The sequence below is a fragment of the Oncorhynchus gorbuscha genome, linkage group LG16 (assembly GCF_021184085.1).
Source record: "Oncorhynchus gorbuscha isolate QuinsamMale2020 ecotype Even-year linkage group LG16, OgorEven_v1.0, whole genome shotgun sequence".
NCBI classification, from domain to species: Eukaryota; Metazoa; Chordata; class Actinopteri; order Salmoniformes; family Salmonidae; genus Oncorhynchus; species Oncorhynchus gorbuscha.
This window is the reverse complement of record NC_060188.1, coordinates 43,436,876-43,551,248: the sequence shown is the minus strand read 5'-3', so window position 1 is coordinate 43,551,248 and position 114,373 is coordinate 43,436,876. Positions and strand designations below refer to the sequence as shown.

Below are 114,373 nucleotides of genomic sequence, written 5' to 3'. Positions count from 1 at the left end.
TTTAAGAGAAATACTGTTTAAAGTCATAGAGGGCTATTGCAAAAAACTACATTAGATAACATGGCCATAATGTAGTTGTCAAAAACGGATTTGTTGTCATATTTTAGTTTAAAGGTAAAAAGGTCAGTAGTGGAACGTCAACAAGGCAACAAAATCTGTTTCCCCATTTGTAATTCGTATTTTAAGTGAAAAATACCAGTCGGAACTATAACTTCGATAGGACATGAACGCAGCATTGAAAATGCCAAATTGGTGGTACTTTCATGGTCATGTCTAGAAGGGGTACAGCTTTTGTCAAATTAACGTACAAAGTTTTTATTTTCTTAATTGAAGGTAACCCAATTCTCCTAACCCGCTGCGAAAAGTCAAATCTGACGAAAGCGGCATCCTTTCTAGTCAAGACCGATTAACCTAATACGAAAATTCCAATCTTGACAAAAGCTGTATCCCATCTAGTCGAATCTGACTTTGGTATTTGTGTCGGAGTGGATCACGGCCTCGGGTGGGACAGGCGCAACTGACGTCTATATATTTCCTCGTCAGCTTCCCCCCCTCATCATATATTTTCAGAAATAGGAACCGGGTTGACAAGTTTGCGGACGATTTCAAGTATTTGGGTAAATCGCGCCAATTGTTGTGCCACTGAATTACCCGAAATAACAACCAGAAATGGATGAGAAGTGTTTTACGAAGGAGATCGACCTATGGATCGAACAAGTCACCGAATGCAAACAGCTGTCGGAGAGCCAAGTAAAAACTCTGTGCGAAAAGGTATGGTGTACGGAAATGAATAACTTTCCATCTCAAATTGTTTGTGTACAGTAACATTCAGGGGGCGATACATGTTGCGGAGCTTGTCTGTTAGCACTTCCTACTTGCCAAGTAGAATACATAATCCTGTCTAGTTTCAAGAGCAGGCATTTATATTTCCATAGTTTACTGTGTAGCCTACAGTATCTATACTTCTCGTCAACCATTCAGAAATAGTAACACAAATTGCTTGCACATTTATAGAACAATTCGAATGCGGCTTTTCTACGCTTACACTCGCCCCAGACATCCTTAAAATGGCGCCGATTTTGTACGTCACATTTAACTTCTCATTCTGCTGAGCTCTAAAACCGGTTTAGCATTTTACTGCAGCAATATGTTTTTTGTTCATTTTGGAGACTCCAAACGGTTGCATTCATATAAACATGCTTGTCCGGAACATCTAAATGACAAACCATAACATGTCTTGTTCAGTACTGGCACAATTTACGTTGGAAATCCAGTCAAACCATACGAGGCCCGGTCTGACCGATATGCTGTCGAAAAAAATGTGCAGCCTTCCTATCACCGCAATGTAGAATAGTCGCCTAGGCTCTACTGCCCACAATGCACTATAATTCATGCCTATCCATGTGGTAGTTGCATTGGCTTTAGTCCTGATACCTGACAAAGACTTAAGACTAATCATTTTGGCTATTCAAGTTCTGAATATCAGATGCCACAGTCAGCGCATTATCAAGTAAATTGAAATACATTTTCCAGAATTATAATTACTCCAGTCTTTACAGAAATAAATGACCAAATTCAAAATACTTCATAAGAGAACATGACTTAGCCACAGAGGATCACTAGCTTCGTTCCAAAAAAAATCTGTATGTAGTTTCAAGTCACGAGTAGGCCTATGCCTAGTTGGAAAGTCCGCCATTTGGGCAGCAGGTGTAACAATAGGCCTAAATGATTATTGGGTGGTGGCTGTCAGTGAAAAGCATCTAAAATATGTGTATAGATAATGTGTCTTGAGTATAATTTTAAATCTTGAGACAAGGGGGGGCTCTAGACACATCTCTCTCAAGAAGCCGCTCAGCTGTCTCCCACCAATTCTTTAGCATCAATTGTTTCATTGTGTGAATTGTTTGCCTTTTTGATGATTTATTTTGTATTAATTTCCCATTACATATCACCAGCAGTACATTTACCGTTAATCCCCGTCATTTGGTTACATACATTTGTTAATGCTATATTCTTTTAGTATTTTAGTTCTCATTCTCGGTGTGGAAATGTTGTTTGCAGAGTTCACACTTGAGAGAAACAAGTTTTGTTTTATTATCACTATGAGTTTTGTAAAACAAAACAAAAATATATAATGTTTGGTGAGCTCCATGTGAGCAATGAGCATGTGTCTGGTTCATTTCGCTGTCTTGTTATGTTGAGGGATGCCTAAAGCCTGCTACATGGATTAGGCGAATATATGTGTGGGTGGAGTTGTTTTTTGGGGGGGCTGTGGACTCTTTTCGTTATGTTATACCCAGAGAGGAAGTCCAACCTGTATCGTGTATCTCCGCTTGGGGAGCCAGAATAGTTTACCATTCCATACACTAAATTGACTGTGCCTTTAAACATCTTGGAAAATTCCAGAAAATTATGTCATGGCTTTAGACGCTTCTGATAGTCTTTTTTTGACTTCATTTGAGTCAATTGGAGGTTTGCCTTCAAACTTAGTGCCTCTTTGCTTGATATCATGGGGAAATCAGCCAAGACCTCAGAAGAAAAATTGTAGACCTCCACAAGTCTGGTTCATCCTTGGGAGAAATTTCCAAATGCCTGAAGGTGCCACATTAATCTGTACAAACAATAGTACGTAAGTATAAACACCATGGGACCACGCAGCCGTCATACCTCTCAGAAATTAGGTGAGTTCTGTCTCCTGGAGATGAACATACTTTGGTGCGAAAAGTGCAAATCAATTCCAGAACAATAGCAAAGGACCCTGTGAAGTTGCTGGAGGAAAAGGGTCATGGGGAGAAAGATTATACTTTTTTGAGAATTGTCCTGTGGTCTGATGAAACAAAAATAGAACTGTTTGGCCTTAATGACCATTGTTATGTTTGGAGGAAAAGGGGGAGGCTTGCAACCCGAAGAACACTATCCCAACGGTGAACCACGGGGGGTGGCAGCATCATGTTGTGGGATTGCTTTGTTGCAGGAGGGACTAGTGCACTTGACAAAATAGATGGCATCGTGAGGATGGATAAATTGAAGCAACATCTCAATCAGTCAGGAAGTTGAAGATTGGTTGCAAATGGATCTTCCAAATGGGCAATGACCCCAAGCAGACTTCCAAAGTTGTGGAAAAATGGCTTAATGACAACACAGTCAAGGTATTGGAGTTGCCATCACACAGCCCTGACCTCTATCCCATTAATTTGTGGGCAGAACTGAAAAAGCTTGTGTGAGCAAGGATGCCTGCATACCTGACTCAGTTACACCAGCTCTGTCAGGAGGAATGGGCCAAAATTCACCCAACTTATTGTGGGAAGCTTGTGGAAGGCTACCCAAAACGTTTGACGCAGGTTAAACAATTTAAAGGCAATGCTACCAAATAAATACTAATTGAGTGTATGTAAACTTCTGACCCACTGGGAACGTGATGAAATAAATAAATATCTTGACTATTATTCTGACATTTCACATTCTTAAAATAAAGTGGTGATCCTAACTGACCTAAAACAGGGAATTTTTACCTGGATTAAATGCCAGGAATTGTGAAAAACGGAGTTTAAATGTACTTGGCTAAAGTGTATGTGAACTTCTGACTTCAACTAGACAGACCGACAGACAGCCAGCGAGCGAGCATTCGGAAAGTATTCAGAGCCCTAGACTTTTTCCATGTTTTGTTACTTTCCGGCCTTATTCTAAAATGAATTAAATTGACAAAACAATCTACACACAATACCCTATAATGACAAAGCAATACCCTTTTTTTCATAATTTTTTTTTTATAGCAAATGTATTTAAAAAATAAAACGGAAATATCACATTTAATTAAGTATTCAGACCCTTTACTCAGTACTTTGTTGAAGCGTCTTTGGCAGCCATTACAGCCTCGAATCTTCTTGGGAATGACGCTACAAGCTGGGCACACCTGTATTTTGGGAGTTTTCCCCCACTCTTCTCTGCAGATCCTCTCAAGCTCTGTCAAGGGAGCGTCGCTGCACATCTATCTTCAGTTCTAGCCAGAGTTCTTAGATCGTGTTCAAGTCTGGGCTCTGGCTGGGCCACTCAAGGACATTCAGAGACTTGTCCTGAATCCACTCCTGCGTTGTCTTGGCTGTGTGCTTAGGGCTGTTGTCCTGTTTCCCTCAATCCTGACCAGTCTCCCAGTCCCTGCCACTGAAAAACATCCCCACAGCATGATGCTGCCGCCACCATGTTTCACTGTAGGGATGGTGCCGGGTTTCCTCCAGACATGACGCTTGGCATTCAGTCCAAAGTCTTGATTTCATCAGACCAGGGAATCTTGTTTCTGATGTTCTGCCAAAAGGCACCTAAAGGAATCTCGAACTCCAAGGTGTCTGTCATGTACCTTTTACTGAGGAGTGGCTTCCGTCTGGCCACTACCATAACGGCCTGATTGGTGGAGTGCTGCGGAGATGATTGTCCTTCTCCCATCTCCACAGAGGAACTCTGGAATTTTGACAGGGTGACCATCGGGTTCTTGGTCACCTGCCTGACCAAGGCCCTTCTCTCCCGATTGTTCAGTATGGCCGGTGGCTAGTTCTAGGAAAACTCTTTAGTAGTTCCAAACTTCATCCATTTAAGAATGATGGAGTCCTCTGTTCTTGGGGACCTTCAATGCTGCAGATATTGTTTGGTGTCCTTCCCCAGATCTGTGCCTCGACACAATCCATTCTCGAGGCTCCACACACAATTTCTTACGTGTTTCTGTTTTTAATTTTTAATACATCTGAAAAAATGTCTACGTTTTTTTGCTTTGTCATCATGGGGTATTATGTGTAGATTGATGGATTTATTTAATTTCATCAGTTTTCGAATAAGGCTGTAACAACAATGTGGAAAATGAGAAGGGTTCTGAATAATTTCTGACTGCACTCTAGGTTACTTATTTTGATGGAGTGTTAGTGGAGCGCCACAGCACCATGGAGAGCTGTGCTGAGCATGGACAAGATACATATTTTATGCCCCTGCCTTTAGCAAAGTGGGCACTGCATATCATGGGGTGGCATCGGCATTCATCTTAATAGCACATGTGCCACTGGGCGAGAAGCTGTCTTTGTTTTTCGGGGCAGAATTATGCGAGGGTTTTATGTGTTGTTGGAGGTGCGTCTTGGCCAGTTGAGTTGGGAAAATGCTGCCCTCTTCAATCTTCCGCTTTAGGTAGCCACCTAATCCTGCCTAATGGGCGGGTCGGCCCTGAACCGTACTCTCTAAGAACCTTTGTAAAGCACACACACATGCCTCATCCATCCTAAATTGGAGGAAGTTTATGGGATGGGGCCAGAATTGGGTCTGTTAGAACTTTCCCTTTATCACATCATCAGTACACCACCAATGGTCTGAGCAAGGATTTAACCTCAATCTTCCTTGATGCCCTTTTCACTAGGTTGCTTAAATACAGTCTGTTCTACAACCGTGTATCCTATTTGTGTTCTTGTTTTGTCTTGTTTACAAACAGGTGATTTATTGTCCAGAGATGCCTTTGAGCCCGGGATTACGGTACGGATGGATATGGTACTTGGCGAGAATTCCCCGTTGCCAAATCTGTAATATTAAGCTACAAGGTGTCGGCGATCACGTTCTATTTGCCTGTGGAGTTCAGTCTCAGTCAAAATCAGGTGGTTAGAAGGAATTCACTTTAATTTGTTTAAAGTAAAGGGGTTTTGTCACTTCATCAAGTCAAACTCTTGAGTTGTCAAATGCTTAATCAGCGGTATAAAAACTCCTGAGCACATAATCGAGCAGGTCCCTCTCAGCTCCAAATTGGTAGGCCTAAGCATAATGGTAGTGGTGTGTGTGTGTGTGTGTGTGGTTTGAGAGCACACATTTGCTCAGAGATGTCTGATGCATCCATCCCCTGTGAATTTTGGTAATGTGTTCAGCAGAATGTGCAACGAGTGTAAAAATAGCCGTAGATGTGAATGATTCTGAGTTGCATCACCACCACGTTGTGGCTGGGCTCTGTGAATCCAATATAACACTGGTGGAATAGCCTCTGTCTTGGGATACAAATTAAAGAATGTGGGAGAGGGAGAGAAGCAAGCTGTTACATCACAGCAACTCACTCACAACACATTGAAAAGCTGTTGTTTCCTGTATTTTAAAACATTTTCTTACACCAGGAGACTTCAGTGTTACGATCCCAGAGAAGCAGGAGCTCTGAAATGTCACATGCAAACCAGACTCAAAGACTTTCAGGTAGACTCTTGCTTGTGTATTACTCAGAGCGGTCAACAAGATAATCAAACTCGGATCACTGGATTCTGAATTACTGATTGCCCCCATGTGATGGTTAATGTGTTTTTGTGCTGAAAACATTGTGTTGTGAGTGATGACAGAGTACCCTTTTGACACCTTGGAAGGTTAAAGGTAGAGTCAGTTGGTTAAATGCGATCTACTAGTGCAAAGATGGTGACATCCACCATGTTGTTGAGTAGTTTGTTTTCACAGTCAACAATCTAGGCCATAGGTTTCTAGCTAACGCTGAACAAGCAGTCCTGTAGTAGATGCGGTTATGAGTGGTGGAGCAATTTATGTAACCTGCTAAGTCATCCATTCAATAAACACTGAGTATATAAAACATTATAAACATCTACTCTTTCCATGACGTAGACTGACCAGAAATGTTCCCTGCATTTTCTTTTTCAGCACTGAGAAAATTTCAGGTCTGCTGAGCGTGAACTTGAACGTTGTGAATCTTCCCGCGGGCATTTACTGTGAACACTGAGGCTGTACCCGCTCCAAGTTTGTTTTAAGTGGCCAAGTAGGATACTGTGACTGTTTTGATCATAAAGTAGGTCTACCAGAGTGGCCTACCATCAAAACATGGAAATAGCATTTTAACATGGAAATAGCTTTTCTGTCATTCATCCTACAGTTACAGCCAATGTGTGGTGTTCAATGTAGGCCTACATTCAATGAAACTTTAACATGCTTGACATTAACCTGTTTATCCAACTGAAAATGGTTTGATGCAAGAAACCACTTTACAAAATAAAATGCATTTATGATTATTCCCATACCATTATTACAGAGACTCAGACACATTATGCTCCCCTCTACACTATTGCTATTTACTACACTCACTTTCCAAAGATGTCTAGAAATGTACACAATTGCAACTTTGAAGGGACATTTTTATAGTGTTAACGATGAACTCTAGAACAGTGGTCAACCTTTTTCAAGATCACTTTCTGAGTCGGTGCAAGCTGACATCTACCGCTCAAGATTTATTTTTTAATTTCTAACATGACTCAAAAAAACGTAAGCCTATGCCACATTAACACATTTATTAAATGTGTTAATGCAAATAACTGTCGGTATCACTGTAATTGACTGTTAATTAACAAACATATTTAGCATCTGTTGGCTTCCACACACAGCCTACAAGCCACTCAAAAAAAAGTCTCTAATAATAAATCCATGTAATATAGCCTACACCTTCACAATAAATCCATTATTTATTTTAGACATGTCTAAAGAAGCATGATATGAATGAAAATGTAGTCTATTCAGAAGGAAAGAATAGCATGCTGAGTTGTCCTGGTGTGGCTATGCCAAATGGCTGTGGGCTACACTAGTTTATTTAGCAGACAAGATTTGCTTATAATTTCGTGGCATTGTTTTATATTACTTTATAGTATGAAGAGTACAATTGAACAAAGCTGAATAAAATATTCATATTTTATCAACTATTTAAGGAAGTGCGCACGTGGCTTCTGTGAGTAGTTAACAAATAAATGGTTATTCCTATACGCTTAATTTAGTTATTAATGTAACTTTAGTTGTCGTACAAACGTTGGCCTATGTTTTGATTTTTAATACATTGTAAGGCTGCATGATGAGACTGATTTTGAAAAAAGTAGCTTGAAGGGCATGAGCTCTGCTTTGTTTTTTGGGCAGATTGTACACACTCAGTCTCATTCACAATTTGACAAGCATGTGATAATGCCTTGAATTTCAAGGTGGCATTTCCTTTGTGGCTGTAAATCACCCTAAAAAAATCAGTGCCTCTTGTGCCCTTCTCCCTGAGTGCTGTGCAATCTGAAGCATCCCACTCAGATACTGCGCGCGTCCTTATCCAATTCCGAGGTGCGTATTGAAGATATTGGATGAACTGTCCACATTTACTTTTCATCAGCCAACAAGATGAGTATGCCTGACGAACAGCAATGTCAATATACTATCCCCCATAGTACAAAAGTCGACCTTTTCTGTGCGAGAAATAAATATTCCAAACATTTGTGGGATGCGACAGATCCCAAATTAATACAACCAATCGCATCAAATAACCTTTTTTTTACGCAATGTGGCTGAGGCAACAGATCAGAATATATAGCTTGAAATGTTGATAAACTATTAGGCTATTTCTTCACATTATAAGCGTCGATGGTAATAGGCTATAAGTGACTGTTCCATTAGCGGAAAACATTATCAAAAGTGACCACAAATGCAATAATGCATGTAATGCTTTAATTATAAAGGTGCATTTTCATGGTGAAAATGATCTTCCCTAAACTTGAAACTCACCCGTTGCTTATGAATGCCAGTTAGGCTCTTACACCCCTTGTAAAGCGGATTAATGTGCTTCATTTTAAGAAGTTATTTGGCCAATTTAGTTGTGATTACAAACCTTATTGAAACATATAGGCCTATGAGCTAGGCTACATGAGGTGTGGGGCTGATTTCAAACAAGTCACGAAAAAAAAAAAAAAGGAATTGTTTCTTATGCTGGGCGTCATTTCACAAGTGATAATATCTAACTCACGCAAGATTTTACTTCTGGGTTAACCAAGATTAGAGTCCCATTGACCTACATTTTCCCCCAGTCTTGGCCCTATCTGACTCTCTTCAATTCCCACTTTTCAAATTAATTTGGAAAAATATCAGATTTGTTTCATACGCATCTAGAATTTGCCTTTTGGCCGAACGATTGAATGGCTTTATAGAAACCCCAGCCAGCAGTTAATTGAAAGGCCTGATGCGGCATAGTTGTGAGGGCACATGGAGCCGGCTTGTTTTGTGGGCAATTAGGTCAACATTAACCATAGTCCTCTTTCGCCCTGGCCTGGTCACTCTTTCTCCTTGGCATCCATCTGTCAGTGTGACTCTCTCCCCCTCGGGGTGCTGCCTGGAGCTGAGATCAAAAGTTATTTCTCTCACCTTGACCCACGGGCACAAACCCAGTGACACATACCCCTGCTCTACTCTCAACGTGGGATTTAAGCTCTAAAAGCTCCCCTACAATCACTTAAACCCTTAGTGTAGTACTGCCAACATTTATCATCCCAGCCGCACACCTCAAGGAGCGTCTCTCCTGGTTTTAGGCCCTTCCTTTTTTGTAAAGGTTGATGTTTAACAACATTGTCAACAAGTGCCTATGGAACGGTGTGTGTGCGGACAATTGGTTTAGCATAGAAGTTGTATCAAAAGACCTGCACTGATATGTTTTGAGAGAGTGAGAGATTGACAGCATATAGCCTTACATGCAATCACTCTTTCATTAGAGAACAGTACTGGACCACCGGCTTTGCACCCAGCAGGCAGAACTGTTCTTAGAGCTGCCCTACACAGTCCAATGGTTTCTAGGAACTGCTTTGACATTCAACTAGCTTGCCAAATGCCATTCGTCTATTTATGTCTTGGGAGAGATGACCGTTGGGAAGAGAAGGGACTGAAACGTAATGCAATGTAGCCCACAACACAGCCTAATGATGTTTGTATTTTATGTTTTGTCCAGGCAAAGGAGATTCTGACCAAGGAGTCCAATGTGCAGGAGGTCCGATGTCCAGTCACAGTGTGTGGAGACGTCCACGGCCAGTTCCACGACCTCATGGAGCTCTTCAGAATCGGAGGGAAGTCTCCAGACACAAACTACCTGTTCATGGGAGACTACGTGGACCGAGGCTACTACTCTGTAGAAACTGTCACGCTACTTGTAGCACTTAAGGCAAGTTGTTGTAGTTGTGCACTTGGGGACCAGTTATCCGGACACAGATGAAGTCTAGTCCTGGAATTAAAAAGCAAATTCAATGAAGAATCTCCATCAACTGTTTTTCACTTCAGGACTAGGCTTAATCTCTGTCCGGGAAACCGCCCCTGAAAGTTTTGAATTACCTTCCACTTTTTAAACTTGACTAATGAGAGAGCTGAATGGTTAGTTATACACGGCCTTGTGATGCAAAAGCAATGTAATGCTGAGAGACACTCATTTACAGAATGCCCTCGTCTCCATTGAACAGTGCCGTTTTGTAATTCCCTGTATTTGTAACGTTGGATCACAGGTTCGGTACCGTGAACGCATCACAATCCTTCGGGGGAACCACGAAAGCAGACAGATCACACAAGTGTACGGCTTCTATGACGAGTGTCTAAGGAAGTACGGCAATGCAAACGTATGGAAATACTTCACAGACCTCTTCGATTACCTTCCCCTCACCGCCTTGGTAGATACTCAGGTAAGAGGTTTCGCATTTTGATTTGATATGTAGTTGAATCTTCTATGGTGCAATTCCACAGTAATGGAATTACACTGAGACTAAAATGGTTATTTGTAAAAATGTATGCCAAACAATTGCTTTCAAAGTTTAACAAACCATACAGCTATATGCATAAGGAGTCGTTTGAACAATTTACACAAATTTCACAAAAACACATTTACTGGAAGAACTGTGCAGATACAAAGTTTAGTAACAGAGTTACGGTATAATCTCTAAATAATATATAAGATTATGTGACCACATTTGCCAAGGACAGTTAAATATCTACTCCGAATTAAGATTTAAAGATGTCTACAGAAAGAATATCAGCTATGACATGATACCATGAGTTTGAAACTACAGTAAGTGAAATGGATTTACATCACGGGTCCCTGTTCTGTACTACACAGAAATGCATAGTATAATTGTGGAAATGAATGTCATTCGCTTCATGATGTATACTAAATAGGTACACAAAGATAGAAATTTGCATATATGGGCAGGGCTCTATAGTGTGACAACTTTTGCTGTGTGACCAGGAGTTTTATTTTGGGAGCACTGTGTGACCAGGAGTTTTATTTTGGGAGCACTGTGTGACGATGAAAAAAGCTCTCCCAGAATTGTTTTAATGATCACGTTTCTCTGTGCGGTTGCTTCCGAGGGCTGAAGATTTTTTAGCGTCATGGTTGCACCATAACTACCGCGAACACCATTTGCTTCTTGCCCAACCACGTCAAAAGACCCGACCCATATTACCACCGCAACATTTTTTATCTTCCTAAAACGGATCTCCGGGACTGTATTTTACGTTCATAAACCATGTCGTGCTCTGTTCTAAAACTACTCGTGTGTCGACGTCGATAACCATTAGTTTACACTTAGTCCAGTCATGTTACCTCGTTGGTATCCAAACATATCCAAACATTTGAAGGCAGAGAAAGAAATTCCACAAGTGACTTAGTAATTTCAATGACAGGTGTTCATATAATTTTATAATGGACACTAATATACTGAATTGTAATTGGATGCATTTTACCGCCATATCCTACTGTGCTATGATTGGTTAAGACCACCACCCAAATGGTTAGGTCATGGTCAGTTTGATCCTGGTTGGCGATACGTGAACATGCCAGTTATATAGCTAGCTAATAAAGAGCTACGTTAAGAAATGTATTCTGTAGTGCTGCATTTCATTATTTTGTACAAAGTGTGCAAAACAAGACCTGGTGTCAGAGTAAAAGGTCTTACAAGATGGATTTTTCTGGAGTTCCTTCACCTCGAATGGACTGGGAGTCTACAAACTTACCTGATGTATGGCGTAAGTACAAACAGCATGTGGCGCTAATGTTCACGGGTCCTCTGAAGGAAAGAGGAGAAGAGGAAAAATGCAGCTACCTGCTCCTCTGGATCGGTGAAAAAGGGAGAGATATTAACAACACATGGACACTTACCGAGGCTGAATCAAAGGTACTGAAAACATACTACGATCGTTTTGAAGCATATGTTTCACCGAAGACAATACGATTTTCGCTATGTACAAATTCCATGAGAAAGTACAGGGAGCTAGCGGGTCTTTTGAACAGTATGTGACAGAGCTGCGTCTGCTTGTGAATGACTGATTATGCAAACAAGGATGAGATGGTCAGGGACCGTATTGTATTTGGAATACACTCACCGCGAGTGAGAAACTTTTGAATGTTGGGTCTGAGGTGACGCTGGACAAAGCTATCGACATAGCCAGATCTCACGAGCTAGCACAGGCTCAGATGAAAACCATTTTGTGCGGCAGCACGAGCGTGAACAAGCAGTGCACGCAGTCAGGCAGATATCAAAGCACACCTCCGGTGCACAGAGAGCGTGTTTTGGAACGGAGAGAGACAACTCTTAACAGAGCGACAGACTCAAAACGCCCCCAAAATATGTGGATATTGTGTATACAAAGTGCATGGCGAACAAGGAAATTGCCTAGCTAAAAGCAAACCGTGTTCTAAATGTGGAAAATGGAATCACTTTGCAAAAGTGTGCAGAGCTTACCGTGGAAAAACAGTACACACAGTGAGTGAAGATGAAATGTCAAACGCTGATGAACTGTTTATTGATTCAGTGACACAGAAAAGTCAAATATAAGAGACAGAGCAAGCCTTTGCTAACATTGAGATAGGAACACAAGGCACAGAGCTAAAGTTCAAACTAGACACTGGTGCACAAGTAAACATTATTCCTCTGAATAAGTACCACCGCTTGACATCTGAGTGCGAGCTACAGCGCAGACTGACTAGTTATGGTGGCGAACAGCTCCCAGTAAAAGGCACATGCACTTTCAAATGCAAATACAAGGAAAGTGACATGATGTTGGACTTTTATGTTGTTGACACTAGAGCACCTGCAGTGCTAGGTCTTAAAGCATGTTTAGACATGGACCTCATCAAGATAGTTTTATCAGTGACAGCATCAGTAGAGACAGAAAATGTACTAGAGGAGTTTGCTGATGTTTTTACAGGAATAGGATTATTCCCAGGACAATGTACCATTCACCTTGACCCAGACAACCCCTGTGGTCTACCCACCGAGAAAGATTCCCCTTGCTCTCCGTGCCCGTCTGAAGAAAGAGTTGGAGAGCATGGAGCAATCTGACATAGTCACCAAGGTTACAGAACCGACTGACTGGGTAAACGCGTTAGTGGTGGTGGAGAAACCACAGGCAAGCTCCGAGTATGTCTCGACCCAAGAGACTTGAACAAGGCTATCAAATGCCTCCATTATCCTTCACCGACGCTAGATGGCATCACACACACGCTAGCGTGAGCACACTACTTCAGTGTCATGGACGCTAGATCAGGCTACTGGACTATCAACTCACAGAAGTCATCTAAGCTCACAACATTCAACACACCGTTTGGACGCTACAGGTTCCGTCGCCTGCCTTTTGGGATTATCTCAGCCCAATATGAGTTTCGGCGAAAGATCGACGAAGTGTACGAAGGACTTGACGGAGTTGTGGCAATTGTAGACAACATCCTTGTCTATGGTCGAACCAAAGAGGAGCACGACCGAAACCCCCAAGTGATTCTGCAAAGGTCCCGTGAGAGAGGAGTCCGACTCAACCCCGAGAAGAGCACAGTCGGCGCTACAGAGGTCAGCTACTTCGGACATCTTCTCACAGCGACTGGTATCAAGCCAGACCACAGAAGATCTTAGCCATAAAATAAATGGAGCCACCAAGGAACCATGCAGAGCTGGAAACAGTGCTTGGCATGGTCAACTACTTAGCCAAGTTCGCACCCGGCCTCTTCAATGCTAATGCACCCTTGCGTCAATTGCTAAAGCAGTCCAGTGAGTTTCTCTGGGACAAGCAACACGATGTTGCTTTCCAGAATGTGAAAGACTTGATCACGAGAGAACCAGGACCAATCCTTGACTACTACGACCCCGACAAAGAGCTCAGACTCCAAATGGACGCGTCGAAGTATGGACCAGTGCAGTGTTACTGCAAGAAGGAAAGCCCATCGGCTACGCTTCCAAATCTCTCAGACTGTGAAATCGACTACGCTCAAATCGAAAAGGAGCTCTACACCATTCAGTTTGGATGTAAACGTTTCCATCAGTACATATATGGACGACAAGTCATTGTGGAATCCGACCACAAGCCCCTTGAGTCAATCATGGGGAAACCACTAGCCGCAGCCCCGCCAAGGCTACAGAGAATGATCCTTCAACTACAAAAATACGACTTCACAATCACTCACCGTGCAGGCAAAGACATCCCTGTCGCAGACACACTCTCCAGGAAGTTTCTTACCTATAAGGACAGCAGCCTCAGTGAAGGCATGGACATGCAAGTGCACACTGTGTACAGCAACTTACCAGTTAGTGACACACAACTGAAGGAGATCCAAGCAGAAACAGAAAAGGACTCGCAACTCGCACAGCTGAGGAAAATCATACAGGATGGATGGCTGGCCTGAGGAGAGGAGAAAATGCCCTCAGAGCGTCTCAGAATTCTGGAACCATTGTGATGGTACTGTCATAGATCAACGGAATAATTTTCAAAGGAGAGAAAGTCATTATTCCTACCAGTCCCAGAGAAGAGATTTTGACAAAGATCCATGCTGGACATATGGGCATGGAAAAGTGCAAACAGAGAGCACGGGATATTTTGTTTTTGCCCGGAATGTGCAAACAAACAGAGGACATGGTTGGTAAATGCGCCATATGTCTTGAATGACGCCACTCAAACACCAAAGAGCCAATGTTACCTCACTGTATCCCAGACCGACCCTGAAAAATGTGTGCAGATTGCTAAATCACTCATGGACAAAGCAAAAGCAGACGAGATCCCGTCCGCACCGCAGAAGGAGCGGTGTACCGCGCAATCGTCGTCACCTACTGAACACATTTACATTTAAGTAATTTAGCAGACGCTCTTATCCAGAGCGACTTACAAATTGGTGCATTCACCTTATGACATCCAGTGGAACAGCCACTTTACAATAGTGCATCTAAATATTTTAAGGGGGGGGGGTGAGAAGGATTACTTTATCCTATCCTAGGTATTCCTTAAAGAGGTGGGGTTTCAGGTGTCTCCGGAAGGTGGTGATTAACTCCGCTGTCCTGGCGTCGTGAGGGAGTTTGTTCCACCATTGGGGAGCCAGAGCAGCGAACAGTTTTGACTGGGCTGAGCGGGAACTGTACTTCCTCAGTGGTAGGGAGGCGAGCAGGCCCGAGGTGGATGAACGCAGTGCCCTTATTTGGGTGTAGGGCCTGATCAGAGCCTGGAGGTACTGAGGTGCCGTTCCCCTCACAGCTCCGTAGGCAAGCACCATGGTCTTGTAGCGGATGCGAGCTTCAACACAAAAGAACAACACACTGATGAGATGAACTGTTCCCCTGAAAGAGAACGCGATGGACTAAACACACACACACAGCACAACATACACCAACCATACTTACCTGCAACACCACAAGAGCTGTTGACTGACTCAGAAGCATGCTCAGCATATCGCACACGGTCAGGAAGAGGGGTCAAGCCCAGAGCTGTCCTAGTCCTGTGACATGTAGGCGGATCGCTGCCCTAAGAGTTCCAGACTGTAAATTGTTATAGAAAGTTCACTTGAAATGCTTTGGCATTGTATTTGTTTGAATTGTCAAGATGTTATTTCTACAGTGAAAGCTGAGTTGCTGAGAATCCCTTGTTTGAAAAGCAACATTGTTTCAGTCTGTTGATTCAGTTGGTATAGTATGCAATATAAATGGTTACTTACCTTGAGTTCAAACTAAAGAGTGTGTATACAAAAACGCTTAGAATATGTAAACATTTTTCTTTTGATTTAAAAGAAGGGGGGGGGGGTGTAATATTCATGTGTACTGAATTGTAATTGGATGCATTTTACCGCCATATCATACTGTGCTATGATTGTTTAAGACCACAAAGATGGTTAGGTCATGGTCAGTTTGATCCTGGTTGGCAATACGTGAACACGCCAGTTATAGCTAGCTAATAAAGAGCTACGTTAAGAAATATCCTGTAGTACTGTGTTTTATTATTTTGTACAAAGTGTGCAAAACAAGACAGACACATGCATTTACAATGTTACATATAGGTTTCTAGGCCACTACATGTGCTTCAAAAGTGGCTAGAATTCATATAGTAGAAGCTTTATCTCAACTAAAAAATATATATTGTTTTTGGTGCTCCTAAATATCATGTGGTACTCTTAACTATCAATGTTACCAATGAAAAATATAAATGTAGATCCCTGTATATGGTTATTATTTTACACACTCGCTATTATTCTAATGCGCTCCGCCCTCAAACAAGACCAAATTTGGTTGGTCCAGAAAAAATCTGAACCAATCATAGATGTTTAGGCAGCACAGTAGAGTTCTAGTATAGTACAAGTACATTTTACTGTGCTCTACTGTACTGAACTATACTGTGCTCTTTTTAAAATTTGTTTTAATTTTTTTTACTGTGCCTCACTGTACTGTGCTGTCTAAACTTGTGAAACCTAGACGTCTACGATTGGTGACGCCGGACCAAATCTGAACCAATCATGGACACAGGTTAGGGATGGGCATTTTACATTTTTGTACAGTGAGTACTTGCGTGATTTTCTTTTGATTACTCAAATGAAAAAAATAATAATTTAGAGCACAAGGGGAGAAATATGTGCACATTTAGAACTATGCCAGCATAATGCGACACTGCCTAATTTATCATAGCCATTACAGATAATAATTGATAAATTGCACCAAATATATTGACTTAACAAAACATTGAAGGACACCTTTCTAATATTGAGTTGCAACCCCACTTTTGCCCTCAGAACAGCCTCAATTCTTCGGGGCATGGACTCTACAAGATGTTAAAAGCGTTCCACAGGGATGCTGGCCCATGTTGACTCCAATGTTACCCACAGTTGTCAAGTTGGCTAGATGTCCTTTTGGTGGAGGACCATTCTTGATACACACGAGAAACTGTTGAGCATGAATTTCAGTAGCGTAGCAGTTCTTGACACAAACTGGTGCACCTGGCACTGACAATACCCCGTTCATAGGCACTTCAATATTGTATCTTGCCCATTCAACCTTTGAATGGCACACATACACAATCTCAAATGTCTCAATGCTTTAAAATCTTTCTTTAACCTGTCTCCTCCCCTTCATCTACACTGATTTGAAGGGGATTTAACAAGCGACCTCAATAAGGGATCATAGCTTTCAACTGGATTCACCTGGTCAGTCTGTCATGGAAAGAGCAGTTGTCCTTAATGTTTCGTACACTCGGTGTATATTCAGTCAATAAAAAAGTAACTGCCATTTTATGAATTTATTGAAACTGGAATACCACCTTGATTATATGATATTGTGAAATAGTCTTCAAAAGGGCAGTAACCTCAGCAGTGACACTTGCTTGTAGAAGTCTATGGCTGTGCAATGGCATAACCTTGCTTTGTAAATGTGTTTATTAGTTGTCAGGGGTATTCAACATTGTTTTGATGTATTCCTAATACCATTTCTGGTAGATGTTTTCAAAGACCCGTTTTATATAATTTGAACCAGAAATCAAAGCCATTACATTTGTTTTTTTTAGATCAAATGGTTGAAAAACGTATCTGCTTGCATTTCTCAAAGATGTAGACCCTTAGCTTTCATTTGACACCCAGTTTGATATGCTCCTATGAACAGGTTGGTGCTCATGGATCCTTTTACATGGACATGATCTGTGCTTTACCTGCTGCTGTAAATACATGTTCACTCATGTCTTACGTCTCTGTCAAAACCAATATTGAAATTCAAGTAACATTTCTGTTTTCTTTCCCTTCCAAGATATTCTGTCTTCACGGGGGCCTGTCACCGTCCATAGACACGTTGGATCACATCCGAGCGCTGGACCGATTGCAGGAAGTTCCACATGAGGTACATGGCTCAACAACCCTGCTTCTGAGCATGCTCTGCTGTCTCATTGGTGCTAAGCAGATGGCTTGTAGACACAGGTCGAGGGTCAATTTATTTGCCCCTAACCTCAACTATTAGGTGGAAAAACACAAGCTTATTGAGGCAACTTTCCATCCTACTCATCATATTGGATCCTTATCTTTATGCGTATCTTTATTACTTCTTACATGCATCTGCTCCTCTCCAGGGCCCCATGTGTGACCTGCTGTGGTCAGACCCAGATGACCGTGGGGGCTGGGGCATCTCCCCCAGGGGGGCTGGCTACACCTTTGGCCAGGACATATCTGAGACATTCAACCATGCCAACCGTCTTACTCTGGTGTCCAGAGCTCATCAGCTGGTTATGGAGGTAAGCTGTCTTTGTCGCAGATTCTCCATGCTTGAAATCTCAAAAGGTGTCCATGGTGAAGTGTATGAGCGTGAAACCATTTTGGAATGCATTACATGTTAGCCCCCTCATTCAGGTTGTTGAATATGTCAAATGTTGCGTTTGTATGCATGTCTCCGGTTTCTGCATTTACTACTAATTCGCTTGCTCTCCTGTTTTCTTCCACAGGGCTACAACTGGTGCCACGAGCGAAACGTGGTGACAATATTCAGTGCACCAAATTACTGTTACCGTTGTGGTAACCAGGCAGCTATCATGGAACTCGACGACACCCTGAAATACTCCTTGTAAGCATATTGATTACCATTCCATACATGACCAACCCTAAAGTGTTTCCTCCTCTGTTTGGTGAACTACCGTCTAGGGACTCTTATTTCTGGAGGATAATGAATTAAGTCAAATGTTATTTGTCACATGCTTCGTAAACAACAGGTGTAGACTAACATTAAAATGCTTACTGGGGCGGCAGGTAGCCTAGTGGTTAGAGCGTTGGACAGGTAACCGAAATGTTGCAAGAACGGATCCCCGAGCTGACAAGGTGAAAATCTGTTGTTCGGTCACTGAACAAGGTAGTTAAACCCATTGTTCCTAGGCCTTCATTGAAAATAAGAATTTGTTCTTAACTGACTTGCCTAGTTAAATAAAGGTCAAATAAAAACATTTAATAAAACAGGCCCTTCCCAACAATGCAGGGAGAAATAGACAAGTAAAACACGTAGTAATATATATATACACAGTGAGTAGGTAGTGAGAACTGTATATGTAATGATGTTCCATCAACTCTGAACAGGATTGTTGATGAAAAACAAGATGTGTGATATGTTTCTCTTTTCCAGCCTGCAGTTTGACCCAGCGCCTCGTAGAGGGGAACCTCATGTCACCCGTCGCACCCCAGACTACTTCCTGTAAAACCTCACCCCTTGTACTGTCCAGTTTTGCCATGATTTATGAAAATACCTTTAGCATCCAACACCATGGGAGGGCGGGAACATGGCAAAACATCAATGTACATAATTGTATTCACACAATTCTATTTAAGCATTCAGAAAATATGTGTACATGGACCAAAAGGTGTGTGCCATATATTCATTACGAAATGCTGAAGAGTATAATGTCCAAGATCACAACCCCAATTCCTTACTCCACTAGCTCTACTCTGTCTTAAATCTCAAGGTGAGCGCGGCAACCAAGTTTTGTAAATTGAAACGTATTCAATCCAATGTACCATGGCTTATTTTGTGAGTCCCCACATTTTCAGATGTAAAAACAACACTGTTTGCACTTTTTTTTTTTTTTTTTTACATTCTAAGAACCTTTAAACGCAAGTCAGAAGTTGGCGGTTTCATTCTACAGAATGTTTTATTTTAGATTCTGTCAGCAGCTTTTTGATGGGTTAATCTCTCCGGTACACGTTTGAGGACAAACTTGCTTAAACAGATGCCCATTCAATTGTGTATGGCAGACTGATTGAAAAATACCTTTGAAAATGGTCACACACACTACTCACTCATGATTATCTAGTTTCTGTATTGATGGATCCAGTTCAATAATAAAGTTGCTCCTTGACTTGTGCGATGTGTTGGTTTATTCACTTGACTTTGAGTCATCTGACACTACTGATGGACATTTAACCAAGGCTTATGATGATGTACAGTGCCTTCTGAAAGTATTCAGACCCCTTAACTTTTTCCACATTTGATTCTTTTTCCACTTTATTCTAAAATTAAACACTATCCCATAATGAGAAAGCAAAAACGGGGAGAACATTTTTGCAAATAATGAAATATGTATATGTAATAAGTATTCAGACCCTTAAATCAGCTCAGGTGCATCCTGTTTCCACTGATCATCCTTGAGAGGCTTCTTGATTGTAGTCCACCTGTGGTAAATTCAATTGACTGGACATGATATGGAAAGGCTCACACCTGTCTGTATAAGGTGCCACGGTTGACAGTGCATGTCAGAGCAAAAAACAAGCCATGAGGTCGAAGAAATTGTCCGAGTGCTGAGACTCCACATTGGCAAAAAATAAATAATAACCTGTTTTTGCTTCGTCATTATTGGGTATTGTGTGTAGATTGGGGGGGGGGGACATTGAATAAATTTAACTTAAAATGTGGAAAAGGTTAAGGGGTCTGAATACTTTCCAAATGCACTGTATGTAAGTCATGCCTAAATAAAATGACCAAAACCATGATTGATTTTTGGAGAAAGGGTGAAGAATAAAGCTTCCATGGATGCTGAATATATGTATTTTGTTACTACTACACTCATTCTAATTTTACATAGCTAAGTAATAACTACACTGATAATTTTTATCACATGGTAGTGATGAATACTTCTAATGGTCCAACCTGTTCACCACTTATTTCCCATAAGAATGTGTTACTGTTGATAAAGGGTTGCAGGTAGCCTAGTCGTTAGAATGTTGGGCCAGTAAGTGAAAGTGTGCTAGTTCAAATCCTAAACAATCTAGTTGAAAAATCTGTCCCATGTGCCCTTGACAAGGCACTTAACACTAAATTATCAAGGAACCCACCAGGTACAACCCTAAATCTGTAAACACGGCACCCTCATAGATTTGGGGTGGCAGGGTAGCCTAGTGGTTAGACCGTTGGATTAGGAACCGAAAGGTTGCAAGTTTGAATCCCCGAGCTGACAAGGTACAAATCTGCCGTTCTGCCCCTGAACAGGCAGTTAACCCACTGTTCCTAGGCCGTCATTGAAAATAAGAATTTGTACTTGCCTAGTAAAATAAATAAGATATCATGCTGACCAACCTGCCCTCTAAATACACTTCTGCTGTCTTCAACCAGGATCTCAGCGATCACTGCTGCATTGCCTGCGTCCGTATTGGGTCTGCGGCCAAACGACCACACCTCATCACTGTAAAACACCTAAACACTTCAGCGAGCAGGCCTTTCTAATCGACCTGGCCCGGGTATCCTGGAAGGATATTGACCTCATTCCGTCAGAGGATGGTTATTCTTTTAAAAGTGCTTTCCTCAATAAGCATGCCCCATTTAAAAAAATGTAGAACCAGGAACAGATATATCCCTTGGTTCACTCCAGACCTGACTGCCCTTGACCAGCACAAAAAAATCCAGTGGCATACTGCATTAGCATCGAATAGCCCCCTCGATATGCAACTTCAGGGAAGTTATGAACCAATATACACAGGCAGTTAGGAAAGCAAAGGCTAGTTTTTTCAAAGGCTAGTTCTCTGCTGCCAATGACTGGAATGAATTGCAAAAATCACTGAAGCTGGAGAATCATATCTCCCTCACTAACTTTAAGCAGCAGCTGTCAGAGCAGCTCACAGATCATTGCACCTGTACATAGCCCATCCAACTACCTCATCCTCATATTGTTATTTTTTTATTCTCCTTTGCACCCCAGTATCTGTACTTGCACATTCATCTTCTGCACATCTATCACTCCAGTGTTTAATTGTTAAATTGTAATTACTTCGCCACTATGGCCTATTTATGCCTTATCTCCCTAATCTTACCCCCTTTGCACACACTGTATATAGATTCTTTCTATTGTGTTATTGGCTGTACATTTGTTTATTCCATGTGTAACTCTGTGTTGTTGTTTGTGTCGCACTGCTTTGCTTGATCTTGGCCAGGTCGCAGTTGGAAATGAGAACTTGTTCTCAACTGGCCTACATGGTTAAATAAAGGTGAAGTAAAAAAATTTGCTCCATTGATAATGACAGGTCTTGGCCGTGACCCAACTCTCAGAGGGTGTCTTAGGGGGAGTTGGTATATGCAAAAAACACATTTACAATTCACACATGAATATAATGCAAATATTAAGCACCCACCTAAATATTATAAGTGAAGAAGATACCATGGAAATAATAATATACAAATAATGTGGAAAGAATGCCATCTCACGGCAGGACTCAACATTACAACTCGGAACGTCGGTCAAGGTAAAGGTGTGATTGTGAATCAGTGATCATTGTTGTGAATAGTATTTTACATAATATTTATAGCCACATGTTATATGCGAATAATATTTTACATAATATTTATAGCTACATGTTATATGCAATACTTCATAGGCCTACTATTCAAGTAAGGCAACAACAAAGTGTAGGCATATTTACATTAAACAATTACTGTCATGGCATTAAAAAATACTAACATCTTGGCTAACAATATGACTGCACAAAGAGAGTAAAACAATTACGGTAATTTGTTTTTGTGCTGGGACAAATTGACAGAAGCTGAGCAGTACACATCATGAAAAAGCAACAATGTGCATATAATACTATAATTGTATATATTTTGGACGCAAAAAATTAACAGAATGCACAAAATATTACAAAAATAATATTAGAAAACAATCATGTTAATAAATATTACGTGAAATTCTGTCTTCATGTCAACGGGGGAAATCACTCACAGGCATATCACAAGACGACCTGCTCCACTTGACAAAGCGCAGCTAGCACAGTTCCAGCGATTGCCTGTGCTTCGGTCTGGCCTTGTTGACGTTTAATATTTTATCTCTAGATTTGCTTTAAAAAAAATCACAGTAAGTAACCACCATTTAGTTGCATGTCTTGGTGAAATCATTTGTGTTTTAAATGTAGTATTCCTATATCTAAATGAAAATATAAATGACTTGAATATGGTTGCTAAGACGAGGCCTTGCTGACGACGTCGTTAGCTAGTCGTTGTCAGCTAGCACAGCAGGCTAAGGTTAACGTAGCTAACTAGTTAGCTAACTGTTACTTGACATTATTGCCACTTACAGTGTAGCGCTAGTATTGAATCTAATTTCAGCCTATGCCTGTTTCAGATATGCTGGTTGTTTACAGTTGCAAAGGCTGCATGTGTAGTTAGTAACCAAGCAAGTTAATGCTAACTACTGCACCTAGTTCATGAAACAGACTGGAATCGAAGCTAGATAGCTATGATGAGTTAGCGTGTGAAGCTAGCTAACGTTATCCAGCTAACTCTACAGCTAACGTTATACAGTGAGTTGCGTGAACTGGTAACGTAGCTAGGTAGAACTACTTAGTTAGTTAACTAACGTGCCTGTCTACCGAAACATGAACTTGGCTGGCAAGTGTTTGGGTACCTATTAACTGGCGTTACTTGTCTGACTACACTAACGTTATCTAACTAGGATTGGAAATGGCTAACTAGCCACCTTAACGTTAGCTAACGTAGCTAATTACTAACTAGCCACCTTAACGTTAGCCAACGTAGCATAACTGTTCCCTTGTCAGTAAGACGAATACAGGGTTCGCCTGTCACCCTATAATAAAACGTAGTTTATAAAATGTAGTTCATTACCCCGCTAGCTAACGCAAAGCCTGAAACTGACAAACGTTTTCCTGTTTTACAGATGCCCACAATTAAACTGCAAAGCTCAGATGGAGAGATCTTTGAGGTGGATGTGGAAATAGCAAAGCAGTCTGTTACAATAAAGACAATGCTGGAAGGTATGTAGCTATGTACTCTGTTGTGATCACGTGGTTGTAACATGAGTAGGGTGTTCAAATCAAAACGCATATTTTGACCAGTGGGTAAAACATGTTAATTATGTTGTTACTCCTTTAAGAAAACCAATGGTCCAAACCCCATGAAACTACCTTAATCCCATCAAAATGCTATTGGAGTTTTAACAGTGTATACAAAAATATGAAAATACTACGTCATGTCTCAAATCGATATATATCTTACCTCCTATATTGTTTTATGTCCTCTGGATTTGAGAAGAAAGATGAAGAGTTCAACGGTGACCCTGTCAGGTAGCCTTAATTCTTGCACAGCATCCAGCCTAGCTGACAATGCTGTTTTTCATATTTTTGGAATGTTTTTCTTCTTCTCTGGCCTCCATTGATTTAGTCATGCTAATTTTAACCCTCCAACAAGGGTAACTTGTAATTCCCAGTAAGTTTTGAATGGAGGCTGAAAAGATTTGGCGGGGGTCCTCAGATCGTCAAAGTTACATAGCTGCATCTTGACTGGCTCCATCACCGCTTGGTGTGGCAACTGCTTGTCATCTGACTGCACGGTAATACAGAGGGTAGTGCATACGGCCCAGTACATCACTGGATGTACTGGGCAGAGTTCCCTGCCATCCAGGACTTCTATACCGGGTGGTGTCAGAGGAAGGCTCTAAAAATAGTCAGACTCCAGCCACCCAAGTCACATTCTCTTTTCTCTGCTACCGCACGGCAAGTGGTACCGTCTGAGACCAAAAGGCACCTGAACAGCTTCTACCCTCAAGCCTTAAGACTGCTGAACAGTTCATCAAATGGCCACCTGGACAGTTTACATCGACCTCCTTTATTATTTATATATCTGAATTGTTTTGCACTGGCTCTATGCACACTCACAAGACTCTACTCACACATACTACACTGACACTCCAACACACACACACACACACTACATACGCTCACACACAAAACATACACCAGCATATTGACGCCACACACACTCTCTCACACATAGAACCACTTTCACACTTCACACTGCTGCTACTCAGTTTGTTCTATATCCTGATTGCCTACCCACGTGCACATACTGTATTACCTCAACGACCTTGTACCCATGCACATAGACTTGGTACTGGTACTCCTTGTATAGCCTCGTTATTTTGTGTTACTGTTTCCTTTTTTTTGGTGCAAATATTTGTTTTTTAAAATTGTATTGTTGGGAATGGGCTCGTAAGTAAGCATTTCACTGTAAAGTTTATGCCTGTTGTATTCGGCACATGTGACCAATAACATTTTATCTGATTGGATATAGACTTGAGGTTTGGACCATTGGTTTTCATAGAGGATCATCTACAAAATTAACATATTATTTTACCCATTGGTCAAAAGATGCATTTTTGATTAGACACCCTATTAATGCTAAAATCTAGTTATTTCAAGATTTATTTAGTAAATATTTTCTGAACTCTATTTCTTGAACTGTATTGTTGGTTAAGGGCTTGTAAGTAAGCATTTTGTGGGAAGGTGTTGTACCTGTTGTTGTATTCGGTGCATGTGACAAATACAATTTGATTTAAAGTACAGCTGACAACTGTCTGGCAGTATCTGTGTGCTTGTCTAATGGTTGTCTTTGATAGATTTGGGTATGGATGATGAAGGAGATGATGATCCAGTCCCCCTCCCGAATGTGAATGCAGCCATCCTCAAGAAGGCAAGTGGACTCACTGTCTGACAGTTATCCCATATCTGGTGCAATGGACTGAGGGACAGGCAAACTGTTGGGAGTTGGACATTGATAACCTTAGGTAAAGTGCCTCCTCCCAACCAGAGCTGGGGCTATCTTCTCTATTTCCACTTTTATCAGTTTAGTTGCACATCACTTCTATTCATAGCGGCACTATTCAATTGAACCCAAACCTTTGTATCCTTTTCTACTAGATGATTTTCCTGGAAGTGAAACATTTGTGCACAATTTAAACCAATGTAAGCCAAACGTGTAGGCAGAATGACTTTCCCAAACCTGTAACAGGGATCCGTACCTATGTGGGAGCCACTGTGAGGGTCCATGCTCGATCATCACATTACTTAGCAGACGCTCTTATCCAGAGCGACTTACAGGAGCAGCCTTGCTCGAGGACAGATGGTTGGGATAGTTGGCCTTAGGGGCACAGTCTACAATGTGAAAGAACAAATGCAACTGGTCATCTGTGCCTGTCCGAATCTCTAGAAATCAAATGGTGTGATTGTCTGCTGAAGGTGTAGACGTTGTTCATTGGATTTATACTGTGTGAAGGGATGTGGGATTAAAGATGATTTTGTTATTCCATCTCTCAGTTGAATTGTTCCATGCTGTCTTGTGCATGTCTTCAACTGAGGGTCAAGCTGATATTTCTGCTACTTTGTTCAGCAACTGTATCCTTGTGGCTAATGAATTACATTTTGTTTGGGGAAATGTTTGCGTGGTCAGACAATTACACATTGTCTGCCTGACTTAATTAATGTCGTTTTTTGTTGTTGTTGTTTCTCACATCTGCAGAATAGCATGTGTCTCTCTGCCAGAAGCATTACAGCTCTAAACAGAAGGTCATGTGTGCTCTGACCTCCGTCCTCAAGTTAGGCCTCTGAAACTGAACTCTGTGTGAGATGGATGCCCCGGCGTGTCTGATTGTTGATTCACGGACTGTGCGCTAGGAATAGTTGTTCCTTTTCATGTTTCCTTTCTCACTTCAGTTTCCTCCCTCCAGGTGATCCAGTGGTGCACCCACCATAAAGACGACCCCCTTCCCCCCGAGGATGACGAGAACAAGGAGAAGAGGACTGACGACATTCCCGTCTGGGACCAGGAATTCCTCAAAGTGGACCAAGGGACCCTCTTCGAACTCATTCTGGTGTGTACCTACCACCCCCGCCACCCCCCCTGCCACTCACTCAAAGAAACTGTTTGACACCTGTACACATACAAAGTGGAAGTGTCTCAGGTCTTGAATTTAGGCAATGGCTTAGCTTAACATACCACACCAGTTAAGCTAATAGGTGCTTAATAAAGTTATAACTGGAGGTAGTAGTAGGTCATTACTAAAGAGCCCTACACCCACAGTCAATAAAGTTGGTGGTACAAAACGCCTCCACTATGAAACCACTGGATTATCCAATGAAACACCCCAGAAAAAGGGATCCATCCCCCTGTAATTTGATTGGTCACCGAGGGGAGAAATAGGTGGCAAATATTTGAATTTGAGTGTCGGAGAAATTCCCTGTGCATGTGCCGTCCCTCCCTGTGCTGCTGCCGCCGAGGTGGGAGGCAAATCTGCCACCGGCTTTGCGTAGAAACGCATGGAGATGGCTGCGTTTTCTCTTCCTGTGTGTAAGCGGCTCAGGAAGTATCCGCTATGTGCATATGAGGTTAAACAAGCAGCTCTTGTGCAGTGATTTGCGCAATATGTTCTTGTTGCGCTCAGGGCTTCTAGGAACTGTAACACAAGTCTGTCATTTGAGGAGTAGGTTTTACCCAGCTCCCGAGACCTGTTTACTTGGCCTAAGTCCTGGGCTGCAGTAGTTCACTTGAAAGGCAGTACTTGCAGTTGTTTTCTTTCCATCCTCTATTTTTATTTTTTATGTTTAGGCCGCAAACTATTTGGACATCAAAGGACTGCTAGATGTCACCTGCAAGACGGTGGCCAACATGATAAAAGGCAAGACCCCAGAGGAGATCAGGAAGACTTTCAATATCAAAAATGACTTCACAGAGGAGGAGGAAGCTCAGGTAATACAGCCTTCTGTGGTTTTCAGGATGTCCCACACGGCACCCTATACAGTCACAGTGCACTACCTTTTTTTGACGAGCCCTACAGGCCCTGGTCAAAAGTAGTATATAAAATGAATACGGTGTTATTTAGGGCAGAACCGCAGTCCTGAATGCGGAGCTGCCTTGTGATAATATACATTTGAGCCATGTGACAGTGTGTGCTGCTTCCCACCCCCCAGGTACGCAAGGAGAACCAGTGGTGTGAAGAGAAATAAAGGAGGATCATGCCAACCCTAACACACTGAAAGGATTGTTCCATTAACTGGTTGCACTGCGCTGTTCATACGTGTTAATATTACATCATAGTCTATTAGAGCGCCCCCCCCATGTACTCCATAGCATGACCATTTCTATTGCTTGTGCAAAATAATTTAATAAGCTATTTCATGTTTTTACAAATGTTACTTCACATATTCACATGAGATGCATAGTCTGGTCTTTACAATTTAACTCTTTTTTTACTGAATATCTTTCTTTTTTTTGAGTCAACTGAATAAATAGCTTTTTTTTGACTGAAATGATAGCGCAGTGCAGAATTTTGTAAATGCAGCCTCTTCTGTGCTGTCTTCTTAAAGTCATGATAAGGAGACAAGCTGTCGTAGGAGATTTGAAGTGGGGGTAAACATGTGCAAAATGTCCTGTGGATTGGAAGTGCTTGTCGAAGAAGTAAATGTGTGCGATCTGTTTGTCACTCAACTTATGGTATTTACTAAGCTTAGTACTATTGGAATATTTTCTCAGTTCTGCTCTGAAGATGACATTTAGGGTTAACAACCATTGAATTCCAGGAGTTAATAAATGACTTAAAATAATGTCTCTGCTGTTTGTGATTTTACATCTAATGGGGAAATAGTGGGGAAACTGATCCAGAATTTCAAAATACTTTAATACATCGAACAAAAATGAGCACATCAAAGGCAGAAGTCTTTCAATGTGTAAAAAAAATAATTGAAAAGACAGACATCAGTACACCTTTTTTATGTGTGGTCGTTTTGATACGAGCAGTCCCCAAATCTAAGATGTGTGTTAACATTAGAGCACCCTCTGATGGACTAGACATCGATTGAACAAACGGAAAAGCCTTGCTGTACACCGCCTACAGTATCTCCAAAGTAAGCAGGGTTTGACACTTGCAAGCAGTAAATTAAAGCCATTGTTTTTCACGTATATTTTTGGTACACTTAGGTGGAACATGAACACACTGAAAAGGATTGACACAGCTCTGATAACTTCAATGAAAGGAAAAGGTAATGCAAAACTTCTGCACAAAATGTGTTTTTCTCTGAGAAGATGGGTGTAAAATAAATTATATTGCTTTTAGTGGAAAACTGAAATTAGAGACTGAAGAAACAACTTTGGGAGAGAAAAGTTCATTTTACGTAACAAAACATTTTATGTAGGAAATTCAACAGCTTTACAACACAATGAAATATAGTACTCATTTGGTCTTTAGTTTACAGCAGGGTTCTTTAATCTTTTTCAGCTTGAGACCCAAGTGAGAAATTAACAGTCCTCTTGTGACTCAAATCGTCCTCCATTGAACCAAATTAAGAAATAGTGTATGAATGTAGATGTATTCTCATAAATTGCGACCCACCTCTTAACATCCCATAGTTTTAGAAACCCCGGATTATAGAATGTTCAGTCAGACAGAGGCAGTTGAGGACTGCTGAATTTCATTTATTATATAATGGAGGCTTTTTGACACCAGGAAACAAATTAATCTCCCAAACGGCATCCTTATGAACAAACACCAATGATGTTTTAATTCTCTGAGGGACCTACATCAAAATAATGTATCTAGCAAGAATTTGACCGACAAGCAGGAAGTGCCTAAAACAAACGAACATAACATAGAGATGAGTCTCTCCGAGGGGAGACAAGAACATGTCGACACGGTGAAAAACACTGTCACTACCTTGAAGCTTCAACCTTATACGACATCATTAATCAATATAAATACTATCTATTCTGGAAAAGGTTCCTTTGAAACGTCTGAAAGTCTTATGAAAAGGAGGAGTACCGTACTCCTCTGTAAAAATCTTTGGAAATGGAATCAATTCGATTTTAGGCAGTGAGGAAGAGAAGCAGTTATCATCCCGGCAATATTGAAATGACATGAGCACTGAGTAAATCAGTCAGAAGTCATATTGATGTGAATGGCATCCTCTCCCAGACACAACGCTCTGTCATTGTTTTTGGATGTTTGTGGTGAAGGTCTTTTCTCCAGCGTTTTGCTCCCCACTCCTTGTTTATTCCGGATGACGTTGGGCTTTGTCTTTCTATCTGGCGGGGTGTTGGGATGGTGCGAGGAAGTGTGAGAGGGGACAGGACAGGTGAGGCTGGCTAGTGAGACTTGGGCAGGGTACAGTCATGATGATGATGATTGAGATTGTCGTGCTGTTGGGATGATTCTATTAAAGCTTTGAGAGAGAGTTCTGTGGTCTTGGGTTTTGAGAGGATACGGGGTGTGTGTTGTTTGCTGGGCTGGGGGTGCAGAGGGATGTGTGAGGGGGAAGCAGGCGAGGGCGAGCTGGGCAGGGAGGGGTGCTGAGGGGGGACGCCGTCGACGGGGGAGGGGGGCGAGTCTATAGCGCTTCCATCGGAAGAAGTGGGGCTGGCGCACCATCCTCCTTGAAGGTATCGAATGCACTTCTTTTTCCTCCTAGGAACAGTCAAGAGAGTTATCTGTGAATAAAGCGTGGATGCAAAGCGTCACCAAAATGAACTTTTTTTTTTACTGTTTTCAACATGATTGAATTGAGTTTGAAGACCCCAAAAGAGCAAATCCATTGAATACCATCAAATATGTTTTCATAGATCATCCACCACCATTTCCTTCATATCATGAATGATTTTTGTGGTTGTTCTCGTGATCATTAGAAATGTTGTTTTCTAAACTAAATTGAAAGTGAACAATGGTTGTTTGCCTCTTCGTTAAAACCAAAGCGTCACGCCTTATCCCATGATTATTAGAAGGTGCGAGGAAATATTTAGAGATGGGGAGGAAGAGAGAGCGATTCTAAATGTCAGAGTTCACTATCAACAGCTGCACTGCCTGACCGCATGAATGGAGAAAGTTGAAGGCAGATGAGCATGAGAAATGGCATCAAAGTGCAGAGCGGCGGTGCATGTGCGAGATTGTGTGTGTCTGTGTGTGTGTGTGTGTGTGTGTGTGTGTGTGTGTGTGTGTGTGTGTGTGTGTGTGTGTGTGTGTGTCTGTGTGTGTGTGTGTGTGTGTCTGTGTGTGCGTTCATCTGCGGTTATCAGGATTCGCTCTAACCACATTCACCTCCCTTTGTTCTCTTGCAGCACAACACACATACAACACGCACAGTGGTCAGGAGATTTCCATGATGTGACGGCATGGTGGGGAAGGCAGGGCAGATACCTCTACACTGATGTGACTTTGAGTGTGCAGATGTGTAAAGGAAATAAAGGAGAAAAGATTGAGTTGGTAAAAAAAAAGGCACTGATGATGAGCATGACTGATCCTCCATCCACTGTAAATAAAATAAAAAATGCCTGCTTTGCCATTTCTACCAATAGCATAATCAAGAAATATCTGTTTTAAGCAGAGAACAGCTACAGTTGAAGTCGGAAGTTTACATACACCTTAGCCAAATACATTTAAACTCAGTTTTTTTTCACAATTCCTGACATTTAATCCTAGTAAAAATTCCCTGTCTTAGGTCAGTTAGAATCACCGCTTTATTTTAAGAATGTGACATGTCAGAATAATAGTGGAGAGAATGACTTATTTCAGCTTTTATTTCTTTCATCACATTCCCAGTGGGTCAGAAGTTTACATACTTTTAACTAGTATTTGGTAGCATTGCCTTTAAATTGCTTAACTTGTGTCAAACGTTTTGGGTAGCCTTCCACAAGCTTCCCACAATAAGTTGGGTGAATTTTGACCCAATCCTTCTGACAGAGCTGGTGTAATTGAGTCAGGTTTGTAGGCCTCCTTGCTCGCACGCGCTTTTTCAGTTCTGCCCACAAATTTTCTATAGGATTGAGGTCAGGGCTTTGTGATGGCCACTCCAATACCTTGACTTTGTTGTCATTAAGCCATTTTGACACAACTTTGGAAGTATGCTTGGGTTCATTGTCCATTTGGAAGACCAATTTGCGACCAAGCTTTAACTTCCTGACTGATGTCTTGAGATGCTGCTTCAATATATCCACATAATTTTCCATCCTCATGTTCCCATCTATTTTGTGAAGTGCATCAGTCCCTCCTGCAGCAAAGCACCCCCACAACATGATGCTGCCACCACCATGCTTCACGGTTGGGATGGTGTTCTTCGGCTTGTAAGCCTCCCACTTTTTCCTCCATGGTCATTATGGCAAAACAGTTATATTTTTGTTTCATCAGACCAGAGGACATTTCTCCAAAAAGTACGATCTTTGTCCCCATGTGCAGTTGCAAACTGTAGTCTGGCTTTTTTATGGTGGTTTTGGAGCAGTGGCTTCTTCGTTGCTGAGCGGCCTTTCAGGTTATGTCGATAAAGGACTCGTTTAACTGTGGATATAGATACTTTTGTACCTGTTTCCTCCAGCATCTTCACAAGGTCCTTTGCTGTTGTTCTGGGATTGATTTGCACCCAAGTACGTTCATCTCTAGGAGACAGAATACTTCTCCTTCCTGAGCGGTATGACGGCTGCGTGGTCCCATGGTGTATATACTTGCATACTATTGTTTGTACAGATGAACATGGTACCTTCGGGCATTTGGAAATTAGTCCCAAGGATGAACCAGACTTGTGGAGGTCTACAATTATTTTCTGAGGTCTTGGCTGATTTCTTTTGATTTTCCCATGATGTCAAGCAAAGAGGCACTGAGTTTGAAGATAGATACATCCACAGAAATAATCTGTCTGTAAACAATTGTTGGAGAAATTACTTGAATGTATTGTGTCATGCGCAAAGTAGATATCCTAACCGACTTGCCAAACCATAGTTTGTGAACAAGAAATTTGTGGAGTGGTTGAAAAACGAGTTTTAACGACTCTAACCAAAGTGTATGTAAACTTCCGACTTCAACTCTATGTGTGAATCCCTTTCCTCCCCTCAGACCTACAGGACCTCTCTCCCACTTTCCTTTGATCATCATCACCCATCATCCCCCACAAATCCCTGAGGAGACACCCACCCCATCACCAGCCAGCAAAGCAGCTTTAGTTTCCAATAATACAGCCTCCTGACACCCCAGTACGCTGGGGTTCTCTACCTGTAGGGGGCGACGTGGGTCACAGGGTTAGTGAGATGAGTGCATGCAGAGCAGAGCACAGCAGTGGGCTGAGGCACGCTCACAGAGGGAGAGAGGGGTAGCAGAGCGAGAGGGCGAGAGATACACACCTGCAGGGACCACACCAGTCCGTTTGTTGGTTGAGGCCGAAGCGAGCTCTGCATTTCTTAGGAGAGCCAGGGTCTGAGCACAAGGCAACATGCGCATAGGAAAGAAGTAAAGAAAGAGAGGAAGAGAGAGAGAGCGAGAGAGCGAGAGAGAGAGAGAGAGCGAGAGAGAGAGAGAGAGAGACAGAGAGAGTGAGAGAGAGCGCGAGAGAGGGAGAGAGAGAGAGAGCGAGAGAGAGAGAGAGAGAGAGAGAGAGAGAATAGAGAGAGAGAGAGAGAGAGAGAGAGAGAGAGAGAGAGAGAGAGAGAGAGAGAGCAGAGCAGAGCAGATCAGATAAAGAGGTCAGGGCAGACGTTGACGCATTGACAGAGATGGTAAATCAGAGAGCCATCAAACCAGACTGTTAGTCCCCAATTACTGAGCAGGAGTCAACAACAACAACCCATAACTGCAGCCAGAACAGAGTAAAGGGAGCAGGAGCTCCATACACAACAGGCATTGAGGACACTAGGGAAGAGAGGAACACTTCAAGTGGGAAGTCTGCCATGCGTTCAAACTCGGCTAGTTAGAGTAGCAGAGACCCAGTCCGAGTAGAGGATAGTCGACCAGTGAAGTTGTTTCAAACGCTAGAATAGGGCTTGAATTTTTGGTATATTGTATTGAAGCGTGGTGGTTTGGCCTGAGAGGATGTTCAAGGTTGTTAATTGAACATTACCTGTGGTGGAGTCCTGCTGCTTCTCTCTTTTTCTTCTCTTCTTCTTGCCCTGTTGGAACACACGACCAAACGCACAGAGTCAGTAGGGGGGACGGGGTCCTATACACCACCGGGACAGTATCTGTCAGTGACATCTCGATGAAGACCATGGGAGAACCACGTCGTGATATTCACCATGTTCATGAGACTTAAGTCAACTGTACCAGAGACGGCCCAATTCACAAGTCGTGGAAGGGGGGTCTGAGGGCACTTTATGATCACTTAGGCCACAAGTTACGATGACAGCAGAAGAGAAGAGAAGGCAAAGAACTCGAATGATCTATAGTAATATTGCTGTAAACTCCATGGGCTATACAGTGGGGCCTTAATAGTATGGTTGAGGTTCACATGAAGAGAGTCATAAAGTCTAAAGTCTCATATTGGGGAGAGGATGTGGGAACAGCTCTTGGATGCCTAGACGCATCTACCCTCACTGCTCCCTAAAGCATTGTGTGTGTGTGGTTACAGCTTGCGGAAGAAAACCCCACGACTGCGTAGGTGGACCTTGACTTCCTGTTTTGCTAACAGATCACATGACTACCCGGGTTTTCTGGCTTGTGTCTGGGAAGGGGTTAGACTGTAGCAGAGCTAGTGGTCCTTTGTAATCTCAGTTGGTAGAGTGTGACGCTTGGAACGTCAGGGTCGTAGGTTCGATTCCCTTGACCATCCATATGTCAAATGTATGCATGATTAAGTCGCTTTGGATAAAATTGTCTGCTAACAAACTATCTGTTGATAAGCAACTGTTTTCTAAGTTGAGGGTTGTTGTTAGTGGATAGTTAGTTGACATTTTGATGACAGTTATTGAACATCTTATGTTAATTAATTAATAATAATATAATATACATAATAATAATAATATTATATATTAAATGAATTATTAAGTTGCTGCGTTCCGTGGTTGCCATGGCGCCGTGAGGTAGCCTAGGCAGAGAGCTCTGTAAATATTGTACATATTTAGTGTTTTTAAGTGTTTTTAATTGCATATTTGAAAAAAAAATGTTTTTGATAACTTGTTGATAAATGGGGCTGCATGTAAGTAAGTGGTTAGAGCGTTGGACTAGTAACCGAAAGGTTGCAAGATTGAATCCCCGAGCTGACAAGGTGAAAATCTGCCGTTCTGTTGTTGGTAGTATCTACTGAACATCTACCAACCATCTGCTTGGGACTATCCAAATCAAGTGTTATCTATACGGTCACAATAAAGCATTGGTATTCAAACTTTTTCAGCGGCGAGCCCATTTTTTCCCCAAGACATTCTCACGACCCCACCTCACCCCAAATGTAATGGTACAACCTTAAAATGGGTCATTTTAATTCATTGCATTTCCATTTCTTATCAAGGGGTCGCGACCTCAACTTGGAATACCACTGCTATAAAGCGTTACTATTTTATTATATTCTATTATTATAGAGTTGCCATTAGTTCTAATGTGTTTTGGGACAATATTGTCTCTGGCTGTATTTTTCCATCTTTGAAATATGAAGAAACATGCATGGAAACATACATTCAAGTGTTAAATAGTGACATTTACCTTCACATAAAAACATTATCCACAGTACGTTGCATCATATTCATCTGATTTGATACTAAATCAGATGCAGCAGTAAAAGCTTCATGCACATTTCACCTCATTGAGAATGCCACCACGACCAGCTCGTAACCCTCTTTACCCTAACCAGCTAACTGACTATCCACAGCCAAGAGACAGAGAGAAATGAGAGAGCCAAGCCCCTATGGTGTGTTATGATACAAAAACCCCAAACTTTATCAAGCCAAGGAAAGGAAAATAGGCTGTGTAAAAGATCTCCAGGAAAGCAAGAAAGTGAACTCTCTCTCCCTTTGTGACTCATCCGGTCTGTTTTCATATGGGGTGAGCGAACATTGGCAATTATGTAGTCCAGGAAAACCACCTCCCATAGAAACACATCCAGATACATAACATAACTTAAGCCACCTCCACCCCTCTGTGCCTGCCCTAAGGGAGGTAAAGCCTAATAATGGTCCCCCAAAGCCCAGAAAGCCTCTCCAGCCCAGCTCCCAGCTGTCCTCTCCCTCTCTACAGTCCGAACCCCACCGCCCCACCGCCTGAGGAGGAGAGCAAGCCAAAGCCACCCTGCTGTTAGTAGAGCGGGTAAGTGGGGTAAAATGTGTGCCCTACCCAATCAGCTTTATTCTTTTCCCCCGCGCCCTCTCTAAGGCCCGCCTCCTGGAAGAATTCAACAGCAACTTCACAATTGAGCACAGCACAGAAGGGTAGTTAAGCAGCATTAAGCTAACACACATAACAGAGACGTTCTTAGAGACATGTCTCTCTAATACACATCATATTCATCTGCACAGTATTTGAAGCAAGGGATTCGCTACACTACTTCTTAACTCAGTCTACAAGCCCACTACTAATTACAGATTTCACAGACAGTGCACTTATACTAAGGTCCAGTTACAACAGTACAAAAGTGCCCTCCATGTATATAACTACCAGTGGTTAAAAAACCTATTATAGTAATACAGAGATGAGAGGGGAGCGGGAGGTTTGCAGCTGACTGTGTAATGCTATGTGTAATAAAAGCAGAGCTCGTCATGCGTCCCTAACAGCAAAGCACTCAACAGCCAATTAAATCACCTCACTGAACAGTGCTGAACAGCCATGTCTGACCAACTAATGTCCAGTACGCTCTATCTCATTCTCAAAACCCACTCTAAAGGAATGGCATGCCAAGAGATTATAACACTGGTCATAGAGGTTATAACGCTGGTCATAACAATATGGTCGTAAACTAGTCTCTCTAACAATGTCTGCACTGATACGTGACCAACTCTGGAAATGCGCCAAATAAATATGATTAGATACAATATGTAGATATTTCTATGTGTAGCCACTAGCCTCAATGATTGACAGGTGGCAGGGTGGGGTGATCATCCTGCATGTGTGTAACCAGGAAAAGGCGGGCCTTACGTAGTTGTCTCTGGCGGACCAGCTGGGGTAGAGCTGCATGTGTAGCTGCCGCTCCTTCCTGGCCAGCTCATAGTATTTAGCCTGTTCCTCCCGGGTCAGAGCGTGCCACTGCAGGGAGGACACACACAAGAATGCACCCGTGCACGCACCCGTGCACGCACACACACACACACATGCAAACACACACACACACACACACACACACACACACACACACACACACACACACACACACACACACACACACACACACACACACACACACACACACACACACACACACACACACACACACACACACACACACACACACACACACACACACAACAAAAATACCATTTAGGTTTTGTTCATTAGCCTAGACCAGGGGTGTAAAACTCATTTTCCCAGCGGGACGCACTCAGTCTTCATTGAGGTCCGGAGGGCCGCACTTAAAATTGAATATATTATCTCGCCATCATTAGCAAAATATAGTCCTCTATCCATCGCTTTTGGAATTTTCGATGCTCCCTGACCGTATATATTTCATTTCGATGACTGTTGTCAAGCTGGACAGAGTGAAGATACTAGAAATGTAGATCCATTACCATTTCTACACAGTTTGTTTTGGTTTTCGTCAGTTCAATGTCGTTTTATTTGGATCCGGCACCTGGCCTTGAGTTTGTGACACATGGCCTAGACAATGACATGCACAATGACAACTGTTGAGGCTAGGAGGGCTGAGGGAATGTGTCAACTTGTTAGCTACTTCAGTGGGTGTTGAACACATTTCCGACAGCAAATGAACCCATTTCTAATGGTAAACGGGTTAAATTATAGTCATGGTATAAAAGGGACAATCAGCTCGTGGCTCCATAAGTTCTCTGGAAAATAATGCAACTCTGTGGAAGGTCAGTTCCACTCCGCGCTACACACCTTCAATGTCTTTCATTATTCTGCTTAGAACTCTAATAAAGTGATAATGCCCGATATATTGGCAAACTGTGCCAAGACATACTCCAAACACCGGCTTCGAGGGCATTATCACTTTTATACAACGGGTTACCAACTTATTCATACTATTGAATCATTTCACAAGATATAGTGACATTGGATAGATGAAGGGCCACTGTGAAAAGTTCTGAGACAGACAACATCATGTAAGACAAAGGAGCTGATGGTGGACTACAGGAAAAGGCGGGCCGAACAGGCCCCCATTAACATCAACAGGGCTGTAGTGGAGTGGGTCGAGAGTTTCAAGTTCCTTGGTGTCCACATCACCAACAATCTATCATGGTCTTAACATACCAAGACAGTCGTGAAGAGGGTACGACAAAACCTTTTCCCTCTCAGGAGACTGAAAAGATTTGGTATTGGTCCCCAGATCCTCAAAAAGTTATACAGCTGCATCATCAAGAGCATCTTGACTGGCATCTGACCGTAAGGCACTACAGAGGGTAGTGTGTACGTCACCCACCCAGTCACCCAAGTCATAGACTATTTACTCTGCTACCGCACAACAAGCGGTACCGGAGTACCAAGTCTAGATCCAAAAGGGTCCTTAACAGCTTCTACCCCCAAGCCATAAGATTGCTGAACAGTTAATCAAATGGCCACCGGACTATTACATTGACCCCCCCCCCCCTATAGTTCATTTGGTAAATATTTTCTTAACTCTTCATGAACTGCACTGTTGTTAAGGGCTTGTAAGTAAGCAAGTAAGGTCTACACCTGTTGTATTCAGCGCATGTGACAAATAAAGTTTGATTTGATTTGATGATATTCATCCCATTGAGATATTACTGCATCTTGGTCAATGGTATCATAGGCAGCAGTCAGTGGCGCAGGGGGTAACTCACAGGGTAGTAATTCACATTACTGACATATTCCTCTCAAGTCCATCTCTCATGTGTGAAATCAACAGCAGGGGTTGAGATGAGGGATTTGGGAATGAGTCTCTTTGCTGCATGAGTATTCATGGATGTGTGTGTGTGTTTTAGTGTGTGTGTGTGTGTGTGTGCTCGCTGCTCACCCTTCTGCCAAGTATCTGGTTGATGGCAGCGCTCTCCTTCAGCGTGCACTCAGCGATCACCTTGGCCCTCATCTCCTTCATGTACAGCATGAAAGCATTCAGAGGCTTCTTGATCACTGGCTTCTTAGGCTCCTTCTCCCGCTTGGGCTCCTGGTGTGGCTTACTGAGGAGGGGGGGGGGCAGAACAGAGCAAAACAAACAAGATCAACAGGGACACCCGTGGTGAATATGTACACAAGAACATCAAAACAATAAGGCGCTATTCATCCATCTAAGCTTTTGATACACTTTCAATGCATCAATGAGATACTACAGTATTACATGCCATGTAGCTAGCACACACAGATCACACATCTCCTTTGACAGACACGTGTGTCTAACTCTAGGAGTCATTGTAGAGACAGGGGTTCACCATGGGGGTACTTACGCGTACACGTTCCTGTCGTAATGGTCATGATGGTCCTGTTTGCCTGAAGGTGGCACGATGGCTGGATGGGGGATCCCTGTTGAGTGCATGCCTGGCCCTAGCATCAGAGAGTGAGAGAACCTAGAAGGGGAGAGACAGAGGGAGGGCGAGAGAGACAAAAAGAGACAAGAGACCAAAGCATCAGACAATATGTTTTGTCTTTATATATGGCAACGTGACCATGAAGCGCTGAAGCACGCGGGCGGTTGGTTGGCCCTGGGAGAATGGGCTTCCTGGCAGTCCTCTCAAGAGTGTTAAGACTGTGAGAAGTCTCATCCAACGCCAGCAGATGGAGCTGTGGTCACACTTAGACAAAAGCTAGGCTGCGCTGTAGATACAGTAGATAACATGAATATACTTGCTCTCGTTTTCATTCGTGTTTCATTAAAGGCTTCTTTTCAGAGTGTTATTTTTTTGAGATTCATATTGTTGATGACATCTATTTATTCATTATTGGATTGGGACTGAAAAAGTGCCATTTACTGAAACTTTACTGAACGTTTTAGTTGCCATGTTGGAAATGTGTGTTTTTGATTTCCTGAAATTCATATTTTATATAGCTGGTCATTAAATGTATTTTCTGATTTATACAAAAGACATTATACTTCTAGTTTAAAATCCTACAGTTTCACCCTGAACTGATTGGAAATAGAGAATGCGGTGTGACATAGATGTTTGGTGACATTTAAATGTGAACCATGTCTCCAGTTGGATATATTTCTCAAGCTAACTGAGCTAGCATGTTTGGCTCGCCAGGTACAGTAACAGAGGAGAGATCTCATGACTGAGCCTTTGCCTAAAATAACACCAGTCAACAGCAGACAGTTTGCAGTGGTTTATAGCGTCTCTCTTTGTCACAGCAACTGGAGACACACTGCTGCACTCACTCTTCTGTCCAGGAGAACAGACGGGTTGTCTCTTCATGCGCGTGTCCACACAGTTGCAGGGTTTGCTTTAGCAGTTGACACACAGAAAGACAGGACACACATTGCGGAGGCACCTGTACAAGGCAATAGCGAAGGGCACATGGTAGGTGGGAGGAGTAGAAGCATTGGTCTGGAAGGGGTATGTATTTTGCGATTCCCTCCCCAGACTGAAGTGGCTCAGCTCATACTGTACCTGGGGTAGGAAGAGCTGTTGGGGAGACTGGAGGAGTAGGGCTGTCTGAATCCACATGAGGACAGGGGATAGACAGGCTGACTTTGCCTGTGGTTGGGAGGACAAATAGGGATGCAACAGGGTTCAACTAGGCTGCTGACCAAATCCTCACTGCCTAACTTCTTACAATATGTTTAGACCAGTGGAGGCTGCTGAGGGGAGGACGGCTCATAATAAATGCTGGAACGGAGCAAATGGAATGGCATGGAACACATAGAAACCATCTGTTTGATACCATTCCAGGGGCCTCCATCATATGTTAGCAAAAATAAAGAAGCTTTTTCACGTCGTATCTTATCATCAGGTGAACGAACATGGCAAGGCGAAGTAATCAACATAAATCATTTTTCATTATTTTGACCTCCCCACATTATAATTGGAAGAGGAAGTGTAAACTCTAACATAGCCTATTACCTAGAGAGGTAACTCCAAACACATTTTCGCTAAGAGCAGCTCTTTTGCTGGTTAAACAAAGGTTAGCCATGTGTTGGCAAAACATTATGTCGAAGTCAAGAAAGCTTACCAGCAGCCAGTGGCACTTGCTTCACTGGTAGCTTATTCGCGGGAGCTTTTTCAAAGCCTATGTCAGATAATCCAGTGAGTGTAATTGGTTCCAATAAGTGTCATTTGCTCAATATTAGGAGTTTAGAAATTAAGTCGACATCATTAGAAATAATATATTTTCCTATGTTCTACTGTAGGTATGTAATTCAAAATGACTTTATTCTGTTATTGAGATATCCATAAAAACATTGGTGGGGGGAAAACAACACTTCAAAAAAGAATCAAATATTTTTGCAGACCCTGGTTGACTAGCCCTGCTATAGGTATATACGGGCAGTCTGGGTTCTCAGTCTGTGTACTAGCTAGCTAATGAGGGGCTTGATCATGACTGGTTATGGAGTTAAGTCCATCCTAATGTACCAGTATTGTTTCTGTCCCTCTCCTCACCCCAACCAGGGCTTGAGCCAAGGACCCTCTGAACACATTACCAACTGCCACTCAAGAAACCTCATTATCTACTGCTCCACAAAAGCTGTGGCCCTTGCAGAGCAAGGGAAACAACTACTTCTAGTTCTCAGAACGGGTGACGTCACCAACTGGAAGACGAGGAGTGAAATCGGGGAGGTGCAAATTTGTTTCTCTTTTGGTCCATTCAACAACAGAGCGATACGATCCTTGTTTCAGCAGGATGTTGTATCTATACCTTATGTCATGCCTTATTGGAATGGATTTATTGATAATATCGGTTGGGAAAAAGTTTGGATGTTGCCACACACATACCTACTTGTTAACAAAATGAAGGAAGTTTACTTTAAAATTATTCAGAAATATTATCCTGCCAACCACTATATGAAGAAGTTGAAGGAAAATATCAACTCAAATTGCTCCTTTTATAATGACCACCCAGAAACAGTGTTGCATCTTTTTTGGCATTGTATTCATGTAAGAAAACTGTGGCAAGACATCAGTAGATTTATAATTTAACACTTTTATGAAGGTCTTACACTATTGTGGAGAGATGTACTGCTTGGATTCTTTACATACAATAGAAATAAGCTGAAACATTTTTATGTAATTCATTTCATTATTCTTTTGGCCAAATTGCATATACACAAATGTAAATTTACAAACAGAAAACCACATTTTCGTACCCTACAAAAAGAACACACTCACACCCCACACACTCAGAAACTGAAAATACATGTGTGTACCTTGTACAATCAACTGGTGAGAGAGAGCCTGAAACGTCACTTTCATTTGTACATATCCACTGTATACATGTATTACGGCAAAGTTGGTTCCTGTTCCAGTCACATCTATGGTCACGTTCGCGTGGGTGAAACAAAAACCCTAATGGTTGGTTGACAATAGAACCTCCCACAATGCAGGCGATGGCTGCAGGATGAAGGTGGTGAAGAGCAACTGCAGAAACTTGCAGGCGACTGCTGTCAAAACTTCATGACCTTTGATCACTTGATTTCTGTCAAGTTCATGGAGTCAACGTGTAGGCGCAAGTCGAAAATGTTTATCCCCATAATGCAGCACACTTTGGTCACCGACTTGACACATGTGATCTGCTCGAACGCGCCCACAATGCTGGATCTTCCAACAAAAGCTAACTAGCAAGCTACTGTAGTTAGTAGTGCTAATGCTTACCTCATTATGAGTATTCACGAGTCATTGCAGTAGCCTTCCGAGTCAGCTGCTGTGCTCAGCTGACCCAACGATCGCGGAGAAACATTTTGATCTACGGACTGATTTCTGATAACAGTCGGTTCCTCTTAATTGTGGGGCTGCATGTCTACAACTTTAGGGTAATTGAAACAGGCTAAGTAAGCTTTTTATGTCAGTGATGGAAAAGCTATTAAAAAAAAGCTATTAAAAGCTATTAACTATGCCAGGAGCCTAAGTTAACAGTTAGCTACACAGCTGATGAGGTGCCTGGCGACTAACGTCCTGAATTTGTGCAGGAGATAGCCACTGGTATGTTTCCATATTCTCACAATTGCAAACTATTAAATCACTGTCACATTTGTAATAATTTAGCTATTTAGTTGTTCTTCCTATTTCATGGACAGTCATACGAGAGTGCAGTGATTTAAAAAAATGTGGAACTATGTTTTCAAATTTGAATATGAGTTCCACGTCCTACAAGAGAGAAAGATCGGTTGAAGAACGAGCTTCGTTTCCTTATTCAAACGGTTATTACAGTGACATTTGGCTTGCCAATTACCGTCATCCAATATTCCATGACCCTATATAGAGTATCTCTGGCTACCTTCACTGCTAACCTCACTAAGGGTCCTGCTGTATGTACAGATGTATGATCTTAATTTGATCACCCTGCTTTGCACAGCAGGAAATGCAAACTTCAAATCAAATCCAATAAAATGTTATTGGTTGCATACATATATTTAGCAGATGTTATAACACACAAAAAAAACAAAATACTGCAAAGTTTCTCAAGAGCCATGAACAGGGCGTCCATGTCTATTGTGTATAGTGTACTCAAGGTTTAAAAAGGTTTATAATGTTTGTAATGTCCAATATCACATTTCAGACTTGATTTGCCCTAACAAAAAATGTATCAACCCCTACAAAAATGTCCATTAATTATAATCCAGAAAATAATTCTAAATTCCTGTTGCTGCAGGATTATTTTCCTACTGTGAGAAACTGGTCAAATTAAGATTCTACACCTGTATAACATGACTGTGTGAAGGGTGGTGGATGTATGTATGGGGGGGGGGGGGGGGGGGCAGGAATCTTTGATATGCAGCAGCACCCCCTTTCCCAGCCCTCCTCAGCCCCAGGAGGTCCCTGAGATCAAGGAAGGCAGAGGAGGCTCAGTGTCAGGGAGGCTCCCAGGTCCAGAGGGTTCTCTCAGGGAGGGATACACTTGCTAATCCCAGCCAACAGGCCCATTAGGAGCAACATCCACATCCAGGACCCAACTAACACCTCTCCTCTCCACAGCCCTGTCTGTCCTCTGCTGGGGAGAGAACATTTCCTGTTTGTATTGTGGCACAGATGGGGTTTTCCTGTGTATTTGCATACCGATACATTTGTGATTTGTCCCTCTCATGTCCCTTTAAGAGTACCAACTATTCAAACTCTATAGAGAAATCTCAATCCATATAAAAAAATAAAAACTTAAACCTGTATCTGAACTTCTTTGAAACAAATTAACTGTGAAATGTACTGCAATCTGCTAGGCTGTGCCTACAGTGGGCTGCCTAGCTTCATGTGGAAAGTAGACAATACACATCCTCCCAGGCCCCAGTCACGTGCCATACGGTGGCTGGAGTGAGTCACATCCAGTTCTTTGTCATCCCCTTTCCTTGCTCTCTCTTTCCCCACACAATGAGGGACACAAGAAAACCAAACAAATGCATAATCTGCACTAAGAAGATTACGAGTTTGTAAACAAGATGATTTGTTGACAATACCACAGAAACTCCACAGTGACCATTAACTGTTTGAAATAAAAGTCAGTGAGAGAGAGCCCGGAGAAATAGCAGACCTCTGCCTCGTGCGGACGGAGCCTGTCTAGGGAGTGCCAAAGTCCTCCACCAGCTTTAAAAACACACAGCATGGGTGTGAATGGAAGTAGTATTAGCTGTCATTCTATTATGGTGAACCAAATCCCCATCACATTTAAGATAAGCCCACAATTGTTCAGGGGGATTCGCTCTTAAGTTATTCTGCCAGTTACAGATTTTTAATACATGGATTTGTAAAGTTGAGCTCAAGTCAATGGATGGATTGTTAGCCACAGCGTGTCTGAGATTATGGGTGTTAAAACATGTTCTGATTTGGCATCGTATCCACATTCTGTGATAGTGCCTTAGAGGCCGGGAAGGCAAGGAAGACGATGGAGTCGTTTCATTTTGAGGGTGGTACTCCAGGCTAGATATCATCAATGAATCAGGGCATTCGTATCTTAGGAAGTGAACTATTCAATCACCAAATTTGTCACGATAACCAGCTTTATAGGAGCTACTAACTGTGTGGGATGAAGTGGTTTGTATTTGCATTTATTATGGATCCCCATTAGCTGCTGCGGAGGCAGCAGCTGCTCTTCCTGGGGTCCAGCAAAATTAAGGCAGTTTACACAAATTTTAAAAACATTACAATACATTCACAGATTTCACAACACACTATGTGCCCTCAGACCCCCTACTCCACCATCACCACATATCTACAGTACTAAATCCATGTGTACGTGTGTGTATAGTGCGTATGTTATTGTGTGTGTGTATGCATGTGTCTGTGCCTATGTTTGTGTTGCTTCACAGTCCCCGCTGTTCCATAAGGTGTTTTTATTTACATCTGATTCTACTGCTTGCATCAGTTACTTGATGTGGAATAGAGTTCCATGTAGTCATGGCTCTATGTAGTACTGTGGAATAGAGTTCCATGTAGTCATGGCTCTATGTAGTACTGTGGAATAGAGTTCCATGTAGTCATGGCTCTATGTAGTACTGTGGAATAGAGTTCCATGTAGTCATGGCTCTATGTAGTACTGTGGAATAGAGTTCCATGTAGTCATGGCTCTATGTAGTACTGTGTAGAGTTCCATGTAGTCATGGCTCTATGGAAATAGAGTTCCATGTAGTCATGGCTCTATGTAGTACTGTGGAATAGAGTTCCATGTAGTCATGGCTCTATGTAGTACTGTGGAATAGAGTTCCATGTAGTCATGGCTCTATGTAGTACTGTGGAATAGAGTTCCATGTAGTCATGGCTCTATGCATAGTCTGTTCCATGTAGTCATGGCTCTATGTAGTACTGTGGAATAGAGTTCCATGTAGTCATGGCTCTTGTAGTACTGTGGTCTATGTAGTACTGTGGATGTCTGTTCTGGACTTGGGGACTGTCTGAGCTGTGTGGCATGTCTTGTGGGGTCAAACAGGTGTCTGAGCTGTGTGCCAGTAGTTCAAACAATACCTCTCATAAATACAAGCGGTGATGAAGTCAATCTCTCCTCCACTTTGAGCCAGGAGAGATTGACACGCATATTATTAATGTTAGCTCTCTGTGTACATCGAAGGGCCAGACGTGCTGCCCTGTTCTGAGCCAATTGCAATTGCAAAGTCCTTTTTTTGTGGCACCTGACCACACGACTGAACAGTAGTCCAGGTGCGACAAAACTAGAGTCTGTAGGACCTGCCTTGTTGATAGTGCTGTAAGAAGGTAGAGTAGCGCTTTATTATGGACAGACTTCCCCCCCATCTTAGCTACTGTTGTATCAATATGTTCTGACCATGACAGTTTACAATTTCCGGTTACTCCAAGCATTTTAGTCACCTAGTTGAGTTTTAGTGTTTAGTGAATGATTTGTCCCAAATACAATGCTTTTAGTTATAGAAATATTTAGGACTAACTTATTCCTTGCCATCCACTCTGAAACTAACCTGCAACTCTTTGTTAAGTGTTGCAATCATTTCAGTCGCTGTAGTAGCTGACGTGTATAGTGTTGAGTCATCCGCATACATGGCTTTACTCAAAGCCAGTGTTATGTCGTTAGTAAAGATTGAAAAAAGTAAGGGTCCTAGAGAGTTGCCCTGGGGATTTCCTGATTCTACCTGGATTATGTTGGAGAGGCTTCCATTAAAGAACACCATGTAAAAAAAGTATTGAGTGGCTGAGGTGAAGCTGGTTTGGTTGATGTAATAGTGGTGAGTAGTCAAGGTGTGTGTGTGTATGCGGCATGTGCGAGTGCGAGAGAGTATGTGTGTGTGTGTGTGTGTACTTGAGAGTATATGAGTGTGTGTGTGTGTGTGTGCACGAGAGAGAGAGTGTGTATGTGTGTGTGTGTGTGTGCGTGAGACTTACCAGCCCATGGAGGGGGGCATCTGTCCCACACCGCCCTGAGGTAGGGAGTAGAAGCCTGAGATGTCCTGGGACTGGGGCCTGTGAACGCCTGGAGGGGACACACAGGAGACGACAGGCTTGTTAACTCAGGGCCCCTGACTCAGCAAGGGCCTCATTACCTGGCTGGGAACCTACCATTACACACACAGGTCAAACACACAACCTCCCCCATTCTCATACACCCCTACTGGGAGGGTCAAGGGGGTGTTGATGTACGATGTACGAGAACTAAGGCCTAAAGTCAGCCCTCCAGCATCTTGTTGAACCACTACCAAGTGAAATGAAGAAACTCAGAGCCGTGAACTATGTTCTTTGTTTCCACTCCTTTGTAAACAGCCAGTTTCCTGTGAACATGACTTTGACATTCTGAGCTTACGTCATCTTCTCCTAGGGCAAGCAGTTTTACTGTCTGGCCCCTGCTGCTTGCATCACACCACCAACAATTGTCTCATGGCAAAAGAGGGATCTTGATCCAAGCCACAAGTTCCTTCCCATGATGTGTCAGTCAATCAGAAGCCTGTGAGGTTAGGACCCCACTCACTACTTCACCCCGCTCCACAGACACCCACCCTACTGACGTTCGCTAGGCCAGGCAGCGAAATGGTTTTAATAAACTAAACGTTTTCCATTATCGAGTCGGCCGACATAAAAGAGCAGCGTCCCGAAACAAAACAAAAAAAGTCTCTCTCTGTGCCTTTCAAAGGAAGTCCTTTGTCAACAGCGAGCACCTAGCACTTAAGCGCAACCCGAAGGTAACCTATATTTGTTGCAGAAGAATGCTGCAGATTACTGCAATTTGCCGTCGCTGCAGGCCTGTTTCTGGACTGGATCATTTAGAAATCTGAAGGACTGGAATGCACCTCTCTCGTCCCTCCCTCCCTTCTAAAAAAGCCTCGGTCCCTCGTGTACAGACCACTGTGCAGTCTCAATCTCTACTCTCCCAACACAGGTCTTCAGAAACAACTTTAACCCCACTTGATATTTAATGCGTTTAGGACGCACTTAACTTCAATACTTAGCCTTTAAAAAAAATGTTAACTTTAACTTGAATCTATTCAGGTAAATTCAAAATGAAATGTCACTTTTGATTTATTTATCGGTTAAAATGTAGTAATTGCACTGTTTTGTTTCTTACGGTAAAGAAAAACATTGAATACATTAAAACAAACATCTGTGAAATGATATCATTTCATTTCATTTAAGTCATTTAGCAGACACTCTTATCCAGAGCGACTTACAAATTGGTGCATTCACCTTATGACATCCAGTGGAACAGCCACTTTACAATAGTGCATCTAAATCTTTTAAGGGGGGGGGGGGTGAGAAGGATTACTTTATCCTATCCTAGGTATTCCTTAAAGAGGTGGGGTGAGAAGGATTACTTTATCCTATCCTAGGTATTCCTTAAAGAGGTGGGGTTTCAGGTGTCTCCGGAAGGTGGTGATTGACTCCGCTGTCCTGGCGTCGTGAGGGAGTTTGTTCCACCATTGGGGGGCCAGAGCAGCGAACAGTTTTGACTGGGCTGAGCGGGAACTGTACTTCCTCAGTGGTAGGGAGGCGAGCAGGCCAGAGATGGATGAACGCAGTGCCCTTGTTTGGGTGTAGGGCCTGATCAGAGCCTGGAGGTACTGAGGTGCCGTTCCCCTCACAGCTCCGTAGGCAAGCACCATGGTCTTGTAGCGGATGCGAGCTTCAACTGGAAGCCAGGTCGTTCAGTTAACTGTATCTCTCAGGTGCAAGATAAAACAACGTAGTCAAAGATAAACGCGACATGTTTTTAGGACACACGGCTCAAAATTGCATTTCAATACTGACAACCAGTTACTGTAGCCAAACCCACAGAAAGAGAAACTGTTATTGTATCGGAATCCAAAATGACTGGACAGTAGCTCTTGTGCTGTGCCTGAAAAAAGACCCAAAGAGAAACACCTGTAGAGTACAGTGCATTACAGTAGCTTTCGTTTCTCCTGTACTTTTCTATTTTTCACTCTGTACCTCACCCTAGCGCAGGCAAAGCTGCACACGTAAACAAACGTGACAACATGGTGTGACTTTGATCGTTTGGTACGATGGTTGACACCGAATGACTAATAGTCCGTGTCTGTAGTGAATGCACTGACTGACAGATTGACTGACATGCAGACAGACTGACTGGCTGAGTGGGGTAATGGAAATGGATGGAGAGTGCTTGGAGGGACTATTGTCAGAGAAGCTGCTGGAAACTCCGACTGATTGTCAGCTGCAGTCTCTGCACACTGCAAAGTGAAGTACTTGTGGTAAAATCAATGTGAGGATACTGAGGTAGGCCTGCAGCGCAAGGGTGTGTGATAAGAGAGGTGAGGTGTGATGTCTGAGGTAAGACGATGTTGCACAGTAATAGGGGCGAGGTGAGATGGTGTCAGAAGGACGTAAGGCGGTATCCGCTGTGTACAGGTAGGGCCAGACCTCTCACTGTGGGGTGAGTCCCTGGTTCTCGGCCCTCGCGTCACCCCTGGGCATTGTCACGTTACCTAACTGCTACACCACTCAGCCCCAGTCTAGAAAAGGGATGAGGTTTTCTGGGCTGGGGCCTGCTGCCTTGCTCTGTTTGTGGAGGGGGTTTTGTCTCTCTGCGCCTGCCCGTCTCTCAGAGTGGACAGAGATAGGCCCCGACGCAGGCAGCAGCACTGACAGACAGACCCAGCCTTGGCCAAAGACCAACTACAGCCACACTCCAACACTGATTGCTATTCAGCCAGAGTCAGTCTTCACCGGAGTGATGCAAGAGGACATTTTCATTGGCTTGTTAATTAAAGTGTGACTCCGGCTGTGTTCGGGTTAAAATGGCATTTTCATCCCACTGAAAATGAATTGGATCCATTGAATTGATAAAGATGAACTCAAACACATTTGTCATCTCTCTCTCTCTGGATTTGAGTGGCATCTTCGCGGGAGATGTTTAGGAGAGTGATGGAGTGAGCGCGGTGGGTGTGGGTCTGTGAGGGACTATGCGAGCCAAGTGTGCGAGCGACTGTGTAAGAGTAGCGTGCCAAGCAGAACCTTCCTTGTGTGCTGCCGAGATGGCCCTGTGTGATTGTCACCCTAATTGCTCCCAGCTGTGTGCGTGTGTGTGTGTGTGTGTGTGTTTGAGAGAGGGTTGTGTGGCAAGCAGCCCTTCGTGGGGAAGGGACCACTTCAAGTGCGGTGGTGGAACCGCCGGAGGCTCACTGGAAAGAAGGGCCTGTCTCTGGGCTGCACCATTTCTCCCAGCTAGTACTCTACTTTTGACCAGGGCCTATAAGGAATAGGGTGTCATTTGGGATGCAGCCCCTGTCTCTGGGCTGCAGCTGTTGCTCGGCTCCACACGGCTCCACCGCTGCAGTTCAGGAACCATGGGTGGAGGTGTGTGTGTGTGTGTGTGTGTGTGTGTGTGTGTGTGTGTGTGTGTGTGTGTGTGTGTGTGTGTGTGTGTGTGTGTGTGTGTGTGTGTGTGTGTGTGTGTGTGTGTGTGTGTGTGTGTGGAGGTTTGGGAAAGACGGCAGCAGCACAACACAGGGCCAGGGGTTTCCCATGACTGCGTGAACTGACCAGGAAAAACTCCAGACCCAAGTAATATGCTATGAATAGTTTTTCATGATAAGGTCATTGCAGTGGCACAGTACAGGTATGACTTAAGAGAAGGGAGAGGCTCCACAGAGGCATTGGCCCAAGTAGATGGTGAAGGGGGAACCATATTCTTCTTTCAGGATTGTTGTTCAAATTCAGGTGGAAGTACTACTTCAATTAGATTCAGGTGAAATAAGGGCCATATAAAATGTGAATCGAGAAGGACCGTGGACTATTGTATTACTCTGCTGTGTGGTGACTGACAGGAGAAGTCAGGCCTTCCCACTCATCTGGCTAGTGTGCGTTAAGATGAGGGAGATGATGATGAGGGGGAAGGCCTGACTTCTCCTGTCAGTCACCACAGCAGAGTAAGACAATAGTCCACGGTCCTTCTCAAGACGATGATGAGGGAGATGATAATGGGGGAGATGATGATGCGGGAGATGATGATGAGGGAGACAGAGAAGATGGAGAAGAGGGAGACTGTGATGAGGGAGATGATGATGAGGGAGATGATGATGAGGTAGACGGTGATGAGGGAGACGGTGATGAGGGAGACGGTGATGAGGGAGATGATGATGTGGTAGACGGTGATGAGGGAGATGATGATCATGAGGGACATGATGATCATGAGGGACATGGAGATGATGATGAGGGAGATGGTGATGAGGGAGATGATGATGAGGTAGACGGTGATGAGGGAGACGGTGATGAGGGAGATGATGATCATGAGGGACATGATGATCATGAGGGACATGATGATCATGAGGGACATGATGATCATGAGGGACATGGAGATGATGATGAGGGAGATGGTGATGAGGGAGATGGTAATGAGGGAGATGATGATCATGAGGGACATGGAGATGATGATGAGGGAGATGATGATCATGACGGACATGGAGATGATGATGAGGGAGATGGTGATGAGGGAGATGATAATGAGGGAGATGATGATCATGAGGGACATGGAGATGATGATCATGACGGACATGGAGATGATGATGAGGGAGATGGTGATGAGGGAGATGATAATGAGGGAGATGATGATCATGAGGGACATGGAGATGATGATGAGGGAGATGATGATGAGGGAGATGATGATGAGGGAGATGGTGATGAGGGAGATGATAATGAGGGAGATGATGATCATGAGGGACATGGAGATGATGATGAGGGATATGATGATCATGAGGGACATGGAGATGATGATGAGGGAGATGATGATGAGGGAGATGATGATCATGAGGGACATGGAGATGATGATGAGGGAGATGATGATGAGGGAGATGATGATGAGGGAGATGGTGATGAGGGAGATGATAATGAGGGAGATGATGATCATGAGGGACATGGAGATGATGATGAGGGAGATGATGATGAGGGAGATGGTGATGAGGGAGATGATAATGAGGGAGATGATGATCATGAGGGACATGGAGATGATGATGAGGGATATGATGATGAAAGAAATGATGATGTGGGAGATGATAATGAGGGAGATGACGATGAAGGAGATGATGATGAGGGAGATGGTGATGAGGGAGATGATAATGAGGGAGATGATGATCATGAGGGACATGGAGATGATGATGAGGGAGATGATAATGAGGGAGATGACGATGAAGGAGATGATGATGAGGGAGATGATGATGAGGGAGATGACGATGAAGGAGATGATGATGAGGGAGATGATGATGAGGGAGATGACGATGAAGGAGATGATAATGAGGGAGATGACGATGAAGGAGATGATGATAAGGGAGATGACGATGAAGGAGATGATGATGAGGGAGATGACGATGAAGGAGATGACGATGAAGGAGATGATGATGAGGGAGATGATGATGAGGGAGATGATGATGATGAGGGAGATGAATGACCTACCTTTCTGGCTCATGTCTGTGGGCAGGTGAGGGGGGCTGGGGTTGAAGTGGTCATTGCTGTACGGCAACAGGGACGTCAGGGGGTGCATCCCGTGAGACTGCTGGACCACCGAAACTTTGTTGGACTGCAACAGAGAGAGAGAGAGACAGAGAGAAAGAGAGAGCACGAAAGAAAGAAAGAGTGTGAGAGAGAGAGAGAGAGACAGAGAATGAGAGAGAAAGAGAGGCGGTCGTCATTTTAAGTATGGTTTGGAACAAACATGTGCTTTGGAGGCTGAATACATTTGCTCCCATTGGGTTGGCTGGGGATTTGGGGAGGGTTGGAGGGTGTGGGGGTACATTTGATCGATAGGCCTTTGATGATCAAGGGAGGCTGCGTGAGAGCTTGTTTGCTTTCATGTTTCTGTTTACAAATGGCTTTCAATAACTTACGTGAAATCCAGTTATTTCTAATGCTAACAGCATGCTGTTTGACATATGATATGTTACAGTGGTTACCATGTTGGAGGTATTCGCCCGTTCTTGGACATAGTTGCAATAGCAGAGCCTTTCATATTTATTCAATGTGTGTGTGTGTGTGTGTGGTGTGTGAAGGTTTGGCAGAGGCATTGATTTCCATGTGTATGTACATATTTATGAAAAAGTTTTCAATTTTTTTCCCCGCTGCTCTGAAGAGTCCAGCAGCAGCACTACTGAGAGAGGCTCGTCCTACTGCTTCACGGAGCCCCCTGCTGTTTTACAAAGCGAATGCCTTATCACTTTAAGGCAGTTCTTCCACGCGCGCCGACACACATTAAAACATACTTTCAACATTCCCCTCTATCACCTGATCACATCAAACGTAGACCTCCTAACACTGGATCTCAGGAGTATTTTTTGCATCTGACAAACCACGTGGTCTACAGTATATTCAGGAGCAGGGCATCTCTCTCTCTTTCTCTTTCTCTCTCCTTCTTTCTCTCTCCTCTCTCTTTTCTCTTTAGCTCTCTCTCTCTCTCTTCAGCTCTCTCTCTCTCTTTAGCTCTCTCTCTCTCTCTCTCTTAACTCTCTCTCTCTCTCTTTAGCTCTCTCTTTTTCTCTTTAGCTCTCGCTCTCTCACTTTCTCTAGCTCTCTCTCTTTCTCTTTAGCTCTCACTCTCTCACTTTCTCTAGCTCTCTCTCTTTAGCTCTCCCTCTCTCTCTCTTCTAGCTCTCTCTCTCTTTCTCTTTAGCTCTCTTTCTCTTTAGGTCTCTCTTTCTCTTTAGGTCTTTCTTTCTCTTTAGCTCTCTCTCTTTCTTTTTTGCTCTCTCTTTAGCTCTTTCTCTCTCTTTAGGTCTCTCTTTCTCTTTAGGTCTCTCTCTCTCTTTAGCTCTCTCTTTCTCTTTAGCTCTTTCTCTCTCTCTTTCTATTTAGGTTTCTCTTTCTCTTTAGGTCTCTCTTTCTCTTTAGTTCTCTCTCTCTCTCTTTAGCTCTCTCTCTCTTTTTAGCTCTCCCTCGTTCTCTTTAGCTCTCTCACTCTCTCTCTCTCTCTTTCTTTAGCTCTCTCTCTCTCTCTTTAGCTCTCTCTCTCTCTTTAGCTCTCTCTCTTTCTCTTTATCTCTCTCTTTCTCTTTAGCTCTCTCTCTCTTTCCTTAGCTCTCTCTCTTTCTCTTTAGCTCTCTCTATCTCTTTAGCTCTCTCACTCTCTCTTTAGCTCTCTCTCTCTCTTTTCTCTCTCTCTCTCTCTCTCTTTAGCTCTCTCTCACTCTCTCTTTCTTTAGCTCTCTCACTCTCTCTTTAGCTCTCTCTCTTTCTTTAGCTCTCTCTTTCTCTTTAGCTCTCTCACTCTCTCTCTTTATCTCTCTCTCTCACTCTCTCTTTAGCTCTCTCACTCTCTCTTTATCTCTCTCTTCTCTCTCTCTCTCTCTCTCTCTCTCTCTCTCTCTCTCTCTCTCTCTCTCTCTCTCTCTCTCTCTCTCTCTCTCTTTCTTTAGCTCTCTCACTCTCTCTTTAGCTCTCTCTCTCTTTACCTCTCTCACTCTCTCTTTAGCTCTCTCTCTCTTTATCTCGCTCTCTCTCTCTTTAGCCCTTTCTCTCTCTTTTTATCTCTCTCTCTCTATTTCTCTTTTGCTCTCTCTCACTCTCTCACTCTCTCTTTAGCTCTCACTCTCTCTCTTTAGCTCTCTCTTTCTCTTTAGCTCTCTCTCTCTCTCTTTCTTTAGCTCTCTCTCTCTCTCTCTTTCTTTAGCTCTCTCTCTCTCTCTTTCTTTAGCTCTCTCACTCTCTCTCTTTCTCTTTAGCTCTCTCGCTCTTTCTCTTTAGCTCTCTTTCTTTCTAGCTCTCTCTTTTGTCTTTAGCTCTCTCTCTTTAGCTCTCTCTCTCTCTTTAGCTCTTTCTCTCTTTTTAGCTCTCTTTCTCTCTTTAGGTCTCTCTTTCTCTTTAGCTCTCTCTCTCTCTCTCTAGCTCTCTCTCTCTTTTTAGCTCTCTCTCTCTCTTTAGCTCTCTCACTCTCTTTAGCTCTCTCACTCTCTCTTTAGCTCTCTCACTCTCTCTCTTTAGCTCTCGCTCTCTCATTAGCTCTCTCTTTCTCATTAGCTCCCTCTCTCTCTTTCTCTTTAGCTCTCTCTCTTTTTATCTCTCTCTCTTTCTCTTTTTATCTCTCTCTCTCTTTAGCTTTCTCTCTCTCTCTCTTTCTCTTTAGCTCTCTCTCTTTTTATCTCTCTCTCTCTCTTTATCTCTCTCTCTCTCACTTTAGCGCTCTCTCTCTTTAGCTCTCTCTCTCTCTCTTTAGCTCTCTCTTTCTCTTTAGCTCTCTCTTTTTATCTCTCTCTCTCTTTAGCTCTCTCTCTCTTTAGCGCTCTCTCTCTTTTTATCTCTCTCTCTCTCTTTATCTCTCTCTCTCTTTTTATCTCTCTCCCTCTTTTTAGCTCTCTCACTCTCTCTTTAGCTCTCTCTCTCTTTCTTTAGCTCTCCCTTTCTCTTTAGCTCTCTCACTCTCTCTCTCTCTCACTCTCTCTTTAGCTCTCTCACTCTCTCTTTAGCTCTCTCTCTCTCTCTTTAGCTCTCTCTCTCTCTCTTTCTTTAGCTCTCTCTCTCTCTCTTTCTTTAGCTCTCTCACTCTCTCTTTAGCTCTCTCTCTCTTTAGCTCTCCCTCTTTCTCTTTATCTCTCTCTCTTTAGCCCTTTCTCTCTCTTTTTATCTCTCTCTCTCTATTTCTCTTTTGCTCTCTCTCACTCTCTCACTCTCTCTTTAGCTCTCACTCTCTCTCTCTAGCTCTCTCTTTCTCTTTAGCTCTCTCTTTCTCTTTAGCTCTCTCTCTCTCTTTAGCTCTTTCTCTCTTTTTAGCTCTCTTTCTCTTTAGCTCTCTCTTTCTCTTTAGCTCTCTCACTCTCTCTTTAGCTCTCTCTTTTTTGATCTATCTCTCTCTCTCTTTCTCTTTAGCTCTCTCTCACTTTCTCTTTAGCTCTCTCTCTCTTTTTAGCTCTCTCTCTCTTTTAGCTCTCTCTCTCTTTAGCTCTCTCACTCTCTCTTTAGCTCTCTCACTCTCTCTTTAGCTCTCTCACTCTCTCTCTTTAGCTCTCGCTCTCTCATTAGCTCTCTCTTTCTCATTAGCTCCCTCTCTCTCTTTCTCTTTAGCTCTCTCTCTTTTTATCTCTCTCTCTTTCTCTTTTTATCTCTCTCTCTCTCACTTTAGCGCTCTCTCTCTTTAGCTCTCTCTTTCTCTTTAGCTCTCTCTTTTTATCTCTCTCTCTCTTTAGCTCTCTCTCTCTCTCTTTAGCGCTCTCTCTCTTTAGCTCTCTCTCCTTTTATCTCTCTCTCTCTCTTTCTCTTTATCTCTCTTTCTCTTTTAGGTCTCTCACTCTCTCTTTTTCATTCTCTTTCGCTCTCTCTCTCACACTCTCTCTTTAGCTCTCTCCCTCTCTCTCTAGCTCTCTCACTCCCTCTTTAGCTCTCTCTCACTCTCTCTTTAGCTCTCTCTCACTCTCTCTTTAGCCCTCTCTCTCTTTCTTTAGCTCTCTATCTTTCTCTTTAGCTCTCTCGCTATCTTTCTCGCTATCTTTCTCTTTAGCTCTCTCTCTTTTATCTCTCTCTCTCTTTAGCTCTCTCACTCTCTCTTTAGCTCTCTCTCTTTCTCTTTAGCTCTCTCTCTTTCTCTTTAGCTCTCTCTCTTTCTCTTTAGCTCTCTCTCTTTCTCTCACTCTCTCTTTCTTTAGCTCTCTCACTCTCTCTTTAGCTCTCTCTCTCTTTCTTTAGCTCTCTCTTTCTCTTTAGCTCTCTCACTCTCTCTCTTTATCTCTCTCTCTCACTCTCTTTAGCTCTCTCACTCACTCTTTAGCTCTCTCTCTCTCTTTAGCTCTCTCTCTCTCTCTCTCTTTCCTTAGCTCTCTCACTCTCTCTTTAGCTCTCTCTCTCTTTCTCTTTATCTCTCTCTCTCTCTCTTTAGCCCTTTCTCTCTCTTTTTATCTCTCTCTCTCTATTTCTCTTTTGCTCTCTCTCACTCTCTCTTTAGCTCTCACTCTCTCTCTTTAGCTCTCACTCTCTCTCTTTAGCTCTCTCTTTCTCTTTAGCTCTCTCTCTCTCTCTTTCTTTAGCTCTCTCTCTCTCTTTCTTTAGCTCTCTCTCTCTCTCTTTCTTTAGCTCTCTCACTCTCTCTCTCTTTCTCTTTAGCTCTCTCTCTCTCTTTCTCTTTAGGTCTCTCTTTCTCTTTAGGTCTCGCTTTCTCTTTAGCTCTCTCTCTCTCTCTAGCTCTCTCTCTCTCTCTTTAGCTCTCTCTCTTTTGATCTATCTCTCTATCTCTTTCTCTTTAGCTCTCTCTCACTTTCTCTTTAGCTCTCTCTCTCTTTTTATCTCTCTCTCTCTCTTTAGCTCTCTCACTCTCTTTAGCTCTCTCACTCTCTCTTTAGCTCTCTCACTCTCTCTCTTTAGCTCTCGCTCTCTCATTAGCTCTCTCTTTCTCATTAGCTCCCTCTCTCTCTTTCTCTTTAGCTCTCTCTCTTTTTATCTCTCTCTCTTTCTCTTTAGCTCTCTCTTTTTATCTCTCTCTCTCTTTAGCTCTCTCTCTCTCTTTAGCGCTCTCTCTCTTTAGCTCTCTCTCTCTTTTTATCTCTCTCTCTCTTTTTATCTCTCTCTCTCTCTTTAGCTTTCTCTCTCTCTCTTTCTCTTTAGCTCTCTCTCTTTTTATCTCTCTCTCTCTCTTTATCTCTCTCTCTCTTTAGCTCTCTCTTTTTATCTCTCTCTCTCTTTAGCTCTCTCTCTCTCTTTAGCGCTCTCTCTCTTTAGCTCTCTCTATCTCTCTCTTTTTATCTCTCTCGCTCTCTCTCTTTAGCTCTCTTTCTCTTTTAGGTCTCTCACTCTCTCTTTCTCATTCTCTTTCGCTCTCTCTCTCTCTCTTTAGCTCTCTCCCTCTCTCTCTAGCTCACTCACTCCCTCTTTAGCTCTCGCTCACTCTCTCTTTTGCTCTCTCTCACTCTCTCTTTAGCTCTCTCTCTCTTTCTTTAGCTCTCTATCTTTCTCTTTAGCTCTCTCGCTATCTTTCTCGCTATCTTTCTCTTTAGCTCTCTCTCTCTCTTTAGCTCTCTCTCTCTCTCTTTAGCTCTCTCACTCTCTCTTTAGCTCTCTCACTCTCTCTTTAGCTCTCTCACTCTCTCTCTATCTCCCTCTCTCTCTAGCTCTCTCACTCCCTCTTTAGCTCTCTCTCACTCTCTCTTAAGCTCTCTCTCACTCTCTCTTTAGCTCTCGCTCTCTTTCTTTAGCTCTCTATCTTTCTCTTTAGCTCTCTCGCTATCTTTCTCTTTAGCTCTCTCTTTTTATCTCTCTCTCTCTCTCTTTAGCACTCTCACGCTCTCTTTAGCTCTCTTTAGCTCTCTCTCTCTCTCTCTCTTTAGCTCTCTCTCTCTCTCTCTCTCTTTAGCTCTCTCTCTCTCTCTCTTTAGCTCTCTTTAGCTCTCTCTCTCTCTCTCTTTAGCTCTCTCTCTCTCTCTTTAGCTCTCTCTCTCTCTCTCTTTAGCTCTCTCTTTTTATCTCTCTCTCTCTCTCTTTAGCACTCTCACGCTCTCTTTAGCTCTCTTTAGCTCTCTCTCTCTCTCTCTCTCTCTCTCTCTCTCTTTAGCTCTCTCTCTCTCTCTCTCTCTCTCTTTTTAGCTCTCTCTCTCTCTCTTTAGCTCTCTCTCTCTCTCTCTTTAGCTCTCTTTAGCTCTCTCTCTCTCTTTAGCTCTCTCTCTCTCTCTTTAGCTCTCTCTCTCTCTCTCTTTAGCTCTCTATCTCTCTCTCTTTAGCTCTCCCACTCTCTCTTTAGCTCTCTCACGCTCTCTTTAGCTCTCTCTCTCTCTCTTTAGCTCTCTCTCTCTCTCTTTAGCTCTCTCTCTCTCTTTCTCTTTAGGTCTTTCTCTCTTTCTCTTTAGCTCTCTCTCTCTCTCTCTCTCTCTCTCTCTCTCTCTCTCTCTCTTTTTAGCTCTCTCTCTCTCTCTTTAGCTCTCTCTCTCTCTCTCTTTAGCTCTCTCTCTCTCTCTTTAGCTCTCCCACTCTCTCTTTAGCTCTCTCACGCTCTCTTTAGCTCTCTCTCTCTCTCTTTAGCTCTCTCTCTCTCTCTTTAGCTCTCTCTCTCTCTTTCTCTTTAGGTCTTTCTCTCTTTCTCTTTAGCTCTCTCTCTCCCCTTCCTCCCTCCCTCCCTCCCTGTAAGAGACCAGAAAAACCCTCCAGGACCACTGGTTCCGTTTCAAGGTCTGAGGTTGACGTACCATTTCCTTGTAACATTAGAGTCGCCACACAATGTTATATTTCAGTTTCTTGATGTCTCGCCTTTCCTAAAGGCAATTAGTCGTCCTTGAAGTGGTTCACTATGTGTGTTCCTTTACACACACTCGCAGAGACCAAATGAGTGCACTCCTTTAACGTATAATTATCAGCCTCTCTCTATTTACCCCCCCACACACACACACACACAGAACATAGACATAATTGCGATTCTGTCGTTGTAACAGAGACAGACTAGTGCGTACACGCATAGGAGCGAGTGCAAATGAACACACACGTATGTATGCACAAAAGTGCGCATGCGCCCAAAGAGAAGTGAAATTAACGCTCTCTCTCGTTAGCTCTCTTTCTTTGTAACAGAGACAGACTAGTGCGTACACGCATAGGAGCGAGTGCAAATGAACACACACGTATGTATGCACAAAAGTGCGCAAGCGCCCAAAGAGAAGTGAAATTAACGCAAGACTTCAATCCAACTCCAATCGACAATCTTCGGTCTCCGATAACATCAAAGACAAAATTCCAATTAGATATGAAACCTTTTTAAAGTACGGCAAACGCACAGTGCTCCTCCTGCAGTAATCTAATTTTACTTAAAAGGACATTAGCATTAGCATATTGTTACTGCCTTTTATCTGGCGCGGGGTTGTGTTTGAACAGGAATCCGGTGTTAAATAAAAGAGGTAATGGTGTTTGAGACATCACTGGGAATTAATGATGGATGATGCCCCCCCCCCCCCCCCCCCGACGGCCAATAGGCTACACCTTGACCCTTGTCTCTGCCGCTTCATTCCCTATGCTGATGAAACACTTTGCGCATAATGTATTCTTTGGTTTTCACAGACCTAAGTAGGGTTTTTTGAAGCGGAAATTAGGGGGTCCTTTCTAGAGCACGGCCAGAGTGCTTTGAGAGTAACGTCTTTAATCTCTCTATTTAGATTAAAACACACTCACTTCTCTGTTCCTCCTCTAGGTCTACCCTCTGTTATATCTCATGGCTGAATGAAGTAGAATCATTTCGATTGAATGGTCTTTGGGGCTTTCAGGTAGGTGAAAAAAAAACGTTTTTTGTAAAGTAAAGAGATCCAATCCAAATCAGGGTCAAGCTAGTTTTGATATTTTTGTAACATTGTCACTACATGAATGAGGAGAACAAATAAAGTACCACTGACAAAACACTCCCTTCCCGTGTGAATCAATTGCAAGTTACCATGAATTACCATTCTGTTAAGTACAGAAGACAACTATGGTTGTAATGTCGTCTAAAATCAAATCAAATCAATAGAGAGCCTGTTCCCACCGTATACAGTGTAGTCTATATGTGGCCCCTGTGAAATCCCAGGTTGAGCCTCTGGGCTGCAGACATAGACAGGCAGGTACACAGATGAGCGAGATGGGAGACAGTTGTGACTGTTTACCAATCCACTGTACCACCGCCACACTGAACCACACTGAGCCACACTGAGACAGACTGAGCCAGAGCCTCGCTGTGGTGGGGCTGCGGCATTAGTCATACAGACACACATTCAACACTACCCACACACCCATACATGTTCAACAATACCTACATACCCCCATCCGCACATTCTCTCAACACTACTCCCCCCCCTTCACCAACACATAAACATACACACACATTCAACACATATTGACTGAAAGGTGAGAGACAGGTTGGAGGTCTGGGTGAGCAGGGGTATAGAGGCTGAATCTAAAGGTAGGGAAATAACCCACACCCGACTGCAGTGCAGAGAGAGTGAAAGGGTTGTTTGAGGTGGCACAGGATGTCTTCAAAATGAGACCTGAAACTTTCACGTTATTTTTGATCCCGGAACTAGCTATGTGTTTATATATGGGTCCAGGCCAGGGGTGGAAATCATTTCAAAAGTTCTCTGGATGACTAAGTTTATGGTTTCTATAAAAAGACTGAGACAGTTTCATGTGTGTGTGTGTGTGTGTGTGTGTGTTTTTGTGTGCAGGGTTGAGTAGGTTACTTTCTAAATGTAATCCATTACAGTTACTAGTTACCTGCCCAAAATTTTAAATCGGTAACGTAACTTTTGGATAACTCAAACTCAGTAACGTTTGTTTAAATTGTTCAAAATTATTATTTAAACCATGTTTTGAGGCTATACAGTGTTGGTTTGCATTTACATTGTTTACAAACAGTGGAGTAAAACAAGCTTATTTCTTGGGTTTTCATGGAGTGTGACAGTTGAACCAAGCTCATGAGGCATTTATAAGTTATATTCTTCAAGAATTAATATATATATATATATATTTATCAGCATGAATTAGATTGAGCAATAAAAGTGTCACTTTTATTCCATAGGCTGGGATCTGCACTATGCAGCTGTTGATAGAGCAAATTTGACATCAATACGCTATGTAGATATCAATAATAAGTGATATCCGTATCGCCGTAGGCTACACCACTGCTGTCATCCTTACCTCCAAGTGTTTATTCAAGTTGGATCATCTTTGGATGCCGACAGCAGTCGCACCATTGGAAGACGTTTGGACTGTAGTTTGGACTGTACCCTACAAAAGCCTATTCCTGCTCTTTTCCTGTGATCTATCAAACACATTTGGTGTGTCATCATAGTGGTCTCTGACTTGTGGTCAGACTCACTCAGGTGGAACGAACTTAAACTTGCACGTTTTTTCAATGCTGATTTGAATGTCATTGAAAAAAATAGTGTCAAATCTTTTTTTTCCGCAAACATCCTTTCTGAATTGAAAAGTAATCATCTAGTTTTTCAAAAGTATCTGTAATCTGATTACAATATTTTTGCTGGTAACAGATTACAGTTGCCGTTTTTGTTGTTGTAATCCCTTACATGTAAACCGTTACTCCCCAACCCTGTGTGTGTGTGTGTACGTACATGCGTTCTGCATGTGTATGTATCCAGTGCCCAGGGCCCATGTCTAGTGGCTGGCGGTCAGGCAGAGGTACTCCTAACGTCCCTTCCCCATCATTGCCACTCCCTGCCATTATAACCCAACACCCAATCACACAGAGTAGGAAGCCCAATCTGGAAGTGATTCTCCCTCTCCAGAGTTACCCAAAATGAGCGGCACTTAGTTGGAGGTTTGGAGAACATCAAAGCCTGGGCAGACATAACAACGAAGCCATGTTTAAAATACTAAATCCCCCCTCCACACACACACACACACACACACACACACACACACACACACACACACACACACACACACACACACACACACACACACACACACACACACACACACACACACACACACACACACACACACACACACACACACACACACACACACACACACACACACACACACACAGCCAATGCACATCACAGTGGACATCTATGGTCTGCTGGTGGGCAGATGCTGGGCTGTGTTGGTAGGGCAGGAGGAGGATCATAAGGGATCTAGTATCTTAAGCGTTACCTCCTAGCAGCACTATGGGAATGCTCCATTGCCGAGCCATTCTGTCTTTAACTGAACAATATACGGGACTGAAGGACAGACAGACAGACCAGGCCCAACTCAATACACAGACTTGCAGAGGAATTATCTCTCCATCTAAATGAGCACAAATAGACCACAATAAAGACGTGTTCAGCTCCACTGAAATGGTCTTTAATGATCATGCTTTAAAAGCAAATGAATGGTCTTCTCTTTTATATCATCAGAGGAGTCATCCGTAACTATTGATGCAAAATATTGACACAGAATTAAGGGAAATGAGATGACCACAGAATCATAAATCCTGGTGGAAATCATCACTTCCTCCTCTTTATGGTTTATCAACACAATAGATAAACCGTTTAACACACAGAACCAGACATATTTGTTTGTCTAGTGGCATTCTGTACACAGAACCAGACAGTAAGCGGTGAAATAAGAGCATTGTCAAAGTGGCTCGAAAGTCAGAAGTATGACGTGTGTGGTTATTCTTGGGTGTTCATTGTTTGTTTGAAATGTCAAGACTTATACAGATGTAGGATCTTAATTTGAGCCAGTTTGCTACAGCAGGAAAATAATCCTGCAGGGACAAAAAATGTGGTGGATTATTATGTGTATTATAATTAATGGACATTTTTTGTTAGGGCAAATCAAGTCTGAAATGTAAATGTGGAAATTACAAACTTACCAGTTTCCTGGTTGCAAAAATGTTAATAGTTTGCCTAATTTCAGTTTATGTGACAAATGTATAGTGTAGAGAATCATTGTACCATCTAAACTGTTGTGAAACATATTTTCCATAACCAAAAATATTGTATTTTCAGCTGTTTGAAGCTGGTGTACTAAACCGAAAGTAAAAGAATCAAAGCGAAACTTAAGAATGGGAAGCATAAAAATAGCGCACATAGAACATATCTATCTACCACTTTTTAGACTTGCTTTCAATGAGAATGACATATCTATAACACACATTTCTTTGTGAATTTTGTCATGTCACTCAAAAAGTTACATATTTAAAACTCAAATACACTACAAGCCAGCAACAAAAGAAATATCAAATTAAGATCCTACATCTGTGCTCTCTGACCTTTTTGGGTGCTATGGTAGGGAATAGGGATTGAGACGCGATCCTCGTCACCTACAACCCACATGACCTTTTATGAATCCCGTACACTGAGGGAAAAGACACCATCGAAATGTTCTTAAAGATCCCCTTGAATCAAATCCCTTCAGTCAGTGGTTGAATGGTCTGGCAGTAATGATGCTGAACAGACAATCCATTCAGAACTGTGCGAATCATAGTGAAACCTTTACGGCGGCTGGGACAGCTTTCACTAACAGGTGGTTTTGGAAAACAGAACTTGCGCCCCCCTGGGAAATACCACAGTACATTAAAAAAAACTCCCATCAGGCTTTATGTTGTGGTCGATGACACAATAGACTTATTGATTTCCCAAACTGAACACAGCTTCCCTTGTCAATGAAAACCCCCTCTATACTGTATCACTAGCTAGGTTGGCGACATATTTTCATGCAAATATGATAAAATCTGCATCCCCACCAGAGTCGATAAAATGTATTTTGGGGGGGGATAAAAGGCTGTGCGTGATGATGTAATTCACATGAAAATATATTTTTAGGTTAAATTCCCATGTACCGAATACGGATGGTTTTCTAACAAAAAAAATGTAGCATTATATAGCATGTATTGGCACGTGGTATACACGTGGTGTTTGGCACACTGGTATTGGCACTCTAGCCAACAGCACGCAGATACAGTGCAAGTATAGTCTACTTGATGAGATTATTATGATCAAAAGAGCGACATAATTTGTATTAGTCAAATGGCAGCCAAGCTTCGATGATCATGGCACCAGAATAAGACCCTCGACATTTATTGGAAAGGAGCATCAAGCTCATCACCTTGCACTTTCACCACCCTGTGAAGTTCATCTTCATTTATTTGATCTGTAGCCTAACAAACTGCATGATTTCCCGACGAGTCGTAGTGTGAGGACCACACAACAGGTCATCGCGTGACTCCCAAGTTTACTTCGACATTATAGTTATTATATAAATATTTGCGTATAAAAGCGTTTCCACCGACATTTCTTGAATAATTCATTTTACAGACACAAAAAGATCCTACCTTGTCTCGCTTATTTTGTTTTTGTCGACATTTTGGAAATTTTCCTGACAAATGTTCTGTTTCCATCAGGCCTGTCATTATATATTTTATCCGACATGTACTTTACTCGCATAAAAAATGTTGGATGGAAACGTGGTTACCGTCATCCCTGTTCTAGATCAATACAAGAAAACCGATGGCTCTGTCATTAAAGTGCTAGAGGAGAGACAATAGATTAAGAAAGGGGGATGAGGAGCAAGGGAAAGACAGCAGAGAGAGGAGAAGAAAAAAAAGCCAGAGAGATGGATGACCTCTAACAAGGTGAGATAATAAACTGAGATAAGGCAATAGAAATGGAATCCATGGATCAATGGATGCTATTTCTATGGGTTAAGGCGTCTGCATGCTCCAGTTCGGCTAAGCGAACCGAACGAGTGTGCTCGCATACTCCCTTGAATAAAAGACATTCGCTTGAAGAACGAGAAAAAAAAGCGTCGAGAACTTCCTCAAAATTGTCCGAATTAATCTGAGATGACTCAGGAAATCGATCCATAATGTTGAACGTTTTTCCCTGAGGAGATTTTAGATCTAACTAAGATGTTTGGTGCAGTATTACTCAATGATCAAATTTGCATGAAAACGAGTCGCATCTCGTTTCTATGACAACATAGTCTTTATTGAAGAATCGGTTGGGAAGCCTGCAGACGCCTTTAGGCACGAGTGCTATCTATGCCTGATATATGAGCATGAGGTTGATCAGGACAGGCAGACCTTCCCACAGCATAGCTACTAGTCAGCTGCGTCCCACTGCCAGGGGTGGGGTGTGGCCCTGCCCTGCCGGAGTGGATGTCCTCTCCTCTACACACTTAGTAGACTCTAATGTCCCTCACAAATATATAGCACTTGGGACAAAACTAGGGTGACGGATGCGTGTTGCCATAGAGATGCGTCATTTACAACGTTATAATGATTGGCCCAAGAAGGGACCTATAGATTGGCCCAATTGAAATATGTTAGTCACATGCGATATCTCAATTGGGGCATCATTTGTTGGGGACGAAATGTTTACTGTTGCCCTGTTAATCCCCTAAAATTGATGTCCGTGCCCCGCTGAAATCAAATTAGCATAATACAATACAAAAATCCCAATTAAAATCTGTCAGTTTCAGGTAGAGATATCTGTTGTTATTGTTTTACATTGGATGCATCTCAATCCATCACATCCGCCTATGTCACACTTCTGCATCTGTGGTGAAATATGACAAGAGCTGGAGTGGTGTTTGTCAGACCATGAGACATCCCGAAAATCGTCCTTCTCACAATCCCATCGTAGCGTACAAACGGTTTGGCCTTCAAAACTACTATTACCCCTCTATGGAAAGGTGAGACTCTCGCGAACATGATGGTTTTCTCTGTTTTGGGACTTGCGTCTTGGGACAAGCGTCTTGGGACTTGTCTGAAGTTGGTACAGCCGATCTGCCAACTCCTTTCTGTAGCGCCCGAATAGTTTGGGCTACACATAATTTCACCCTCGGTGGAAAGGTGAGACTCTCACGAACACGTACGTCGGTTGTTTCTCTGTAGGACACCCACAGGCCTCACAAGACTCGTCTGACGTTCCCCCGGTACCAGTTGAGAAAATGGATGGAAGTGAATATGGAGACTGTTTAGTGCCAAAAAGAATGGGTCAAATACAAGTTTAAAAAATGAAACAAATGTTTCCTGATATTTCTTATACACTATATATACAAAAGTACAATGCATTCAGAAAGTATTCAGACCCCTTCCCTTTTTGCACATTTTGTTAAATTACAGCCTTATACTGAAATGGATTTAATTCAATGTTTTCCACATCAATCTACACACAATACCCCATAATGACAAAGTGCATTTTTCTTGTTGCAAATGTATAATTTCTTGTTGCAAATGTATAGTTTTTCAGTGGCAGGGGCTGGGAGACTAGTCAGGATCGAGGGAAAGATTAACGGAGCAAAGTACAGAGACATCTTTGATGAAAACCTGCTCAGGACCTCAGACTGGGACGAAGGCTCACCTTCCAACAGGACAACGACCCTAAGCACACAGCCAAGACAATGCAGGAGATGCTCCCCATCCAACCTGACAGAGCTTGAGAAAATATGCAGAGAATAATGGGAGAAACTCCCCAAATACAGGTGTGCCAAGCTTGTAGCGTCATACCCAAGAAGATTCAAGGCTATAATCGCTGCCAAATGTGCTTCAACAAAGTACTGAGTAAAGGGTTTGAATACTTATGTTAAATAATAACATGTTATTATTTTAAAAATTACATTTGCAAAAAAAAACTGTTTTTGCTTTATCATTATGGGGTAATGTGTGTAAATTGATGAGTGAAAAATAATAAGGCTGTACTGTTACAAAATGTGGAAAAAGTAAAAGGGTCTGAATACTTTCAGAATGTACTGTATGTGGACACCCCTTCAAGTTAGTGGATTTGGCTATTTCAGTCTGACAGGTGTATACAATCGAGCACACCGCCATGCAATCTTCATAGACAAACATTGGCAGCAGAATGGCCTTACTCAAGAGCTCAGTGACTTTCAACATGACACCGTCATAGGATGCCACGTTTCCAACAAGTTAGTTCGTAACATTTCTGCCCTGCTAGAGCTGGCCTGGTCAACTGTAAGTGCTGTTATTGTGAAGCGAAAATGTCTAAGAGAAACAATAGCTCAGTCGCAAAGTGTTATGCCACACATGCTAACAGTGCTGAAACGCTAGATGTGTAAAAATTGTCTGTCCTCGGTTGCAACACACTACCAAGTTCCAAACTGCCTCTGGAAGTCAGCACAAGAACTGTTCGTTTGGAGCTTCATGAAAAGGGTTTCCGCACACAAGCCTAAGATCACCACACCGCCATTGGACTCTGGAGCAGTGGAAAAGCATTCTCTGGAGTGATGAATCAAGCTTCACCATCTGGCAATCCAACAGACGAATCTGGGTTTGGCGGATGCCAGTAGAACGCTACCTGCCCCAATGCATAGTGCCAACTGTAAAGTTTGGTGGAGGAAAAATAATGTTTTTTTCATGGTTCGGGCTAGGCCCCTTAGTTCCAGTAAAGGGAAATCTTAACGCTACAGCATAAAATGACATTCTACACGATTCTGTGCTTCCAACTTCGTGGCAACATTTTGGGGAAGCCCCTTTCCTGTTTTAGCATGACAATGCCTCCTCGCAAAAAGCGAGGTCCATACAGAAATGGTTTGTCGAGATCGGTGTGGAAGAACTTGACTGGCCTGCACAGAGCCCAGACCTCAACCCCATCGAACAACTTTGGGATGAATTGAAACGCAGACTGCGAGCCAGGCACGCCGACTGCGAGCTAGGCCGAATCTCCTAACATCAGAGCACAACCTCACTAATGCTCTTGTGGCTAAATGGAAGCAAGTCCCAGTGTAAAGGTTTTCCTCCTCCTCTTCTGAGGAGGTGTAGCAAGGATCGGACCAAGATGTGGCGTGGTAAGTGTCCATGTTTTTAATATGAAAAAACTCAACATGAACACTAATACAAAAACAATAAACGTGAACAAAACCGAAACAGTACCGTATGGCGAACAAACACAGACACGGAAACAAACACCCACAAACAAACAGTGAAACCCAGGCTACCTAAGTATGATTCTCAATCAGAGACAACTAATGACACCTGCCTTTGATTGAGAACCATACTAGGCCGAAACATAGAAATCCCAAAATCACAGAAAAACAAACATAGACTGCCCACCCCAACTCACGCCCTGACCATACTAAATAAACAAACAGGCGTGAGGCAACTGACCAATCAGAACATTGCATTGGTCTGAATACTCTGGAGAGATCTTTCTTTCTGTCTTTAATTTTTTAAAATTGGATTTAAATCGTGAAAATCGTAAAACTGGTGCTGTTTAGCCATTGACACTGACATGACACAGATGAAGTCTACGCTGTCCCTGATTCTGCTTTCCATCTGCTCAGTTCGATGGCTATCGTTAAACTCAACACAGGAGAAATGGATCAATCCATTCAAAACCAGCACAAACAGTCCATACACACCCAAATCCTCTATCTATCCAAAACCGCATGCATCATCCCTATCCATCCAGAGTTAGATGCAGTAGTAAATAGTGGGGATTAGGGAAACATGGCTGCTTAATGCATGCACAGAGAAGGGGGGTGGATGATCTTCTTTCATGTCATAATTTATTCTGTCTGATTAATTCTCTTTGCCCCTGTGGCTGAAGTGATTCCAGTGGATATGCCCTCCCCTTCTCCTTCCTCCCCTTCTCCTTCCTCCTACCCTATTCCACACAGCCCCGAGCTGCTCCTCTCTCTCGTATCTCAGAGCCCACCTGCTGGGCTGGGCCCTCTCTACGGCCGCCTGGAACAAGGCATACCGTTCCCATGGTTACCGTCCCTGCACGGTGTGCGCCGTCCGCAGGTAGGCTGCGAGGCCCCGCTCTGTGGAAATCTGTGCCGGCTCACTCCTCTCAGCCATGTGTGTGTGTGAGAGTGAGAGTCAAACCCCTTCATCCGGCACTGCACTGCTCTGAGGCGGATCTGCTGCTGCCGGACAGACAGAGGAGGTGAGATGCAGATGGTGTGTGTTCTGCTACGTCTTAGCTTAATGTAACTTAATTAAACATAATTTTAAGCCTGTGAAGAAACCCCCTGTTGAGACACATCCTAAGCCCCTTGATTCACCTGAAGTTAGAACATGGACGTATCTATTTATTTTATTTGATTGAACTAGTCAGTTAAGAACAAAGTCTTATTTACAATGATGGCCTACATCGGCCAAACCCTCCCCTAAACTGGGGTCAATTGTGCGCCGCCCTATGGGACTGCCGATCGCGGTCAGTTGTTATACAGCCTGGGATCGAACCCGGGACTGTAGTGACACCTCTAGCACTGCGATGCAGTGCCTTAGACTGCTGCCACCCTGTCCACCACAATCTATTAGCATCCTTAAATTGAAAAAAGGGAGGGAACGGCATGCGGCAACATCCCATTCAAGGTCAAAATATTTCTGGAAAATTCATTTGGATAAATTCTAAATAAATTCTATTTAATTACCACTAAAATTCCATGAAAACGATAGAATTACAAACTCAATAAATATATAGGCTATAGCAGCCTATAGGTAGGTAATTGGTGGTTTCTTCCCTGTCTTCTCTCTCTGGCAGGGGTGCGAATTATGAATAACTGTAGGTGTGTGCAGAGGCCCTTTGAGCGGGCCAAATCGGACATAACAAGAACTGCCACTGACAGAAAACTTCAGGGGTTGCTGAAACGGATGTCCTCAAAACAGCATGTTATGGACTTGGGGTTTAAGTAGGCCTACGACGCACTTGAACTTGCCCTACTGTCCGAGTGCTTAGCTGACCGAAACGTACCGCCTCTATTGCGTATGCAGACAAACGGATCCCCCGCATGAACCTTATCATCACACCAACGAGATCTAGGATCCAAATTCACCGCGTGTCTGACTTGACGTTCATAAAACTCCCTCCTGCGCAGTGGAACCCAGAACGATATGTGACCACTTGGTTACGGTGCTGTCCTTTCAGCACCGCAAATCGCTTAAAATAACCCTCATCATCAAGATCTGTTCCCTACGCCCCTAACAGTCCTACTCATCACTTACATCTATTATGATTACAAATAGAAGACTATCACTTCTCACAATGGTGCTCGTTGAGTAAAGTTTGATCAAAGCTGAATCAAAGTCTCGCAAGATCACATAATGATTCATTTGTATTTTACATAACAGAACGGAATATAACAGCATATCCTGTAGCATAGCAGGCCTATAATATGTCACACCAAAAACACCTCAGTTAATTCTTAACATAAACTGAATAGTCCCCAGAAATTTGTCATGCGGCCAAAACTCAACAGTGTGCGCCACTAGGCAGGATATATGCTTTGATTCAAACAAAATGGGAGTACAAGAAAAGCTTGTAGTTTGTTAATTAACACCATCTGCTTTATATCACTCACAAAACAGTCATTCAAGAAGAGCTCAATGCATATTCCCATGAAAGTGATTCAGATCAAATGATTGGCATGCAGTTTGGACATTTCACCGGAAAAACGTCCAGATTTATTGACAGTGATGATGGCCTATTTCTTTTATTAGGTATGGCTAACTTTGTGTTTGAGGGTATTCAAAATATCCGTTTTTTTCTTGAGACAGTATGTGTGGGCATAGGTAGACTTTGCAATTTGGGGGATGCATTTCATGCATATTCTATAATGATATTCAATAGTCGGTCGGTACAAACTTTGAGAAATTATGACATCATTCATTATTTTTGTTGCAATCCCTCACCGAAAAAAAATAACACTAAACCTCTGCCTACATATAAAATCAAACCCTATAGTTGATGCGTGATGAATTACATAAACATTGATTGAAGGTTTAAAACTTATAGGGAAACCCTAAAAAAGTTTTGAACATGCCGTTCCTTGATTTGAACTCAAATCACGAGAGGCATCTTGACGGTTTGCTAGGAAACATCCTCACAGTAGTTGACTGGTTTGAATTATAGATTTGAGACTCAAACCCCCTGCTGTTTGTTTGTTTGTTCAAGCCTTTGAGTGAGGGGAGAACGGTGACGAGAGTCAAGAAAGACAGAGAGTGAGATGGAAAGAAAGAGGGAGAGAGAGAGAGAGAGAAAGAAAGGAAAGAGTCCGTCACCCCCCCGTGGAAACGGGACTGTTAAAAAAGACGTTGTGTGCCTGCCTGGAAGGCTAATGGTTTGTTATTGAATGAGCGTTACATCATTGACCAGTCTCCCAGAGCTGGACCTCATGGTAGGCTTTAAGTCCACCAGCCATTCCAATTTAAGCCACCAGGCTCAGATATCACAGGGCCCAACGCTCTGATGTGGCCACAGATATCATTGGAACTCAACCAAGAAGAAGATGGCTCGAAGGAGCCTTGTCCTGTGGGTTCTGTCTATGAAATAATATTTTGGAATCGCTTGTATATTTGCAAGCCAGAACTCCCCTAGCTGGGACCGACATGCTGTTCCCATTTTACCAATGGCTTTTCATATTTTAAAAAATACCATCGTCTGACATCACTCCAGACGGGGAATATTGTGGTGAGTATTTATGACAAGTTTGTCAAAGTGATGCATGCGTACAGTATTTCAACGGTTTTCCGTCAAGGGACGGAGAGTTTCGCAACAGTGTAGAGTGTCTTTCGTGCTAAGATAACCAATGTCAGTTTGGATTTGGGAGCTATGTTGAGTGCAGGGAAAGCCCCTAAACAATTGCAGTGGGCACCATAAAAATAAAAATAAACTTTGAGATCTGTCAGATGAGCATCCCCACCTTCATGTATTCAGTTAAGTGAAGACCAAGGAAACCGACCGAGGCCATTTAGACAATCACTCTTCCAGGGATGCGACACGAGCTGTATCCAGCACAAGATAGGAGAAAAGACACGGTGTGTGAGAATGACACGACACAGCCAGGCCTTTGAGTATATAAAAAAGATTATCTCTTGAAATTCCGGACCGTGACATCAAACAGCCCATATGATTTGGTGAAGACCGTTCTGTTCTTGGTGTTTCACACAACGCAACAACTGTGATGAGATTGAGCAGACCTCAGAGCAACACAGAGAAGAGCCCGACCACACACAAAGTAGAGGTGACACGACACACAAATAATACATTCTTAGTTCATACTTCTCCTTGTAATTTGATGTCTCTGTTCTATCCAGTGAGCACATGAGCCAGTCGTTTGGCTTCGCATGCAAACAATGTCGTCTCTCGTTTTCGTCACTACATCTACAAAATGTATTTGACGCACCATAAAAGTTAGCTGCAGCAGAAAATACTAAACAAATAAACAACAGGTTGTCAACATCTACAGCCGCCCTGGTCGATGAAGAAGGCAGGATTTAAAATCAACTAGCCTATTTCTCTTCTTCACCACGTCTCATAACCAACCATTCTTATTATCTTCTTCTTCTTCTTAAATCTAGGGATGCACAATATATCGGTGAACATGTCAGAACGGCCGATATTAGCTAGGAATGCCAATATCTAGTGTAACGCCGATGTGCAAAATGGGAGTCAAAGCTGACGTGCCTGCCTATATAGCACAGAAAGATGAGAATATCTTTGTACACAACGTAGGTACATGACATAATGACGCTGCCTACAATTTTGCACTACACGTGCAACACAGCATTCCTAACCTAGTCCACAATGTCTGCTGTGTGGATTGAGCAGTCAACAAGTCATTTCAACAGTCATTTGAAAGAATAAGGAAATGTCAGCGAGACAACTCAAAGGCAAAATCCATTAACGGCAAGATAATGGAATTCATTGCCCTTGACAATCAACCGTTCTCTGTCGTGGGTGATGTTGGCTTTCGCCGACTGGTCGAGCACCGGTACACTATTTTTCATAAGTACTCCGCCCTAGCGGAGTAACACAGTAACATAGTCACTGCTATTAGCTTCACGACTGACATTTGGATCAGCGATATCAGCCCCATGTGCATGGTGAGTCTGACAGCACAGTGGGTCATCAAGGGTTTCGTACTGAAGAAAGTCGTATTGCATACTCATGAATACGCTAGTTGTCATACCGCTGCTGCCATTTCAATGGCATTTGACAACATGTTTGAAACGTGATCACACCAGCTAGCTCCATTCAAAACAACTGACTGGAGAAATAAGCTCATCGACTGCGCCTGCGCCTGCAGCAGACGTGAGACCCTCTGTCATGACATTGAAACACCTGCTCAACAAAACTGACAGGGATGTAAATAAATGTGCACAACATTTGAGATAAGCTTTATGTGCGTATGGAACATTTTTGGGATATTTCCTTTCAGCTCATGAAACATGGGACAAACACTTTACGTGTTGCATTTATATTGTTCTTCAGTGTAGTATTCGTATTCTAATTCCTAATTCACATGCCTATTCTGACTTTGTCAATGTTAAGCTAAACAGTTAGCTAGCAGCTAGTGTGCAACGTTAGTGCTGACTGGTTTCTATGGAGTGAAGATGGCCCCTTTTCCCGACGAGGTGGATGTTGTTACTGGCCCACATTTGCGAATGAAACAGTTGCCCTTGACAACAGTTTGCCCCGGCAGCAAAACTACCCACATAGGCTGTGAACAAGCGATTTGGTGGCATTCTCTCTTTACCACCATGCTCAATGCTATGTACAAGGATCGCTACTTTGATGCAGACAAGAAACAGGGTTTACATACACAGCTGAACAAGATGGAAACGGACACAGCGACAGTGCACACCGAGGATGAGGCCACGGACAGACAGAGCTGAAACATTGCATGACATGTACAGTATGATGCAATCTTGGTTGAAAAATAAACAACTGAACAAAAGAACAATGAAAACAGCACAGCAAGTAGGTGAAAGAAATAGGTTTTGATGATGTTTTACTGGTAATGGGGACATGCGTAAATGCCAACAAAATAACTTTTTGGCCAGTGTGTGTGTGTGTGTGTAACCTTTATGTACCTAGCCAAGTCAGTTAAGAACAAATTCTTATTTACAATGACGACATACCCCGGCAAACCCGGACGACGCTGGGCCAATTGTGAGCTGCCCTATGGGACTCCCAATCACGACCGGATGTGATGAAGCCAGGATTCGAACCAGGGACTGTAGTGATGCCTCTTGCACTGAGATGTAGTGCCTTAGACCACTGTGTCCATGTGTGTGTGTTAACTATTTAACTGTACTAGAATGCTTAAAAGCACGCTAAAATGTTAAACATTGGTTACCGGTATCGTTTTTTTGGCAAGGAAAATATCAGATTTCGGTATCGGCCAAAAATGTCATATCGGTGCATCACTAAGAAAATCCACACACTGCAAGTACTCGATGAGCCCTCGAAAAACCCTTATCATGTTTATACCAAATAATAGCATAAAACAAGGCCACCAACCAAACAGAGCTATAAAGGTGCATGGAGTGGCACCTTAATGCACTTTGAGTGGCGAACGAGAGCCAGATCAATTGATTAAAGAGATCAATGGCACTGAGACACACCGACCGGACACACAGATCCTTTTGAGGGCGCGCTGCTCCTCACGAGGGTCAATGTGTGAGTGTGTGTCTGTCCCCACACACACACACACACACACACACACACACACACACACACACACACACACACACACACACACACACACACACACACACACACACACACACACACACACACACACACACACACACACACACACACACACACACACACACGTCAATTAAAGCCTTTCCATTTGCCTGCCTTTGTACACTATTAGCTCGTGTCACTCCATCTCTGTGTGCCTTTAATCTTCAGGAGATGTTCAAGCTCTCCCTTATATCCTGGGGCACTAAAGACGCAAAGACCTACAGGGGAGAGTATTCCCCATCCCCAGCATGTCGGTCTTTAACCCTTAATGACAGCTGCTAAGACCTTGTAGACGAGACAGAGTTAGATGGGCAGCGTTTTGCTTGTGAGCAGCTCAGGAACTTTGCTCATCACGGCTGTGCGAGGTGGAAACCTTCAGGCTGGTCCAGTGAGTGAAGGCAGAAAGGGCAGCTTCTCCCCTGAGTTCTGTGTAGCAGGAGTGACTTGCACCGGGTGCATCCCAAATGGCGCCCTATTCCCTATTTAGTGCCCCGCCTTTCTGACTGGCCACTTCTAAAAGCGGAGTCAGCTTCTCCATGAGCAGTCGGTCTTCCAGGAGTCGGCAGAGCTCCGTCGGCAGTGAGCCAACCCAACGAGGGCAAAACCACAGAGCAGCACTCCCAGCCCCAGGGGGCCCCCCTGTGGTCCAGCATCACAGAGAACCACTGTCATCACTGGGTTTACACTCCTCCAGGCCCAGGGCCGGTTGGCTGGGACACTACCCTCCCTAGAGAACAAGGTTGCCAGCGGTTCTCGGGACACTGCCAAGCTGCCTGGCAAAAGGGTGGCATTGAGCGATCGATAATCAGTACAAATAACAAAGTAAGCCTTCTCACTGTGTAATTTTCACCCCAAAATAAAGTGCCATGCAGGGCTCTCTCTCTCTTTCTCTCTTTCTCTCTCTCTCTCTCAAAAAGTTGCTGGGAGGGCCTGAACATGGTCTTGCACGACTCTGTACTCTCCCTCCATCCCCGCAAACACAATGGACCTTATTTGTCCTACAGTCAGATTAATTTTTGCAGAAGATTTGTAAATGTAAATGTACGGTTGCACATGTGAACACCGCTCCCTCCCAGTGAGCTCCCCGGGAGCTGCCTCCCTGCCTGGGACCTGCAGCGCTGCCTCCTTGTCAGCTTTAAGGCATTACATTTACATTTACATTTAAGTCATTTAGCAGACGCTCTTATCCAGAGCGACTTACAAATTGGTGCATTCACCTTATGACATCCAGTGGAACAACCACTTTACAATAGTGCATCTAAATATTTTAAGGGGGGAGGGGGTGAGAAGGATTACTTTATCCTATCCTAGGTATTCCTTAAAGAGGTGGGGTTTCAGGTGTCTCCGGAAGGTGGTGATTGACTCCGCTGTCCTGGCGTCGTGAGGGAGTTTGTTCCACCATTGGGGATTTGTCCTACAGTCAGATTAATTTTTGCAGAAGATTTGTAAATGTAAATGTACGGTTGCACATGTGAACACCTTGGTGTATAGTGAGAATAGGAGAGGGCCAGAGCCTCCCAGTGAGCTCCCCGGGAGCTGCCTCCCTGCCTGGGACCTGCAGCGCTGCCTCCCTGCCTGGGACCTGCAGCACTGCCTCCCTGCCTGGGACCTGCAGCACTGCCTCCCTGCCTCTGATGCATCCCATAATTGCTCCCTGACTCTCGTCTTCTAGCGTGGGGCTCATCGGAGCCAATACGCTAACCAGGAGCAGCTTGTCAGCTTTAAGGCCACAGTGTGGTCCTCAGATGCAGCCGAGATAAGTCCATCGGCCTTGTTTCATCACGCTCCAATAGCAACATGGAAAAGACGGGTGTGTTTGCCTTTACAGCGCCGGCCGAGCCCACTCCTTCCAGGCAGGCTTCCCTCCCTGCTACTGCGCCTGGGAGCTGGGATATGCTGGGAGGGAGGCTGCTGGGGAGTGGGGATGGTGCTGACTGCTGACACAGACCCATCACTCACTCACGTCACCTGATCCATTACACAACTGAAGACCCCCCCACTGCTGCAAAACAAAACAAACCATGACCACAGCACACAATGCTAACATCTGACATTGTTACCTTCTGATACATGGAGTTAGCGCTGTCCCTTCTGGGGAAGGGAGCATTTGTTTTATCCACTGCATTTAACTCACTTCTTCATTCAGAGCTGAGGGGCCACAGGTGCTGGGATGGACGTACAACAAAGAGCAAGGTCGAAGATAGGATAGTACCTGACAACCGGGTTCAAAATAACCTGTCACGGTCAAATAAAATAGGGATTTGCACATTTTGCTCCATTTGTGACAGCAGCAGTAGCAAGGGCTGAGGCCAAGAGCGGATGGGACCGTTGAAAGGTTTCCGGCGCACTGTGCCCGGTCGACGAACTGCTGTGTTTGTGTTGCTCACAGTGACACACAGTGACACAAAGGGTCTGACACACAGTGACAGACCCTTTATTTTCCATGGTGAACCACAACAGGTTTAACCTCACACCACTGTAAACGATGAGACGAGCGAGGCGTACACAGACAAGCTGCAGGCAAAACCATCTAGATGGAGTCTTAACACAACTTCCAAGCCGCACCGCCGAGACAGGTGCAGTATTCTGTACATTCGAAAGGTAACGTTCACTGGGCAATACAAAGACCAGAGATCACGATCACATAAAAACATGTCCTATAGAGGAAAATCCTTCATGCACGTCATCACATGGTAGTTAGCAGGAAGGACATTGCCCATGTCCTAAATGGCACCCTATGGGGCCCTGGTCAAAAAGTAGTGCACCAGATATGGAATAGGGTGCCATTTGGGACGCAACTCTATGCTGCTATTCTGCACAATACTGTTACACAGCAGCCGTGGATCAGTGAGTCTTGCGATATTTTTCTCATCCATCTCAATCCGTTTGAAACGTGCTGTGTTTGACGGCATGACTTTGATTGTGCCCTCCTCCATGTCGCCCATGCAATTCCCTCGACGGCAGCTCTCTCTGGTAAGGTGGCGAAAGAACTAACCCAGGATCGAAGAAAATAAGGCCTGAAACAAACACTACAAACGTTATCAGGCTGTTTAAGTGCTAATAATGAACATGAGCTTATTATATCACTTAAGTTAAATAACATTACGCACCCTATACATATCATATCCACTTGTAAACTTTGCATTAGAAGCAGAGCGTACTACGGGCATAAGGGACTTTCGGGGACTTTTTTCCTTCCCTGTGGTAAAATTAACCTAAAACACATCAACAGTCATCTCCCTTGTGTCCCCTCATCAAAAATGTATCACATTGACATAATGTTTTGTTAATGATGTATAATTGAAAACAGTATTCCCTGGGTTGGCTTGAATTAATGAGGAGGGAAATCTACTTGAGCTGGGATAGCTCTCTGCTTTTAATGAAGACAAAGTGGTAAAGTCTAATTTGACACATTAACTTGGAGCCCTCTTTCTACACCCCCCCCCCCCCCCCCCCTGGGATGGATGGGAGGAGGAGGAAGACGATGGCGTCCCTTTGAGACTTGGACCGCAGAGAGGGGGTTCTGGGTCCCCAGTCACAATGATTTCATTCTAATACGACACGCTGCTGTAAATCTCCCGGGTTGGACACGTTATGGAAAGGAGATGAAGCAAGTGGGAGCGTAAAACGCTGGGGAGTCGTCCGTGCATCCCAAATGGCACCCTATGTGGGGAATAGGTTGCCATTTGGGACGCAGATGACTTCTGTGCTCCCAGTCAGTTTGACTTGATAAAGACCGTTCACTGTCTGCGCTCCCATTCAGAAAAGACAACCAACTGCAGTGAGTGGCCGAAGCCTCCAGGAACACAACAGAGTGCTCTTTCTCTTAGTCACCAGGGCATCTGCTGCTCCTCAGAGAGAGACGCTGCTGAGGATCCTCACTGATTTAGAAACTGGGGGGGGGATTCACAGATGAATATCAGTGGATCAATGACAGATCAGTGACAGCTAAGACACGCTCTCCCAGTGCGTTTTAAACATCCGCCGTGTCTTTAACATGTTTCAAGCAGACCAAAATAGACGCTGTGCCCAAGAACGTCAAGGTGACCTGTCTAAATGACTATTGCCCCATAGCACTCACTTCTGTAGCCATGAAATGCTTTGAAAGGCTGGCCTTGTCTCAATACCAATACATCAATACCATCATCCCAGACATCCTGGATCCACATCAATTCGCATACCGCCCCAACAGAACCACAGACGAAGCAACTCTGTATTGCACTCTACACTGCCCACTTGGACAAGAGGATCACCTATGTGAGAATGCTGTTTATAGACTACAGCTCAGTGTTCAACACCATAGTCCCCTCCAAGCACATCACTAAGCTAAGGACCCTGGGACTAAACTCCTCCCTCTTCAACTGGATCCTGGACTTCCTGACGGGCCGCCCCTAGGTGGTGAGGGTAGGGGCCCTCCAGGGGTGCGTGATTAGTCCCCTCCTCTACTCCCTGTTCACCCACGACTGCGTGGCCAAGCACAACTCCAACACTATTATTAAGTTGGCTGACAAGTTGGCTGGTTGGCCTGTTCACCGATGACGATGAGACGGCCTACACGGAGGAGGTCAGGAGACCTGGCAGTGTGATTCTACATCTGCATAGTTTGCTGTTTTGGGGTTTGGGGCTGGATTTATGTGTAAGCACTTTGTGACATCTGCTGATGTAAAAAGGGGTTTTCTAAATACATTGGATTGGACTTGACAACAACCACTCCCTCAACTTCAGTAAGACAAAAGAGTTGATCGTGGACTATAGGAAACAGAGGGCCGAGCACACCCCCATTTACATCGACGGGGCTGTAGTGGAGCGAGTTGAGTGCTTCAAGTTCATCGGTGTCCGTATCACTAAGAATCTATCTTGGTCCACACACACACCAGCACAGTTGTGAAGAGGCCAAGACAATGCCTCTTCCCCCTCAAAAGAGGTTGAAAATATTTTGCATGGGCTCTCGCTTTCATCCAAGACCTCTATACCAGGCGGTGTCAAAGGAAGGCACAAAAAATTGTCAAAGACTCCAGCCACCAAGTAGTAGACTGTTCTCCCTGCTACCGCATGGCAAGCAGTGCCGATGAACAAAGTCTGGAACCAACAGGACCTTGAACAGCTTCTAATCCCAAGCCATATGACTGCTAAATACTTAGTCCGGGTAGCTATTTGGTTAACTATTTAACTATCTGCATTGACCCCTTTTCACTAACTTTTTTTGACTCATCACATACGCTGCTGCTACTGTTAATTATCTATCCTGTTTCCGAGTGTCTTTATTCCTAGTTATATGTACATATAACTGGACTGTGTAGGTCTGGACTATGCAGGTCTGGACTGTGTAGGTCTGGACTATGCAGGGCTGGACTGTGCAGGGCTGGACTGTGCAGGGCTGGACTGTGTAGGTCTGGACTGTGTAGGTCTGGACTGTGCAGGGCTGGACTGTGTAGGGCTGGACTGTGTAGGTCTGGACTGTGCAGGGCTGGACTGTGTAGGGCTGGACTGTGTAGGTCTGGACTATGCAGGGCTGGACTGTGTAGGTCTGGACTATGCAGGGCTGGACTGTGTACGTCTGGACTGTGTACGTCTGGACTGTGTAGGGCTGGACCGTGCAGGGCTGGACTTTGCAGGGCTGGGCTCTGGAGCAATGAACCGCCCTTGCTGTCTCTGCCTGGCCGGTTCCCCTCTTTCCACTGGGATTCTCTGCCTCTAACCCTATTACAGGGGCTGAGTCACTGGCTTACTGGGGCTCTCTCATGCCGTCCCTGCAGGGGGTGCGTCACCTGAGTGGGTTGATTCACTGTTGTGGTCATCCTGTCTGGGTTGGCGCCCCCCCCTTGGGTTGTGCCGTGGCGGAGATCTTTGTGGGCTATACTCAGCCTTGTCTCAGGATGGTTGGTGGTTGGTGGTCAGGATGGTTGGTGGTCCTTGTCTCAGGAAGTTGGTGGTTGAAGATACCCCTCTAGTGGTGTGGGGGCTGTGCTTTGGCAAAGTGGGTGGGGTTATATCCTTCCTGTTTGGCCCTGTCTGGGGGTGTCCTTGGATGGGGCCACAGTGTCACCTGACCCCTCCTGTCTCAGCCTCCAGTATTTATGCTGCAGTAGTTTGTGTTGGGGGGCTAGGGTCAGTTTGTTATATCTGGAGTACTTCTCCTGTCCTATTCGGTGTCCTGTGTGAATCTAAGTGTGCGTTCTCTAATTCTCTCCTTCTTTCTTTCTCTCTCTCGGAGGACCTGAGCCCTAGGACCATGCCCCAGGACTACCTGACATGATGACTCCTTGCTGTCCCCAGTCCACCTGGCCATGCTGCTGCTCCAGTTTCAACTGTTCTGCCTTACTATTATTTGACCATGCTGGTCATTTATGAACATTTGAACATCTTGGCCATGTTCTGTTATAATCTCCACCCGGCACAGCCAGAAGAGGACTGGCCACCCCACATATGCTCTCTCTAATTCTCTCTTTCTTTCTCTCTCTCTGAGGACCTGAGCCCAAGGACCGTGCCCCAGGACGACCTGACATGATGACTCCTTGCTGTCCCCAGTCCACCTGACTGTGCTGCTGCTCCAGTTTCAACTGTTCTGCCTTGTTATTATTCGACCATGCTGGTCATTTATGAACATTTGAACATCTTGGCCATGTTCTGTTATCTCCACCCGGCACAGCCAGAAGAGGACTGGCCACCCCACATAGCCTGGTTCCTCTCTAGGTTTCTTCCTAGGTTTTGGCCTTTCTAGGGAGTTTTTCCTAGCCACCGTGCTTCTACACCTGCATTGCTTGCTGTTTGGGGTTTTAGGCTGGGTTTCTGTACAGCACTTTGAGATATCAGCTGATGTACGAAGGGCTATATAAATACATTTGATTTGATTTTGATTTGGACTGTGCAGGGCTGGACTGTGCAGCGCTGGGCTGTGCAGGGCTGGACTGTGCAGGGCTGGACTGTGTAGGTCTGGACTGTGCAGGGCTGGTCTGTGCAGGGCTGGACTGTGTATCGCTGGACTGTGCAGGCCTGGACTATATAGGGTTGGACTCTCCAGGGCTGTAATTTGTGGGGCTGGACTGTGTAGGTCTGGACTGTGTAGGGTTGGGCTGTGTAGGGCTGGGTTGGACTGTGTAGGGCTGGACTCCTTAGGGCTGGACTCCTTTGGGCTGGGCTGTGTAGGGCTGGACTGTGTAGCACTTGGCTGTGTAGGGCTTGGCTGTGTAGGGCTGGGCTGTGTAGGGCTGGATGGACTGTGTAGGGCTGGACTGTGCAGGGCTGGACTGTGTAGGTCTGGACTGTGCAGGTCTGGACTGTGTAGGTCTGGACTGTGCAGGGCTGGACTGTGCAGGGCTGGACTGTGTAGCGCTGGGCTGTGTAGGGTGTGGCTGTGTAGGGCTGGATGGACTGTGTAGGGCTGGATGGACTGTGTAGGGCTGGACTGTGCAGGGCTGGACTGTGTAGATCTGGACTGTGCAGGTCTGGACTGTGCAGGTCTGGACTGTGCAGGGCTGGACTGTGTAGCACTGGGCTGTGTAGGGCTGGATGGACTGTGTAGGGCTGGATGGACTGTGTAGGGCTGGACTGTGCAGGGCTGGACTGTGTAGGTCTGGACTGTTCACGTCTGGACTGTGCAGATCTGGACTGTGCAGGGCTGGACTGTGTAGCACTGGGCTGTGTAGGGATGGACTGTGTAGGGCTGGATGGACTGTGTAGGGCTGGACTGTGTCGGGCTGGATGGACTGTGTAGGGCTGGATGGACTGTGTAGGGCTGGACTGTGTAGGGCTGGGCTGTGTAGGGCTGGATGGACTGTGTAGGGCTGGACTGTGCAGGGGTGGACTGTGCAGGTCTGGACTGTGCAGGTCTGGACTGTGTACGTCTGGACTGTGTAGCGCTGGGCTGTGTATAGGCCTGTCGGATAGTTAGTTAGGGAGTGTCTGACAAGGAAGTTTTGCTGTGGCCCTGCCTTAACTGATTAAGGCATCGAGGCGTTCATTGTTGGCGCTGTTCCTTGAATGCTGCCTGCCGTGGATGGCTGTGAAATGGTTAAGGTGCTGTGAAGGTGCCTCTGACTGTTTGAAGTCGTTTGCGGTGAGGTATACCAGGTGCATATGCGGTTACCTGCTTCTCAATGTTTACTGCTAACTCCCTTCCGCTATCACTGTGTTCTCTCTCTCTTTCTCTCTCTCTCTCTCCCCTTCTATAAATCAGATAAGGTAATGAGAGAGAGGAGAAAGAGGCTTGTTTTACGCAGTCCCTACCTATCCTACCCCTCTCACTGTCTATGTTGCGTGTTTCCCCGCATACATGAATATACGTTCACGCACACACACTAACACAAAGAGGAGGCAAGGTGCCTAACCACACTACACATCACCATCAATGTATTCACACAAGCTCTTCGACTTGGCCTTGATATACAGGATGCATGTCAGAAACCCAGCCACCACAATGCCTATGCACATACTCATGCACACATGCACGCCTACACACACACACACACGCACACACAAACACACAAACACACACACACCAAAATGAACGCACACACACAAACACACACATGCATACATACACACACACGCCCACACACACCCAAATGAACACACACACACACACACACACACACACACACACACACACACACACACACACACACACACACACACACACACACACACACACACACACACACACACACACACACACACACACACACACACACCACCCACCCACCCACCCACCCACCCAAATGAACACATGCACACGCACATATACCACATGTGAACACAAGCGCACACACTTTCATGCTATGAAACCTGCACATGAACTAGGTCTCACAGCCTAACAGTGAACCAAAACGTTTCCTAACTCAGACTGCAACAAGTCTAGGTGTGACAGAGGTGGGTGGGAGGGACTTCAAACAGGCGTCATCACTTCTGAGGCAGAAAGGGTCTCCCTCTGTATCCACAGCACACAGCTTGCATCCCAATTGGCACCCTATTCCCTACACAGTGCGCCACTTTTGACCAGAGCCTCTGGTCAAAAGTGGCGCCTCTGGTCAAAAGTGGCGCTCTGTTTAGGGAATAGGGTGCCAATTGGGATGCATCCCTTCTGTATCCACTACATGCAGTTGTTCCCTTAAAACCTCCCTTTAAGCCCAGGCACTAAAAGCACAGCTCCGCGGCACAGAGCGCTGCGGTTCCAGCTGAAATGGGGGGAGCGTTTACGTTAATAACTTTCATGTCCACCATTAAAAATCTTGATGCTATTTTCTGAAGCAAGATTTTCTTTTTTTTCCCATTCTCCTACCCGCCACAGCTTGTTTGATATCTACAAAGACCTTGCTCTCTATCCCAAAAGCAAAGCCCTATTTTAAGACGTGAAATGGTTTCCAGTTGGCTCCAGACGATCATAGGGGGAAAACCACAGAGAGAACCACATTCCATAACATTTGAAAGGCAGCGAGCAGCTTGGCGGAACTGGGATGCTTGGCGGAACTTGTTTAACTTGTGGAGTTCTGAGGAGCAACAGAGGCTCGGGCTCTTGAGATGAAATGGCTTTTACATCGTCACTCACAACGCTGGGGTACAGTGTCGGTAATTACCACCACGCCCGCCTACTCACTCACTCGTGTTATTATTTGTCTGTTATTTCAACTTTTCTCTCTCTGCGGGGCCCGTAAGTAAGTATTTCACTGTTAGTACACTATGTGGGTCTTTCTATGTACTAGGGCAACGGTGAAGATTTCCTACACTGTCATTGATAATAATCTACCATTTTTGTTTATGTCGTTACATAATGATATAAGGGGGACCATAGCTATATTCAATAGAATTCGCATGTTGATTTGGTGTAGAGATCAGCCCTGAATCCCTGCGAGTGGGGCGGACCAGAGCAATTTATTGGATGCTTATGACAGCTCCCAGAATGCTCTTGACTTCTGCGGAGGCCGCATCGCAGGAAATACTGTACGGGCCAATGCAGATGTCGGACTGACCATGCAGCTCCTTTTATGAGGACATCTGTTGGCTTCAACTTGGCTTTCCATACGAATCATTCCATTCAAAAAAGAACCCGTTCTTTTCTTTTGGACACTTCCTCGTTATAAAAACAGCGATGGTGAGATTCAAATGGTGAGGTGAATGCTGCCGCTATTCACAGCTTTATTATATGACCTTGTGTCGGCCACATAGGCAGAAAAATCTCCATGCATCCAAACTATTTAGTCGTCACATGTTTTAGAATGTCATTTAAAAAGCAATGTATTGGCAAGGCCCCCCCCCCAAAAAAAATGTTTTTCTGAAAGTGGTAATGGCCTACTTTTTTTGTTGCCACTTTTTGCATGCATTTTGGGAGGAAGGGGGGGGGGGTATAAGGCCCTATATGTACAATGATATAAATTATACAATTGTATAACATTGACATCCTTGAAAATGACAATGAAGTGCCTGAAAAGGTCCCTGAAAGACCTTGAATTTGAATTGCCAATGTCTTTATGAACCATGCTTAGAGGATGCATAGTCCTCGCCACTATGCTGTTGTGTAGGTGGAGCTATGGGTCAATTTGCATATATTCACATTATTTATGGGGCCATGTGTGCTTTCCCATCTAAGAAAAATAAAAGAGTAGAAATGAACTTGGTTACGTAATTTATCTCTTTATTTCTCTCTCTCTCTCTTTCTCTTTCACACACCTGCTTTTTTTGTTTGTTACGGCTATGTGTGTTTGGGGAGCCCTCCCTGCCTGTAGTAGGTGTCATTATCTCAGGGCCTCTTTCTCAGGGATGAGTACACACACGAGGAATCGGCTCTGACAAAACATATCAGCTTACTTTTCAGGGAATGTCTGAGACCGAGACCTACGGGAATGATACAGCTCAACAAACCACCGTCTAACAATCCAGCCAGTCACTAATTTCATAGTCTTCTTTGCCGAACTACACATTGTTTCAGAAACACTGTGATGACAAAAAAAAAATGTTTTGAAATGAACATGGTAATGGATATCAGATCGTTAGAGAAGAAAATGTTAGGGGGCATTGCTCTTAATGTTGAACAAAGACTGGCTGAGTTCCCCTTTGGAGTCAATGATGGAAAAATAAACAAACAAATGAATTCCATCCATGAAGAACAACAGGACTCCATGTTGTGATTGGAGTTGGAAAATGGGCAAAATGTTCTGTCTGTCTGTCTGCACGGGAGTGGAATCTTTTACTCTTTCTCTCTCTTTGGGATTTTGTTCCATAAAATTTACAGGGCAGTCACATGCTCTTCCAAACACGAAAACGTTTATAATTCAATGAAAATGAATCTAAAATACCTTTCAAATAAAGTTATTTTAATGTTGGTAAGTATGGGGCCGACTGTCCCCAGCCTGCTCTCGACCAGAACCCACACATAGCCAAGCACAAACATATGCCCTTATGGCTTTAGTACAATGGCGCCAGAGGAGATGGCTGCCGTTTTATGGTCTCCCAACCAATTGTGCTATGTGTGTGTTTTTTCGCATTATGTGTAACTTATTTTGTATATAAATGTTTCTGCCACCGTCTCTTATGACCGAAAAGAGCTTCTAGATATCAGGACATGGATTATTCACCTCGTACTGGAAGAAGATTTTTTTTTCCCTTTAACGAGTCGGACACGAAGGATTTACTTTAGACACCCGACAAGGCCCACATCCCCGTGATTTGCATGAGAAAGAGAGGGAGTAATCGAGGAGCCTTGTAAGGATCCGATGGCAAGTGGGTAATCTGCCACTTCCATCAGTACTCTTAGCCAACATACAATCATTGGATAATAAAATAGACAAACTACGATCACGGATATCCTACCAACGGGACATTAAAAACTGTAATATCTTATGTTTCACCGAGTCGTGGCTGAACGACGACATGAATAACATACAGCTGTCGGGTTTTACACTGCATCGGCAAGATAGAACAGCCGCCTCCAGTAAGAAAAGGGGTGGCGGTCTGTATATATTTGTAAACAACAGCTGGTGCACGAAATCTAATAGTCTAGAGGTTTTGCTCGCCTGAGGTAGAGTATCTCATGATAAGCTGTAGACCACAATATTTATTAAGAGAGTTTTCATCGATATTCTTCGTAGCTGTCTATTTACCACTGCACTCAGTGAGCTGTATACGGCCATAAGCAAACAGGAAAACGCTCATCCAGAGGCGGTGCTCCTAGTGGCCGGGGACTTTAAAGCAGGGAAACATAAATCCATTTTACCTCATTTCTACCAGCATGTTAAATGTGCAACCAGAGGAAAAAAACTCTAGACCACCTTTACACACAGAGACGCATACAAAGCTCTCCCTCGCCCTCCATTTGGCAAATCTGACCATAATTATATCCTTCTGATTCCTGTTTACAAGCAAAAACTGAAGCAGGAAGCACCAGTGACTTGCTCAATAAAGAAATGGTCAGATGAAGCAGATGTTAAACTACAGGACTGTTTTGCTAGCACAGACTGGACTATGTTCCGGGATTCTTCTGATGGCATTGAGGAGTACACCACATCAGTCATTGGCTTCATCAATAAGTGCAATGATGACGTCGTCCCCACAGTGATTGTACGTACATACCCCAACCAGAAGCCATGGATTACAGGCAACATCCACACTGAGCTAAAAGGTAGCGGGACTCTAACCCGGAAGCTTACAAGAAATCACGCTATGCCTTCCGACGAACCATCAAACAGGCAAAGCATCAAAACAGGACTAAGATTGAATCGTACTACGCGGGCTCTGACGCTCATCGGATGTGGCAGGGCATGCGGGCTATTACAGACTACAAAGGGAAGCATAGCCGTGAGCTGCCCAGTGACACGAGCCTATCAGAAGACCTAAATTACTCCTATGCTCGGTTCAAGGCAAAAAACACTGAAGCATGCATGAGAGCATCAGCTGTTCCAGACGACTGTGTGATCACGCTCTCTGCAGCCTATGTGAGTAAGACCTTTAAACAGGTCAACATTAACAAGGCTCCCGGGCCTGATGGATTACCAGGACATGTACTCCGAGCATGCGCTGACCAACTGGCAAGTGTCTACACTGACATTTTCAACCTGTCCTACTGAGTCTGTAATACCTACATGTTTCAAGCAGATTACCATAGTCTCTGTGCCCAAGAACACTAAGGTAACCTGCTTAAATTAATACTGACCGAGACAGCCTATAGGGAGGAGGTCAGAGACCCGGCCGTGTGGTGCCACGATAACAACCTCTCCCTCAATGTGATCAAGACAAAGGAGATGATTGTGGACTACAGAAAACAGAGGACAGAGCACGCCCCCATTCTCATCGACGGGGCTGTAATGGAGCAGGTTGAGAGCTTCAAGTTCCTTGGTGTCCACATCACCAACAAACTATCATGGTCCAAACACACCAAGACAGTCGTGAAGAGGGCAAGACAAAGCCTATTCCCCCACAGGAGACTATTTGGCATGGGTCCTCAGATCCTCAAAACATTCTACAGCTGCACCATCCGAGAGCATCCTGACTCGTCTCATCACTGCCCAGCCTCAGACCACAAGGCACTACAGAGGGTAGTGCGTACGGCCCAGTACATCACTGGGGCCAAGCTTCCTGCCATCCAGGACCTCTATACCAGGCGGTGTCACAGGAAGTCCCGAAAAATTGTCAAAGACTCCAGCCACCCTTGTCATAGACTGTTCTCTCTGCTACCGCACAGCAAGCGGTACCTGAGCGCCAAATCTAGGTCCAAGAAGCTTCTTATGAACAGCTTCTAGCCCCAAGCCATAAGACTCCTGATCAGCTAATCAAATGTCTACCCAGACTATTTGCATTGTCCCCCTCTTTTATGCTGCCGCTACTCTGTTTATTATCTACGCATAGTCACTTTAACTCGACCTACATGTACATATTACCTCAATTACCTCGAGTAACCGGTGCCCCCGCACATTGACTCTGTACCGGTACCCCCTGTATATAGCCTCGCTACTGTTATTTTACTGCTGCTCTTTAATTATTTGTTATGTTTATTTTTTAGTTATCTATCTAGGTCTACTACGCCTGTTGTATTCAGTTCATGTGACAAATAAATCGTGATTAGAGATGATTCGATGCTACTGATACATACTCTAACATGCCTATTCTTTCTTGCATGGCGAGGCTGAAGCCAAGAAATGCACCAGCCTTGCATGTCACCACAGATTCCACTTCCCACCTCCCCTTCAACACAATACAGTTCAACATGTAACTTTGAAAGTAGACCATTCCATTTCTCAACTTCCAATGCCAGTGCAGCTACCCAGCGCAGCTCTGGGACAAGGTGTGTGTGTCCCAAACGCCCACCCTGTTCCCTATATAGCCCATTAGGGATGCAGCAAAGGCCTTGGGCTGCTGGGGTCAAGCCACGGCCCACCAGCACTGCCCAGCTCCCCCTCCCCCACCCATCCACCAGGCCGGGCCCCGCACCCTAAGTGAGCCGGTGCCCAGCCCCAGACCCGGTGGAGCCACCCCAGCCACATGGGGCAGGCACACATGGGTGCGATCACAGTGACCTAATCCTGCCCCATCTGATACCCATCTACCAGCAGCTCCCCCCACACCCTCACCCACCCACCACCACCGCTCAGCTCTGGTCTGGTTCTCTCCTGCTGCTGCTGCTGTGTGGTTCTGCTGCTCTGCTCCGCCACGGCTGGGCCTGTCCCAGCAGGGGACGCACGTCACATGACCACAGCAGAAGTGGGCAGAACAACCTGTGACAGAGGGCTGAGTTCTTGTGTGGCCTCTTGAAAGGCACCAAAACAGCTTGCAATAATTTAGTGATTCATAATCATGTGACAGAATTAATTTATGTAATATATGCATTTCTAGTCACTTGTTATGACTATAACCATTTAGAATAAGATAGGCCCTACACCCAAACACATAATTGTAATACTGTGAATGACGTCCATGACACACAATTGTATAACACGCCGCATCCACATTGGGTAGAAGCAAGAAACACAGTATTGTGTGTGTGTCCAACACAGCTCAACCCACTACGACTTCCCTCCCGAACTTTTCAGACTGTGTGATGCTATGGACCTTCTGTGAAATGACAGGGATTAGGGCAATAGTAATAACGGACACAGTTTTCATGTGTCGGGGGATTCCACCCGAGCAGGCCCCGCACAAAACAAAGCACATCAAGATGAAAGCTGCCACTCTCTGAGCACACATGGTAGTTTGGATGCAAGACAGAAGACTCACAAGCACAAACGGGTCGCAAAAAGTTCCTTACAGAGCCAGATAAAAGAGAGAGCACATGGCAACCTGTCATCTAGGGCCATGCAGAAACCATTCAGCCACCCATCTATAAAATGCCTGTCAACAAGAGAGAAGGGGACTGGCCACCCCTCAGAGCCTGGTTCCTCTCTAGGTTTCTTCCTAGGTTCCTGCCTTTCTAGGGAGTTTTTCCTAGCCACCGTGCTTTTACATCTGCATTGCTTGATCTTTGGGGTTTTAGGCTGGGTTTCTGCACTGCGGATGCGAAAAGGGCTTTATAAATAAATGTGATTGATTGAGAGAAGACAACAAACCCCACAATAACAACTCTCTCTCTTTCTCTCTCTCTCTCTCTCTCTCTCTCTCTCTCTCTCTCTCTCTCTCTCTCTCTCTCTCTCTCTCTCTCTCTCTCTCTCTCTCTCTCTCTCTTTCTCTGTCTCTCTGTCTCTCTGTCTCTCTTTCTCTCTCTCTCTGTCTCTCTCTCTCTCTCTCTTTTCTCTCAAACAGGCTTTGTGAACAGACACACCCCATCACCCAACACACTGGTATTTCATAGTTGGAAAAACAGAAGACTGATTTCCTATCTTAACCCAGGCCCAGATGCTGTAGATGAGATGACATCACAGTGGACGGGCCAAAAACAACGGCTTCATTCACAATGGAGGCCTCAGTCACTCGTATTCTACTAGCTAGCGCCCAGGAAAACAACGGTAACCTGCCTGAACTTCACACCACCGAAGGGGTGACCTCCTCCACCCCTCCCTCCAGGGCCTAGCTTCCCACCACCACCCCCACCCAGGCACCACCCTCCACCATCTCCCCCTGGCCCTCCACCAGTTCTCACCCCCAGCCTGACAAATACCAATTGGCCAGGGACACAGACACAACAGGGTGAGAATGAGACAGCTGTGGCCCAGGAAGGCAGGCCATTAAAACGGAGACAACCGGCCAAGTGGCCCAGGAGACTGTCACTCACTCTACCCAGGTTACAGTGTCCCCAGCCTGGACTCCATAGAGTCCCAGACCCGAACCGTCTCCTCCCTATCTAGCTATCTACCTTAATAGTTATATCTCCAGTCCCCTATAGCACAGAGCTCGGGCCAACTCAAAGGTGCCCGCATGTTTTGTTCAGCCACCTTCATCTTCTTTCCTCTTGCTTTTCCTCCCCGGCAATCCCTCTTTTTCAGAAACATCATCCTGAAACATCAAAGTGATACCACCCTCTGACATCAAGAATCAAAAGCTATGGTTATATAAGCCGGGGGATTTTTCTCTCTCTCTTTTGATGAAAAAGTACAGGCTGTGTGTATATACTTAAAATATGATTCATCTGGGGAAGGTGATGCTGTATGAAAGTGCCATGTAACGGCACTATGAAGTACAGTAACACGAAATGATACAAAAACCTGCTTCCCATATGTCACATGACCATTAACCATCGAGCGACCTATCAGACATCCGTGTCATTTATTTTCAGGTAGGTCAACAGGAAGCAATATGAACCTGTCTACAACTACAGTGTCCTAGTAACACGGGGTACCTCAGCCCCGGATTGGAATTTGGAAAAGTCAACGATTCAATAATTACACATCAAAGGTGTACAAAGCAGGTTACCGCATGTTCCCGAGGCCTATATTTAGTCCTGCTTGCAAGGTGGAGACTAGGCAGGAAGCCGTTCTATTTAAACCCCCCTGTGCTGTGCCGGCCTGTGTGATAATCATCCTCCTGAGCATCTGGGCTGTCAACAACAGCAATTGAGCCTCCGTTTGGTTTGCTCCCGTCAGCCAGTGAGTCACCTGGGTGCAACATCTCTTCACCCCCCCCCCACACACCCCAACTGTAAAGACCTAGCAGACAAATAGAAACAGGGAAGAAGGACCGAGCGGCGAGTTGCTGAAGCCTCTAGTAGACTTAAAGAGGAGGGTTTATTAGAGACGCTCACTTCCAACTGAGACTCTCTCAGATTCGTGAGTAGCACTCTTGTAAAAAAAAAAGTGGCGGAGTTATAAAACAGGTTAGTCATTGAAACTGTGATTTTGAGTCAAAGACTATGAAAGAGCAGCAGATGCTGGAACATCCACCTTTCAGGAGAGCTCTTTAATGGACTCAAAATTGGGGTGGGGAGGAACAAGGAAATAAGTGCATTAATAATTACAGCTATAAACGCCTCAGGGGATTCAACAGGTTTCTTATATTTTCTAAATGTTTCCGCCTCTTAAAATAGGCTTGTACACATTTTCTCTCGAGGCTTCTTTATAGCCAACCACTTCAAAGAGCTGAGGATGAGGGCCCCTTATCATCATTTGTATTTAAATCTGCACAGCCTCTCTGTCATTTCCTGCTGTCCTAAACATTCTCTGACTGACACGGCTTTCTCTGAATGTTCTACTGCGGTCCATACATCTATTAGAGCCGCACTGGGTAAGGTCTACACTTGCTGTATTCGGCGCATGTGACAAATAAAGTTAGATTTGATTTGATTTTCATTCGGCTACTCTGCCAGACCGCCACCATCATCCTTGTTCATTTCAATAATCTCATGCTTATAATGTTAAATTACGTAATAAGGAGCCGTTTTGGGGCAGTCAAACATTTCCAAGGAGTTTTTTCGCACCCACGCGCGCGCAAGAGGGCCGGGAAAAGCTGCTTTTCTTTAGCGGGGCATAATCCAGCACCACAGTTTCTTATCTTTGTCAGTCAGAGGCACAGAGCCCCAGCCCCATGGGCTTGTATGCAGGGATTACAGGGCCTAAATCAGTGTTCTGCTATTGTTTACCTAGGGACTAGGGGCTAGTTGAACAAGCCAGTGTAAACAGCACTTCACAATGCCAGACAAGGATGTGTGATCTGGGGACGTGCGATCCTGGGCTTTGCTTGTAATGAATCCCTTGATCTGGGGAAGGACTAACACTTGAGGCACAGATAGTTCAGCACAGAAGCAATGTGGAGGCACACCCACAGACAGAAAGAGGGAGAGATACGGAGAGGGAGGGCTGAACTGGTAAAGTGTTTTTTTTTTTTTTAAAGATTGTATCCTGTTTCCTGTATGACGATACTCAAAAAGTTTGACGGACGGAATTTAAGCAGGAACACCAAAAAGCTCATTTAAGAGTATTCGTGAAAATTCACTATCAAATATTTGAAACAACGAGCTGGCCTTTTAATAATGTTCACTTGCTCAAGATTCAATACATTGAAGAAACAATGTGAACACGTCCGCGATGAACTGTTTCGTTACGTTCTAATTGAACAGGGGTAAGTGGGATATGATTTACAGCCGCCCCGGTCTGTCCGCTAGACATGTTAGCGCCTGTGATCCACACGGTGAACCACATCTTCCACATCACAGGCTCTCTGGGCTCTGATGATTGTCCTGACATTCTAGCCCTCCATGAGCACAGCCCACCGCAAACATCCTCCACCCGGGGCCTCACCACCCGCTGGGATGCAAGGCCATCAGAGAGAAGAGGGAGAGAAAGGGAGGAGATAGAGAGGGAGAGGAAAGAGGAGGGGAGATAAAGAGGAGAGTGACACGGGGAGTAAAGAGGATAGAGAGCAGAAGGAGAAGAGGAGAGGGAATGAAGAAGAGGGGAGAGAAAACAAGTGTGTTTGTGGAAGCGAGACAGAAGGTAAGGAAGAGAAGGAGAGGGGTGATCGCAAAGGAGATTCGAAGAGCGAGACGATTGGCTGAGAGAGACGGCTGGGGAGATGAGGAGGAGTGCATTGTGGCGAGGATACCATGAAGAGGGAGAGAGAGAGGAGAGAAATAGACCGATCAGGAGGAGTGTATTCTGGTGGCTCTCATTTAGAACCCTTCCTCCGCAGGGGTTTGGCTCCTTCAAACGACCCTCTTCTACTGATCCCCTCAAATGAAACAATGTCTTCTGGTAATCCACAGCATTACACACACCCTGACCCTTCTCGCGTCACCGCTACACACTCAGGAGGAAGCTTTGTTCACAGAAGAGCTAGGGAAATCTAGTGAAGCATCTGGGATTGTCTCAAATCGCCTTCTTTTGACACTGTATCTGGAAGGACAACTGATATCTACATTAATGTTACAGCCAGAACATAATTCCCTGGCATGTCCCATGAAACAACACTGTAACAATTGTATTAGGACCCGTTCGGCTTAGAAGGAACACGCTTTCCAGCCTTGTGTTTTCTTTTTAGACATTGTAAAATGATTTCTGTAAAGAGAATAGATTTTTGTGAAATTCTTTTGAAGAGTTAATAACATTAATTCTAAATCAATAAGGGGTGCGATTCAACTGTCTGGGGTGAAGAATCAGCTAATTAGACAATCTGTTTCGTGAGGCATTTCAACTAATTGAAGAAATGTACATATTTTTTAACAAAATGGATTCAAATTCTCCTTTCAATAGTCGAATACTAGTCTTATATATTTTACCAAAATGAATTGTTACCCTGTGGATAGTCTAGAGTTTTAACCAGGTCATTTGACATGCCTAAACAAAAGTTCAACAGACAAGAATACATGGGGAAAAAAATAGAATATTTCTTTTATTTCTATGGTCCTTCTGTAGCTCAGTTGGTAGAGCATGGCGCTTGTAACGCCAGGGTAGTGGGTTCAATCCCCGGGACCACCCATACGTAGAATGTATGCACACATGACTGTAAGTCGCTTTGGATAAAAGCGTCTGCTAAATGGCATATATTATTATATTATTATATATATCTTTCATAGTTTCCCGTGAGGTAAATTCACAAATTGCTACCAAAACAAATAACACAGATAGGCATCAACCATGTCAAAAACCAACAAAATGAACCCAGCTAAAACAATGAGGTGATAGAGCGCCTGAGCTGAGATAGAAGCAGAGTGCCTGCCTCTGGGTGAGGCGAGGTGAAGACAGGCATCACCTTATTCAACGTAAACATCAGAACTGGTAGGCCAAACAGAAGGGGATTCACAGCCCTGTTTCCCCTCGCGCCCCACTGCCATGTCCCATGCAATAATCACCATCTACACCATCCTCCCTTCCTTTTGAAGTGGCAGGTAGATAGATCTGATAGATCTGCAGCTACAGTACTGCTATTGCTGCCGGGTAATTACAAGGGGAGCAACAAGTGAGCATTGTGTGGAGCCGTGGAGACACATACACACACGAGGAAGAAAGTGCCCTTTATCCCCAAAACAATCTTTAGAACCTATGTGCTTTGCACTGCGGGGCATTTAAGGATAAAACGGAGGAATTGATTTATACGAAGAAAGAGGTAGCGACACATTCGTTTCTGGGCGTAACACGGAAAATAATTCAGAGTATTGTGTTTACTTTGTAATGACAGCTTTAGAACGTCTCAATAAAATGTGTTCATTATTTTAGAAATGTCTGATGCATTTTGGAGGCATATACAGCCACTACGTGGGGCCGAACAAATGGAAGACTGTTTTTGGTCTGTATACAATTAGGTGTCTCTCACACACACACAGACACACAACACACACTTGATACTTTTTGGTCATTTGAGTGTCAACACGACTAGGGCTCATATCCGACCCCGTTTAAACTTGAGCTTCTGATTGTGCGAGCGTTTCTTTCAGAACCCTTGGAGTGTTGATGAAAGAAACGTTATGACCCGAAAAGAAGACCGAAAAGTTAAAAGCCATGCCTAATACGAGCGTTTTTGTTCTTCTGTTTTCGCAGATTTAACAGAATGTGCTTCACCTCATCAAAGATGCATAGTTCCCTTTAATGTTATAAGATACCAACCAATACACAGAAAACATACAAAAGTGTGCGCAAAATAAGCTTTGATTTCTGATCTTCTACTGATTCAGGCCATACTCAAACTTGCATGAGGGTGCGGATGTATACTTCCTATCAGAGTAATACCATGGCAGGACAGAAATCAACATCTACTGGAGGACATGTGGCTCTGAATCCCTTTTCCCCCCAGACTTTCTCATTCCCTCACAGTTTGTTGCCCTCGCAATTTCACTGTCAGGTATAGACGTTTAACTGATCGTGCGCCTGACCTGGAGTAACAATCCATAATGATGAAACAGAGTGATGAACTCGACATTGCGATGTGGAAGGTGACGTGATGTGGACTTACAGATGGGGACATGGATCCGTTGGGGATGTATGGGTCAGGCAGCATGAGAAACGGGTACCCCGGATACGCTGTTTTGTACATCCCTCCATCTTGATGTTTGGAAACTGTGGAGTGAGACCAACAACAACAAGAAATGTGAGATAACATGTTTCCTCATGTTCACTTACCTTCCAAATGACGTTCCTTTTTGTTGTTGTTTCCTACTGTAGTTAAAATTGGTATAATAAGCAAAAGTATTCTCAACAAATAATGACCGAGAGGTCTTTGACAGATTCTAGGTGACAGACTTGTTTTTACTACTATATTTGTGTGACAAAGTGACAGCCCTAATCTTGCATCACAAAAACAGACAAACCACCATCCCTTGTTGTTGTTGTTGTTTGTCACACACCACAGTGGGCTAACCACTGATCTCTCAAGTCTTGACTGTTGATGGTAACTAAACGTGTGATGCATCTTTACAGGCTGTCCAAAAAGAAGGCCATTGATCCACAGAAGATTTTTGTTCAACTCCCTTTCAGGTAATTGCATGAGTGGACACATCTTGGTGATTTATTACATTCAAACATTTCTACTGAACTAGAGCTCCTTATAAACTTTAAATAGCGTTTAACTTACCTGCCCTGAGGTTCAGCACAGCCCCAAAAAATAATTTGTGTTTTTGACAGAATTGGCAAAGAAATAAACCTAACGTAAAGCTTATGGCTACATTATGCTTTTGGTTTTAGTTAGGTCTTTCAGAATGAAGTTACTTGAAATATTATTACCATGTCATAACCCATGTAGCCCAGGGAATGAATGCATGGTCACACAATATTGTCAGAAACGTATTTCACTCACTGCGATGCAATTTGCCTACTTCAGCTGCTGTCTGGAAATATGCGAGTTTGTTAACGTTAGTTCTTACCGCCGTCGAGATGCTCCCGGTGTTTCTCTTGATAACCTCTGTGTTCGTTTTGCTGTCCCCGTCTGACCGCCTGAAAGTGTCCAAAGCAATGACAGTAGACATAGATTAGTAACCTGAGAATAACTTTGAACAGGCCAGGCGACAAAAGTTTCATACCAAGACCCCTTAAACAACCGCTTTCAACCTTACCAACAGCGCATAAGAACTATCTCTCTTGTACCTACCGCTGCGTTCGGACTTTGATTCGTCTCGGATTCATTCACCAGAGACGACTTGAGGTCAGCTAAGTCCCTTTCTGTGAAAGCGTTTTCTTGAATTTTCTCATCTTGATCGCCTTCATCCTTAAAGGATATCATTTCATCGTTCGCTCCGAGATCATCTCCTCCGCCGCTGCTGAGCTGAGGCATGTTGCTTTGAAAATAACAAAATATTGTCCTAGCCTAATCAGCGGTGCGCTCCTTAGAAAAAAAACGAAACTTTCTATTAACCTAAACCTCCCAAGTTTGTTGCACTCAGATACGGCCAAAGTATAAAACTCAAAAAAAGTTGCTCTGCTGTGGAGCGGCCCTGCACGTTGAATGTAATGCGGCCAGGCAGCAACAAATAGTGCATTTGAGCTCTAGACAAGGCGAGGACTCCCAACATCAAAGAGCGCCGACGGGTGATTGACAGATTCAATGACTTGTTGGGGGGTTGTACAATTGTTTCCGCAGAGGGTACAGTTCTTAAAGAGACATCACCTAAGAACCTGCTGGGCATTAGCCCATTCATGACGTTTTAATAACATCTCATCATGGATAGAGTTACTTGTTTTTAACAAAGGGGACACTTTGTAATCTTTCAGATTATTGTGCATTGATGGATATCTCCCACAACGTTATCTAATGTGTAACATTGTTATAGCATTGTTATATATAAACACACACACACACACACACACACACACACACACACACACACACACACACACACACACACACACACACACACACACACACACACACACACACACACACACACACACACACACACACACACACACACACACACACACACACACACACACACACACAGAGAGAGAGAGAGAGAGAGATCGGGGATGTAGAGTGTAAAACTTGATTCCTTCGTATACAGTGTGTATTTAGATACAACACCGAAAATCATCTTCTCCCAACATTTGGTGAAGTTGTAGAAATATTTCTTTGACATTTGTATTCATGTAGTGAGAACACCAGAGATGTGTAAGGACATCCCCTGTACCATCAGAAAAAGACTCAATCTCATCAATAAAAGAGACATGGCATGGCTCGCTAGTCTCGACAGCACTTGGATTTTGATTGATGGAAAAACACAACTTGGAAGGGAAAAGATGTAGACTAGGAGTCTGGTATCTTGTCAAACAAGCATCTGTCTCTTCAATCTTTTCACATCAACACATTTTTTAAATGCTGATACAGTAGCATGGTCTTCTGAGTTTTAATTGAGAAATATTTATACACTCCCCTGCTGTGACTTAATATTTGGCTTAATCTGTTGCCTTGAATGAAAATGATGAACCTCAACTGGGAAATAGAATGAAATACAAACAGAAAATGTGCCTAGTATTTGCATAAAGCTGCATATTTATACAATATCGGCCATGCATATGAATAAAAAGATTAAAATGAGCTGCTTAATGTATGCAAATCTAAATTATAAATGAGTTGTTTAAACTCCTTGTTTATTCGCTTTGATTAAATATACACAGCTGTTTTTTTTTCTTCATAAAACCAGTTTCACTATGTGGCTTACTTCACAAGTTCTTGATTCTTTGGCACTGTGTGTGTGTGTGTGTTTGTGTGTGTCTCTACGTGCTCACATTGGTTTCAAATATCCTTGAGGTGGCGTATGCACTCGTTCCTTTGTTGGACTTGACCGTGTGTGAGTTTTGGATTTGATTAATATCATAGATCTATCTTTTGTCGGACTCCAAAACGTTCCTTATCAGTGTTTGTGTGTGCATTACTCACTCACACACCAGCCTCTGTATCCCCATCTCTTATCTCCTCTATGGGAATTGGAGACATGACGTCAGACGTCAGTAAGTTCTCTGCTCTGCCTTAGGGGCAGGAAACGCCTAAAAAAAGGAAAGAAAACAGACAACAAAAATCACTGTCTGCCGACACTAAGCACTTCATGTCGAGAGAAAAATATGCACAATTGGTAATATTGCTTCAGGCAACAGTTTATGGAAACTCAATGCAAATATGAATGGCACATAAATGAGTCACTTGAATGTTCAGGGGTTCAATTTAGAGCACGTTTTTAAGACCGAAATATGTCTGGGGTGGTGATGTTGTACACTTTACAAGCAACATAATTATGTGGCTTTACAATGATGTGGAATCCTGCAACGTACATTTCTAAAGTTCCACACACGTTAAACGTGTTTGTATGTGCCATCTCTAGTGCGTTGTTGTCTATTGTGAACAACATTGACGTATTAAGTGACATTTCATTTACATTTAGTCATTGAGCAGGGCAGACACGAGTCAAATACATTCATCAAATACTTCAGGAGCTTGACTGGTACTATTGAAGCAATGGAATAGTCCCAAACGTGCAAACTCCTACTACCCTACACACCAGTCAACGGTCTCGTGAGCAGTCTTCTGTAAACTTAAGTCATGTTTTAAACCACTCATGTAATACATTCGAGACGTGTAGTCCACTTGTCATCCCAATCTCCTTGCATTAGCGTAGCCTCTTCTGTAGCCTGTCAACTATGTGTCTGTCTATCCCTGTTCTCTCCTCTCTGCACAGACCATACAAACGCTCCACACACCGCGTGGCCGCTGCCAAGCCTCTGGAACTGCCGATCTGCAGCCAACAAGGCAGTTCATCTCAGCCTATGCCTCCTCCAGTCCCTCGACTTCTTGGCACTGACAGAAACATGGATCACCACAGATAACACTGCTACTCCTACTGCTCTCTACTGCTCTCTCTTCCCGCCCCGTGTTCTCGCACACCCCGAGAGCTTCTGGTCAGCGGGGTGGTGGCATAGGGATCCTTATCTCTCCCATGTGGTCATTCTCTCTTTCTCCCTTACCCATCTGCAATCTGCCCTGGTCCCAGCCTTCATGAATGGCACATAACGTGGAGTTCCTATGCGTCCTATGCCTCCTCCAGTCGACTTCTTGGCACTGACAGAAACATGGATCACAATGCTTCCGCCCACGTGTTCTCGCACACCCCGAGAGCTTCTGGTCAGCGGGGTGGTGGCAAGGGATCCTTATCATTGGTCATTCTCTCTTTCTCCTTACCCATCTGTCTATCGCCTCCTTTGAATTTCATGCTGTCACAGTTACCAGCCCTTTCAAGCTTAACATCCTTATCATTTATCGCCCTCCAGGTCCCCTCGGAGAGTTCATCAATGAGCTTGATGCCTTGATAAGCTCCTTTCCTGAGGACGGCTCACCTCTCACAGTTCTGGGCGACTTTAACCTCCCCACGTCTACCTTTGACTCATTCCTCTCTGCCTCCTTCTTTCCACCTCTCCTCTTTTGACCTCACCCTCTCACCTTCCCCCCTACTCACAAGGCAGGCAATACGCTCGACCTCATCTTTACTAGATGCTGTTCTTCCACTAACCTCATTGCAACTCCCCTCCAAGTCTCCGACCACTACCTTGTATCCTTTTCCCTCTCGCTCTCATCCAACACTTCCCACACTGCCCCTTCGGATGGTATCGCGCCGTCCCAACCTTCGCTCTCTCTCCCCCCGCTAATCCTATCATCTCTTCCCTCTGCTCAAACCTTCTCCAACCTATCTCCTGATTCTGCCTCCTCAACCCTCCTCTCCTCCCTTTCTGCATCCTTTGACTCTCTATGTCCCCTATCTTCCAGGCCGGCTCGGTCCTCCCCTCCCGCTCCGTGGCTTGTCTGCGAGCTCACAGAACAGGGCTCCGGAAGGCCGAGCGGAAATGGAGGAAAACTCGCCTCCCTGCGGACCTGGCATCCTTTCACTCCCTCCTCTCTACATTTTCCTCCTCTGTCTCTGCTGCTAAAGCCACTTTCTACCACTCTAAATTCCAAGCATCTGCCTCTAACCCTAGGAAGCTCTTTGCCACATTCTCCTCCCTCCTGAATCCTCCTCCCCCTCCCCCCTCCTCCCTCTCTGCAGATGACTTCAAACCATTTTGAAAAGAAGATCGACGACATCCGATCCTCGTTTGCTAAGTCAAACAACACCGCTGGTTCTGCTCACACTGCCCTACCCTGTGCTCTGACCTCTTTCTCCCCTCTCTCTCCAGATGAAATCTCGCGTCTTGTGACGGCCGGCCGCCCAACAACCTGCCCGCTCGACCCTATCCCCTCCTCTCTTCTCCAGACCATTTCCGGAGACCTTCTCCCTTACCTCACCTCGCTCATCAACTTATCCCTGACCGCTGGCTACGTCCCTTCCGTCTTCAAGAGAGCGAGAGTTGCACCCTTCTGAAAAAACCTACACTCGATCCCTCCGATGTCAACAACTACAGACCAGTATCCCTTCTTTCTTTTCTCTCCAAAACTCTTGAACGTGCCGTCCTTGGTCAGCTCTCCCGCTATCTCTCTCAGAATGACCTTCTTGATCCAAATCAGTCAGGTTTCAAGACTAGTCATTCAACTGAGACTGCTCTTCTCTGTATCACGGAGGCGCTCCGCACCGCTAAAGCTTCTCTCTCCTCTGCTCTGATCCTTCTAGACCTATCGGCTGCCTTCGATACTGTGAACCATCAGATCCTCCTCTCCACCCTCTCCGAGTTGGGCATCTCCGACGCTTAGATTGCGTCCTACCTGACAGGTCGCTCCTACCAGGTGGCGTGGCGAGAATCTGTCTCCTCACCACGCGCTCTCACCACTGGTGTCCCCAGGGCTCTGTTCTAGGCCCTCTCCTATTCTCGCTATACACCAAGTCACTTGGCTCTGTCATAACCTCACATGGTCTCTCCTATCATTGCTATGCAGACGACACACAATTAATCTTCTCCTTTCCCCCTTCTGATGACCAGGTGGCGAATCGCATCTCTGCATGTCTGGCAGACATATCAGTGTGGATGACGGATCACCACCTCAAGCTGAACTTCGGCAAGACGGAGCTGCTCTTCCTCCCGGGGAAGGACTGCCCGTTCCATGATCTCGCCATCACGGTTGACAACTCCATTGTGTCCTCCTCCCAGAGCGCTAAGAACCTTGGCGTGATCCTGGACAACAAACTGTCGTTCTCAACTAACATCAAGGCGGTGGCCCGTTCCTGTAGGTTCATGCTCTACAACATCCGCAGAGTACTCACACAGGAAGCGGCGCAGGTCCTAATCCAGGCACTTGTCATCTCCCGTCTGGATTACTGCAACTCGCTGTTGGCTGGGCTCCCTGCCTGTGCCATTAAACCCCTACAACTCATCCAGAACGCCGCAGCCCGTCTAGTGTTCAACCTTCCCAAGTTCTCTCAACCCCGCTCCTCCGCTCTCTCCACTGGCTTCCAGTTGAAGCTCGCATCCGCTACAAGACCATGGTGCTTGCCTACGGAGCTGTGAGGGGAACGGCACCTCAGTACCTCCAGGCTCTGATCAGGCCCTACACCCAAATAAGGGCACTGCGTTCATCCACCTCTGGCCTGCTCGCCTCCCTACCACTGAGGAAGTACAGTTCCCGCTCAGCTCAGTCAAAACTGTTCGCTGCTCTGGCTCCCCAATGGTGGAACAAACTCCCTCATGACGCCAGGACAGCGGAGTCAATCACCACCTTCCGGAGACACCTGAAACCCCACCTCTTTAAGGAATACCTAGGATAGGATAAAGTAATCCTTCTCACCCCCCCCTTAAAATATTTAGATGCACTATTGTAAAGTGGTTGTTCCACTGGATGTCATAAGGTGAATGCACCAATTTGTAAGTCGCTCTGGATAAGAGCGTCTGCTAAATGACTTAAATGTAAATGTAAATGTAAATGTAATACTTTTGTCTAAGTCGGAATGAAGCTTTGAACATCAGCTGAAATGAACAGAGAGGAATATTAGATAGAGAAGAGGAATACCAAACAAAAATCCAAAGTTCTTCCATTTTCCCTTCTCAGATATCAGTAAGCTCAAACAATTTGGAATCATGGTACGATTTCAAGTGAAAACTTGTATTTGAGTTACCCCTTTTCCATTTCGTAATCATTTGTAAGGGAAACCATTCTCTCTTGCACAGATTTTTACGGCACAATGGATAAATTGCCGTTCCTACAAAAAAATGATATACTCTGCTTTCTAAATAAACTTCAGGCACATTAAAGCAGCAAACTAATTAAATCACATCCTTTCATTGAGGTTAGGCCACATCGAAGGAAACAGTTCTTAACTGTAGCCACTTGTGTGCGCTTTATTGGTTTCCCTCCAACCAAAAACATGTTCTCAATATTCAACGTGCAAAACTGAACCTGAGCAAACTTTTCGACAGTCTACATTTGTAAGTAGGTTTTCCCCCATGAAATATTACACCCTTCAACACAAGTATGAATGAAGTATGAAGCACCCTTGAATGTGAAACCCTGTAAATGACAATAATTCAATTGGATGAGTGAATTGTTAATGTAAATTGTATGCATCCCAAATAACACCATATTCCCTACTGTATGTGGTGCACTATATAGGGAATAGGGTGCCTTTTGGGATGCATACATGGTTACTACATTGTCGCTGTGACCTGGTCAGTTCTCTCTCTCCTTTTCTAAACTGGAGTTTGCTGAAAAATTGCCTTTCTGTCTGTTTATCTCCTCTAGCATGCAGGACAGTTTTTAGACGTTATATCTAGGACTTTTACACAAACGCTATTTGAATACATCTCCGAAGTCTACATTATTGATACATTATGTCCCCTCTGAGTACGTTGTAAGGCCGAGCCAAACTGAAGATAATTAACACATAAAAGGAGCCATAAGGAATGTAACAGTGATTATGCAATGTTCTCAATAAAGTGATGTTACTTTAAATGTTGGACCAATCCTTTCTCAAAAAGGTTAAGAAGGCAGGTAAAATGCTATGTAAGTAAGCTAAACTTCTGCCCCATTTTGAGTAAAGGGAGGACTTTTTTTGAGGAGAAGAAAGCAGCAAACCATTATTGGAGAGGTTCCATCTTGTCTCGCGACTGCTTTGGCTCATGTGCTTCTAAAGATGTTACAGTTAAAAGAGCTGGACTGGCTCATTAAAAATGCTCTCTGATGGGAGCTACCATACCTCTACGTTCCAAATGGAATTCTATTCCCTATATAGTGCACTACTTTTGACCAGGGTCCATAGGGCTTTGGTCAAAAGTAGTACGCTGTTTAGGGAATAGGGTGTCACTTGGGACGCACCCCAACCCAACTGTCTCACATCACACAACGTTTGCTGAAGGAGCAGCCATTTGCTGTTGCAGAGTTAATGAGGGATAGGGAAGTTTATGGACGGGTGAATCTGCTATGGACCAGAAGTAGGTATAGTAGTTGGATCACAATGATCTTTATTAATTTCTATGTGTGGGGTATTGTGATGACTGTTCTACCCTAGCTCTCTCCTACTCTACAGGGCTGTAGTGTTGGCTGTTACTGAGGGAAAGGCCTGGGTCCTGAGGTTACTGTGCTCTCCCTAGCAGAGCCTGAACCATTGCAGTGGAGGGAGAAACCTGTTGTAATCTGTGAGGCAGGAAACAAAGGGCCTCGTTAATGCAGAGTCTTGCAGGGGCCTTTGATGTGGAGCCAAGCCATTCACTCCTCGCTCCTTCCACACACACAGGCGTGCATGCGCGCGCACACACACACACACACACACACACACACACACACACACACACACACACACACACACACACACACACACACACACACACACACACACACACACACACACACACACACACACACACACACACACACACACACACACAGCTATTTAGAGACATACTAGATTGAAACAACGATGTACGGTTTGTACAAAGATGTGGCACAAGCAGCAAGTCGCTTCAGTGGAAATATATTTTTTCTACAGCACCTTTTCCCCTCGTTGAATTTATTCCATTACTTGTTGAACTTATGCCAACATGCCAATGTTGCAATTCTTTTTTTTAAAGTAAGTGCAGCTTTGTTTGGCACCTCCCCACAACTTCACAACACTAAGATCACTGACATGCTAGAGCTTCAATTTCAGATATTTTCATTAACAAAACTGTAGCTTGGATTTGCGCTAAAGTGAGTCAGCCCTGCCTTGCCTCGGCACCTAACATGATATTAGCGGTTTTACTGATATTAGCATTTTCTTTGTTACCACAGTCCAGCAAGGTCTGCTGTGGGTAGTTAAATAACTCTTCCTGATTACATTTTCACCCAGGCACAACCTAACTACATCACAGATACCATGAAAGCCCTAATTTAACCTCATCAGTCTCTGCTAATAAACACTTTGGATTGTTGCTTGAGTGCCATTGACTCAGATGAGCTTCATTCAATTGCTAATCAATCTTCAAAGTCACGTCTGATTTGGTTTTGATGTTCTCTCTAAAGTCTGTCCCTCAGGATATAGGTCACATTTTACATTGAAAAGAAACATTTGTGTATGAGTGTATGAAAATGTGTGTGCTCTATGTGCTTGTGTGTGCATAAAGCTCCTACATGTGTATTTGTGTGTACTTGAATCTGTATGTGTGTGTGTGTCTGTATGTATGACCATGTGTCATATGTATATGTGTTCATGTACAGCATATATCACCTTGTGTGTGTGTGTGTGTGTTTGACTTTGTGTGTATGTGTGGCCAGGGTTCTGGGGCTAATGCCTCTTTAGAGGTAGAGGACTAGCGTGAGAACCCTGGTGGGCCAGCAGCAGGCTCTGACCACAGTGGCGGGCAGCTGAAGGCTGATGCCTGAGGACCCCTGGACTCCCTTCCCCAGTCAAACCATAAATGGAAGTCAGGGGAGGGGGGGGGGTCTCAGGCATCAGCGGACATCAGGAAACACAACACTTCAGCATGGTAGTGGAGTGGCAACAGTGGTACAATGAGAACAACTAACAAGAAAATATGGGACCGCTTTTTAACTATATAGTTATTACAATGTAGTTAAGTGGCTCATTAGATCGCCGCTCAAATCACACGCGGGCGCGCACACCGCACACTCTGATGATTTACTTTTGTTATTACTTCAGCTTATGAAACTGCATGGAGATGAATATGACGTCCCTTAGAAAGCCACCTAAATAAGCCATCTCACCACAGCATCATACATCACAATGAATGAAAAAATGGCAGTTATAATTCCGCAATTGCGTTGTCGGTTTTTTCTCGGTTTGGAGAGTGAAACAAATGAATGTCATAGATAGAAAAAGATCCGCGTGGCCTTCCACGGGACTTATGGCAGAGCTATTAAATGTGTGCGTTCACGGTGGTCGCTTTCTAGTGGTGAGTGGGCGGGTTGGATTTTTGGAGTTGACAGTCAACAGCAGATTCCGGGATCAGTTTTTCCGCTGTTAGTGGACTGATGTGGCAAAGTAGAGGATGTATACATCTATCAAGGGGATACGTGCTTAGTCTCACACATGCATGTAGGCGCACACACACACACACACACACACACACACACACACACACACACACACACACACACACACACACACACACACACACACACACACACACACACACACACACACACACACACACACACACACACACACACACACACACACACACACACACACACACACCAATGATCTGGGTACCAATGTTTCACAAGACCTATAGAGAAGCCACCGATTGATACCTGCCAAGATACCGAGAGGCAAGAAAGCAATTGTTCATGTGTTCTGAATTGCTCTTATTCCTGCTTTAGGCAAATGAGATGACATGGCAGACCGCATGCCCGTCCTCAGGGGGGACATCCCCCATTAGACTCCTGTTCACAGGGTCTCCCTTCAAGACAAGACATCCACAAAGACCATACATGAGTATCAATCAACATGAAAAGGAATAGAGAAAATCGTACATGTCCCCTGTGCTCTGCACAGATTTTGTCCGACACAAGAAGCAATGGATATGAGCCATTCATAAAAGAACAATAGCATGAAGATGAATAAAGGGTGGATTTTCAGCTCTTTATCCTGCCAGCACCAGTAGTGTTTACAAGATAATGGACTGAAAGTGTGGGGAGATTATTACAAGCACAGAATCATAAAGAACACAGTGAAAACTCCTCTGTGTGATCTTGTTCATTTCCAAGCCTTATGAGAGACTGGGCTCCAAACATCCTCTCTGAAGCCAAGGTCAAAAGTGGGGAGTGTCGCACAGAAAGAAAAAAAAGAAAGAAAACATCCCAGATTTTTTAACCAGCTGGCAAAAGCCATGGAAATACAAGGAAAATAAATACTAAGAGAGCTGTTGCTAATTGGCTGCCTGAGGAGTGGTGAAAGCCAAGGATCAGACTTGACTTCTCACTCTGGGACAGAATTAGTGGTGTGAAAGCTAAGTAAATGACGATGAGATGTGTGATGAAACGAAATCACTGCAGCTACATGTACTGTACATGGCTGTGTCAATGGTGCTAATCAATGTAGGCTAGCAAGAGCTCTGTTGTGTCCCATATTATTTAAATGGAGTACACCATTGCACAAAGTAGTCAACATGTCAACCATTGCATGTGTTTATACGAGCAATATTCTACTGATTCTTTTAGAACTGCAGGACATGTTTATTGTACCAATAATGTACTGTGCGGAACTGGTCAGTGAGCTACTTCATAATTGATAGGACCCAGGACTCAGCAAAGTGAATAAGGCTGACCCCTTGAGGAACAAGAAGGGAATTAGTGGAAACTGGTTGTACAGTATCCTACTGTACATTACCAACCTGGTCTTGTCTATCGATGGACAAACACTTGATTTTTGCCCCATTGTATGACTGTAAAAACACAGCTCAGGCTCAGAGAGCACAATGCCAACTTTCGAATTTCAACAAAGAAAATATGTGATTTGTTCTGTTTTTGGTTTGATATGATTACTTAGGAACAGTGCTTTAAAGTCTTAATTATTGTTCTGGTCTGTGTCTCTGCCTGAGCATTCTAAGGAAAGTTCTCTCAAATTGAACTTGCATGTGCTATAGTGCTACATTAGAAGCCACGGGATTCATTTGACCACATTTTGAAAAATGATTTGGTCCCATCTGGGATTGATCCCAATTCCCTGCAACAGATATATTTTTTTTACCCATGGAAAGAGATATAGTTTGAAATAGTAAAACAATTGTATTTATTCAACATTTCACTCCAGTTGGAACACTAATACATTACATACTCACACGTCTCTTTTATCATTTGTCATGTGAAAAAACATTGACGCCAAAATAATTATGCCTCAAATGATGAGTCTGCACTTTTTTTGAATCCCCAAAACTTTTTCCACAATAGTGAACCGCTTTCCAATACAATTATGTTTTGACAACTGTTTGTGGTGTTTGCTTATATGTTTATTACCAAGACACTTATAGAAATCATCACCAAATTTCCCCCTCAAAAAAATATCTAAAATTCATAATTTCATCATCTCGAATTTATTTTACATTGAATGAGAACAGCCCAATCTACTCAATGCCTTGGGACTAAAGATACTTCACAGTTTCTTTGGTGCCCTTACACTTTGTATTATAGAGCATTAAGTACAGTAAAGTCAAGATATCATGAGCATTTTGCCAAGGTGACACCAAGGGTACAGGGCTGTGCTCATGGGACCTGTCAGCTCAGCGGGCCATTTACTTGTCAAACAAAAACAAGATATTATCCAGTGATATTAAATATATTGCAGCTGTGTACGGTACAATATGGTTGTTGAGTTGGATATATGAGGGAGGGCCTTGTAATCCTTTCGCTGTGACTGGGGCTATTCTGTGTGACACTGGGAAAGGTGGGGTTAATTCAACTAATAAATGTTTGGCAACCCATGAAAGGCTGCGGGAAACGTTCTGAGATTGAACCCGACTTTAGATTCCTAAACTTTAGGCTTTGATGGTTTTGACTTGATTCAGAGACTGAGAAAAGAGATTGGATGTCCCAACTGGTGCTGAACTCTTTTGCCTTTTTTAAAACTCAAACATCCTATTTTTAAAGATTGACATAACTTTCAGCAACTCATTAAAATGTAAATGCTCACACTGTACTTTCATCTTTATGACGTCTGGGTTTCATGTAGCTGAGGTTTTTCTTTCATCTGGGATGTTACTACATGGAACTACTATCAGGAGGCAAATCTACGACCGTGTTACACAGGAAGCTGGAGGACAATGTTGTGATAATAGTGTGGTGGTTAAATCCTTGCAGAAAAGAAACAATGACCATTGAAGAGTGTGATTCATAGTCAACTAACCTTGTCCCTGTAATGACAAGGAAAACTCAACCCTAAACCATACTTGTGTATTTGGGAGAGTGAGAGTTTGGTTAGATTTTGTCTGCATATGTGTGAGAAATAGATTTGAATGGGCTGCTTCTCACAGTATATCATCTAGTTTGGAATCAATCTTGGGAACAAACAGTATTCTCCCAGGCCTTCTGATTGGCTCAAAATAATTTAAAGTGATGGCACCCTGGAAGCGCTAAACCAAATCTGTTCTGGTTTTATGATGGGCTAGATTACAGGGTTGCTCTGGCAATGGCACCAAGAGATTCACCACACATATATCAACTGTTGTTATTTCTCTTGATTTTCTAAACTGGAACAACTGAAAATATTCATTGAGGCTAGATAGACCTCTTATCTTTACTACTGATATGATGTATTGGTCTTGAATGGTGGTTGGTGGAGCAGTGGTTGGTATAATAGCCTTTGTTGTTGCATGGTGTTACGGACTCTTGGTTTTCACATATCTGCTCCAAACTGCAGTTTTTTAAATATTTTGTCATGGCTAAGCAGTTATGGTTTTGGGGAAAGAGATAGCTACAGTGGGGCAAAAAAGTATTTAGTCAGCCACCAATTGTGCAAGTTCCCCCACTTAAAAAGATGAGAGAGGCCTGTAATTTCCATCATAGGTACACTTCACCTATGACAGACAAAATGAGAAAAAAAATCCAGAAAATCACATTGTAGGATTTAAAATTAATTAATTAGCTAATTATGGTTGAAAATAAGTATTTCGTCAATAACAAAAGTTTATCTCAATACTTTGTTATATACCCTTTGTTGGCAATGACAAAGGTCAATGTTTTCTCTAAGTCTTCACAAGGTTTTCACACACTGTTGCTGGTATTTTGGCCCATTCCTCCATGCAGATCTCCTCTAGAGCAGTGATGTTTGGGGGCTGTTGCTGGGCAACACGGACTTTCAACTCCCCCAAAGATTTTCTATGGGGTTGAGATCTGGAGACTGGCTAGGCCACTCCAGGACTTTGAAATGCTTCTTACGAAGCCACTCCTTCGTTGCCCGGGCGGTGTGTTTGGGATCATTGTCATGCTGAAAGACCCAGCCATGTTTCATCTTCAATGCCCTTGCTGATGGAAGGAGGTTTTCCCTCAAAATCTCACGATACATGGCCCCATTCATTCTTTCCTTTACACGGATCAGTCGTCCTGGTCCCTTTGCAGAAAAACAGCCCCAAAGCATGATGTTTCCACCCCCATGCTTCACAGTAGGTATGGTGTTCTTTGGATGCAACTCAGCATTCTTTGTCCTCCAAACACGACGAGTTGAGTTTTTACAAAAAGTTATATTTCCAATCTTCTTCTGGATCATCCAAATGCTCTCTAGCAAACTTCAGATGGGCCTGGACATGTACTGACTTAAGCAGGGGGACACATCTGGCACTGCAGTATTTGAGTCCCTGGCGGCGTAGTGTGTTACTGATGGTAGACTTTGTTACTTTGGTCCCAGCTCTCTGCAGGTCATTCACTAGGTCCCCCCGTGTGGTTCTGGGATTTTTGCTCACCGTTCTTGTGATCATTTTGACCCCATGGGGTGAGATCTTGCGTGGAGCCCCAGATCGAGGGAGATTATTAGTGGTCTTGTATGTCTTCCATTTCCTAATAATTGCTCCCACAGTTGATTTATTCAAACTAAGCTGCTTACCTATTGCAGATGCAGTCTTCCCAGCCTGGTGCAGGTCTACAATTTTGTTTCTGATGTCCTTTGACAGTTCTTTGGTCTTGGCCATAGTGGAGTTTGGAGTGTGACTGTTTGAGGTTGTGGACAGGTGTCTTTTATACTGATAACAAGTTCAAGCAAGTGCTATTAATACAGGTAACGAGTGGAGGACAGAGGAGCCTCTTACAGAAGAAGTTACAAGTCTGTGAGATCCAGAAATCTTGCTTGTTTGTAGGTGACCAAATACTTATATTCTACCATAATTTGCAAATAAATAAATTTGAAAATCCTATTTTCTGGATTTTTTTTCTCATTTTGTCTGTCATAGTTTAAGTGTACCTATGATGAACATTACAGGCCTCTCTCATCTTTTTAAGTGGGAGAACTTGCACAATTGGGGGCTGACTAAATACTTTTTTGCCCCACTCTATGTAGAGTTTTGTAAATGTGTTACTCTCACACAGAGCAAGTCAAAGACGCACCAACACTAAAGTTGGCTTTTACAGTCCATAGTGACTCGAACGAGTTAGACAGAAATACATCATGTTACATTTTTTTTATGTCATTTCGTTTTCCAGGACCATAATTAATAAAGGGGATCTATTGGGGCCTTTGGGGAACACAACATCTCCTCCTCGGAACTATAAAAGATGATGGACTGAGACTGATATTTCTCATCCTGAGGGGAAAAGCAATGATGTATGTATATAAGAAGTATTTTTTGGGGGGTTGCTTGGATGTGACAAGACGGTCTGAGGATGTACTGTGTGTTCGTTATTCAGAGACGCACGCCTGGCATTTAAGGTTTCCTGTCTATCTCCTCAAAGCTAGCACATATGCCAAGCCTTGGAGTAGACATCTCCTTTTGTTGTCTGATTTCTTTACACTTTAGATAAAGGAGCTGCAAATTTCTCAGTAAGGTGTTACACAACAAGCAAAAAGCTTGTTTCCACTGCATAACAGTTTGGAAGTTATCATCCATTATGGCCTTCTCAGTTGCTGCTTGCTGTGTTTGAAAATATGTTCATTTCAAAAGGGTTGAGTGTGATTGATTAAATTGTCCTTTCTCTGTGCTACATCGTGTCAAAGTATTGTAGTATTTACTTGACAATGAATCTTAATTAGGGCTTTGTTTCTTGTTTTTCTTTTGTGGTCCAACCTTACCTAAGAGGTTGCAGATGATACCAACACATCAACCAGGCAGCGGTAGAATAAGGAAATTCAATTTCCTCGGTTTCTTCTTGGCCATGTCTAGGGGGATAAAACCAGGCTTGTTCACAGTAGTAAGTGCAGGCATAGAGATACCATTCCACCCTTTGCCCCTTTGATGTGCAGACACCTGCGGGGAGAATATGGAGAATCTGTTGATTAGATGATCACATATTCAGTACACATGTTGATGTTGGGTACAGTGAGGTGCAGGCCTCTCTGATGAACTTCATAGTGGTTGTTCAATAACTTCAATGCTGAACATCTCTCCCTTCTCTGAGCCAAACCTGTGTTGTTATTATCAATGGCAAAAAATATCCTAATTGTGTGAATAATCAGTTGTTGCTGATCAAGCACAGTTTAGTGTTAAAAATATGAATCTAGACACCCTGGCCCTTCATATGTTTCTATTAGTAAACAGAAAGATTGATAACGTATCTATGGAATTTTTACCACAGTGTTACACTGCGAGGTGATTTGGGAAATAGAAAGTGGGCGATTGCAGAAATACTTTTGTTCCCACAACAAAGCTTGTTCTATACTGGAAAAAGGTGCGTCTGAGCATACCCAATTATCAGCACAGATCTCTTCACTACTGTGAAACTGTCTGTTACCCATCTTACTGCATTCCTTGGACCACAGTGCATGGTAGCTAGATAAAGATCTCAGTCTCTCACACTTAGAGCAAAACAAAACAAAACAAGCAGGCATAGCAAGAGTGACTCAAGGCTCAAATGTGTGTGTGTGTGTGTGTGTACGTATGCGAGAACAGCTTTGACCACAGTCAAGCCTTGACATTTCTCGTACCTTCTACCAAAGTTCAGTCAGGAAACACACACATTTTACCCCCCCTATAATGTTATCAACTTCTGTGACGTTGAACTGAAGAGAAAAAACAAAGCCTTTCAAAGTACAACTTTCATATTGTTTTAGCTCGTCTTTGGCATCACTAACTTTATGTGCTAGGTCAGGGCAGCCAACAGTGGACGATGGGGATTTCAAAAAGTCAAGAAGTCCAGAAAAGGTTGACTGAATCTCCTGCTAACTACTTATTGTATTCTGTGTCACCCCCTCTCTAAAAAACATTTCCAATCATTGATAGAAATGATGTTTTACTTAGAAAAGTGCGAGACAATAAACCATCCCATCTTCTAAAATGTCAGTTACCATATTCAATCGCTGCCCATAGTTAATTGAAGTTCGAAGTTCTTTGGAGAGTGGCTGTTTGAGTAGGAACTTGGGGAAAATAAAATTATTTAAACAACCATAACCAGAGTCTGGGTTGCAGACATCCATTCAGAGCTGAATGGAAAAATCATCAACATACACCAGGCTCCAGTGAAGTCATTGATTCATGAGAGGCTTGGTTGGATGGGAGGGTTTTGGACCTCGCTTGAACCACTGTTTTGAAAAAGATGACATAGTGCTTTATTTATCCATATGTTGTAAATTATGGCATCTGTTTATAATTCCTTTATTTACTTTGTAGATGCGGGCCCTGGGTTGATTAGCATTTTCTGTTGTGTTTGTCATCTTTAGATACGTGATTGGCAGTTGGTGATGGCTGTTTGAAGTGTGCATTGGTTGGCTTTGATGCGTGGGGATGGAAGGAGAATCCAGATATTACTTGAGGATCATTTTAAAATGAATTTGGCTTCATCTGCAGGCGACTGAAAGGCGACAAACGAGAAATTGTTGGTAAAATGTGATTCAGCATACAATGACACAAGAACAACAAAATGCAATTTTGCATGTTCAAGACAAAAAAGAGCAATTCAAGAATTGAAGGAAATACCTCAAAGCTAGAATCCTTAATTGCAACAATAACAAAACTGCTTCTGTTTTGGTAAAAAAAACAACTAAGAAATGCAACCACTCTTAAATTCATAGACGGAGCTATGGATGCAAGGACTAACTATCCCACGGTAGAACATTTCGAGTTAAACCATGTTTTGAGGCTATACAGTGTTTGTTTTCATTTACATCGTTTACAAATATTGCAGCAAAACAAGATAATATTTTGGGTTCTGATGTGGTAAAACAGTTGAACTAAGCTCATGAGGCATTTACAAGTTATATTCTTGAAGAATCAATGGGTAAATATCATGCATTTATAAGTCCAGAAATGGATGTAGCAACTAAGGATTGTAGCTCTAACTTGAATTGATTCAAATAATCAGTCACTGTTGGGAATAAATAAATATAAGAGTCTCTGCATCAATGACAGACTGTTTGGT

The 114,373-nt window shown here is 43.8% G+C and overlaps 3 protein-coding genes across 12 annotated transcripts; 2 read left to right on the top strand and 1 right to left on the bottom strand.

Moving 5' to 3' along the window:
- The first annotated feature begins 444 nt into the window (after positions 1–444).
- LOC123999690 (serine/threonine-protein phosphatase 2A catalytic subunit alpha isoform-like) lies at positions 445–19,901 on the top strand. The gene is made up of 7 exons (XM_046305678.1): positions 445–771; positions 9,746–9,955; positions 10,290–10,463; positions 17,814–17,903; positions 18,130–18,291; positions 18,499–18,617; positions 19,167–19,901. The coding sequence occupies exons 1-7, from the start codon at positions 670–672 to the stop codon at positions 19,237–19,239; spliced, it is 930 nt and encodes a 309-aa protein (XP_046161634.1). The 5' UTR covers positions 445–669; the 3' UTR covers positions 19,240–19,901.
- A 2,820-nt stretch (positions 19,902–22,721) lies between these two features.
- On the top strand, positions 22,722–28,414 carry LOC124000513 (S-phase kinase-associated protein 1-like). Its single transcript, XM_046306922.1, has 6 exons — positions 22,722–22,878; positions 23,698–23,794; positions 25,435–25,508; positions 26,542–26,685; positions 27,420–27,560; positions 27,782–28,414. Exons 2-6 carry the CDS (start codon positions 23,698–23,700, stop codon positions 27,815–27,817), a joined length of 492 nt encoding a protein of 163 aa, XP_046162878.1. The 5' UTR covers positions 22,722–22,878; the 3' UTR covers positions 27,818–28,414.
- A 55-nt stretch (positions 28,415–28,469) lies between these two features.
- LOC123999056 (transcription factor 7-like 2) lies at positions 28,470–97,490 on the bottom strand. Of its 10 annotated transcripts, none has more exons than XM_046304402.1 (13): positions 97,067–97,490; positions 96,843–96,912; positions 95,936–96,039; positions 52,164–52,287; positions 46,653–46,740; positions 40,272–40,358; positions 39,114–39,233; positions 38,687–38,849; positions 36,676–36,783; positions 35,878–35,925; positions 33,677–33,725; positions 32,964–33,036; positions 28,470–30,267 (listed from the first exon to the last, which is right to left on the bottom strand). In XM_046304402.1, the coding sequence occupies exons 1-13, from the start codon at positions 97,247–97,249 to the stop codon at positions 29,949–29,951; spliced, it is 1,536 nt and encodes a 511-aa protein (XP_046160358.1). In that variant the 5' UTR covers positions 97,250–97,490; the 3' UTR covers positions 28,470–29,948. The 10 variants fall into 10 exon arrangements, with proteins under 10 accessions (XP_046160358.1, XP_046160359.1, XP_046160361.1 ...); XM_046304408.1 differs by having other exon boundaries at positions 30,154–30,290; XM_046304403.1 differs by lacking the exon at positions 35,878–35,925.
- Between the last annotated feature and the right edge of the window lie 16,883 nt (positions 97,491–114,373).

Excerpts from the sequence above, each read along its gene's own strand:
- LOC123999690 (XM_046305678.1), top strand. The coding sequence starts at position 670 with ATGGATGAGAAGTGTTTTACGAAGGAGATCGACCTATGGATCGAACAA. Across the intron at positions 9,956-10,289 it reads CGCTACTTGTAGCACTTAAG|GTTCGGTACCGTGAACGCAT; the intron begins GCAAGTTGTTGT and ends GTTGGATCACAG. Across the intron at positions 17,904-18,129 it reads TGCAGGAAGTTCCACATGAG|GGCCCCATGTGTGACCTGCT; the intron begins GTACATGGCTCA and ends GCTCCTCTCCAG.
- LOC124000513 (XM_046306922.1), top strand. The coding sequence starts at position 23,698 with ATGCCCACAATTAAACTGCAAAGCTCAGATGGAGAGATCTTTGAGGTG. Across the intron at positions 23,795-25,434 it reads AATAAAGACAATGCTGGAAG|ATTTGGGTATGGATGATGAA; the intron begins GTATGTAGCTAT and ends TGTCTTTGATAG. Across the intron at positions 27,561-27,781 it reads CAGAGGAGGAGGAAGCTCAG|GTACGCAAGGAGAACCAGTG; the intron begins GTAATACAGCCT and ends CCCACCCCCCAG.
- LOC123999056 (XM_046304402.1), bottom strand. The coding sequence starts at position 97,249 with ATGCCTCAGCTCAGCAGCGGCGGAGGAGATGATCTCGGAGCGAACGAT. Across the intron at positions 46,741-52,163 it reads CACAGACATGAGCCAGAAAG|GCGTTCACAGGCCCCAGTCC; the intron begins GTAGGTCATTCA and ends TGTCCCCTCCAG. Across the intron at positions 33,037-33,676 it reads GCAGCAGGACTCCACCACAG|ACCCTGGCTCTCCTAAGAAA; the intron begins GTAATGTTCAAT and ends CCTTGTGCTCAG.